Below are 123,463 nucleotides of genomic sequence, written 5' to 3'. Positions count from 1 at the left end.
AATTGCTTTTCTTTATCAATTACTCAGTTGTAGGTATTGTGTTATGAGCAACAAGAAACCCAGACTATGACAGTGTCATAGAGTCAGGTCACCCACTGAGGGTCGGAGGGCAGGGCTTCTCCCGTGTGCTCTGCCACTCCCAGCACCTTTGCCAGGATGGATTAAGCCTCTCTAGGTCCATGTTCTAAGTTCTGAACAGCTCAGTGTCTACGTCTATTGCTCACAGAGGCAAGATGATGGTCCCAGCTGCAGCCCATGGGCAAAAGACTGTGCCTTCCATGGTACCGAGAGACCCCAACCTGCCAGTTCCTTCCTGGGACATCTCGTTCCCAGGTGCTCCCTGCGCTCAGTGAAGTCTGGGCTGGGACTTCACAGCTGCTGTTGCCACCCCCATCCCACATCCACGCTGGGACAAGAGAGGCCCAGCGTCGTCGGGTGCTGGGTGTGATTCCTGAGGTCCAGAAAGGCCTTCACAGTCAAATAGCTGCGTTCCTGGGGTGAGTCCCACCAAGCTCCAGTTATGCATTTGGGCTTAGCAAGGTTGTCTTCCCACGTCCTTCTAGAAGGCAGACACTCCTGGGGGGCTCCGAGGGGACATTCCCCAGTGGCCTGGTGTGTGTGTTGGGTTGGGCTTCTTTTCCCCACCGGTGGCCGGAACCATTGTAGGGCCCTGGTGCCACGGGGTCAGCATCGCAGTCCTCACGGCCCCACGTGGCATCCGGGATCCCTGGGGAATGTTCTTGTTTGGGCTTGGGTAGCAGGGCTTGCAAGGAGACAGTGGCCCCATCCCGGTCATCAGTGCACTAGCTCTGCCCTCCTTGGAACAGTCCAGGCCTGGTCACACCAGGAGCTCCTCCTCCCTGGGTCGCATGTGTGTCCATACTCACGTCTTGCTGGGGTCATGCGTGGGGCCCCCAGCCCATTCCTGTGCAAGTGTTGCTAGCGAAGGAGAGAGAGCTGCTGCACTGCCCGGGTGCTCCCGCTCCCCTCTGACCGCCTCTGAGGCTCCCCAGGACTCAGACTCCGCCCATCGGCCTGGGAGCCTCAGCTGAGCCTGGAAGGAGCGATGGCTGCAGAGAGCAGGAGGCACAGGGCCCCTGCAGGCCTCTCCTTCCATAACCCCTTTGCCCTCCTGGCTCCACTGAGGTGGGAGGGATGTCCCCCTCCCTGTCCTGCACGAGCTGCTGTGTGTAGGGATGACAGACCTTTTGCACACACGGAGGGAAACTATAGAACTTCTGCTTCTGGGCAAGGTGGAGTAATAAGGACTCGATTAGCCTCTTAAATAAAATAGGCGAAATATATGGAAGTAAGATTTTGAAGGCATTGGACTCAGGCAACCATCAGAGGGATGTATAGAAAAAGGAAATGAAAGTGAGGGCCCTGTGCCTGCCCGGCTCACTGCCTTGAGTGACCTTCCAGGTGGAGACTCAGAGAGGGAAGCCAGGTGGAGCCTGGGGGACTGTTGTGAGAGCCCCCAGCTCACGTGGGTCCAGTCCCAGAGCAGGTGGCAACCTCCCTGTCCAGAAAAGAAAGGAACTTGGCAGGTGGGTGTTTACCTTGGGTCTTTCATGGGACAGATTTCTAGCTGCTGGACAGCCTCATGCACAGTTGTCTCGGCAGAGAGGAGAGAGTTGAAAAAAAGTGCCAGAGGACCCGGACTGAGCCTTCCCTGGGACCTCGGAGTGTCCCAGTGAGCCCTGTTGCTTCTGCCCGCAGCCAGGACTTGTAGGGGAGTGCAGGACTGCGGGAGCATTGGATTCCTCCTTCCTTCTTCCCTTTCCTCCTTCCTCCCTTGCTAGTTTCATTGAGATACACGTGGGATAAAGGACACGGCATGTATTAAAAAGTGTACAGTTTGAAACATTTTTCTTGTTGTTTTTATTATCTCGTCAAATTGCCCATTCTGCTGTCTGTGGGCATGTGGGCAGTTCCACGTTCTTGGCCACCGTGAGTGGTGTCACTGGGAAGGTGTGAGCCCACGCCTGTGGCGAGCTTGTGCGGCCTCCTGAGCAGCACGAGGAGGGACCCTGGGGTTGCATCAGGAGGAGCGACTGTAAGAGAGGAGAGGCTGCAGGGACAGTTCCATCTTAGCCTCAGCACGTGTGTCAGGACGAAGCCAGGCCCTCCTGGGCAAAGTAGGGCCTGAGGTGTGGGTTGGGACATCTGCCACAGCACCCCCAGTTCCTGCAGCCCCCCGGGGTCTGCAGAGCGTCTGATGCACTTGCTAGGAGGCACCGGCTCCCTGCCAGAGACCGTGGTGACTTGTCCAATGACGCAGCTGCCTCACCGGACACTGCTGCCCTCTGAGGATCTACTTCAGGGGTCTGCCCTCCTTTCCTCTCCTGACCCCAGACCCTCGACTGGTCACTGGTCACTGACTGGGTCAGGGCCAGCACGATTCTCCTGGGGACCAGCTGGCGACTGAGGGAAAAGCAAAGCTGATCTGTCCCGCAGGACCCCGGGTGGGTCTGGCAGGCCAGGGAGAGTTTGGCCACATTGCGGGGTCAGACGCACAGCACAGGGGCCTCCGACCACTGTGGAGCCGGGAGCCGGGGTCTAGCGCACTGCAGCAGGTTCAGAATGAAACCAGAGCCAAGATCAAGATCCTAGAGATGAGAGGTACCCTGCGCGTCTATCCCTGGTTTCTGGAAACACAGTAGAGGTGGATCCACCAAGCAATTAAATTCTCATATTGATGTTGAGTCTGAGGAAGGCCCACAATTTAGAAGGGTAGGACCAGATAAAACAAAACAACACAACAGAGACAGGGCCACACAGTGAAGAGATACATAACTCAGGGAACAGAAGAGAGCTTGAAACACATCGGCAATGGAGAACCCAAAGAGAGCTTTCGGAAATAAACGTATAATTTCTAATATTAATATTTGAAACAAGGGTTGGAAGAAAAAGTAAAAGCACAAAATGCAACAATATAAGAGCCTTCCCAAAAGTAGAACAAACCCCACATGTATGAAACATATAAAAGGAAAAGAGGAGACAAAAAGAATGTCTCAGGGAGAGAGGGGACGAGAGTGACGGGGTGGGGGGGCAGGAGAGGCTGGGAAGGCCACGTTGGAGGACAGCAGACCACCAGCGGCCAGGACCCATCGGAAGGCAGGTGGACAGATGGGGAGGAAGCAGCCAGAGCAAAATGCAGCCAAAGAGAAAAGACCACGTCCCTTCCTGCCACTCGGAGCACAGGCCTCAGCTCCAGAGTGTCTCAAGACCCCAGAGGAGGCTGGCACTTGGGAGCCCTGTGGGGGAGGCCGGGTGTGAGCTGTGGGTGCTGCCTTCCTCCCAAAGTGCAAATCAGCACGTCTCCATCTGGGGCCTCCTCGCCCCGGCCTCCCCCTTGCCAGCCTCCTCCTCTCCCGCTGGCAGCAGATCCCGCATCTCGTGCCTGGGTTGCCCCTGGCTCCCGTCCCTGACCCCTGGTCAAACCCCACCAGGCCTGGGGACTTCTCCTTTTCCAGGTGCACAAAAGTGTCAATGCAGCTGGCGTCCCAGTGTGACTCATTCTTCCAAAGAATGACACTCCTTTCCTGTTCATATGGAAAATGGGGAAATAGCTGAAGATATAAGGACATTGGAGCAGGCTTGCGGGATTCTCTTCCCAGCTTCGCTGCAAGTGTCTGAAGGGCGTTGAGCACCTGTGAGCACCCAGGCGAGGAGAGGAGCCAGGACCATGTGGCTGTGCCCTGCTCTGCTCCTTGTCATCCTGTCAGGTGAGTGCATGGGGTTGTAGACGCTGGCATGCCAGGTGCTGGGCAGGAGACAGAGAGGGTCCGGCCTGGGGGACGGAGACATTGAGAGAGAAGGCCCGGCCCGAGTCACTCACCTCTGCCCTTGTCCGTCAAACCACAGTCAGGTTTTCCTTGTCTCACAGGCTCTCTGTTAGGGTATGGAAACTTGCAAAACCAAATCAAAGTAAAAATGCTTCCTTTCTAGAAGAGTTTCTCAACTGTGGCCATTCTAAACAGGTGAATGAGCTAAGGAACGAGGTCATTCTTGATGAAATTTTAAGGAGCGCAGCTACTTAGGGAAGGAGGGTACCACGGGAAATAAAATAACCACAGTTTTTTTTTTTTTTTTTTTTTGAGACAGAGTCTCGCTTTCTTGCCTAGGGTAGAGTGAGTGCCGTGGTGTCAGCCTAGCTCACAGCAACCTCAAACTCCTGGGCTCAAGCGATCCTCCTGCCTCAGCCTCCCGAGTAGCTGGGACTGCAGGCATGCGCCACCATGCCCGGCTGATTTTTATATTATATATATTAGTTGGCCAATTAATTTCTTTCTATTTTTATGGTAGAGACGGGGTCTCGCTCAGGCTGGTTTTGAACTCCTGACCTTGAGCAATCCGCCCGCCTCGGCCTCCCAGAGTGCTAGGATTACAGGCGTGAGCCACCTCGCCCGGCCATAACCACAGTTTTTTATCCATTGACTTATCAAATATATGGGAGGAGAGACGTGGACAGGGAGATTTGCATGCAGAACATTGGCTGAGCAGACATACATGTGATTGTCGTCTAAATTTGGAAGTTAATGGAGATAGAAGGGGCACATATGTGTAAGGGTCACCTCAGGCCGCCACAACAGAGAGACAGACATGCATTTCTCACAGGTGTGGGGGCTGGGAAGTCTAAGGTCAAGGCGCCCACAGAGCAGGTGCTGGGGAGGGCTCCCTTCCCGGCTTGCGGGCGGCTGCCTCCTCCCTGTGTCCTCACTGACCTCTGTGTGTGCACCTGGGCGGGTAGAGAGAGAGCAACTCCCTGGTGTCTCTCATCAGGGCACTAACCATTGTGATGTCCCAAACTCATCACCTCCTCTACCTCTAATTACCTCCTAAAGTTCCGTCTCCAACCCACGAGAATCTGGACATGGCTGGAATCCTCAAGGAGCCAGTGGGTGTGGGGATCAGGGAGAACAAACAGGCTCTGGAGAGGAGAGGAGGATAGTCGTGGCCCAAGCCCGGGAGCCTGTCTGGGTCTTTCAGGAATCAGTGGGTCCCAGGGCAGCCCCGGGCTCGGGGTGGCAGGGATGTGCTGCAGGCTTGTGTTTGCAGCTGCTTCTCCGTCAGTGTCCACCTGCAGGGAGTGGCCAACAGGGGAGATGATGACCACGCAGTGTTGCTATGACACCAGACGGAGGACCACAGGAAGTGGTGGTGTCGAGGGGCTGTGTGGAGTCACTGTAGGGTCCCTGTCGTGACCACTGGGTCAGAGCAAGAGGGGAGAAAGGACCGTGTGTCCATCAGGGACAGTCAGAAAATCCACATGTTCACTGTGATCATGGTGGAGCTCAAGTGAGACGCCTCTGACACATTGGTGTGGGATTGAGAGACAAGGAACTGACCTGGGGCCATAGTGAAGGGACCATTGATCCAGGGGGAACCCTTCCCTCATGGGTCATGTGACCACGATGCTGAGGATGGAGGTTTCACAGTCCCCTTCCCCTTCCCCAGGCAATGAAGATGCGCCCCCACCCCCGCCTGAGATCCTGTGTGTGAGTGTTAGTGAGTGTGTGTGTGCGTGTGGAATTTAGAACCTTCACATCTGCATTAGAAGTTGTGAACAATCCTCGAGGCATTCTAGGCAGGTTACAGAGGGTGAAGCAGCATTGTCTTAATGTATAATTCTTCCTGTTCTTCCTTCTTTTCCTTACCTTTGAAAGATTCAGCATACAGGGAAATCTTTCCTTACTGAAGCAAAACTAGAAGCACGGCAAATAGTATCTGGCATGAGGCCTCGGTGTTGCAGAGACCCTGGGCAGCAGTGAGGACCTCAGCAATCTGGGAAGAGATACAGTGGAGGCTTGGCCGCCCCACTGCAGCCCAGGGTCCTCGTGCTAGAAGTGGCTCTGTCATTTCAAATATTTCAGTTTTTCCAGAGCAGCCAGAAGTCTGCATTGAGCGGAGACTCTCGAAGTTAAGACACGGTCTAAGTTGGGAACAAAAACAGCAGCAGCGACAGCCGTAGGCGTGGGGCTCATAGACCCGTCTGCGCATCAACCCGCTGTCAGGACCTAAGTCCACATCTGTGTTCCTAAGTGTGGCTCTTTCCTGTCATTGTCCCTGTGCTGTCTGTGTCAAGGTTTCTTATCAGGTTTATGTTAGTTTCACAAAAGGAAGTTGACAGATTTCCATTATTTTATGTTCTAGTATTAGAACATAAATATAGCAAAGGAATATTTGTTTCTTTAGAATCTAACACAATTACCTATATAATGCTAGCTGCCAACAGTCTTGGATAAACTATTTTATGAGTTAAAATTTCCTCCCCCCATGATTACGGGTCTAATTAAGTTTTTTCCTTGTTTTTGAGTTTAGTTATCATTCTCCCCGCCAAGTTAACGATTTTATTGAGAAGTATTAGCATAAAGTTCTGGAGTTAGAGAGTATCTTGTTATGATTTAAAAGTTTTATATTTATTTTGACATACACTTGGCCCTTCTTGTCTGTGGGTTCCACATTCCTGGACTCAACGAGGAATCTTCGCCACTGAGTTTAGAAAAATCTTACAAGGCACAAAGGGCATGGAATGGGTAACATCCTGTTTATATGCAGCCTTTTCTTGCTTTACCTTAAAGGGAAGCTCTTATTAGGAATTTTTAAACTGGTATTAACTACAATTGATGGAGACAGCGAGTTCCCAAAGCACATGGAGATCAGCGGGCATCACTGTTTCCGTGGACTTCAAGGCTTCCCTGGGGGCAGGGGGGGTACACCACGGCAGAGCCATAGAGACCACTAGAACCTCCAGGAACAGTGGAGAGTCAAGGCAGCCCTGATTCTCCTATGGAAACCGGTCTTTTGGTATCTTCCCCCATCAGATGGTCATAATACACACACAGTCTCAAAAGGACATTCCTCGAAATAGTGTATAAATATTTGTGGCCATAGGGAGATAGAGAAGGGTGAATTAGGAGAAGCTATTATTGCTCAGTGTCAATATTGTTGTCTCTTTTGGGGTCTGTGGCTGTGCTGTGCAGGGACTTTCCTGGTGGCTTTGACCCAGGGGAACACTGAAGGGCGAAAGCTCTGACATGTGGAAGGTGTATTTCCTCCTTGAGTGTTACTGAACTTAGGTGACACTGGGATTTGGGAGCTATTCCCAATGCAGGAGGCTGTGGCCCTGTCCTTGGGGTGGGAGGTGACAGGGACATGATTTGTGTTTTCCAGGCTACTCCATTGCTGATAATCCACTCACTGGTCCAGGAGCAGCAAGAGGCCGGGAGCGGGGCTCACTGACCGTGAAGTGTCGTTATGAGCCAGGCTGGGAAAACTACAGGAAGTGGTGGTGTCGAGGCGTTGAGTGGAGCAGCTGTAGGATCCTTGTCATGACCACGGGATCGGAGCAGGAGGTGAACGTGGGCCGTCTGTCCATCAAGGATAGACATGAAGACCACGTGTTCACCGTGACCATGGAGGACCTCAGGAGAGACGACGCTGACACTTACTGGTGTGGGATTGAGAGAAGTGGAACTGACATTGGGGTTCAAGTGAAGGTGACCATTGACCCAGGTGAGATGGTGTGGATGTGTGGATGTGTGGATGTGTTTCTCAGACTCTGCTCTGTCCTGATCCCTTCAGTCCTACTGGGGTGAATTGTCGGTCTGCATGACATGTGACAGATGATGGTTGTTGAGTCCTGAGGTCTTGCTATGGATTGAATATTTGTGCCCTCTAAACCTCATTTTGAAACACAATCCCTCATATGGCGTTATTGAGAGCTGGGTCCTTTTAGAGGAGATTGGGTCATGTAGGCTCTGGCCTCAGGAATGGATTAATCTATTCATGGATTAATGGATGAGTGGGTTATCCCAGGAGTGCAACTAGTGGCTTTATAAGAACAGTGAATAAGATCTGAGCTGGCAGGCTCAGCCCCTTCAGGTACAGTGGCTCCCAGGGCAGCCCACAGGGGAGATGATGACCACGCAGTGTTGCTATGACACTAGAAGGGAAGACCACAGGAAGTGGTGGTGTCGAGAGGGTGTGTGGAGCAACTGTGGGGTCCCTTTCGTGACCACTGGATCAGAACAGGAGGCGAGAAAGGACCGTGTGTCCATCAGGGACAGTCAGAAAAGCCACATGTTCACTGTGACCATGGTGGAGCCCAGGAGAGACGACGGTGACACTTTGGTGTTGGATTGAGAGGCGTGGAACTGACCTGGGGGTCAGGGTTAAAGGGACCAACGACCTGGGGACAACTCTTCCCTCATGAGTCATGTGACTTAGGATGGAGGTTTCACAGTCCCCTTCCACTTCCCCAGGCAATGAGGATGCGCCCCCACCCCTGCCTGAGAGCGTGCGTATGAGTGTCAGTGAGTGTGGGTGAGCCCGAGTGTGGAATTTAGAGCTTTCTCATCTGCATTACAGGTTGTGAACGTGTCTCGAGGCATTCCAGGCAGGTTACAGAGGGTGAAGCAGCATCGTCTTAATGTATAAGTTCTCCCTGTTCTTCCTTCCTTTTCTTACCTTTGAAAGAGTCAGCGTACAGGGAAATCTTTCCTTACTGAAGCAGAAATAACACTTGAAGCAGGACAAATGGCACCTCACATGAGGCCTCGTTGTGAGGGAGACCTGGAGCAGCAGTGAGGACCTCGGCAATAGGGAGCAAGAGATGCGGGGGACCCAGCCCACCCCAAGGCAGCCCACGGTCCTCATGCAAGAAATGGCTCTGTCATTTCAGATCTTTCCGTTTTTCCAGAGCAGCCAGAAGTCTGGATTTGAGTGGAGACTCTCCAAGTTAAGACATGGGCTTAGTTGGGAACAGAAACAGCAGCAGCGACAGCCGTGGGTGTGGGGCCCACAGACCCGTCTGCGACTGAACCTGCCTGCTCTCAGGAATCAAGTCCGCATCTGTGTTCCTAAGTGCGGCTCCTCCCTGTCATTGTCCCTGTGCTGTCTGTGTCAAGGTCTGTTACTAGAGATGTGTTAGTTTCACAACAGGAACTTGACAGATTTCCATTTTTTTATGCTTGAGAATTAGAACATAAATACAGAAAAATAATTTTTGTTTCCTTAGAATTTAACAAAATTACCTATTATGCTAGCTGCCAACAGAGCCTTTACCTGGATAAATAATTTTATACCTTAGAATTCCTCCCCAATGATTATTGCTATATTTACAATTTTTACTTTTTTTTTAGTTTAGTTATCATTCTTCGCAAAGTTAACTATTTTGTTGAGAACATATTGGCATAAAGTTCTGAGTTAGAAAGTGTCCTGTTATGATTTAAAAGTTTTATATTTCTCTTGATATACACTTGGCCTTTCCTGTCTGTGGGTTCCACATCCCTGGACTCATCAAGGAATCTTCGCCATTGAGTTTAGTGAATATCTTATAAGACATAAAGGGCATAGAAGGGGTGACACCCTGTTTATACCCAAACTTTATTGTTTTACCTTAAATGGTAGTTCTTACTAGGAATATTCATACTGGAATTTACTACAATTGATGGAGAAACAGATTCCCCAGCACACGGAGACCAGTGGGCTTCACTCTTTCTTCTTTGACCCAGTGGAACATTGCAGAGCAAAAGCTTTTTCATGTGCAAGATGTACTTCTTCCTTGAGAGTTATCGAACTGATGTGACACTGGGATTTTGGAGCTATTCCCAATGTAGGAGGCTGTGGCCCTGCCCTTGGGGTGGGAGGTGACAGGGACATGGATTTGTGTTTTCCAGGCTACTTCATTGTGAGGAGTCCAACCGCCCGTCCAGGAGCCTCGAGTCTGATCGCCTCCCCAGGAGCACTGAGCAGCGGGGAGCTGGGCTCAGTGACAATGCAGTGCCGGCAGAACCCAGTGTGGGAAACCTACAGGAAGTGGTGGTGTCCCGGGGCCGACTGGGGCAGCTGTAGGCTTCTCGTGGTGATCCCTGGGTCAGAGCAGCAGGTGAAGGAGTACAGGGTGTCCTTCACGGGGGGTCAGGAAGACCACATGTTTAACATGACCATGGTGGAGCTGCGGAGAGACCACCCTGACACCTGCTGGTGTGGGATCAAGAGAATTGGTACTGATCTTGGGGTCCAAGTGAAGGTGACCCTTGACCCAGTTGACAGTGTGTAGATGTATCCTTCAGGCCCTGCTCTGTCCTGATCGGTGGGGTCTCATTTTATTAAACTATCACTCAGCATAACCTGTTGCACATAATGATTGAGTCCTGAGTTCTTGCTATGGGTATTTCTCTCCTCTAAAACTCATTTTGAAAAATAGTCTCCCATGTGGCGGTATTGAGAGGCAGGTCCTTTAAGAGTTGATTGTGTCACGCAGGCTCTGCCCTCAGGATTGGATTAATCCATTCATGGATTAATGGAGGTGTGGGTTACCATGGGAGTGGGACTGGTGGCTGAACAGTAAGAGGAAGTGAGACCTGAGCTGTCACACTCAGCCCCTTTGTCTGTGATGCCCTGCAGAGAGTCCCCCAGCAAGAATCCTCCTACACGGTGCGGCCCCTCGACCTTGGACTTCTCAGCCTCCACAATTGTATGAAACAAATTGCTTTTCTTTATCAATTACTCAGTTGTAGGTATTGTGTTATGAGCAACAAGAAACCCAGACTACAACAGTCACAGAGTCCAGTGAACCACTGAGTGTGGTAGGACAGGGCTTCCCCTATGTGCCCTGAGGCTCCCAGCGCCTCCCCCAGGATGGATTAAGCCTTTCTAGGTCCATTTTCTCACCTAAACAGCTCAGTGTCTATGTCTATTGCTCACAGGGGCAAGATGATGGTCCCAGTTGCAGCCCATGGGCCAAAGACTGCCCTTCCATGGTACGGAGAAACTGCAACCATGCCGGTGCCTTCCTGGGACATCAGGTTCCCAGGTGCTCCCTGCTCTTAGTGGAGTCTGGGCTGGGGCTTCCCAGCCGCTGTTGCCACCCCCATCCCACATCCATGCCAGGGGAAGAGAGGGCCAACATTGTCGGGTGCTGGTTGTGATTCTTGAGGTCCAGAAAGGCCTCATAGTCAAACAGCTGCATTCCTGGGGCTGAGTCCCACCAAGCTCCAGTTATGCATTTGGGCTTAATGAGGTTGTCTTCCCACATCCTTCTGGAACTCAGACATTCTTGGGTGTCTCAGCTCCCAGGCCCCAGCGGCCTGTGTTGCACGAGTTTGTGTGTTGGGCAGGACTTCTGCTCCCCTCATGCAGCTGGCACCGGTGTAGGGCCCTGGTGGCCCCGGGGGCAGCACCGCAGTGCTCAGGGCAGCAGGCGGGACCTGGGATCCCTGGGGATTGTTTTCCTTTGGGCTTGGGTGGCAGGGCTTGGAAGGAGACAGTGTCCCCATCCTGGTCATCAGTGCACTAGCTCTGCGCTCCTTGGAACGGTCCAGGCCTGACAGTCACACTCCAGTGGAGCCTGCGGTTGAGTGTCTGGGGCAACTGAGATGCACTTTGACCCCTCAAGGGAGGAAGACTCTTGTCCCCTCACTCAGCAGATATGGAGGAGGCGCAGAGCCCCAGAGACACAGGCTCAGACTATTGAGCCTCCTGCCTACCATGAGGGTGGCTAAGAACTGCCAGGGGCTCCTCCTCCCTGGGTGGCGTGTGTGTCCATACTCACGTCTTGCTGGGGGTCATGCGTGGGGCCCCCAGCCCATTCCTGTACAAGTGTCGCTAGCGAAGGAGAGAGAGCTGCTGCACTGCCCGGGTGCTCCCGCTCCCCTCTGACCGCCTCTGAGGCTCCCCAGGACTCAGACTCCGCCCATCGGCCTGGGAGCCTCAGCTGAGCCTGGAAGGAGCGATGGCTGCAGAGAGCAGGAGGCCCACGGCCCCTGCAGGCCTCTCCTTACAGAGCCCCTTTGCCCTCCTGACTCCACTGAGGTGGGAGGGATGTCCCCCTCCCTGCACACACTGGGTCATACGTCTGTCCTGCACCTGCTGCTGTGTGTAGGGATGACAGACCTTTCGCACACACGGAGGGAAAATATAGAACTTCTGCTTCTGGGCAAGTGGAGTAATAGGAACTTGATTCACCTTCTAAGAAATAAAATAGGCGAAATACATGAAAGCAAGGTGTTCAAGGCATCGGACTCAAGCAACCAATCAGAGGGATGTATGAGAAAAAGGAAATAAAAGAGGGGAGCCCTGTGTCTGCCCCCTCAGTACCTTGAGCAAGCTTCCAAGTGGAAGCTCAGAGAGGGAAGCTGGGTGCAGACTGGGAGACTGTTGTGAGAGCCTCCAGCTCACGTGGGGTCCGGTCCCAGAGCAGGTGATAACCTCCCTGTCCAGAAAAGAGAGGAACTTGGCAGTGTGCTTACACTGGCACTTTCATGAGATACACTTTTTAGCTGGCGGACAGCCTAATGCACAGTTGTCTCAGCAGAGAGGAGAGAGTTGATAAAAGTGCCAGAGGACACGGACTGAGTCTTCCCTGGGGCCTCGGGTTGTCGCAGTGAGCCCTGGTGCTCCTGCCCGCAGCCAGAACAGGTGTACAGCACTGCAGCAAGTTTTAAAGAAACCAGAGCCAAGATCAAGATCCTGGAGATGAGAGGTGACCCCATGGTTCTTTCCCTGGTTTATGGAAATACTATAGTGGTGGATCCACCGAGCAATTAAATTCTCCTATTGACGTTGGCCAGTCAGGGCCAAGTCATCATGCTGGGGGATCACTGGGAGCCTCTGACGTTGCCCCTCTGCTGTGGCCGAGACAGCAAGTCCAAAACAATTTCATATTCATGGAAAATTTCACATTCATTCTCCCCGCCCTGCCCAGTAGAACTCAGGGGAGCCTCTGAACCCAGAGGCAGAGGCGTGATGAGGCGTGGGGGTCGCAGGTGAGGCTTGGGGCTGTGTTCGTGAGCAGTCCTCCTACCCTCACGCGCCCCCTCCCATGCGCCCCGCACGGCTGCAGGCAGGCGCTGACTCCTAGGCGAGAGAGCAGCTCGTTTTTCGGCTTAATATCACATCTGGGGAAACCTTAGCAGGTGCAGGCGATGCTGAGCCCACCTCAATCCTCCCCAGTCTGGATTGAGAAAATCCCTCCGTGTCCGCACACCTTAGGCATAGCCTACAAGTCCAGAAGGGATGAAAGGCTCATGGAGTTTGGCATGAAGACACGGAACCATCGTACACACTCCACACTCCTGCCTGCATGAAGGTCTCAGTCGGCTCCACACTGGCTGGTTCCCAACTCTGACCAGATATCTGAGAGTCATCAGGAGTCTGAGGAAGGCCTGTAATTTAGAAGAGAAGGACCAGATAAAACAAAACAACACAACAGAGACACGGCGACAGGGTGAAAAGATACATAACTCAGGGAAGAGAAGAGAGCTTGGGAAACATCAGCAATGGAGAACCGAAAGAGAGCTTTTTGAAATAAACATACAATTTCTAATATTAATATTTGAAACAAGAGTTGGAACAAAAAGTAAAAGGACAAAGTACAAGAGTACAAAAGTCTCCCCTAATGTAGAACAAGACCCAGCTGTATGAAACATGTAAAAGAAAGAAGTAGAGAGAAAAAGAATCTCTCCGGGAGAGAGGGGACGAGCATGATTGGGGGTTTCAGAAGTGCTGTCCAGGGAGGCGGGAGAGGCTGTGAAGGCCACTTGGGAGGACAGCAGAACAGTAGGGTCAAGCAGGCAGCAGGAGACAGGTGCACAGATGGGGAGGAAGCAGCCAGAGCCAAATGAAGCCAAAGAGAAAGGGCCAGGTCCCTTCCTGCCACTCCCAGCACAGGCCTCAGCTTAGAGTGTCTCAGGACCCCAGAGGAGGCCGAGGGGAGGGGGCGGGTGGGTGAGGCCCAGTATGCACAAGTAGGGGCCCAGCGTGTGAGGCCCGGGCTTGGGGGCTGCCCCTGTGAGGCCGGGTGGGAGCTGAGCCTGCTGCCCTCTTCCCAAAGTGCAAATCAGCACGTCTCCATCTGGGGCCTCTTTGCCCCAGCCTCCATCTGGCAGCAGGTCCCGTGTCCCGTGCCTCGGCTTCCCCTGGCTCCCGTCCCTGACCCCTGGTCAAACCCCACCAGGCCTGGGGACTTCTTCTTTTCCAGGTGCACAAAAGTGTCAATGCAGCTGGCGTCCCAGTGTGACTCATTCTTCCAAAGAATGACACTCCTTTCCTGTTCATATGGAAAATGGGGAAATAGCTGAAGATATAAGGACATTGGAGCAGGCTTACGGGATTCTCTTCCCAGCTTCGCTGCAGCTCTCTGAAGAGCATTGAGCACCTGTGAGCACCCAGGCGAGGAGAGGAGCCAGGACCATGTGGCTGTCCCCTGCTCTGCTCCTTGTCATCCTGTCAGGTGAGTGCATGGGGCTGTAGACGCTGGCATGCCAGGTGCTGGGCAGGAGACAGAGAGGGTCCGGCCTGGGGGACGGAGACATTGAGAGAGAAGGGCCGGCCCGAGTCACTCACCTCTGCCCCTGTCCGTCAAACCACAGTCAGGTTTTCCTTGTCTCACAGGCTCTCTGTTAGGGTATGGAAACTTGCAAAACCAAATCAAAGTAAAAATGCTTCCTTTCTAGAAGAGTTTCTCAACTCTGGCCGTTCTATATAAACAGGTGAATGAGCTAAGGAATGAGGTCATTCTTGATGAAATTTTAAGGAGCGGAGCTACTTAGGGAGGGAGGGTACCATGGGAAATAAAATGACCACAGTTTCTTAACCATTGACCTATCAAATATATGGGAGGAAAAACTCCGACAGGGAGATTTGCATGCAGAACGTTTGCTGAGCAGACACACACGTGATTATCATCAAAATTTCGAAGTTAATTCAGATAGAAGGGGCACTTATGTGTAAGGGTCACCTCAGGCCACCACAACAGAGAGACAGACGTGCATTTCTCACAGGTGTGGGGGCTGGGAAGTCTGAGGTCAAGGCGCCCACAGAGCAGGTGCTGGTGAGGGCTCCCTTCCCGGCTTGCGGGCGGCTGCCTGCTCCCTGTGTCCTCACTGACCTCTGTGTGTGCACCTGGGCGGGTAGAGAGAGAGCAGCTCCCCGGAGTCTCTCATCAGGGCACTAATCCCACTGTGAGGGCCCAAACTCATCACCTCCTCTACCTCTAATTACTTCCTAAAGTTCCGTCTCCAACCCACGTAGAATCTGGACATGGCTGGAATCCTCAAGGAGCCAGTGGGTGTGGCGATCAGGGAGAACAAGCAGGCTCTGGAGAGGAGGATACTCGTGGCCCAACCCCGGGATCCTGTGTGGGTCCTGCAGGAACCAGTGGGTCCCAGGGCAGCCCTGGGCTTGGGGTGGCGGAGATGTGCTGCAGGCTTGTGTTTGCAGCTGCTTCTCCGTCAGTGTCCACCTGCAGGGAGTGGCCAACAGGGGAGATGATGACCACGCAGTGTTGCTATGACACCAGAAGGGAGGACCATAGGAAGTGGTGGTGTCGAGGGGCTGTGTGGAGCAACTGTGGGGTCCCTGTCGTCACCACTGGGTCAGAGCAGGAGGGGAGAAAGGACCGTGTGTCCATCATGGACATTCAGAAAAGCCACATGTTCACTGTGACCACGGTGGACTCCAAGAGAGACAAAGCTGACACACTGGTGTGGGACTGAGAGACGTGGAACTGACCTCGGTGGGGGTCCAAGGTTAAGGGACCATTGACCCAGGGGAGAACTCTTCCCTCATGGGTCATGTGACCACTGTGCTGAGGATGGAGGTTTCACAGTCCCCTCCCCCTTCCCCAGGCAATGAAGATGCGCCCCCACCCCTGCCTGAGAGCATGTGTATGAGTGTCAGTGAGTGTGTGCGTGCGTGTGCGTGCGTGGAATTTAGAGCTTGCGCATCTGCAGTAGAGGTTGTGAACGTGCCTCCCACCACTCCAGGCAGGTTACGGAGGGTGAAGCAGCATCGTCTTAATGTATAATTCTTCCTGTTCCTTCTTCTTTTCCTTACCGTTGAAAGATTCAGCGTACAGGGAAATCTTTCCTTACTGAAGCAAAAGTAACACTGGAAGCACGACAAATGGCAACTCACATGAGGCCTCAGTGTCAGGGAGACCCTGGGCAGCAGTTAGGACCTCGGCAATCGCGGAAGAGATACAGCGGAGGCTTAGCACGCCCCACTGCAGCCCAGGGTCCTCGTGCTAGAAGTGGCTCTGTCATTTCAGATCTTTCAGTTTTTCCAGAGCAGCCAGAAGTCTGGATTTGAGTGGAGACTCTCAAAGTTAAGACACGGGCTTAGCTGGGGACAAAAGCAGCAGCAACGACAGCTGTGGGTGTGGGGCCCACAGACCCGTCTGCGGTTCAACCCGCTGTCTGGACTCACGTCCACATCTGTGTTCCTAAGTGCGGCTCTTCCCTGCCGTTGTCCCTGTGCTGTCTGTGTCAAGGTTTGTTACCAGAGATGTGTTAGCTTCACAAAAGGAATTTTACAGATTTCCATTAATTTATGCTGTAGTATTAGAACATAAATATAGCAAAGGAATTTTTGTTTCTTTAGAATTTAACAAAATTACCTATAATGCCAGCTGCCAGAAGACTTTACTTGGATAAACTATTTTATAACTTAAAATTCCTTCCCCCCATGATTACGGGTCTAATTAAGTTTTTTCCTTGTTTTTGAGTTTAGTTATCATTCCCCCCTCCAGGTTAACTATTTTATTGAGAAGTATTAGCATAAAGTTCTGGAGTTAGAAAGTATCCTTTGCAATTTAAAAATTTTATAGTTTTCTTGATATACACTTGGCCCTTCCTATCTGTGGGTTCCACATTCCTGGACTCAACAAGGAATCTTCGCCACTGAGTTTAGAAAAATCTTACAAGACACAAAGGGCATAGAAAGGGTGATGCCCTGTTTATACGCAGCCTTTTCTTGCTTTACCTTAAAGGGTAAAGCTCTTATTAGGAATTTTGCAAGTGCAATTTACTGCAGTTGATGGAGAAAGTGCGTTCCCACTGCACATGGAGACCAGTGGGCGTCACTGTTTCCGTGGACTTCAAGGCTTCCCCCGGGAGGTTCACCACGGCAGAGCCATGGAGACCACTAGAACCTCCAGGGACAGTGCAGAGTCAAGGCAGCCCTGATTCTCCTGTGGAAACGGGTCTTTGGGATTTTCCCCCATCAGAAGGGTATAATACAAACAGTCTCAAAAGGACGTTCCTCGACATAGTATGTAAATATTTGATGCCATAAGGAGGTAAAGCAGGGTGAATTAGGAGAAGCTATTATTGCTCAGTGTCAACACTGTTGTCTCTTTTGGGGTCTGTGGCTGTGCTGTGCAGGGACTTTCCTGGTTGCTTTGACCCAGTGGAACATTGAAGGGCAAAAGCTCTGACATGTGGAAGGTGTATTTCCTCCTTGAGTGTTACTGAACTCAGGTGACACTGGGATTTGGGAGCTATTCCCAATGCAGGAGGCTGTGGCCCTGTCCTTGGGGTGGGAGGTGACAGGGACATGATTTGTGTTTTCCAGGCTACTCCATTGCTGATAATCCACTCACTGGTCCAGGAGCAGCAAGAGGCCGGGAGCGGGGCTCACTGACCGTGAAGTGTCGTTATGAGCCAGGCTGGGAAAACTACAGGAAGTGGTGGTGTCAAGGCGTTGAGTGGAGCAGCTGCAGCATCCTTGTCATGACCACGGGATCGGAGCAGGAGGTGAACGTGGGCCGTCTGTCCATCAAGGATAGACATGAAGACCACGCGTTCACCGTGACCATGGAGGACCTCAGGAGAGACGACGCTGACACCTACTGGTGTGGGATCGAGAGAAGTGGAACTGACATTGGGGTTCAGGTGAAGGTGACCATTGACCCAGGTGAGATGGTGTGGATGTATGGATGTGTGGATGTGTTTCTCAGACTCTGCTCTGACTGCTCCCTTCAGTTTAACTGGAGTAACTGTCGGTCTGCATGACATGTGACAGATGATGGTTGTTGAGTCCTGAGGTCTTGCTATGGATTGAATATTTGTGCCCTCTAAAACTCATGTTGAAACACAATCCCTCATATGGCGTTATTGAGAGGTGGGTCCTTTTAGAGGAGATTGGGTCATGTAGGCGCTGGTTCAGGAATGGATTAATCTATTCATGGATTAATGGATGAGTGGGTTATCCCAGGAGTGCAACTAGTGGCTTTATAAGAACAGTGAATGAGGCTTGAGCTGGCAGGCTCAGCCCCTTCAGGTACAGTGGCTCCCAGGGCAGCCCCAGGCTGGGGGTGGCAGGGATGTGCTGCAGGCTTGTGTTTGCAGCTGCTTCTCCGTCAGTGTCCACCTGCAGGGAGTGGCCAACAGGGGAGATGATGACCACCCAGTGTTGCTAAGACACAAGACGGAGGACCACAGGAAGTGGTGGTATCAAGGGGCTGTGTGGTCAAGTGCACTGTCCCTTTTGTGGCCACTGAATCAGAGCAGGAAGAGAGAAAGGACCGTGTGCCCATCAGGGACAGTCAGAAAAGCCACATGTTCACTGTGACCATGGTTTAGCTCAAGAGAGAGGACGCTGACACACTGGTGTGGGATTGAGAGAAGTGGAATTGACCTTGGCATCCACGGTGAAGGGACCATTGGCCCAGGGGAGAACTCTTCCCTCATGGGTCATGTGACCACTGTGCCGAGGATGGAGGTTTCACAGTCCCCTTCCCCCTCCCCAAGCAATGAAGATGCGCCCCTACCCCCCACCTGAGAGCGCGTGTATGAGTGTTAGTGAGTGTGTGTGTGTGTGTGTGTGGAATTTAGAGCTTTCACATCTGCATTACAGGTTGTGAACACACCTCCTACCATTCCAGGCAGGTTACAGAGGGTGAAGCAGCATTGTCTTAACATATAAGTTCTCCCTGTTCTTCCTTCCTTTCCTTACCTTTGAAAGAGTCAGAGTACAGGGAAATCTTTCCTTACTGAAGCAAAAGTAACACTTGAAGCACGACAAATGGTAACTGACACGAGGCCTCGGTGTCAGGGAGACCCTGGACAGCAGTGAGGACCTCGGCAATTCGGCATGGGAGATGTGGGGTGGCCCAGCCCGCCCCACGGCAGCCCACTGTCCTCGTGCAAGTTTCACAAAAGGAATTGGACATATTTCCACTTTTTTGTGCTGTAGAATTAGAACATAAATACAGCAAAGCAGTTTTTGTTTCTTTAGAATTTAACAAAATCACCTATATTCCTAGCTGCCAACAGAGCCTTCACTTGGATGGTTATTGGTATATTTACAATTTTTGCTTTTTTTTTTTTTAGTTTAGTTATCACTCTTCGCAAAGTTAACTGCCTTATTGAGAACATATTGGCATAAATTCTGGAGTCAGAACGTATCCTGTTATGATTAAAAAGGGTTTATGTTCACTTTGATATACACTTGGCCCTTCCTGTCTGTGGGTTCCACATCCCTGGACTCATACAGGAATGTTCGCCATTGAGTTTAGTAAAAATCTTACAGGACACAAAAGGTGTCAAAGGGGTGACGCCCTGTTTATACCCAAACTTTATTATTTTACCTTAAAGGGAGGTCTTACTAGGAATATTTAAATTTGAATTTACTCAATTGATGGAGAAACTGAGACCCCGCAGCACATGGGGACCAGTGGGCATGGACTTCAAAGGCTCCCCCCGGGGGGTTCACCACGGCAGAGCCATGGAGACCACAGAAACCTCCAGGAACAGTGGAGAGTCAAGGCAGCCGTGATTCTCCTGTGGAAATAGGTCTTTTGGTATTTTCCCCCATCAGACGAGTATAATACAAACAGTCTCAAAGGAATTAGGAGAATTAGGAGAAGCTATTATTGCTCAGTGTCAATATTGTTGCTTTTGGGGTCTGTGGCTGTGCTGTGCAGTGACTTTCCTGGTAGCTTTGGACCCAGTGGAACATTGAAGGGCAAAAGCTTTGTCCTGTGGAAGTTATATTTCTTCCTTGAGTGTTACTGAACTCATGGGACACTGGGATTTGGGAGCTATTCCCAATGCAGGAGGCTGTGGCCCTGCCCTTGGGGTGGGAGGTGACAGGGACATGGATTTGTGTTTTCCAGGCTACTTCATTGTGAGGAGTCCAACCGCCCGTCCAGGAGCCTCGAATCTGATCACCTCCCCAGGAGCACTGAGCAGCGGGGAGCTGGGCTCAGTGACAATGCAGTGCCGTCAGAACCCAGAGTGGGAAACCTACAGGAAGTGGTGGTGTCCTGGGGCTGACTGGGGCAGCTGTAGGATTCTTGTGGTGATCCCTGGGTCGGAGCAGCAGGTGAAGGAGTACAGCGTGTCCTTCAGGGGGGGGCAGGAAGACCACATGTTTAACATGACCATGATGGAGCTCTGGAGAGCCCACCCTGACACCTGCTGGTGTGGGATCAAGAGAAATGGTACTGATCTTGGGGTCCAAGTGAAGGTGACCCTTGACCCAATTGACAGGGTGTAGATGTATCTCTCAGGCCCTGCTCTGTCCTGATCGGTGGGATCTCACTCGAATGACTATCGCTCAGCATAACCTGTTGCACATAATGATTGAGTCCTGAGTTCTTGCAATGGGTATCTGTCCTCTCTAAAGCTCACGTTGAAACATAATCCCTCATGTGGTGGTATTGAGACATGGGTCATTTAAGAGTTGATTGGGTCATGCAGGTTCAGGCTGCAATGGATTAATCTGTGCATGGATTAATGGAAGGGTGGGTTACCATGAGAGTGGGACTGGTGGCTGTACAGTAAGAGGAAGTGAGACCTTGGCTGTCACACTCAGCCCCTTTGCCTGTGACGCCCTGCAGAGAGTCCCCCAGCAAGAATCCTCCCACCAGATACGGCCCCTAGACCTTGGACTTCCCAGCCTCCACAATTGCATGAAATAAATTGCTTTTCTTTATCAATGACTCAGTTGTAGGTATTGTGTTATAAGCAACAAGAAAAGGAGACTACGACCGAGTCATAGAGTCAGGTCACCACTGAGGTCGGAGGGCAGGGCTTCTCCCATGTGCCCTGAGGCTCCCAGAGTCCCTCCCAGGATGGATTAAGCCTTTCTAGACCAATTTTCCAAATTCTGAACAGCTGAGTTTCTATGTCTATTGCTCACCGGGGTAAGATGATGGTCTCAGCTGCAGCCCATGGACAAAAGACTGCCCTTCCATGGTACTGAGAAACTGCAGCCTGCCAGTGCCTTCCTGGGACATCAGGTTCCCAGGTGCTCCCTGCTCTCAGTGGAGTCTGGGCTGGGGCTTCCCAGCCGCTGTTGCCACCCCCATCCCACATCCACGCTGGGGGAAGAGAGGCCCAGCGTTGTCAGGTGCTGGGTGTGATTCCTGAGGTCCAGAAAGGCCTTCACGGTCAAACAGCTGTGTTCCTGGGGCTGAGTCCCACCAGGCTCCAATTATGCATTTGGGCTTTACGAGGTTGTCTTCCCACGTCCTTCTAGAATGCAGACACTCCTGGGGGGCTCAGCTGTGCGGCCCCAGCGTCCTGGCTTGCATGAGTTTGTGTGTTGGGCGGGGCTTCTACTCCCCTCAGGTGGCCGGCACTGGTCTAGGGCCCTGGTGTCCCTGGTGGCAGCACCGCAGTGCTCGGGGCCACACACGGTACCCGGAACCTCTGGGGAATGTTCTCGTTTGGGCTTGGGCGGCAGGGCTTGGAAGGAGACAGTGTCCCCATCCTGGTCATCAGTGCACTAGCTCTGCCCTCCTTGGAACGGTCCAGATGTGAGTGTCAGGCTCCAGTGGAGCCTGCAGTTGAGTCTCTGGGGCCTCTAAGATGCACTTTGACCCCTCAAGGGAGGAAGACTCTTGTCCCCTCACTCAGCAGATATGGAGAAGGCGCAGAGCCCCAGAGACACAGGCCCAGACTATTGAGCCTCCTGCCTACCATGAGGGTGGCTAAGAACTGCCAGGGGCTCCTCCTCCCTGGGCGGCGTGTGTGTCCACACTCACGTCTTGCTGGGGGTCCGGGATGGGGCCCCCAGCCCATTCCTGTACAAGTGTCGCTAGCGAAGGAGAGAGAGCTGCTGCACTGCCCGGGTGCTCCCGCTCCCCTCTGACCGCCTCTGAGGCTCCCCAGGACTCCGACTCCGCCCATTGGCCTGGGAGCCTCAGCTGAGCCTGGAAGGAGTGATGGCTGCAGAGAGCAGGAGGTGCAGGGCCCCTGCAGGCCCCTCCTTCCAGAGCCCCTTCCCCGGAGACGGTGGTGACTTGTCAAATGATGCAGCTGCCTCACCAGACACTGCTGCCCTCTGAGGATCTACTTCAGGAGTCTGCCCTCCTTTCCTCTCCTGACCCCGGACCCATGACTGGGGTCAGTGTCAGCACGATTCTCCTGGGGACCAGCTGGCGACTGAGGGAAAAGCAAAACTGATCTGTCCTGTAGGAACCCGGGTGGGTCTGGCAGCTCAGGGAGAGTTTGCCCGTGTCTCAGGGTCAGATGCACAGCACAGGGGCCTTCCACACTTGGGGAGCCGGGAGACAGGGTCTAGTCTTGTGTTAGGGTGGCTCAGAGGAGGTTGGATGGAACAAAGCGCATGTGAAACGAAGTCAAGATGCTGCGATGGCCGTGGCAGAGTGTGGAGGAAGTGCTCTAGAGCCTCAAGAAGCTCAGGAGACGTTTAGGGCAGTGAACCTACTCCGTATGGTACCATAACGAGGGGACATGTCATTGTACATTTGTCCAAACCCAAAGAATGCACAACAGCACGAGCAAGCCCCCGTGGAAACCGTGCACTGCGGATGGCAATGACACGTCAGTGCAGGTTTGTCAATTGCAACATACACAGCTCTTGCAGGGCTGTCGGTCACGGGTAGTCTGTACACGTGGGAGGTGTATGGGATTCCTCCGTTCTTCCTGCTCCATTTTGCTGCAAACCTAAAACTGCTCACAAAAAGGAAGTCTATTAAAAAATGGTGAAAGAGGCCAGGCGCAATGGCTCCTGCCTGTAATCTTAGCACTCTGGGAGGCGGAAACAGGAGGATTGTTTGAGCTCAGTAGTTCGAGACGAGCCTGAGCAAGAATCCTGCCTCTACTAAAAAAAACAGAAATTAGCTGGTCAACTATATATATATACCACCGTCTCCGGGGAAGGGGCTCTGGAAGGAGGGGCCTGCAGGGGCCCTGCACCTCCTGCTCTCTGCAGCCATCACTCCTTCCAGACTCAGCTGAGGCTCCCAGGCCGATGGGCGGAGTCTGAGTCCTGGGGAGCCTCAGAGGCGGTCAGAGGGGAGCGGGAGCACCCGGGCAGTGCAGCAGCTCTCTCTCCTTCGCTAGCGACACTTGTACAGGAATGGGCTGGGGGTCAACTATATATATATATATATATATATATATATATATATAATTAGCCAGGCATAGTGGCGCATGTCTGTAGTCCCAGCTACTCAGGAGGCTGAGGCAGGAGGATCGCTTGAGTCCAGGAGTTTGAGGTGGCTGTCAGCGAGGCTGACGCCACGGCACTCTAGCCCGGGCAACAGAGTGAGACTCTGTTTGGAAAAAAACAAAGTAAATGAATTTAGTATGCCAAAATGGAACCATTACATTTGAACCTGAAGACCCACCAAATGAGTGTGTCCTTGTGACGTCCTGGAGGACACTCCAGTTACCCTGGGAAATAGGACACATGCTGGGGAGGGGCACCTTCACATTACTGAGAGGCTCCGCAGTGGCCCTTGTCTGCAGGCCAGGCTCACCGGGGGACAGACTGTTACATAACCCAGCTCCGCAGGGTCAGTGTGGCATGGAGGATTCCAGAAGAGTGGAGGCAAGTGGAACACCCAGCTGTTCGAGGCAGGCTGAGCATAACTACCGGACCAGGCAGCAAGTTCTGAATGAAACCAGAGCCAAGATCAAGATCCCGGAGACAAGACAGGTGACCCTGTGGTTATGTCCCCGGTTTCTGGAAACACAGTAGAGGTGGATCCACCAAGTAATTAAATTCTCGCATTGACATTGGCCCGTGAGGTCAAAGTCATCATGCTGGGGGCCACTGGGAGCCTCTGACGTTACCCGTCTGCTGTGGCCAAGGCGGCGAATCCAAAAAAGTTTCATATTCACGAGACGCGCAGAGATTAGCACCACCTTCCAAGGCTGAAAGCACACGAGGCAGCCTGTGCTTTACCAATGTCCGTGCGCTAGTGGGAACTTAAGCAAGCAGCGGCCAGACTGCAGCTTCTGTGCCAGACAGAGGTCACACTCACTGGACCTGATGACAAGGCGAGAGTAGCGACTGGGTGCACCCCAGAGACCGGGAGAGAGCCCTCCACAGGTGCCGGAGCTTTTAGGGGTTTGGTGGCCTGGGGCCTGCTGGGTGTACCCTCAGGGTACAGGGCACGTACAACATGCTGCGATTGGCAGCCCTACTTCTCCCTGCCCTGCCCAGTAGACTCAGGGGAGGCTCTGAACGCAGAGTCGGAGGCGTGAGGAGGAGTGGGGGGCCAGAAGTGAGCCTGGGGCCCGGGCAGCCAGCTGGAGCTCTGTTGGTGAGCAGCCCTCCCACAAACACGTCTCCATCCGGGGCCTGTTCGCCCCACCCTCCCCCTTGCCAGCCTTGTCCTCTCCCGCCGGCAGCAGGCCCCGTGACCCCAGGCCTGGATTCCTCAGCCATCCCGTCGCTGCTGCCCGTGCAAACCCCGCCAGGCCTGGGTCCTTTTTCTTTCCCACACGCACAAAAGTGTTGACACGCCTTGCGCCACACACTGTGACTTGAGAATGACGCCCCTTTCCTCCTAATATGGAAAATAGGGAAATGGCTGCAGATATAGGAGGAAGTGAATGAGAGATAAACTAGAAAGAAGCACATTGGAGCAGGCTTGGGGGATTCTCTTCCCAGCTTGGCTTCAGGTCCCTGAAGGGCGTTGAGCACCTGTGAGCACCCAGGCGAGGAGAGGAGCCAGGACCATGTGGCTGTGCCCTGCTCTGCTCCTGGTCATCCTGTCAGGTGAGTGCATGGGGGCTTTAGACGCTGGGATGCCAGGTGCTGGGCAGGAGACAGAGAGGCTCCAGCCTGGGAGACGGAGACATTGAGAGAGAAGGGCCGGCCCGAGTCACTCACCTCTGCCCCTGTCCCTCAAACCACAGTCAGGTTCTCCTTGTCTCACAGGCTCTCTGTTAGGTGCTGTGGAAACAGGCAAAACCAAAACAAAGAAAAATGCTTCCTTTTTAGAATAGTTTCTCACCCGGGCCGTTCTACATAAACAGGTGAACGAGCTAATGGACGAGTTCATTCTCTATGAAATTTTAAGGAGCGCAGCTACTCAGGGAAGGAGGGGACCACGGGAAATAAAATGACCACTGTTACTTATCCATTGACTTACCAAATATGTAGGAGGAAAAACTCAGACAGGGAGATTTGCATGCAGAACGTTTGCTGAGCAGACACACACATGATTATCATCAAAATTTCAAAGTTAATGCAGATAGAAGGGGCACATATGTGTAAGGGTCACCTCAGGCCGCCACAACAGAGAGATAGACATGCATTTCTCACAGGTGTGGGTGCTGGGAAGTCTGAGGTCAAGGTGCCCACAGAGCAGGTGCTGGTGAGGACTCTCTTCCCGGCTTGCGGGCGGCTGCCTGCTCCCTGTGTCCTCACTGACCTCTGTGTGTGCACCTGGGCGGGTAGAGAGAGAGCAGCTCCTCGGTGTCTCTCATCAGGGCACTAATCCCACTGTGATGGTCCCAAACTCATCACCTCCTCTACCTCTAATTACCTCCTAAAGTCCAGTCTCCAACCCAGGTAGAATCTGGACATGGCTGGAATCCTCAAGGAGCCAGCAGGTGTGGGGATCAGGGAGAACAAGCAGGCTCTGGAGAGGAGGATACCCATGGCCCAACCCCAGGAGCCTGTGTGGGTCCTTCAGGTACAGTGGGTCCCAGGGCAGCCCTGGGCTCGGGGTGGCAGGGATGTGCTGCAGGCTTGTGTTTGCAGCTACTTCTCCGTCAGTGTCCACCTGCAGGGAGTGGCCAACAGGGGAGATGATGACCACGCAGTGTTGCTATGACACAAGACGGAGGACCACAGGAAGTGGTGGTGTCAAGAGGCTGTGTGGAGCAACTGCATGTGTTGTGACCACTGGGTCAGAGCAGGAGGGGAGAAATGACCCTGTGTCCATCAGGGACAGTTGGAAAATCTACATGTTCACTGTGACCATGGAGAAGCTCAGGAGAGACAATGCTGACACATTGGTGTGGGACTGAGAGACAAGGAACTGACCTGGGGTCCAAGGTGAAGGGACCATTGAACCAGGGGAGAACTCTTCCCTCATGGGTCATGTGACCACTGTGCCGAGGATGGAGGTTTCACAGTCCCCTTCCCGTTCCCCAGGCAATGAAGATGCGCCCCCACCCCTGCCTGAGATCCTGTGTATCAGTGTTAGTGTGCGTGTGCGTGTGTGCATGTATGTGTGTGTACGGGTGTAATTTAGAGCTGTCACATCTGCAGTAGAGGTTGTGAACGTACCTCCTACCATTCCAGGCAGGTTACAGAGGGTGAAGCGGCATTGTCTTAACTTGTAAGTTCTTCCTCTTCTTTCTTCCTTTCCTCAACCTTTGAAGGATTCAGAGTACAGGGAAATCTTTCCTTACTAAAGCAAAAACGACACTTTAAACGTGACAAATAGCAACTGACAGGAGTCCGCGGTACCAGGGAGACCCTGGGCTTCCGTGAGGACCTCGGCAATCGGGAGCAAGAGATGCGGGGAGGCCCAGCCCGCCCCACCGCAGCCCACGGTCCTCGTGCAAGAAGTGGCTCTGTCATTTCTGATCTTTCAGTTTTTCCAGAGCAGCCAGAAGTCTGTGTTTGAGTGGAGACTCTCAAAGTTAAGACAAGGGCTTAGTTGGGAACAGAAACAGCAGCAGCGACAGCCGTGGGCGGGACGCCCACAGACCCGTCTGCGGCTGAACGGCTGTCAGGACCCAAGTCCACATCTGTGTTCCTAAGTGCGGCTCTTCCCTGTCATTGTCCCTGTGCTGTCTGTGTCAAGGTTTCTTATCAGGTTTATGTTAGTTTCACAAAAGGAAATTGATGATTTCCATCTTTTATGCTCTGGAATCGGAACATACATATAGCAAAGGAATTTCTGTTTCTTTCCAATTTAAAAAAAAACAAAACACTACCTATAATGCTAGCTGCCAGCAGAGCCTTTACTGGAATAAATTCTTAGAAAACTTAGATTATTTTCCCAAAATATTACTGGTCCTTTTAAGTTTTTTGCTAGTTTTGAGCCTATTTATCATCCCTCCGCCCTCAGAAATTAACTATTTTATTGAGTCCATATTAGCGTGTAGTTCTGGAGTTACAAAGCATCCTAATATAATTACCAATTTTTATATCTATTGTGATATGCAGTTGGCCCTTCCTATCTGTGGATTCCACATTGCCAGACTCATCCGAGAAATCATTGTCATGGAGTTTAGCATTAATCTCATAGGACACAAAGAGCAAAGAACAGGAGACACCCTGTTTATACTTAAACTTTCCTTGCTTTACCTTAAAGGGTAGCTCTTACTAGGAATTTTGAAACTGGAATTTACTACAATTTATGGGGAAACTGAGATCCCAAAGCACATGGAGACCAGTGGGCATCACTGTTTCTGTGGACTTCCAGGCTTCCCCCGGGGGGTTCACCACGGCAGAGCCATGGAGACCACTAGAACCTCCAGGAACAGTGCAGAGTCAAGGCATCCATGATTCTCCTGTGGAAACGGGTCTTTTGGGATTTTCCCCCATCAGACGAGTATAATACAGAGACAGTCACAAAGGGGCATTCCTTGAAATACTATATAAATATTCGTGGCCATAGGGAGGTAGAGAAGGGTGAATTAGGAGAAGCTATTATTGCTCAGTGTCACCACTGTTATTTCTTTTGGGGTCTGTGACTGTGCTGTGCAGTGACTTTCCTGGTTGGTTTGACCCAGTGGAACGCTGAAGGGCAAAAGCTTTGTCCTGTGGAAGGTGTATTTCTTCCTTGAGTGTTATTGAACTCATGTGACACTGGGATTTGGGAGCTATTCCCAATGCAGGAAGCTGTGGCCCTGCCCTTGGGGTGGGAGGTGACAGGGACATAGATTTGTGTTTTCTAGGCTACTCCACTGCTGAGAATCTACTCACTGGTCCAGGAGCAGCAAGAGGCCGGGAGCGGGGCTCACTGACTGTGCAGTGTCGTTATGAGCCACGCTGGGAAACCCACAGGAAGTGGTGGTGTCGAGGCGCAGATTTTCGCAGCTGTAGGATCCTTGTCATGACCACTGGATCAGAGCAGGAAGTGAGGAGGGACCGTGTGTCCATCAGGGACAGACACAAAAACCACACGTTCACGGTGACCATGGAGGAGCTCAGGAGAGATGACGCTGACACTTACTGGTGTGGGATCGAGAGAACCGGAATTGACCTTTCAGTCCCAGTTGAGGTGACCATTGACCCAGGTAAGAGGGTGCGAGGTCTCTCAGGGACTGCCCTGCCCTGGTCCTTGAATTCACAGTCCAGGGAGGTAACTGTCACTGAGTGTCACCTGTCACAGAGGAGGGTTCAGTCCTGAGGTCTCCTAGAGCCTGCCTGACCACTTGGTGTTGGAGGGCAGGGCTTCTCTATGTGCCCCGTGCTCCCAGGGTGGATCAAGCCTTTCCAGGCACATTTTTTCCCTCTGAACAGCTCAGTGTCCATGTCTGTTGCTCACAGGGGTCAAGATGATGGTCCCAGCTGCAGCCCATGGGCCAAAGACTCCCCCTTCCATGGCACCCAGAGACCCCAGCCTGCCAGTACTTTCCATCTGCTTCCCAGGTGCTCCTTGCTCTCAGTGGAGTCTGGGCCGGGGATTCGCAGCCGCTGTTGCCACCCCCATCCCACATCCACGCTGGGGGAAGAGAGGCACAGCGTCGTCAGAGTGCTGGGTGTGATTCCTGAGGTCCAGAAAGGCCTTCACAGTCAAACAGCTGTGTTCCTCGGGCTGAGTCCCACCAAGCTCCAGTTATGCATTTGGGCTTAACGAGGTTGTCTTCCCACGTCCTTCTAGAACACAGACACTCCTGGGAGGCTCAGCTGCAAGGCCCCAATGGCCTTGTTTGCATGAGTTTGTGTGTTGGGCTGGGCTTCTGCTCCCCTCAGGCGGCCAGCACCGGTGTAGGGCCCTGGTGGCCCGGGGCACACGCGGCACCCGGGACCTCTGAGGAATGTTCTTGTTTGGGCTTGGGTGGCAGGGCTTGGAAGGAGACAGTGTCCCCATCCTGGTCATCAGTGCACTAGCTCTGCGCTCCTTGGAAGGGTCCAGGCCTGATGGTCACACTCTAGTGTAGCCTGCGGTTGAGTCTCTGGGGCCTCTAAGATGCACTTTGACCCCTCAAGGGAGGAAGACTCTTCTCCCTTCACTCAGCAGATTTGGAGGAGGCGCAGAGCCCCAGAGACACAGGCTCAGACTATTAATCACTTTGGTACCAGAGTCGACTATAGTCGACAACCACAGATGAACGCACACAGCAACTTTAGCCGACAGCCGTGATATGACTTTTCTAATTTTTCATTTATCAAAATAAAATTGTGAACATTTAAAAATAACGTAATGAAAGCATATATGTATATGTTACCTATTGTGATTTACATTACAAGTAAAGCTGCCTGTAAAGTAAAACAAGCTTTCAGTGCTTTCAAGCTTTCCTCATCACATAAGAGCAAAACGGATACCTTGTCAGTGCACAGCACAAACTACCGTGCGGGCTGTGAGTGCTGGCTGTGGGCATGGTTTCGCAGCCAGTGAGCGCCGTACCAAAGTGGTTAAGCTTCCTGTCTACCATGAGGGTGGCTAAGAACTGCCAGGGGCTCCTCCTCCCTGGGCAGCGTATCTGTCTATACTCACATCTTGCTGGGGGTCTAGGATGGGGACCCCAGCCCATTCCTGTACAAGTGTCGCTAGTCAAGGAGAGAGAGCTGCTGCACTGCCCGGGTGCTCCCGCTCCCCTCTGACCGCCTCTGAGGCTCCCCAGGACTCAGACCCCGCCCATCGGCCTGGGAGCCTCAGCTGAGCCTGGAAGGAGCCATGGCTGCAGAGAGCAGGTGGCCCAGGGCCCCTGCAGACCCCTCCTTCCAGGGCCCCTTCGCCCTCCTGGCTCCACTGAGGTGGGAGGGATGCCCCCCTCCCTGCACACACTCGGTTATACGTCTGTCCTGCACGTGCTGCTGTGTGTAGGGATGACAGACCTTTCGCACACTTGAAGGGAAACTACAGAACTTCTGCTTATGGGGACGTGGAATAATAGGGACTCGATTCACCTCCTACCTCAAAGCACAGCAAGAAATAAAATAGGTGAAATATATGAAAGTAAGGATCGCAAGGCATTGGACTCAGACAACCAATCAGAGGGCTGTATGAGAAAAAGGAAATAAAAGAGGGGGGCCCTGTGTCTGTCCGCTCAGTACCTTGAGCGAGCTTCCAGGTGGAAGCTCAGAGAGGGAAGCCAGGTGGAGCCTGGGGGACTGTTGTGAGAGCCCCCAGCTTGCGTGGGGTGCTGTCCCAGAGCAGGCGGCAACCTGTTCTATCTGGAAATGAAGGGGACTCGTCAGGTGTGCTCACACTGGGCCTTTCATGGGGTATCTTTTTAGCTGGTGGACAGCCTAATGCACAGTTGTCTCAGCAGAAGGGAGAGAGTTGAAAAAAGTGAGACTCCTAGAGGTCCACTCACAGGCTCCCCAGAAGTATTTAACAGAGGACTGATCTGCACACGTGCGCGAGAACTTTCCGTGGCTGGCCAGAGCACCGCCCCAGGAGACTTAGAAGAAACAGTTCCCACACAGGGCTAGTAATCACTCCTGTTCCCATTAACCAGACGCGAAAACTTATAATTTATGGGGTATTGGGAAGAGTGTTCATTAAGTGCCTTGTCTTGGTAGTGGGGAAGAATTATCCCTAGACAGAATGCTGCTTTGAAATGGCCTTATACATCTTAAAAAATTAAAATCTTTTCTATGTAATTTAACTGCACCCCAGCACAAAGCTCATGAGGGTTTGTAAGGAAACAAAAGTGCCAGTACTAACTTGGGAAAGCAATGTACGGCATATGGTCAAAGATGAGGAGATTTGATAATGGTTATGCAAAGAAGCAGGGGAACACCATTCGTGACCGGGCGAACAATCAATCAACCAATGGAAACCAAGACAGAACTGACACAGATGTCAGAATCACAGAGGAGGAAATTAGAACAGTTGTGATAACTGTTTGCCCATGTTCAGTGAATTAAATGGAGACATGGAAAATATATGAAAGACCCATTCAAACATTTCAAGCTCCAGACTACAATGTCTGAGATAGAAAACACAGTAGATGAGATTAATGACATATTAAGTGTTCCAGAATAAAAGATTTGTGTTTGAAGAGACAGCAATAGAAACTGTCCAAAATGAAATTCAGAGAGAAAAAGAATCTTAAAAAGAAGCAGAACATCAGTGAGCCATGGTACAAATCAGTCAACCTAATATCAGTGAAAAGGCAGAGGGACAAGCAAATTAGGTGAAGAAATAATGTCCAATGTCAAGAAACTGATGTCTGTGGCCAAGAGCCAGAAAGAATCTGAGACCTGCCCAAACCACTCCAGGCAGGTTATAGAGGGTGAGGCAGCATTGTCTTAACATATATGTTCTTTCTTTCCTCACCTTGGAAAGATCCATATACAGGGAAATCTGTCTTTACTGAAAGAAAAATAACACTTGAAGCACAGCAAATGGCAACTGACATGAGGCCTGTGTGTCAGGGAGACCCTGGGCAGCAGTGAGGACCTCGGCAATCGGGAGCAAGAGATGCGGGGAGACCCACCCGCCCCACTGCAGCCCACGGTCCTCGTGCAAGAAGTGGCTCTGTCATTTCAGATCTTTCAGTTTTTCCAGAGCAGCCAGAAGTTAGATTTGAGTGGAGACTCTCAAAGTTAAGACAAAGGGCTTAGCTGGGGACAAAAACAGCAGCAGCGACAGCCGTGGGTGTGGGGCCCACAGACCCGTCTGCGGTTCAACCCGCTGTCAGGACCCAAGTCCACATCTGTGTTCCTGAGTGTGGCTCTTCCCTGCCGTTGTCCCTGTGCTGTCTGTGTCAAGGTTTCTTATCAGGTTTATGTTAGTTTCACAAAAGGAATTTGTCGATTTCTATCTTTTATGCTCTGGAATCGGAACATACATATAGCAAAGGACTTGTTGTTTCTTTCCAATTTAAAAGAAACTACCTATAATGCTAGCTGCCAGCAGAGCCTTTACTAGAATAAATTCTTGGATATCTTAGATTATTTTCCCAAAAACTTATTGGTCCTTTTAAGTTTCTTGCTGGTTTTGAGTCTATTTATCATCCCTCCGCCCCCAGAAATTACTATTTTATTGAGTCCATATTAATATGTAGTTCTGGAGTTACAAAGCATCCTAATATAATTACCAATTTTTATATCTATTGTGATATGCAGTTGGCTTTCCTACCTGTGGATTCCACATCGCTGGACTCATCCAAGAAATTATTGTCATTAGTTTAGTAAGAATCTTACAAGACACAAAGGGCATAGAATGGGTGACACCCTATTTATACTTAAACTTTACTTGCTTTACCTTAAAGGGTAGCTCTTGCTAATGATTTTGAAACTGGAATTTACTACAATTTATGGGGAAACTGAGACCCCAAAGCACATGGAGACCAGTGGGCATCACTGTTTCCGTGGACTTCAAGGCTTCCCCCGGGGGGTTCACCATGGCAGAGCCATGGAGACAACTAGAACCTCCAGGGACAGTGGAGAGTCAAGGCAGCCATGATTCTTCTCTGGAAGTGGGTCTTTTGGTATTTTCCCCATCAGATGAGTATGATACAAACACAGTGGCCAAAGGACATTCTTCGAAATAGTATATAAATATTTGTGTCCATAGGGAGGTAGAGAAGGGTGAATTACAAGAAGCTATTATTGCTCACTGTTAATATTGTTGTTTCTTTTGTGGTCTATGGCTGTGCTGTGCAGGGACTTTCCTGGTAGCTTTGGACCCAGTGGAACATTGAAGGGCAAAAGCTTTGTCCTGTGGAAGGTGTATTTCTTCCTTGAGTGTTACTGAACTCAGGCAACACTGGGATTTGGGAGCTATTCCCAATGTAGGAGGCTGTGGCCCTGCCCTTGGGGTGGGAGGTGACAGGGACATGATTTGTGTTTTCCAGGCTACTCCACTTCCAGTAATCCACTCACTGGTCCAGGAGCAGCAAGAGGCCGGGAGCGGGGCTCACTGACCGTGCAGTGTCGTTATGAGCCAGGCTTGGAAAGGCACAGGAAGTGGTGGTGTCGAGGCGCTCATTGGCGCAGCTGCAGGATCCTTGTCATGACCACTGGATCAGAGCAGGAGGTGAAGAAGGACCGTGTGTCCATCAGGGACAGTCACAAAAACCACACGTTCACGGTGACCATGGAGGAGCTCAGGAGAGACGACGCTGACACTTACTGGTGTGGGATGGAGAGAACCGGAATTGACCCTGGGGTCCGAGTTGAGGTGACCATTGCCCCAGGTAAGAGGGTGGGAGGTCTCTCAGGACCTGCTCTGTCCTGGCCCTTGAATTCACATTCCAGGGAGGTAACTGTCACTGAGTGTCACCTGTCGCAGAGGAGGGTTTAGTCCTGAGGTCTCCTAGAGCCTGACTGACCACTTGGTGTCAGAGGGCAGGGCTTCTCTGTGCCCCGTGCTCCCAGGGCGTCCCCAGGGTGGATCAAGGCCTTCCAGGCACACTTATTTTTTTCTCTGCACAGCTCAGTGTCTGCGTCTATTGCTTATAGGGGAGAAGGTCATGGGCCCCCTTTCACCTATGGGCCAAAGACTCCCCTTCCATGGTACCCAGAGACCCCAGCCTGCCAGTGCCTTCCTAGGACATCAGGTTCCCAGGTGCTCCCTGCTCTCAGTGGAGTCTGGGCTGGGGCTTCACAGCTGCTGTTGCCACCCCATCCCACATCCACTCTGGGGGAAGAGAGGCCCGGCGTCGTCGGGTGCTGGGTGTGATTCCTGAGGTCCAGAAAGGCCTTCACAGTCAAACAGCTGTGTTCCTCGGGCTGAGTCCCACCAAGCTCCAGTTACGCATTTGGGCTTAACGAGGTTGTCTTCCCAAGTCCTTCTAGAACGTGGACACTCCTGGGGGGGTTTCAGTTTCAAGGCCCCAGTGGCCTGGTTTGCATGAGTTTGTGTGTTGGGCAGGGCTTCTGCTCCCCTCAGGAGGCTGGCACCAGTGTAGGGCCCTGGTGGCACAGGGGCAGACCGCCGTCCTCGGGGCTCCACGTGGCACCCGGGACCTCTGGGGAATGTTCTCATTTGGACTTGGGCAGCAGGGCTTGGAAGGAGACAGTGTCCCCATCCTAGTCATCAGTGCACTAGCTCTGCCCTCCTTGGAACGGTCCAGGCCTGATGGTCACACTCCAGTGGAGCCTGCAGTTGAGTCTCCGGGGCAACTAAGATGCACTTTGACCCCTCAAGGGAGGAAGACTCTTGGCCCCTCACTCAGCAGATGTGGAGGAGGCGCAGAGCCCCAGAGACACAGGCCCAGACTATTGAGCCTCCTGCCTACCATGAGGGTGGCTAAGAACTGCCAGGGGCTCCTCCTCCCTGGGCGGCATGTGTGTCCATACTCATGTCTTGTTGGGGGTCAGGGGTGGGGACCCCAGCCCATTCCTGTACAAGTGTCGCTAGCGAAGGAGAGAGAGCTGCTGCACTGCCCGGGTGCTCCCGCTCCCCTCTGACCGCCTCTGAGGCTCCCCAGGACTCAGACTCCGCCCATCGGCCTGGGAGCCTCAGCTGAGGCTGGAAGGAGCGATGGCTACAGAGAGCAGGTAGCCCACGGCCCCTGCAGGCCTCTCCTTCCAGAGCCCCTTCGCCCTCCTGGCTCCACTGAGGTGGGAGGGATGCCCCCCTCCCTGCACACACTCGGTTGTACGTCTGTCCTGCACCTGCTGCTGTGTGTAGGGATGACAGACCTTTCGCACACACGGAGGAAAAATATAGAACTTCTGCTTCTGAGCAAGCAGAGTAATAGGACTCGATTCGCCTCCTAAGAAATAAAATAGGTGAAATATATGAACGTTAGGTGTTCAAGTCATTGGACTCAAGCAAGCAATCAGAGGGATGTATGAGTAAAAGGAAATACAAGAGGGGGCCCTGTGCCTGCCCGGCTCACTGCCTTGAGCGAGCTTCCAGGTGGAGACTCAGAGAGGGAAGCCAAGTGGAGCCTGGGGGACTGTTGTGAGAGCCCCCAGCTCGTGTGGGGTGCAGTCCCAGAGCAGGTGACAACCTCCCTGTCCAGAAGGGAAGGGGACTTGGCAGGTGTGTTCACACTGAGCCTTTCATGAGATACGTCTTTAGGTGGGGGACAGCCTAACGCACAGTTGTCTGACCAGAGAGGAGAGAGTTGAAAAACGTGAGAATCGTAGAGTTCTGTCCCCGGGCTCCCCAGAAGTATTTAACAGAGGACTGATCTGCACACGTATGTGGTTGGCCGGAGCACCACCCCAGAAGACTTAGAAGAATCAGTTCTGACTCAGGACCAGTAATCCCTCCTGTTCCCATTAACCAGACTGGAAAACTTTCCATCTATGGTGTTGAGAAGAGTGTTCATTAAGTGTCTTGTCTTGGTAGTGGGGAAGAATTATCCCTAGACAGAATGCTGCTTTGAAATGGCCTTACGCATCTGAAAAGATTAAAATCTTTTCCATGTAATTTAGCCGCACCTCAGCACAAAGCTCATGAGGGTTTGTAAGAAAACAAAAGTGCCAGCACTAACAAGGGAAAGCAATATCCGGCATACAGTCAAAGATTAGGAGATTTGATAATGGTCATGCAAAGAAGCAGGGAAACACCACTCAATCATTCAATGAAGGGAAACCAGCCAGAACTGACACAGATGTTAGAATCAGTAGAGGAGAAAATTAAAACAGTTGTGGTAACTGTTTTCCACACGTTCAATAAATTAAATGGAGACACAGAAAATATGTAAAAGACCCATTTGAAACCTTTAATGCTGAAAACTACAATGTCTGAGATAGAAAACACACTAGATGAGATTAGTGACATATCAAGTGTTACAGACTAAAAGATTAGTATTTTTTAAAGAGACAGCAATGGAAACTGTCCAAAATGAAATTCAGAGACAAAAAGAATTTTTAAAGGATCAGGACATCAGTCAGCAATGGTACAATGCCAGTCAACCTAGTATCTGTGAAATTGGAGTCACTGAAAAGGCAGAGGGACAAGCAAATTATGTGAAGAAATGATGTCCAGTGTCAAGAAACTGATGTCTCTGTCCAAGAGCCAAAGAAAACCTGAGACCTACTGAAATCGCACGAGTGAGCGTAGAGCCAGATCCTCACCCCTGAGATAGCTGAAGCCCCACCTGCCCGACCCCATGGCTACATCCTGAGAGACACCCTGAGGCTAAGGCACGTCCGGATCTTGACCCAAAGAAACAGCGAGATGTGAATGTTTGCTGTTTTAGGCCACTGAGTTTCTTGGTAACTTACTAGCCATCAGTGGACAGCTAATGCAATCCAATAAAGAATTTGTATCCAGAATTTGTAAAGACCTCTCAAAATTAAATAATAAGGAAACAAACAACCCGATTAAAATGGGCAAAACATTTGAACAGACACTTCTCCAAAGAATACATATGGATGGCACATAAGCACATTCAAAGATGCTCAACATCATTAGTCATTATGGAAATGTGAATAAAACATCAAAATGAGATTCCACTATATACCTTTATCAAAGGCCAAAATTAAAACCACTGACCCTGACACCAAGTCTTGGAGAGGACCCGGAGCAAGTGGAACCCTCATGCACTGCTGATGGGAACGGAAATGGTACAGTCATTTTGGAAAGGAGTTGGCAGTTTCTTCCAAGATAAACATATGCCTACCATATGGTCCAGCCATTCGACTCCTCCGTTTTTTACTGAAAATAACAGAAGAGATGATGTCCACACACAGGCTTGTAAAGGAAAGTTCATAGTAGCTTTATTTGTAATAGCCCCAAATGGGAAACAATTCAAATGCCCATCAATAGGTGAATGGATTTAGAGAATCCAAAACATCTGTACAATGAAATATACTTGCAATTTGAAAGAATGTTCTCCTGGTACACAAACAATAAAATAGTTATGCTGAGTGAAAGACGCCAGTCCACAAACAAGTGTACACTGTAGTTGATATTCCCAGAAAACATGTCAGAGTCTGTTATGTCACTTTGTTAGAGCTGTCAAAATAAAATGCCACAGACTGGGTGGCATAAACAACAGAACTTTATTGCTCACAGGTCTGGAGGCTGCAAGTCCAAGACTGTGGGTCAGCAGGTTGGGTTTTGCCTGAGGCCTCCCTCCCTGGCTTGCAGACGGCCACCTTCTTGCTGCCTCTTCACGTGCTCACTCCGTGTCTGGACACCCTTGGGGTTTCTCCATGTGTCCTAGTCTCCTCTTCATACAAGGACACCAGTCCGACTGGAAGAGGGACCTTCCTAACAGATTCATTTTAACTTAATTGCCCGTTTAAAGGTCCTGTGTCCAAATATAGTCACCTTCTCAGGTACTGGGCTTCGGGCTTCAACATATGAATTTTGGGGTCACAATTCAGTGCTTAACACCTGCAGACAGGTGGGGAGGAGGGAGTTTTCTCATATGCATGAGAAAACTTTTGGGGATTGCCCATACCTTCACTACTGTGAATGTGGGGTGGTGTTACCAGGGATACACATATTTTGGAGATTTTTAAATTATTCACTTTAAGTATTTACAGTTTATTACGTGTCAATGACACCTCGATTTAAGAATGGAAACATAATATCACCCCAAAAAAGACAAATATAATATCGTGATCCGTTATGTTTAAGTTGTTCCAGAAGCTAACTGAACAGCAAAACTCAGGCGGGGTGAGCAGAGTGTGGCGCAGCAGGCATTGGCAGCACAGGGGAGGCTGGGACCCGTTCGCCACATCGCGACTTCCCTGGGGTCGGAGCGTTCAAACCATGGAGCGGATGGAAGGCAGGAAAGGGCCAGCGAGGGAGGAGCAGAGGCGCAGGGTGCTCAGCCGCTGCACAGAGTCAGGAATCCTGGGCTTCCCAGAGCAGGCTCGGGGCGGGGCGGCTCTGTGGGTCCCATCATCAGGACAGGTGTCAGGGAGCCAGGCTGGCCCAGAGCGAGTGACATGCCATCAAGTGTGCTAAGCTTTGCCACTAGGACTGAACTGATGGGTGTATTCTGCCTCCTTAGTTTGCTCCTCAGAGCATGGTCATGACTTTGTCTTTAGGAAAGAACTCATGTCACGTTAGGGATGCTCACCAGAGAGTCGTGGGGGCCAGAGGAGAAGCCCTCAATTCCTAGGTGGAGAAGCCTTTGGGCCACACCCGGAGCTGGCCTGTCCATGGAAGGGGTGATCTGTGTTCTGCTTTGTATGTTATCAGCCCCAGGAAGGACAACCATGGCGGCAAGTGTGGCTTTCACACCTTCAACCAGTATGAAGACCACCAGCTCTGTCACCAGGTATGTGGACTGGGTTCTGCCGGCTTTCCCATGGGCCTGGCCCCACAGCCTCTCCTTTAAGAGGGTTGCCAGATACAGCACAGGGCACCCAGTTCAATTGGAATTTCAGACAAACAACAACAACAACAAAAAGGAAAAGCAAAACAATTTTTAGCATAAGTATATCCCTAATTTTTTCATGGGATATACTTATGCTTAAAACTATATGTTGTTTACATTAAATGCAAATTTAATGGATTTTTATTTGCTGTATTTTTATTTGCTGTAATCTGATAACCCTATGTTCTGGGGGTTCTCAGGCTGGGGTGCCCATATGGCTCCTCTGGTATATCCAGCTATCAGTAAACTCATTGCAAAGTCTGAGGTAGGCTTCCCCAACCTCAGTTTACCTTTGAGTAAAATAAGATTTTCCATGTGAACTATGGCTGCCTGAAAGCAGAATGTTCATCCAGGTGGCAGGAGTGGAGACTTGACACGGAGGCCTTTGGCCTCCCTCCTCCATGGCCTCCCACCTCCCGGGGCCTCCAGTGGGTGGGGGAGACCCTCTCTTATCTGCTGCTGCTTCCTGACCAAGAACAAACATTGTTCCAGCCACCTCTGTGCAGATACCAGAGTGTAGGGTGGAAAGTGCTGAGAGGGAGGGTGGGAAGCTGGAAGTCCGGCTTTCTCACCCCCCAACTTGGCGGAGGGGTGTGGAGCACCACCGTGACACTCCCCACCTTGGGGTGTCCAGAGGAACCCCCAGGGGCTGGGCCCTGCTGGGTGGCCTGGCTTCATTCCACACGGCCTGGTGAGGTCAAGGCCCCAGGACAAGGCAGAGCTCCCTCCCAGCTCTTCCCGCTGTTATTCTCAGGCTGCTCCAGTTCCCTCTCTGGTCCGACTCTGTCCCTGCCACATACTTGGTGTGTAGCCATGCAAGTGTGTCTGAGGCGCTGTGCCCCAGGACTGGCTTTAGGATTCCTGGCTTTGATTGTATCTCAGTGCTTTTGTGCAGATGGATGGGATTTGAGCTGGGGGTAAGGGGGCAGGAAACTCCAGAGATGTAGCAGCAGAGACCCAGAGCATGTGGAGCCTGGGAAAGGACTTTGAGGGCTTTTTGACCCATGGCCTGCGTGTAGCCTCGTGTCCAGCCCCCAGCAGCACTGTCAGCCTAGCCTGATGGTAGGACACAGCCAGCGCTCTGCAGGTGGACACACCTGGATTTTGCAAATTTTTTCACAAGCTAAGAGTCGCTGCAAGATGGGCTGATTGAAATAAGGATGGCCCAAGTTGGGAGGTGGCGACCCTGAGAAGGGGGTGGACGGTGGTGAGGGGGTGGGAGGTCACACATCATAGGTTCGGGGCCTTATAGACCCATGGGGAGTCACAAGGGAACATTAGGGACTGCAGGGCAGGTGCTGATCCATCCAGAGGGTCAGAGCAGAAGGAAACCACCTGGTGTGGTTTCTGGAAGCCTCCAGAGATCAGACCCCTGGAGACGAGTAGGGCTCACACAGGCAGCCACGTGAGTGGGCAGGGCCTTCTGGGTGAAAAACACAGCAGAAACCAAGGCAAAGAGACAAGGATCGCCAAGCCCTCAGCCTGGCCGCAACACGGGCTAGGTGACGGGCAGTCATGGGAGACCAGCCAACAAGGCGGGGCGCTCGTGAACAGAGAGGGCTCGAATGTCAGGCCCAGCTTCCTGGGGCCAGGGGCACATGAGGCCTCACCCGTGAGCAGCAAGACTGTGCCCTCCAAGGAGCTGTCCGGGCTGGGGTCAGGCTCACCGTCACACAGTTATCAGAAGCCAGGATCCGAGCCCAGGGAGAGCTGGGGAAACCTGACACCCCTTCCCAGGAGGTAGCTCATTTTCTGTCCCCATGTCCCCACAGGTCCCTGCTCGGCAGCACCTACTTCCTGCTGCTGGTGCTCCTGGAGCTGCCCCTGATCCTGAGCATGCTGGGCGTCGTCCTCTGGGTGAACAGGCCCTGGAGAGGCTCTGCAGGGAGGCCGGGTCGGCGCGATGATGAGAACCGGTAGCCCGATGTCCACGGCTGCCTGTGCAGAGACAGCCTCCGACAGAAGAACAGCGTTTCTAACAGGAGGTGACTGTGGCTCTAGAGGCAGTGCCAGACTAGCTTTAGGGAACAGCCCCCATGACCCCTGGCCTGCAGATGAGATTCCCTGGCCATGAGGTCGCACATCACATCCTTTCTATTGTCACCATAACCCTCCTGTTAATGTGGCAGCCCCCGCATCCCCCAGCCGTGCCTCCTGGGGCTCGGGGACTCTCCCTGGCCCCTGCTTCTCTGCATAGCCGCTGGAGCCGGACAGAGCCTTCCTTTCTCCAGCGCAGTGGAAAATGCATTTCCTCCTGGGCACCCCGGCCATGGCAGACACATGTAGTCTCGAGTCTGAGGCCCCTTCGATGTTAGTGGACTTTCTTTTGCCTTCCATGAGGTTTGGGGCTCCAGGCAAGAATGGGTCTCAGAATTCTAAATCCCATGAAAATAGAGAGACTGAACCAAACTCTGGTCGTGGACCGACGATGCGTGAAGACTTGAATGCACAGCGAGCAGGGGCTCTCGCTGCCCGGCCGGCGGCACTTTCGCCACTTGTGGGGGAGGGAAGTCTGGAGCCAGCCCCATCCCTCACCTCCTGGACATGCACAAGTGGACATGAGACCGGACATCACATCCTCTCTATTGTCACCATAACCCTCCCGTTGATGCGGCAAAATTGTCTTACCTCTCTTGGGAGCACTGCAGTCGGGCTGCTCCTCTTGCTCTGGGGTGCAGGGGAGAGAACCATGCGTTTTGGGGACCGTGGAGCAATCTACAGATGAGACACTGGAGCAGGAACAGAGCTGGCCACTGTGAGCCGGGGGGCCGGAGGGAGGGGCGAGGCTAGGAGTGGTCTCCCGGTCCTCGTATTGGACCCTAGACTGAAAATCCTCCAGGATGGATGGAAGCTTTTCCCAATGCTTAATTCTATAAGGACACCGGCGAGTCACTTTATAAAGAAGAAAAGACAGCTGTTTTCTTCCTCTCAAGGTCCTCCCCATGGACTTTTCCTTCCAGGCAGCTCCAGGGCCAAAAGAGGCCACTAACCTGAAGGTGGGCTAGGGAACCGGCAGGCCCTGCCCGACGAGGAGTCAAAGACCCCAACCAAGGTCTCTGATCAAACAGGAGCTGGTGGAGAAACCGGCCAAAACCAGTTAGAGCCAAGATGGCGATGGAAACTGGCCTCAGGCTACCCTCGCTGCTCGCACTGCATTCGTGTACTCAGTTAAGCCCCCACCAGCGCTGTGGCAGTTTACAAATGTCATTGCATGTCCTGGAAGTTACCCTATATGGTTTAAAGGGTAACCATATGGTTACCTTGTATGGTTTAAAAGTTCCTGTTTGAAACAGGAACTCCTCGCCTGTTTCCCAGAAATCTCATGAATAATCCTCCCTCCGCTGAATGTAAAATTAAATAGAAGATATAAAATAGGACCCGGGAAACTGACGCAGGGCTGCTCCCTGTTGCTCGCAGAGATGCCTGCTGCTCTGTCCGTGGGACAGCCACCCGGTTTTTCTTTTCATTCAGCAATAAACTTGCTTTTGTCTTGCTCTTTCTGCTCACAATTGAATTCTTTCCTACATGAAGCCAAGAACCCACTTGGGCTCCAGGCCCGACCCCAGTTTTGCCGTTCACTTTCTCGTGTCAAAGGGGCAGCCGGTCAGGGGCAGGAGAGGGAGCCTTAGCTCCGGCCAGGAAGGACAGTGTAGTGTGCAGTCCTCAGCAGGGGCTTGGAACACTGGAACTTTCCCCGAGGCTCTATGCAGCAGCCAGGGTTCTCCAGAGAAACAGACTTACAGGAGGAATGTATATGGAGCGAGAGGGAGACAGAGAAAGAGAGAGATTGATTTTAACCCTTTGCACTCGCTTGCTTTTTTCTCATCATCCACTTGACATTATCCACACTCGACATCCAAGTGCAAAGGGTTAAGGAACTGGCTCACTCAGCATGGACGCTGTCAGTCTTGCAGGGTGGCCTGACAATCTTGGGACCGAGGGGAGAGCTGGTGTTGCATTTCTGCTACAAAGACAGTCAGTCAGGAGACAGTGGTCTGTTTTCTCTTAAGTCCTTCAACTGATGGGACCAGGCCCACCCACAATATGGAGGGTCATCTACTCTACTCGAAGTCTACTGATTTGAATGTTGATCTTGTCTAGAACACACCCTCACAGAACACCAGACTGGCGTCTGACCAAGGATCTGGGTACGGTGGGCTATCCAGGGGACACATTAAATTCACCATCACACGGGATGTCGGTAGCGGTGGCTGAAATGGACAGCAGTGTTGATACTTCTCCTTCATGGGATGTCCTTCTCCGAATTCTCTCCCCTGCTCTCTCTCCTCTTGTCCCTTCCAGGCTTGTTTCCTTACCTTCGGCTTCCCACTTCCTGCCACGCCCAGGCTTGGGGTGATGCATGGGGTTTTGTCCCCACATCCCAGTGACCGGGGCCACTCCCAGCATGGCTAGAGCAGGGCTGGGTCCTCACTGCCGCCTGCCTTTGTCCCCAGGGCAGCACTTGGCTTCGGCCTGTGATGACTGAGTCGCCTGCCCAGGGGGACCATCTGGTGTTCCTTCTGGGAACATGAGCCCGGGTCACCCGCTGTCCCCTCTCAGGGCCAGTGTCTGCACCCAGGGGAGGCCCTCATTCATTCAAAACCAGTCGTTAAGTGTCTACTAAGTACCAGGCATTGAAATAAGCAAGAAAGCCCTGAGTAAGTGCAGGTTACCACGCAGGTTCGAAAAGAAGGGGCCACTCAGCTAGAAAACGGCAAAACTATGGCTATTATCCCAACCCCAGACTCACCCTTCTGGGACTCTGTGGCCCCCCATGGGGAAGACCCCCACCTGGTTCGGACACCGTCCCCACGTTGCTTGGGCTCCGAGCCCCCGCATCAGACTCTTATTTTCAACAGCATGTTTAATCCCCCTGTCGATTCTGCCATGAATGATGAAGACTTTTATATTTTACCCTCTCTCACCTCTTCTTCCCAGTACTGATTTCGTTCGTGTAGTATTTTTTCAATTTATAATATTTGTACTCTCTTCTGCGAACACTGCTCACAGTACTTTACTCTTTCTTTTTATTTTTAAATGAAGCCATGGCTCACCAGAGCTGCTCTTTTTCCCTTGCTCGCCTTCCCACTGTGTTGGGAAAATTTCATCGTGACGTAGGTTTTCTATTTTTAAAGGGCTCGTGGGTGCTGTGTTGCGTAAGTTCTTGCATTCTGGAGATCGGGTGTTGCTGGAATACTGAGCAACAAGTACCCTGGGTGTAAAACGGACAGAATACCCCGTCCTGTGCTCAGAACATGCAGATTTTGCCCCCCTGTCTTCTGGCAGTGGGGGTGGGGGGTGTTGGGTAGTTGGGGGGCTAGATGGGGTTGGGGGGGTGGGAGGATGCTGAGCACAAGTCCGAGGCCTGCCTCTCTCCTTCCTGTGCACAATGGCCTCTTTCCGATGGCAGCTTGCACGATTCCCCCTTTATCCTGAAGTTCTGGAGCCTCAGAATATTCCAGGTGTGGATCGTTAGTGTTTTCTTCCCTGGGATTCTGTGTGGCCTTTCAACTGCAGCTGGAAGGTTCTCTTTATTTCAGGGCAGTTTTGAAATTATTTTGACTTTTGGCTTTTTTTTTTGGCTCCTCTTCTAAGCATGTTAATACTTTTTTAATTTAAATTTCACTTTATGTCATTTCCTCCGGTCACCATGTTTCTGAATATTCTGTCATGTTTATGGTGGGGCTTTGTGGCTTTTCCCCTTGTCTCTTTTCCCCAGCAAGGCCATCTCCTTCTCTTCTACTCCTTCCTGCGTTTCCTGGGAGCTGCCTGTTGTTGCCTTTTCATCTCCACGTGCTGTGTCCTGCTCTCTTTAGTTACTTACCGAGTTCAGATCGGTCCCGTGTTCTGTTACCTCGCTGAGACTATGGTTCATCCTGACCCCAAGGAAGGACGTAGCTGCAGAGGGGAAGGGTTTCTGGAAACTCATCCTAACAAGGCCATGTGGTTCTGGGGAGATCCCATGAGACAGGGTGAAGAGCAGTGTGGGTAGTCGTGGCCGGGGGGGCGGATATACATTCTCAAGAAACAATATGGAGCCTTCCAACAGAACAGCCACTCACAGAACCAGAGCGGATTCCAGGCGGGCAGTCCCACAGTGCTTTGCGCTCCCAGCTTCCTCAATTTCCCGATCTGCTCTAGGGGCAGAACCAAGAAGGGCTGAAAGGGGAAGCAACACACACGTACACACACACTATTTAAAGAATAAGGTATAAATAGATTCTCTTGTATTTATGTCTCAGTAGATTTTGTAAGATTTCTTTTAACATAGTTCCCACATATTTATTGTTAGTTGTATTTGTAAGGTCTTTTTTTTTTTTTTTCCTTTTTTGATATCTTGGTTTACAGACGGGGTTGTATCCATTATGAATCGGATTTTTTCTTCCCCTGGAGTATTTCTGAACTGCCTGCTATTTGGTGTATAAGAAAGCGACTGATGTTTATATTTTGTTTTTGTGATCTGTCAGCCCACTGTTTGGAACATTTAGTTGACTCTCTTGGGTCCTCTAGGTATAAAATTATGTTATCTGCAAACATTGGTATCTTTGCCCCCTTTTCCTATGTTTGTGCCTCTTATACGTTTCTCTTGCTGATGGCTTTGTCCCTGATGCATCAGTTCATGCTGCCGGATGATGCCAAGAGTCTGAAGTGTTAGTGAGAACGTCTGGCTTGTCTCTGAACCTTTGGTGGTGCCTGTTCTGGATGGAGACAGTGAGAAACCAGAGAGAGAGAGAGAGAGAGCAAGAGAAATCAAGGAGGAACAACGTATTTCTACTTTATTAAAGCTACTTCAACATCAGGAGTGGATTTCAGATATTGCCTTTTCTTTGTCTTTCTTCCTTTTATCTTTCTTTCTTTCTTTTTTTTTTTGAGACAGTTTCTCACTCTGTCACTGGGGCTAGAGTGCAGTAGCATCATTATAGTTCACCGCAGACTTCCACCCCTGGGCTTAAGCGATCCTCCTACTCTAGCCTCCAGTGTAGCTGGGACTACAGGCTGCTAATTTAAATTTTTTAAATTTTTTTCTTTTGTAGAGATGGGGTCTCGCTATGTTGCTCAAGCTGGTCTTGAACTCCTGGCCTCAAATGATCCTCCTGCCTTGGCTTCCCAGATTACTGGGATTACAGGCATGAGCAACCCTACTTGGCAGCCTGTTATTTTTCTATGGAGAAAATTATACTTTTCTCCTCTGAACTATTGAAATGATTAATAATAACTAAGATAGTTCCCATATGAATCACTCTGACATTCCTAGAATGAATTCTACTTGGTTGTATTATGTTATTCTTTTAATGTACTTCCCCTCAAAATGTATCTTCTAATATTTTATTTAAGAGTTTTGCCTTGGCATTTATAGGCAATATTGGAATATATTTTCTTTTCCAATGCATGTTATGTTGGTCAGGTTATGATATCAGTATTATGGTGACCTCACCAAAAATTGCTGAAGAGTTCCTCTTTCTATATGCCCTGGAAAGGTTTGCCTAGTCCTGGAAGCACCTATTCCTAGCAGGTTTGGTAGAGTTCACCTGTGAAATCACCTGGGTTTGCCCATCATTTGGGACCTGGAGTGGAGACTCAAGGGCATAGTTCCTTGGTAACACTGGCAGATTTTTCCATAGTCGTTTTTCAAGATTCCCATTTCTTCTGCAGTAAGCTTAGGTAATTTCTATTTTCCTCGAAAGTCACTGGTGTTGCCTAAGTCACAAAAATATCTATAGAGACATTTGTGTGATGCTCTTTTAATTTTCTCTTCATCTGGGGCTACTCTCCTTCTTAATGTCCCTATTATATTGTTCTGTTCCACAAAAAGCCAGTCTTTGGATTTATTTACAAGTTTCACTGCTTTTCTGTTTTCAAATTCACTGGATTTTGCTTTTATCTTTATTATCTTATTCTTTCTTTAGAGCGTGTGTATATTTGTGTTTTTCTCTGACTTCTTGATTTGCACACGCACTAGATCCTGCAACACAGTGGGGCGGGACTTGGTCATTCTCTAGGGAAAGGAGGGGACCATGGTGACCCTGCAGCAGAGGGCCCTGTGCCGTGGTGAGACATTGGCCCAAGTCTGGACTCCAGTCCTGACTGTTTGTTTGTTTGGGGGGCAGGTGGGGAAGGGGCAAGGCAGGGTGGGAACCACAAATCTAGAACTGAGAGCAGGCCTTGATGCCTTCTGTGCCCTGCCGTGTCCCCATGGCACTTGCTGTCCTCTCACAAGCAGCTGTGACCGCCTGAGGGCTTTGCAGGCACTGAGAACCTCCAGTTTCTGCCTGCGGTGGCCAAGAAGTGCCGGGAGTTCATGGTCAGGAGCAGCCGGCCTCCGATGACAGGTCAGAGTTGTGGCTGATCCTCTCCCCGCCTCTCCCCCACCCCGGGCTCTGGGGCCCCCCGGAGTCCCGGTCTCTAGGAGAGGGAACTCTGGCCTGGTGAGTCCATAAGAATCTGAAACCTTGGGGAAAATATTGCATCAAATCTCCCAAAAGATGCTACTTCTAAGTGCGACCGGGTTGTTCCTGCTCGGAGACAATAAGGGTCTCAAAAAACTTGACGTCTTATGTTGGGTCCCCCAGAGGCCCCTGAGATGAGAATTTGAGTGTCAACTATCTGTCTGGGGAGTGGTCCCAGCACGCACTGGCAGGGCGGTGCAGTGAGGTCAGCAGGAAAGGCGGCTCCTTCCCCGGAGGCTTCAGAGCGCGTGGCGCTGCCAACGCCTTGATTTTGGACTTGTGGCCTCCAGGATGTGCAACGATAAATTTCTGTTGTCTTGCGCGACCCAATATATGGTATTTTGCTGTGGCAGTCCCAGCAAACTGTAATAATACAGTCTCTCTGCGGTTCCCGGGTCTCCCTGTGCCTCCTCCCAGCCCACGGTGGAGGCGTCAGACCTTCGTCTTTGGCTTTGCACCTGACGCAGTGAGGGGACGCCGGGCCAAGCCCCGTGTCCCGGCTGGGCAGGAGATGAAGGACGGGGATGAAGGTGTGCACTGCCGACCTCTCGTGCCTCCCGCTGTCAAATTCTCCCCTCTTCCTTTTCTTAGAGCATTTACTTTAGAAAGCTCGAGACGATGAAGTCTTTCTTTGTGTCTCTGAAATGCGTGTAAATCCCTTGGAAGACTAGCCAGGCTCTGAGCTGGCTTTATGTCAGCTTTACCACCCAGAAATGTCTTCCTCAAGAGCCTGGGGGCCCTGGCTCCGAAATGCAAATATTAAGGGCTATAGGATTTCTCCCTCTCAGTTTCTGTGGGGAGGTGGAGGCCTAACTTCACTGGGCGACTTGCTCTACGCTGCGAAACTACCTCCCGTCATAGAAACCTAAGTTTGCTTTCGCTCCAGGTAAAGCCAGTCAGATAGACGCGGAGCATCGCCACAGCCACCAGGTAGAGCTGGATGAATGATGTGCAACGAATGGTGCCAGAGAGTTCTCGTAGCTGAAGGGTGGTCATTGTTTATCCTGCAAGCATGTGTGTAGTGGGTGGCGTCTGCTTGGCCACGTAGAGGGCTGCGATTTCTTTCCGTCTTTGCAATCTCGTAGTGAATTCCTTGTGACGCATACCGCATTCTGCTTTAAGGCTTATTCAATAACAAATGTATTTTCTTTCTCTATCCACCTTTGTGGAGGAGATTTCGGGGTCGGGAGAAGATTGGGTTTTCATTTCAATTCCCTAACACCTGCTAGCACCTGTGCGTTTCATGTGCTCTTTTTTTAGTGGGGAGCTACTCACCGTGGGCGTCAGGTGGTAACCCCCACCGTTCATGGGAGGGGAGGGATCATACACCTGATGCTAGAGCTAGGACTTTTCTAGCAACTGTGAGCAGGAAATGGGGCAGTACCACGCAAGGCTCAGGGCAAACCCCACAACAGTGTGGGCTGCAGAACTAGCTTTCCTGGAGAGACTTGCAAGGTGACGGCAGCAAAGACGAGAATGTTCAGTCTCCCGCCCTTCCATCTCTCGGAGAACCCGATGAGACTGACACCCAGTGGGTCTGCACGCCAGTGGGCAGAGCTTGCCCTCTGGTACTTTTCATTCTTACAGGGCGAGTTTGAGGGGGTCCTTGTCAACAGCGGGTGTATTAGTGCGGATTCTCCAGAGGAACAGAATGAAAAAGACATGCACCTGTGTGTATTCGTATATGCAGGCCCTTCTCGACTCACAATGGGGTGACACCTCAATAAACCCATCGTAAACTGAAAATACAGATTTGACGTATGATTGTGACAGGTTTAGCTAGGTGTCACCCCATTGTAAGTTGACGAGAGTACCGAACACGTATCGCTTTTACACCATTGTAAAGTTGGGAAATTGTAAGTAGAACCATTGTATGTCTGTATATATTTAAAAATATATATATATATATTTATGTGCATATTAAGAATACATTTATGTCTATAGTAAAAATATTTTTCATATGAGTATTTCTAGAGATTTATTACAAGGTGTTGGCTCACATGATCATGGGGGACGAGAAGTCCCACGGTCTGCCGTCCGCAAGCTGAAGACCCAGGAAAGCCAGTGGCGTGGTTCACGCGTGAGAGGCAGAGTGCCGCTGGTGTGGATTCCAGTCTGGATTTGCAGGTCTAAGATCCAAGAGCGCCAAGGCAGAGGCTCAATGGTCAGCTCGGGGAGCCAGGCAGAGAGTGCTCGACCTTCCTCCTTTTGCTCTATCTGGGCCCTCAGCCGATTGGATGCGATGCCCACCCAGGCTTCACTCAGTCCCCCAGTTGCAATGCTAATCTCTCTTAGAAACGCCCTCCCAGACACACCCAGAAATAATGTTTAACCAACTACCTGGGCATCACTTGGCCCCATCACGTTGGCACATAAAATTAACCGTCACAGGACAATGACTGGCTCCTCGAGCACCAGAGAACCTGGGTGGAGGTGCCAGCTATTGCTGTTTACCCAGCGTTCTGAGACCAGGGGTCTTGTGAGATGTTTTAGGTCCTCCTGCTGCAACTTAGAAACCACAAGTCCCATGGAAGCTCCCTCTCCATTCTGGAGTTTAGACACAAGGACTGACCAGCATTAATGTTCAAACGGATCACAAGACTGACAAATCAGACTCTTTGTGGCAATAAGATACCAAATTATAAACAGGACCTAAGGCCATGCAAGGCAAAGGTTAAGTCACACGTACAGGCCATCGATTTGTTCAACAGATCACTTTGAGTCCATATATTGTGGCTTGTGTATGAGTAACAGACTTCCTTATCTTAAAACATTCCTTTTTACTGATTGCAACATTTGAGATAAAGCTTTAATCCCTTAAAAGAATCCCTGAATCCACTTATAACCTGTAAGCCCCTGCTTTAAGATGTCCTGACTTTTTGAGCCAAACCAACATATGTCTTCCAAGTATTGATTTATGATTTTACCTGCAAGTCTTGTCTTCCTAAGATGTATAAAACCAAACTGTAACCTGACCGCCTTGGGTCTGCTTTCTGAGGAGCCCCTGCGATTATGTCTCCCGGGGCCACGGTCACTCATATTGGCTCAGAATAAATCTCTTTAAATTCTTTTACGGAGTTTGGTTTTCCCATTCACCCTCCCATCTCCTGGGAAAGCAAATCCTCCGTGCTGTTCCCGGAGAGGCCCCTGACTCTGGCAGAAGATCTGGAAGAGGCGGCGGGAGGGCACCATTGGTCAGGTGCTGCCCTAAGACACCTGCCATCATGTGTGCCTGTGCTGTGGGCTGAGGCGGGAGCCACGTATGCTCTCCCCGCGCCGGTGCCCGAAAGTCACGGCGTTCCTTCCCCCTCTCAGTTCTGTTTCTCACTTTGCGCTGCAGGGTAGAGTTTGGCACGAGGTAAGAGAAGCCACAATACCTTTGCCTTCTCTGTACCCCGCCTTACCCCTTCTGGGGTCCCCTCCCCGAAATGCTGGGTACGTCGGGGCCCCACTCTCAGATGCAGCCCCCGAGCCTCATGCTGGCGGCATGGAAGCCTGGAGTGTTCCCTGCCTTGGAGCCAGTGGGTTGGCAAGTCATTCTGTTTCTGCCTGATTCCTCCCTCGCTCCCCTTGGGCAGAACAGAGACTTGCCTCGGCTCCCCGATACTTTGTGGACCAAGGACAAAGGCACCGGGAACCCCCAGCCTGCAGGAAGGGGGAGACATCCTTTGTCACCCCCAGCCCCTGCCTCCCATCCCCCACACACCACACACATCATACTACAACATACATGGCACATACTACACCATGTACCACACATATGTACCACACCACACATGCTACACATACCATATCACACCAATACCACATCACATAACACATATACTGTACCACACCACACACACCACATCACACTGTACACACCAATACTACATCACACACCACACATACTGTACCACACCACACACACCACGCCACATACACACCACATCACACTGTACACACCAGTACTACATCATACACCACACATACTGTACCACACCACACACACCACGCCACACACACACCACATCACACTTTACACACCAATACTACATCACACACCACACATACTATACCACACCACACACACCACGCCACACACACACCACATCACACTATACACACCAATACTACATCATACACCACACATACTGTACCACACCACACACACCACACACACCACATCACACTGTACACACCAGTACTACAACATATACCACACATACTGTACCACACCACACACACCACACACACCACATCACATCACACTGTACACACCAATACTACATCATATACCACACATACTGTACCACACCACACACACCACATCACACTGTACACACCAGTACTACATCATATACCACACATACTGTACCACACCACGCACACCACACACACCACATCACACTGTACACACCAGTACTACATCATATACCACACATACTATACCACACCACGCACACCACACACACCACATCACACTGTACACACCAGTACTACATCATATACCACACATACTGTACTGTACCACACCACACACTCCAATACTACATCACACACCACACATACTATACCACACCACACACACACCACATCACACTGTACACACCAATACTACACCACACACCACACATACTGTACCACACCACACACACCACACCACACTATACACACCAGTACTACATCATATACCACACATACTGTACCACACCACAAACACCACACCACACTATACACACCAGTACTACATCATATACCACACATACTGTACCACACCACAAACACCACACCACACATAAACATACCACACACATCACACACCACATACTACACAACATACCACACATACTGTACCACACCACACACACCACACCACACATACACACACACCACATACATCACATACCACATACTACATAATATACCACACATACTGTACAACACACACGCCACACACAACACCCCACACCCACACATACCACATCACACCACATACACCAATACTACATCACATGCCACACATACTGTACCACACCACATATGCCACACCACACCACACATACACACACAGCACACATACCACATACCATACGTACCACATACTATACCATTCCACACATACCACATACCACACCACATACCACACTTACTGTACCACACCACACACACCACACACACACACATGCACACAGCACACACACATCACACACTGCACCACACACCACATATACCATACCACACCACACACACCACACCGCACATACATGCACACAGCACACACAAATATGAGGACTCCAAATGCAGCAAAAAATGAACAAGCAAGAAATACATTTACTGAAACATCAAAGAGAATATGTTTGCTAACAGAATCCCAGAATTTTAGAGTTTTCTCATCACAAAGATCTAAGGTCTTGGATAAGGCATTTCAAATTTGCGTCTGAATTTATAAACCCTCCATGGCTGTTTTGTGTCTGTTGAGCATATTTCTGGCCGGGTATACCTGAGTTACCTTTCGATATATTGAAACCTTTACAGTATCCTCATGATCATGGGGAAAGAGGGAGCCACACAGCTTAAAGGGGAGGCTTAAGGACGGCGGGCGAGCCATGCTCCGTGTGGTGCAGGTCTGCGGGCGCTGGTCGGGAGTGTGACCAGGACAGGGACTTTTGGGGTCTGGTGAGGTTGGGGCAAGAGCAGAGGCTCAGAGATCAGAGGCCCCTCGGGTGCACCAGCCTCACCGTCTGAACCACCAGGCTGTGAGGGTCAGGGGTCTGTCCCCACTCCCTGCCCCCTGCCGTCACAAGGCGCCCCACACTTAGAAGGGCCGTATGTTTCATGCTCTGCGGTTGCCATCTCGAAATGCTTAATAATTTTGGAACAACTGTCATGAGTTTTCATTTTGCACAGGGCCCTTCAAACACTGGTCTTGTCCAGAGACGGCCACTCCACGCCTGCGCCACACAGGGCCGGACACGCCGGCCACAGAAAATCAGCCGTTCCCAAAGGGGAGGACTTGCCCAGAAAACCTAGCTGCAGCCAGCCCCACCTCGCTGCCGCCCTGGGCTGCGCTGAGGCTTGGAGAAGGGCGGCCTGTCGGCGGTGGGTCCTGGGAGGGACGTTATTGCCACAGGGAAGGGACACGGGAACTGCAAATAGGTCTGCTAGGACAAACTTCAGCAGGTTCCCAACACTGGTTTTCAACCGGTCACATGGTGCCCTGTGCCCCCATCTTTCCCCATGCTCTGACCAGCTCTGAAAAACAGAACTCAGAGGAGGCCGGAGAAGGAAACGACAGGCGCCCAGAAAGGCAGAAGAGGGCACGGGTGTGCCGCTCGCTGGGAACAGGCTCCAGCCTCAGTCGCAGCTGCAGTCCCCAGCTGCCTCAAGGGCCTCGAGCTGGAGAGATGCCCCAGGGGCCGGGGCCTCAGGGCTGCCTTCAGCTCTGCCCCTTGTCTGCGTCCCAGGTGAGCGAGGTGGACCCTGGCTGCAGGAGGGTCTGCTCTGGCCGGTCAGAGTGAGGGAGGTGCGAGGAAGGGGTGGTGAGGGCTGGGGGAAGAAACGACACAGGAAAGAGGGAGCGAGGTGTGTGTAGACGCTCATCATGAGGTTTGAGCAATAGGCGGCTTCCCACGCCGCAGCCCCGAGCGAACCTGGCAGCTCTAGCCATCGCTACTGTCATTACTAAGACCAGGAGTGCCGTCTGGATACATCAGAGAGGGGAAGAGGAAGGGGAGCAGAAAGCTAATATTTATGGGGGTAATCACAGGATTACATGTCTTTTCTCCCCATTGGCTAATTTAATTCTTGTGGCAATCCTTATTAAAGCAAGAGACTGAGATTTACTCAGAGAGGCGCGAGTAATTTAGATCAAACAATTCATAAAACGCACTGCTGAGTCAAACCTAAATACTTTTATTTCCAAGATCATTGCTCCTTTTTTTTCTTTCATTATTTATTTATTTTAGAACTAGGGTCTCACTCTGTCACCCAGGCTGGAGTGCAGTGGTGTCATCACAGCTCACTGCAGCCTTGAACTCCTGGCTCCGGCCATCCTCCTGCCTCAGCCTCCCAAGTAGCTGGGACTACAAGTGCGTGCCACCACCCCCAGATAATTTTTTAAAAATTTTTTGTAGAGAAGGGGGTCTCACTATGTTTTCCAAGCTGGTCTTGAACTCCTGGCCTCAAGTGATCCTCCCACCTTGGCCTCCTAGAGTACTAGGATTACAGGTGTGAGCCACCGCGCCTGGCTGGATCATTACTCCTTTTAGAATATAATGTCAATTTCCGCCAAGTTGTCTTGTAAAGGTCCATTTACATATCCAGGGGCACAGATGCGTCTTGCTATGGGGACCATGGGTGTTCCAGCAGGTCTGGGCTGGCCCCAGGGGCTCATACAATGGGCCCCCAGAAGCAGCAACTGCTGGGAGCTTGTGGCCAGTCCTGGTCTGAGAGTCCTGGACACGGAGGCCACAAATGATGGTGGAAGAAAAAAGGCAACATTTCTTTATGAGGCCCTGGCAGGCAGGGAGCTTGCTGAGGGGTGGCGTGGTAGGGGTGGCAGGGGTTGCCCTTGTTGGCCTAGGATCTGGGTCTGACTTTCTATCAGAAGGGAGGGAGGCTTGGTGGTGGGACTCAGTGGGTCCCCCAGGATGTTTTCCTGCCCAGACCCGAGGAAGGAGCCCCAGATCATCAAGAGAGGGGCTTGAGGACCTGAAGGAGCAGGCAAAGTTAGAGTCCTGCCTGAGGCCCCGGCAGAACAGAGGGAACAGTGCCCCAGAGCCTGAGCCCAGAGCAGCAGCAAGTGCAAGAGAGGGCTCAGCCCTGCTACCCCCTCCCCGCCCCAGGCCTGTGCCTAGGGGTCCTGGGGATGGGGGGAAGCAGTTAGCTCCCAAGAGCAGAGCTCCTGGGCGCTGCTGACATTCAGGCTGCATTGTTCTGTGTTGGGGGGGGCTGTCCTGTGCATTGTGGGACGAGCAGCATCCCCGGCCTCTAATGCCAGCAGCACCCCCACTCCCTGTTGTGACATCCAAAAGTGTCTTCAGGTGTTGCCAAATGTCCTCTGGGGAGCAAAACCACCCCCGGTCGAGAATCACTGCTCAGAGGGAGTTGGCGAGAGAGGAGGACAGCATTCTGACATGGAATAGGTCGTGGGCCACACGAGCTTGCTTTCCGGGAAATAAAGTGAGAAAATGTGAGATGGTGAAATGAAGAAGCAAAAGATAAGGTTTTTCTTTTAATTTAGAACACAAAGATAGCAAAAGTCTCACCATCAGTGGATGACAATGTATTTATTGCCTGGGTGGCTGGCTGGCTGGCTGGCTGGATAGATGATATGCAGGTAGATTATATCCACGAATCCTTTTCAGGAGCTTGGTATTTTGCCAAGACTATTTCTCAGCAGTCCTTCTGTCCTGGGTCAAGCCCGTCCCTGTTGAGAGCAGGTCAGACAGCGGCTGTTTGGGGCCAGCGCGGCTCTCCTGGAAGGAAGCAGAGAGTTCATGGGGCTGGGTCCTAATAATTTGGAGCTGCAGCCGCCAGAGTGGATGGAGAGAGGAGAGAGGGCACTGGAGGAGGAGCGATGTCAAGATCTTGGTGGGGCAGAGGCCCTGGACGTGCCAAGGACGGCGCAGGAGGGAAGGAAGCCCTGCTGGGCCGTCTGCGTGGAGCGGAGCGCGGCAGGTGTTAGGTACCGGCGTGTGTTGCTGCAGAATTCTGTCCCAGGAGCAAAATCCAGGCGTGAATGCCCTTGAATCACCACCAAGAAAAGCCCATTTCTAAATGGCCTTTTTGTATCCCCATGGGCAACCCTCCTTCCTCTGTGACCCAGACCCACCAGCAGGGAGCTTGGTCTACTCTGGCAGGGACTGTGAGCGCGAGGCCCACACAGGGCCACTGGGGGGGGGGGCAGGGCCAGCAGCCTGAGGCCTCCCCCTGGCTCTCAAGGCTGAGCTTCATCTGGCTTTCCCGCTCCGGCTCCTGCTTCCCGTGTCCCGCACCACCGTCCAGCCGCCTGTCTCTCCATCCACCCGTTGATTCACAGTGTTCCTATCGAAGGGTGTCTTCATTCAGTTCCTGGTGACTGATGGGGACAGGTGTCTCTTCTCAAGACTGACACCCCTGGGGACCCAGGACCTGTCAGAGGCCACCAAAGTCATCCTCCCCCGCTAATCCTCTAAGACACTTGGACACACACCAGTTGGCGTGGTCTCTCTAGTCTCAGGTCCCACCGCTCCTGGGGCCTGGCTCCTCCCTGCCCAGCCTCGGGCCGGCTACCGGGCTTTCCGAGGACCTGACACTCGAGGTCCCTCTGGCAGGTTCTTCAGGGCAGAGACAGGGGACACTGACTGTTTTCCAGGCTGTGTGGCTCTGAGCTGCTCCAGCACCGTGGCGGGCGCCGAGGGCGGGTCCCTGAGCGTGCAGTGTCAGTATGCCGAGAAATACAGGACGTTTAGCGAGTACTGGTGCAGACAGCCAGCCGTGCCCGCCGCTTTGGCAGGAGATCGTGGAGAACGGAGGGTCGGAGGGAGAGGCGAGGAGTGGCCGAGTGGCCATCACAGACCGTGCTGGGGACCTCACCTCCACTGTGACTCTGGAGAACCTCACGGCAGACGACCAGGGAAAGTACCGGAGCGGGATCGCCACGATCCTGCGGGAAGAGGGATGGACTCCATGGCCTCCCGCCCGAGCCCTTCTTGCAGGTTCAGGTGCTCGCCTCCTCAGGTGAGCGCCGCTCTTCCCCGGCGCCGGGGTGCGGGAGTCTGAGCTCCTCCCTGCAGAGCGGCCGGGAAATGGCGGCTCAGGAGAGAACGGGGCCTGGCGTGTGCGCGTCGGGGGTTCGGGGCCGCGTGTGTCGGGTGATGTGCGTGTGAGTGTGCGAGTGTGCGAGTGGGTGTGCGAGAGCGAGTGCGTTGTGAAGGTGTGTGTGAGGCTGTGAGAGTGTGGTGAGCGTACGTTGAGTTGTAAGAGCGTGTGTGTGGTGTGCCCGGTGAGCATACGTGTGAGGGCGTGTGTGTGTGTGCGTGTGTGTGTGTGTATGTGCGCAGGTGTGTGAGGGCCCGTGTGGGAGTGTGTGCAGTGAGAGTGTGCGTGTGCCGGGGGTGGTGGCAGTGTGTGGATGGACTGGCGGGTGCAGGGGTGGGGACCCGAGGTCTAACTCTCGTACTGACGTCCTGCTTTCAGCCAGATGGGGACACTGCAATGCTTAATGGCAGCAGGTGGTGATCTCCGGCCTCAGTTTCTCAGCTGTCCACCCGGCCGCAGGGCAGAGCACCGTGGGCTGGGGTGGGTGGGACACTCTATCGCTCCGTTCAGGCCCGGGTCTGACTATGGGGGGTGATGGTCCCAGAACATGGGTCCAGCGGCCTCCCTGAGCGGCCTCTGCTACATGAAGTCAGAGCCGCGCAGGTGCCAGGTACCCAGCGGGGGAGAGTCAGGTACGGGGCCCTGGGCCTCTGTCGCTCACCCTCAACCTCCGCCACAGCCTCCAGGACCGAGAACTCCACAGGGACCCCCGGATCTTCCAGGAGCACCAGGCCCAGCCAACGACAGGGGTAGGGCACATGTCCCAGGGGCTTCTGCCGCCTCCTGCACGGCTCCTGTCCCAGGGAGGGGCTTCCCGGGCACAGCTTTCCCCAGTTACTCGCTCACTGCACAAGCATGCGTTTGTTACGGGCCAGACACGGATCCAGATTGAAGGGAGGCAACAGTGGGCAAACGGGTCATGCTCTCAGGGACATCGCGGATAGGTCGATTTAGACGACGGCCAGGTGGATAGGTGGACGGACAGAGAGGACAGATGGTAGGGATAGGCAGAGACACGTAACAAAGACCAACAGAGAGAGGAGACACGTCGCCCCTTGATGATTGGGTGGAGGAAAGCAGCGGTCGGGGAGCAGGGTGGAGGGGTGCGGGCGAGGATGGTGGGGCGTGATGAATACCGTCAGGAAACACAAGACGCTCACTGGAAACAAAGAACGAAGGGACTGCCTTAGTTTGGCTTTCCCCCAAATCGGGTCCTGCGACAAGGACAGAGGAGCAATTAGTTTACCGAGAGGCGATCCCAGGGAGTACGGTGAGGGAGCTGAGTGTGAGATAGGGACAGGGAGAGACAGCGAAATGTGCACAGTGAAGGCGTCGTTGCTATGGCGACCGGAGCCCAAACCCGCCATGCGCCCTACGGGACACGGTGGAGAACACGCCTCAGAATTGGAGAGAGAGTCTTCCAGACAGAAGGCACTCTGGGGGCATGAATTCTGTGGCCCCTCCGGCCAGCTCTGCACGGGAAGCCACGCACGCTGCCCTACACAGCCCTCGGGCAAAGAGACGGGCAGCCCAGGTGGGCGGAGGAGCAGGGCACCCACCGGGTGTGCTGCAGGGGCCAGTCTTGCAGGGGACCAGGACAGGTGTCAGCCAAGCCTGTGGGAGGAGGCTGGGGAGGAGGAGAGGTTGCACGAAGGCCCATCTGCGGAGGGGACAGAGCCCTGGAGGAGCTGGGACCGCGGCAGTGCACTGGGACCCGCAGGGCGAGGGATTGCCCGTGAGCTGAGCCCGGAGAGGTCACTCCTTGGGTTTGAGGTTCTTGAACAGTTTAAGCAACAGAGCTGCTCTCAGGATCATATTTAAGGACCAGTCGAGACTTGCTTGAGTGAGGACTGGTTGTAAGGAATCCCTCATCCTCAAAGTTGTCCCCAGCGAGAGCTGAGTTCCCCTTGAGTGTGGATGGCGGAGGCCCGGTGCAGAACTCGTTGTGTGGGAGCCAGTCCCGCCTGGGATGCTACCGTCCCTCCTCCTTCCTCACCCTCCTGTGTCTGCTGGGTCCCCACGCTCCAGGAGTTTGCCACCCTCTGCATGCCCAACCCTGGTGCCAGCCAGGTTTGACAGAGCCCAGCTGGGTTTTGAGGGCGCAGGGCTAGAGCTCAAGGGAAGGTGGGGGACAGGCGGGGGGGGGGCCCTGAGGAGGTGGCTCAGTACGGGTCACTCTGTCCCTCTCACAGGTCCTGGCTTGGCAGCATCCACTTCCTGCCCCTGGTCTTCCTGAAGGCGCCCCTGCTCCTGAGCATGCTGGCTGCTGTCCTTTGGGTGCACAGGCCCCAGAGGGCTCCGTGGACAGAGTCGGCCTGACCAAGACAACCCGTGCCCCCCACGCGCGTTGGGGCCCTGGCCAGAGGCACAGACCCTCGGACTGCACAGGGAGGAAATTCTGACCCTGCACCTCATTTCCCTTTTCATCGTATTGACAGATGCTTTAGAAAAGAACTTGAAAATTAAAAGAAAATGCAATCATATACACAAAGTATGCATAGAATGTATATACACAGTTTAAGGACGAAAAATAAACAAGTGTACCCACCATTCAGCCTAGGAAATCAAATATTATTAAGACTTTTGTTGTTGTTGTTGTTGTTGTTGTTGTTGTTGTTGTTTTTTGAGGCAGAGTCTCACTTTGTTGCCCAGGCTAGAGTGAGTACCGTGGCGTCAGCCTGGCTCACAGCAACCTCAATCTCCTGGGCTCAGCGATCCTACTGCCTCAGCCTCCCGAGTAGCTGGGACTACAGGCATGCGCCACTATGCCCGGCTAATTTTTTGTATATATATATTTTTAGTTGGTCAATTAATTTCTTTCTATTTTTGGTAGAGACGGGGTCTCGCTCAGGCTGGTTTCGAACTCCTGACCTTGAGCAATCCGCCCGCCTCGGCCTCCCAAAGTGCTAGGATTACAGGCGTGAGCCACCGCGCCCGGCCTATTAAGACTTTTAATAAGGCCCCTGTATGCCTCTCCTTGACCCCCTGTGAGTCCTTCTCAGTTTCTAGGTTTGGGTTACCAAGGACACCTCTTGGTGACAAACCCCTCTTGCTCTGTTTCCTGGATCCGAGGGCTGGGCTCTCCCACCACCCCTCTCTCCCCTTCCGTGTCAAAACTCCCTTAAGCATCAGCCTCAGGGAAGTCCAGACACCATCACTTAAAATACGTGCTTTTGGTCCGCTTGTTTACCCTCCCTGAGCTGTTGGCAAGGTGGTTGGGAGGAGAAGACATTAATATATGCAAACTCGTCCCTACCTGAAAAAAGATCAATAGACAATAGCCAAACAAAGTCAAGCAAACTTTCAGAGGTATAATTTCATGTTTTGGTTTTTAAATTCTTTTATTGAAGTACCGCATATTAATATAAACAGAAAATTATACAAATCATAAATACACGGCTTGGTGAAATTGGAGGAAGTGAGTATCAGTGTGTAGCCACCACCCAGGTCAGATGTCCGAGTCCTCGTTGGGGTCCCCTTTTACATGGTGTCAGGGTGGGTCTCCGTGATCCATGGATACGGCAGGTGCAATGTTATGTGACGTTCAAGGAGAGGTCATAAAAGATACTGTGCCTTGCTCTCTCTCGGATCACCCTGGGAAAAGCTGGTTGCCGTGTTATGAAGACACTCAACAGGTCTTTTGTGCCAGAAGCTGAGGCCGCCAGCCAACAGCCTTGTGCATGTGCCACCTTGGAGGCAGAGCCTGCCCCAGTCCAGCCTTCAGATGACTTGCAGCCCTAGTCAACGTCCTGACTGCAATCTCAGGAGAGACCCTACACCAAAACCAAAACCACGCAGCTGAGCCACTCCCAGATTCATGACTCTCAAACACTGTGCGATAACAAACGTTCGTTGTTTTCAGCTGCTGAGTCTGGGGGGAATCTGTTATGCGGCCATAGATGTCCACTGTCGTAGGACACGCTGGCCCAGGGCTGGCCTCTGCTGCCACATTCAGTCCTTATTTATTCTCTCATTCACTGGTTCAGCGAGTATTTATTTCATGCCGACCATTTGTCACCGCACACGGTAGCTGGACACTGGGACATTCATGGTGAGCAAAGCAGACCCCCATGTTGACGCGGTGCTAGCTACATCCTGGTGGGGGAGATGGGCAGAAACCAGCAACGTAACGGCAGCACTTGGTGAGATGTGCAGAGATGAGCACGGAGATCGTGATCGGGACAGCAGGGGTGATCCCTGGGAGGCCTTTCAGAGGAGGTGACAGCTGAGTTGAAACTAACGGCAAATAAGGAGCCAGAGGAGAGCAGATTTGAGGGGAGGGATTCGGGGAGAGGCAGCAGCAGGTGCTGGGCCCCGTGGCTAGAATATAGGGACCTCGTGGGGCCACGTGGGGCAACCAGATGAAAGTGAAGAATCGGCCAGTGGCCGGGTCCACTCGGACCAAGTAGGACACGGGGCGAGAGGTGACATTGACTATCACAGACGTACGTCAAAGTGCTGGCTGCTGCGCTGTGCAGAGAAGAAAGAACGTCAAGCGGGATTGGGAAGGAGGAGGGAAGTCACTCGGTGTGGATGGCAGAGAGGACGGCGTGTGTCGGGGGAAGCGGGGAACGAGCAGGTGGGAGAGATGCAAGACAGGTCTACCTGGCGGAGGAAGGAGGGCCGGTGATGACAGGATCGGGGCTGCAGCGGCTCGGGGGGATGTTATTGGCTTTGGGGACGAAAAGACATCTGCGGGGAGAGGGTGGGGTGGGGAGTAGATAGAGCAGGTTTGTGCGTGGCAATGATGAGAAAGGGTGGCAGACCCCAGGGAGACAGCAGGTGGGCCCTCTTGCCCCCTCCAGGGCAAACTGACCCTCGACCCAGCACATCAGGAGAACAAGCCACTCTGAGTGTGAGCAGCCCCCTGTGCCCGCCCCCAAGAAGTTCTGTCCTGCGTCTGTCTTCCCCGGAGAGGCCCTGGTTTTAGGAGAGAGCCCAGCAGCCGGGGCAGGTGTGCCGACCACCCTCTTAGGTACAAAACTGTCCTCTCCATGTGCCTTTGGGTGCAGGGAAAGGCACCGTCTGAGCCTCACATGGTCCCCAAATTCCCTCTTCAGCATCTTCACGCCCCTGAACTCTCTTCTCGGCACTGGATGGGGACTAGGTGCAGCACCACAGTGGGACATGTCGAAGGTGTCTGGGGTCCTAGTGCCAACTTGTGAGGCCAGAAGAAGAGCTGGGGGCCTCAGGGGACAGAGCTGTCTGTGGGCACCTGAGCTGAAGGCTAGGGGGACACAGGTCCTCTGTGGTCACCACCAAGGCTAAGGAAGATGGGCGCGTCTGGCCTCCCTGCCCAGAACTCTGTTAATCCTGACCAGGAAGGGACATCGTCACGTATGGGGTGGCCACACAGAGGAGGGATTCGTCAGCTGGGCTCTGCTGTGCCAGACAGTGAGACCAGCTGCTGCGGGCAGTGGGGAGGGGCTGTGTTCCCAGCCAAGGGACCTTGGACGTGACCAGTTGCTGGGATTGAGGGGAGCTGGTGGCGCTGAGTCCCAGGGCTGTCTGCACCAGCCCAGGTGGCTTCTCCCCCGAGCTGCCTGCACGCCAACCAGCTGGAGCCTCAGACCCTAGAGGGCTGGACAAGGAAGCAGAGAAGGGGGAAGCAGAAGTGGGGACTGAGAGACAGACCTCCTGGGAGCAGGCTGCATTCTGGCTGCTCCTGGCATCAGGTGCAGCTGCAGGTGACCTCTGTGTTGCACGAATGACCGCGAGGGACTGGGCCACGTGGCTGCCCCCAGCCCTGCTCCTCCTGCACGTCCCAGGTGAGTGGCAGCCCTGGACACTGAAGCTCTGTCCTGAGGAGGAAGGACATGGCAGGGGAGGGTGGGAGTGGCCGACAGGGGACCGTGGAGCCGTGGAGAGGGGGTGCGAGGGCAGAGGAGCACCCAGGCAGGAGTGGTCACACCTGCCTTGCCAGGTGACCGCCAGGGTTCAGTGTACCACACAGAGAAGTCCTGTCCCATGGTGCTCACGACAGAGCAAGCCCTGGGGGGAGGGTGTCTATGGTTGCCGCTGCCACAGTTATGTAATCCACACGCACAATCCCACACACACGTGTGTGCACACACAGCGTTTTCCCAGCCTGGGTCCCGGAGCCCTGCTCAGTGCGGAGGCTGGGTTGACAAGGCCTGTGTACCGGCCGTGGCAACCCCTGGACCCCCAGGGTCCTCGAGGACCTGACCCAGGACCCCCCGAGCCAGGCGCACCTGGGCTTGTGTTTTCCAGGCGGTTTCTCTCTGAGCTGCCCCTACAGCGTGACGGGCACCGTGGGGGGGTCCCTGAGCGTGCAGTGTCAGTATGAGAAGGAGTTCAGGACTGGAAACAAAATCTGGAGCACCTACAGGGACGACATTGTGGCGACTGGATGGTCAGAGAGAGAAGTGAGGAATGGCCGGGTGTCCATCAAGGACTACCCTGAAAGCCTGACCTTCAGAGTGACCTTGGACAACCTCACGATGGAGGACAGTGGCAATTACTGGTGTGGGATCCAAAGTCGTCCCATCGACGGAAGTCACCAGGCTTGCCAGGTCAAGGTGTCGGTGTTCTCAGGTGAGGCCTTCCCTCATGCAGCACCGGGGCCGAGCGAGTCTGGGTGTGGCCCCCTGTCCCTCAGGAAAGACTTGGGACACAGGGGGGTCTGAGGGTGGAGGCACAGTGTGTGTCTGTGTGTGCACACACGTTGTGCCCCAGTCTGCTCTGCAGGCCCTGTGGGGGTGCCACGCCCTGACACCACTGTCCTGGTGCTTCCTGCGAGGGGACCGTGGGACCCCCTTTGCTGCCTTCTTGTCCTGACAAGGGCTGTGTCTGCTCCGAGGGGACCCCTGCCTCGTCTGGACCTGCCTCCAGCCTCCCTGTGGTGGGGGGACCTCGAGGGCTGCCTAGGACCCTGGGCCCTGAGTGGCGTCACCTTGTCGGGAATGGCCCCAGACTCAGCACCCTGGCCCCGGCCCTGGGGGGCCCGGACTCCCGTGTGGGGGCTGACCTCGCCCTGCCCCAGGCTGCCTGTCTGTTCCCCTCATTCTCTGGCATCTTTCACCCCAGAAGGGAACCCAGAGAACCCCATGAAGTGGCGGGGAGAAACGGGCCTCCGCTGCCGTGGACCCCACACTCTTCCCTGTTCTGCAGACGATTCTTCCTTAAAGAGCCCTGCCCTTGCTTCATGGGAGCCAAACCAAGGGGACCCAAGTAGACGAATCTTCCCAGTGTTTTCTTCTGCCTTTCTCCTGAGTCCCAGTGAGTTTCGAGTTTCGTCTTCTCGGTTTTCATTTCCCTGCCATGCCCCGTGTGGGTGCTCGTCTCTGAGGGAGGAAGTGAACCCCGGCAAGCCTCTCTGCCCAGCTGGCCTCACCACGGCCCCTCTCCCAGGGCCCACCAGGCACGGCTATCCAGATCTTTCTTCCCGGTCACACCCCCCAGAGCACAGTCCAGTGGTCTGCTTGGAGCCATGGCCCGGCTGACATTTGGGGACTAAGCGGGCTGAGTGCACACGGGTCCCGTCTTCACAGAAGACACCAGTGACCGTCCTTGTTCCCACGCGCAGCCTTATTCCAACCCCTGCCGTGCCAAGGGCCTGGGACCCTAGTCACTCTGGGTCAACCCTACAGAGCAAGGGACACCCTGTCCCTGCCTGGGTGGGGTGGGGACGGGAGCCCCGCACCCTTTCCTCTGACTCTCACATCCCCAGTGGGCAGGGTGACTCTCATGTCTAAAAGTGCCACCTGGCTACTGAGTACCTGGGGATGGGGCCAGGGAGGGGCCCAGGGCCCTGGTCAGGTCCCGAAATGGCCATGGGGCATGTGGCACCCAGGACATCTGTCCAGCACGCCCCGAGTGCCCCTGTCTGTGGGAGGCAGAGCCAGCCAGGTGCCGGCGAGTGAGAGACCCCGGCGAGGTCACCGTGCCTGACTATGCTCCTCCACAGCTTCAACCGCAGCCCCCAGCCCCGACAGCGTCACCGGCACCGAGGGTCCTCCCACGTTCCTGCCAGCAGGCACCCGGCCCAGCTCCTCCGGGCAGGACAGCCCCGATCCCAGCCCACACCCTCGGTAAGGGGCTTGCGTCCAGGGCTGCGCCCCCCGCGTGGCCTCTCCTCTGGTTGGGGCGAGGTGGGGTGGTCGTGTCTCCTTGCTTCCGGTCCCTTCTTTGGTCACCCCTCCCACCCCTAATGTGAAGGTCCCACTGAGTGCCAGACACTTTTCTCGGGATTGTGTCACAGCAGCAAAACGCACACAGGCACCGTCTGGCTCTGACGGAATTGGGTTCTACTGGGTGGATTCACACAGTGAACAAGTCAGCACGAGAGTCCAGACATAAGGACAGCACATTGTGATAAAACCTAGGAAGGAGTATTTGTCACTCAGGTTTGGGGACAGTGTGCATGGCAGGGCTTTGGGGTTGCTGTTTATCTCCGATGATCAGGGGAGGCCTCACGAGTTGGAGGACAGGCGAGTGCAGACCTGCAGGGTGGGGGCTGGGCACTGGGGTGGGGAGAAGGAGGGGTCCAGGCGGAAGGAAGAGTGAGTGCAGACGCTCTGGGGATCCGGGGGCCCAGCCCTCTCCCCTGCCTCCCTCCCCAGCCCTGGTCAGAAGTGTCACCCTGTGTTGATGAACCCAGTCCTCTGAGGAGTGAGAGCCAAGTTGAGTCATTCATTCCTTCAACGGCCGTGGCTTTTGTGGGCTGATGCTGATGCTGTGCAGGTGCAGGAAGGTGCTAGTTACTCTGTGAACAAGACAACATGGGGCCCTGTCCTCACGGGGAAGACTGTCTATGGAGGAGCAGGCGTTAGCCAAATATCCACCTTGTTGATTCTTGTACCTCGGAAGGAGGTGCCCCTAAATGTAGAGGGCTTTGATAGAAATTCTTCTGGATTCAGGTTCCACCTGGCCCCCAGGTGGAACACATCACCCGCACGCTCCCCCCACCCCCCATGTCTCAGGGCTATCCTCAGTATGACCACCAGGGGGCAGTGTTCTTCTCTGCGGGGCAGCTTGGTCTTTATGCGGCTTGTCGTGGCCACAGGACTGGAGCACAAGGGACAGGGGAAAGTGGAGGGCACCAGGGCCTCCCCCTGGGGAGGTGAGTCACTGTCTGTCACTGTGTCCCCACAGGTGCCTGCTGGACAGATCCTACTTCCTGCTCCTGGTGCTCCTGAAGCTGCCCCTGCTCGTGGGTGCGCTGGGTGCAGTGCTGTGGGTGGGCGGGCCCTGGGGAAGCCTCAGGGCCAGGCAGTGCCGGCCCAGTGATGAGGCCCAGTAGCCCCGATGCCCGTCGATGCCCTGCCAAGCCACACAGCCCCTCTTGTTTATGGGAACGACCTTCTGACCAATAAATCCATGCTTTTATCAGAACACTCTGTAAACATTTTGGAGACTTTTTTCTGGTGATGTAGCAATACACACAAAAGAACACATGCACTTTATTTATTTTTAATTAAAAAAATTTTTTTAAGACAGAGTCTCGCTCTGTCACCTAGGCTAGAGTGCAGTGGCGTGATCATAGCTGCAGCCTCAAACTCCTGAGCTTGGACGATCTTCTTAAGTAGCTGGGACTGCAGGTGTAAGCGACTGAGCCCGGCTAATTTTTAACATTTTTTTTTTGTAGCAATGGTCGGCGAGGGGTGGGTCTTGCTATGTTGCCCAGGCTGGTCTCAAACTCCTGGCCTCAAGCGATCCTCTCGCTTCAGCCTCCCAAAGCGCTGGGATCACAGGCATGAACCACCGTTCCTGGCCAACATATGCTTTAAAGCAAGAACACCCTTCAACACTTGGGTGCCCACTGTCCAGCTTAAGTGATAGAACATCATGAGTAGTTAGGATCCCCACACCCCTTCCTGTTCTATGTGCCTTTTCTCTAGCCTCCTCTGTGGGGGGCCACACCTGCAATTTCATGTTCACCATCTCCTGGCTTTAAGGGATTTCCAAAGGGTATGTTGTTTAGCTTTGCTTATTTTTCAACTTTCTAAAAAACGATATTATACGTTTTTTATTTCTAAGTAATGTGGTTTTATCATGCAACATTTTATTTCTGAGATTCGTGCAAAACCAGCTAGGCAGTTCCAAATTGTGTTCCAATTTCCACTCCCACCACTGTGTTCCAATTTCCACTCCCACTCCCCGAAGTTGGAGAACTCTGCTATTCAGATTGGACAGAGTGAACAAGGCCTGGGTTACTGCTGCCGTGGGTGATTTGATGATGAAGAGGAGGAAGCCCAGTGATGACGCTGTAGACCACCTGTGACAGCAGCAGCCCCACGAATTAAGCAGGGCTCCACGTGGCCCAGATTCCACAGGGGACTGCTGCGAATCTCATCAGACTTTCTAAACTTCTCCAAGTGAATGAGTAGGAAATGGGATCTCGTCGTTTTCATTTCTCTGATTACTAACGATATTAAACCCCTTTTCATGTGTTTGTTGGTCATTTGGATTTCCTCTTTTGTAAAATATCTGTTCTACTATGTTGTCTACTTTCTGATGTTTGTGTATGTTTTTCTGATTGATTTGTAGAAATTCTTTGCAAGTCCTTTGTTAGTGTCCTGAGCCACCCTGACCACAGGACTTCCAGGGGGAGCTCCTCCTCTCCACAGCCTGGAGATTTGGAAAGAAATACCCTCACCCGCTTTCCAAAATCGTTTTCCAAGAGTTTTAGCTATTGGGATATAAATAAGGAAGCTAATTAAATTATGTCAGGTGGAGGTTAGAATTTGTCTTATTACTAGTAAGGAAGCCCAGGCCCCCCAGCCTCCTCTCAGCCCCTGTCCTGGGCTTATTTTATCTCTTCATCGAGCGGCTTAAGTTTTTCAGGGAGTACTGTTAATAACACAGGTACTTACTTTATCCTAGGACCCTGCTCTCAGAACTTCACACATGTTGTCTCATTTAATTCTCACAGTAATCATTATTAGGCCAATTGATAGATGCAAAAACTGAGGCTCAGAGAGCCTAAGAGGCTCAAAGAGGTTAAGTGAGTTGGCCATAGTCACACAGCTTGTACATGGTGCTTGTGGGTTACAGCCCAGGTCTGTCCTACCCCACAGTCTGCACTTCTACGCACTTGGGTCTAACACCCGAACAAATGCACCTCCAGGTCTGCCGAGCGTGGCCCATTTGACATCTGAGTTGGGGCTTCCCTGAGGCTGGGACCCATCACCGTGGCGAAGAACAATTCTGGAGTTGGCACCCACAGTGTGGTACCCTGGGACCAAAGGCCTGATAGGTCAGATGACCCCCACCCAGCCCTCCTGCAGACAGGTGTCCCCTGCTCCTCTTGATCCTGCAGTCCCCTTACCTCCTTCTCCCTACCTCTTGAGGACGGGCGAGTCCTGTGACTCAGCCCTGCCAAAAAATGCCACCTCTTTTGCTGAATAATTAAAAGCAGGAAATAGCCACTCTATAAAAGGAAGTGAGTGAGTAAGAATTTCAAAGGCAGCCTGGGCTCAGGCAGAACTTCGAGAGTCCAGCTGGAATCCGATTTGGTCACCGGCTGCAGGGCAGGGGGAGAGGGGCTGGCAGTGGGGGCAGCAGGGCCATGTGGCTGCCCCCGGCTCTGCTCCTTCTCGGCCTCTCAGGTGAGTGGGGCTTGGTACTGCAGGGGCGGGGCAGGAGGCAGAGGGCATCTGTCCCAGGTCCCAGGGGAGCTGCCACGTCCAGGGCAATGAGAGACAGCTTTGTTTAGTCCCTCGGCAAAAGTGCACTGGGGACACGCGTCGTGCCAGGCGTGCATCAGACCCTGAGGACACATAGGGAAAAGAGAAGTAGAGCTCGCCAGGGAAGATCACCCCGCACGGCTTGGTGGGTGAAACATACATGCAAACGACAGCCAGTGGCGGGACGCAGTGAGGCCCTGGCGGAGGGTGCGCAGAGGCCGGCTGGGCAGTGGCTGGGGGAGCTAGAGAAAGCGTCCAGTCTGCAGGAGGGCTCAGTCCCCGAAGTGAGCAGAGAGAAGAGCACTGCAGGGAGACGGATGTGCAGAGGGGCGGAGGCGTGGGGAGGATGGTGTATTCGTGCAGGGGATGCTCTCTGTGTGCAGGACGCCTCGGGGCGACGGGTTGGACATGCAAAAGACAGGATTACGAAGGGCCTTGGATACCATGCCTGGGAGCTGAGACTTTCGAAGGGAAAACTGCTCAAGAGCCCAGGTGGGAGATGAGAAGGGCTAGAGTATCTTCTCCTCCGTGGCAAACTTCAGAGGACATTATGGGACAGCCCGGAATTTCACGCAGTGTGTGCAGTATGTGTGGGTTACACAGTCCTCTTGGAGCCTGGGGACTGACCATCTGGCGCAGACAGACCAGTCCGCAGAGGGACGGCAGGAAAGAGCATGGCCAGTTCTGAGACCCGAGCTCCAGGCGGGGGGCGGGAGGGTGTGGTTCAGGTGAGCCCTTGATTGTCCTAAAATCTGGATCTCTGGTATGAGTGGGAAGTCCCAGGGGTCCTTTTTAGCCCCGAAGTTGGAGAACTCTGCTACTCAGATTGGACAGAGTGAATAAGGCCTGGGTTACTGCTGCCGTGGGTGATTTGACGATGAGGAGGAGGAGGAAGCCCAGTGATGACGCTGGTAGACCACCTGTGACAGCAGCAGCCCCACGAATTAAGCAGGGCTCCACGTGGCCCAGAATCCACAGGGGACAGCGATTGGGAGCATCTGCCTCCTCCGGGCTCCGAGTTTGCATTTGAGATGAGAGACCCCAAGCTGCTCCCTCTCTTAGCCCCTACTTGCAGCCCACCTGGAGGCCGAGGAGAAGGGGGCGGGCAAACTAGGCCTGGGCTCACACGTTGTCACACGCACACACAACACACACAGAGGAGTCAAAGTGCAGCCACACCCGCACACACCTCTCTGTTGTCTCACACTCACACTCATACACATTCACTCTCCTGCTCAGGGTCCCAGAGTCACACTCAGGCTTACGTACACACTCATGCACTCACACATGGTGACATAAAGTGACACACACTTATCAGCACTTGCGCATAGCCACACAAACACTCCCCTCCCCCAGGTGAGACGCACCGTGGCTGCGCTGTGGCTAGCTGGGGGTGGGGAGGAGGGTCCTGCAGAGACAGGGCAGAAAGGCCTCCTTGTCCCACTGAGTTTTGTACGAGGGAAGCAGGCGAGTGAGTCAGGCATGAAAGCAAAGCCACCCTGCCACATTCCCGCCGACAGATCGCCGTTCGCCACTCTGAGGTTATTTCTGTGAAATGAGAGCAGAGAAACTGGATGGGGTAAGGTCAGAATGATCCAATTTCCGGGAGGATCTTCTCTTATCTGATGGGTTACGTGACCCCCCGATGCCCCAAGATGAAGGCAGGGCCCAGCACCCCGGGCGGGGGCTGGCACAGAGCGGGCGCTCTGTGAGTGTTTGCAAGTCAGAGAACAAACCCTGGTTGTCTCAACCAGGAACGTGATGCAAGGACGGCCAGAAGCGCAGATCTGTATCTGGGAAGTTACTCCGCGGAGGCTGGGCTGGCATTGCTATTACTATTGCTATTCCCACCCCCACCCAAGGTCTGCAGGGACGCCCACCCCGCAGCTGCAAGATGAGATGGGCTCCAATCCCACCCCACAGCCAGCGGGAATCCCAGGGCCTCTCTCTGCGTTTCTGCACCACCGTGAGGGTTGGCACCCCCGGGCTTCTCTGCTCTGGGCGCTGTCCTTCGCCGCACTTTCTGCCGGCCCAGACGGGGGCCCCCGGCCACTCTCTGCATTTTGAGACAAGATATTCACACAAGGATTTTGTTCACGCAAGGACAGGGGGCAAACTGGGTCCTGGAGGATTGACACAGAAGAGAAAGTTTCCATCTGGGGTTCACAAAATCAAAACACTGACATGTACACAGCCTGACGCTTTTAAAACCCGTCAGCCCCCTTCCCCAGGGTTCTGCTCTGAGCTGATGGCTGTCCGGTCATCCATCGCCCTCAAACCAACCCTTGCAAACACACACAGGCCTAGTTAATAGTCCCGTCCATCATAATCTGTGTTTATAACCCTCCCATACACACATATCTTTTAAATGTGCCCGATCCCATTCGGAGTCAGGTCAAGTTGCTGCCGCTGGGGCTGAGGCAGCTGCAGAAGCGTCACTTTTCTGCCGTTCGAGATTGCTGAAAAGTGCACTGTGCATTGACCCCCTGCTTTCTACTGCAGTTGCATTGCTCTTCTTTTACGAAAGAAAATCGCCCTCTCCTGTGACTTCTGCATTTGATTTTAATGTCCAGTTGTCGCTGTCTTTTGGTGATCCTTCTCCTAATTGATCCTTTTCTCAATTCTTAAAATTTTTCCTTGTTGTTTTATCAGTTAATGACATTGGGAGCATTTTAACACAACGGAAGCATATGATTTAGAAAGAGAAATTGCCCCCACCCCAAACACCCAGTGTCGGTGCTAGCCACTGGTAAGAGTTTAGAAGACACAATTTCAGATTGTTTCCTACACACATGCTATAGGAAAACCACAGAGATGGAATCATACACTCTCGTAGGCAACTTTTTTCAAGCCTAGTAATAACATACCTTGAACATCTTTCCCTATCATTGTCTGGTTATTTGTCTTTTGCTTTTCAACCATATTATGGGCCAGGCACAGCGGCTCACACCTGTAAATCCCAACACTTTGGAAAGCTGAGTCAGGAGGATCACTTGAGGTCAGGATTTCCGGACCAGCCTGGGAAACACAGCAAGATCCCATCTCTAAAAAGAAAAATTTTTTAAAAAAATTAGCTCGGTTGGCCGGGCGCGGTGGCTCACGCCTGTAATCCTAGCTCTCTGGGAGGCCGAGGCGGGTGGATTGCTCGAGGTCGGGAGTTCGAAACCAGCCTGAGCAAGAGCGAGACCCTGTCTCTATTATAAATAGAAAGAAATTGATTGGCCAACTAAGATATATAGAAAAAATTAGCCGGGCATGGTGGCGCATGCCTGTAGTCCCAGCTACTTGGGAGGCTGAGGCAGAAAGATTGCTTGAGCCCAGGAGTTTGAGGTTGCTGTGAGCTAGGCTGATGCCATGGCACTCACTCTAGCCTAGGCAACAAAGTGAGACTCTGTCTCAAAAAAAAAAAAAAAAAAAAAAAAATTAGCTCGGTGTTGGTGGTGCGCACCTGTAGTCCCAGCTACTCAGGAGGCTGAGGAAGGAGGATCGCTTGAGCCCAGGAGTTCCAGGTTACAGTGAGCTATGATCACTCCACTGGGCTCCAGCCTGGGTGACAGAGCAAGACCCTGTCTCAAAAAAAAAAAGAAAAGATAATGTTGTGGATGGGCCATAATTTATTAGCCCAACCCCTCAATGATGACATTTGATTTGTTTCCAATGTTTATTATTACATTAGTGCTGCCATTAACATGCTTATACTTTGTTGTCCATTGGTGTGGAAATTATAGCTAGTCCTAGAGTTGAATGGTTATGTTCAAGATCATGATGACCAGCTTCTTTTCAAAAACAGCCACTAAATTTATTTGCACCTACCATGAGCCGGACACTGAGCAAGACACTGGGGCTGGGAATGGGGAAGAGAGAGAGGAAAAAAATATGAACGCAAAATCTCTGCCCTTCCGGAGTGAGCGCCCCAGCAAGGGAGGAAGAAGAGAGACAGGAATAAAACACCAGTGTGGCGGGAGGGAGCTGTTCAGGCGGGGACGGGAATATGACTTTGCAAAGAGGCCCGAGCCTTGCAGGAGGTGTGGAGGTGACAGGGCAGGCATTGGAGACAGCAGCACACCAGCCTGGGAGGGCACGCCAGGGTGGGGGGAAGAACAAGGTGGGGGCGGGTTGTAATCTGGAGGGAGAGGCAGCGACCAGCGCTGGACAGGGACATTGGATCCCGATCGTAAAGAGGCTTGAATGCCAAACGAAAGCATTTCACATCGTTCTAAAGCAGGCGACCTCAAACTGCGGCCCACCAAGGACATTTATCCGGCCCACTGGGTGTTTTTGCCGCCGCTGCCTGTCCTGCTTAGCAGCCGGCTCGTCCCGGGCCCACAGTGCGCATGTGTGGAATGTGCACCGCACTCTCCAACGGTCTGAGGGACAGTGAACTGGCGCCCTGTTTAAAAAGTTTGAGGACCCCTGTTCTAAAGGCAGTGGGGCGGGGCTGCAGGGGAGGTCCTGGGAGATTTTGAGGAGCTCGCAGTACCTGCAGCTGAGGCAGTGGCATGGTGAGGACAGCTGGTAGGACGCTGCCAGGCAGGAGAAACCTCCCTGGAGGCCACTGCCATCATCCAGGCACCAGACAGGGTCCCAGCCTGTTGACAGGCTGTCACCGACGGAGCGACCCCCAAACGTCAGGTGTTGGACTCGCATCCAAGTCGTATTGCCATCTGCAAGTAGAGAGTCTCATGTGGCTGTTTTGCAAATAAGGAAGCAAGACTCCGAGAGGTTAAGCAACTCATGCAGGGTTTCCCAACGAGTCCGGGGTAGATAGATGTTTCCAAAGGTCATGCTCTCTCCGCTGTCATGCTGTCCTCACGGCCTGCGACTGCAGAGAGTAGAAGAAGAGAGTAATTCCGAGGAGCATTGCCGAGGCAGAGCTGACGCAGTTGGCTGTTGATCAGCCGTTGGGGGTGAGGGCAGGGACAGGCTCGGGCAAGACCCCAGGCTCTCCAGCGAGGCTCCACAGTGCTTCTGTTTGAAGAGCATAGAGTTGGTTCTGATGATCCAGCATGAATTTCCCACTGCTGCTGGAACAAATCGCCACCAACTCTGTGGCTTAGAACAACACAAGGTCATCATCCTACTGTCTGAAGATCTGAAGTGGGACATGGTCTCACTGGCTAAAATCCAGGTGCCGGCAGGGCTGCGTCCCTTCTAGAGGCTCCCCGGGGAGAAGCTGCCTCCTTGCCCTTTCCAGGTTCTAGACGCCACCTGCTCTCCTCGGTTCGTGGCCCCGTCCTCCCTCCGCACAGCCAGCAGCGGAGCATCTTCCGCTCTAGCCCTCCTTCCACCTCTCTCGCTCATCAGACCCATGGGGACGGGATGGTCCCGGATAGTCTCCGTGTCTCAGGACCCTTAACTTAATCACATTTTCAAATTCCCTTCTGCCATGTAAGGGGACATATTCTTACATTCTCCAACATCTATGGGGATGGATTCATCTGCCACTCACGAATGCAAACCTTAAATAAACTAAAATAACTCCAGGGAGCAGGTCTAAGGGGTGAGGAGGTGGCACCTGCCGAGTGTGTATGCCCTGCAGAGACCCCCGGCCTGGGCCTGAGTCTCTGGGACCAAGAGTCGGTCAAGAGAGGCTTCCACATGATCAAGGAACAAGGGGTCATTGCCGGGGAAAGAGTGTATCTCGACATAGTCAGCCCCGCTGGAGTCACCAACAGGACCACAGGACACCCGTGGTACCTGTGCTCACCTCTAACCCGTTCCGCTTTGATCCGGCCCCTGTCAGTCTGTCCACGTGGAGGCCCCGCTAGAGAGAAGGTCCTGAAGCTGAGCAGGTCCAGGGTGGGGGAGGCAGTGTATCCAGCTCCATTCGGACTGAATTTGGGGGAGAGATAGCCGGCGCGTCTCTGTAAATGGTGGGCTAGCTCAGGGCAGAATCTGAGCTACAAACGTGGGTTTGGGAATCGCCAGGACACAGGCCGTCGTGGAGAACATCCTTTCCTGGAGGCTGGAGGGAGAACTCCAGCTTACCCCCGAGCTGTGCTGCAGCCGGCTCCTACCGGCTCACAGAGCTGGTGTGGGACATCTCTTCCCAGCCCTGTGTCCCTCGACATCACATGGGTAGCCTGACATCAGCCGTGCTGGGAGTACTTACACTACAGGAATGAGCAGATGTTGCAAACCAGAGATTCCCTCCCCCCACGGGAGCTGGTTGTAAATGTCTACCAGCACAGGACTGGGTACATCAAGAGTTAAAGAGAAAGGAAGAGGCAGAGTAGTCAGAGAAGCAGGAGGTCAGAGGAGAACAGCGTTGGAAGGACAAGGAAAGAGGGTGACAGAAGCCAGGGTGTCGTGTGTTATGAGCAGGCCGGGGCAGAAGAGGACCAAAGAGGCCCCGACATCATCACCACTGAGGACACTGATGTGGGGCCCGGCTGAGGGGGAGGCGGACGGAGGGGTCAGGTGTGTCAGGGCTGGCTGGGGAGGTCCTGGACCCTGGTGCAGGGTGGCAGGAGCTCTATCTTGGGGTTCTGTTTTCCAGGCTGTCTCTCCATCCAAGGCCCAGAGTTCGTGAGGGGCCCAGAGCAGGGCTTGGTGACTGTGCAGTGTCGCTATAACCAAGGATGGGAGACCTACAGCAAGTGGTGGTGTCGAGGGGCAAAGTGGAATTTGTGCAAGGTCCTCGTTCAAACCCGAGGGTCACAGCAAGAGGAGAAGAGTGGCCGAGTGTCCATCAGGGACAGTTGGAGAGATCTCTCGTTCACTGTGACCATGGAGGGGCTCAGGCCAGACGACACAGACACTTACTGGTGTGGGATCCGGAAAGTCGGAACCGACCTTGGGACCCAAGTTAAAGTGATCGTCGAGTCAGGTAAGAACTTCCTCATCTACACCAGGAGGCCCTGGAGCTCAGGACTGAACAAGCCAGTGCTCTAACCTTCTCCTCCCCAAGGGCCGAAGAGAAGTGACTGAGAGCTTAAAAGACAGATGGACAGGGAGGGAGCTTGAGCTGGGGTGGGGCTGTGTGACTTGGCCTGGGTGGCCCATCGCCCAGCCGTGCTCTCTGGAGGCTGGACAGCCTCGTGGTCTCTCATCAGAGCCCAGGGTGAGCCTTAGACCCCTGCAGGGTGTCACTCCAGGAAGTGGTTGGTCTTCTGGTCCTGTCATTAGGTGGGACTGGGAGGACCTGGGGTAGCCTGGAGGGTTCCAGTGTTGAGTCCCAGGAACTTGGCCAACCCAGAGTGGCTCTGGGCATTTTACAGAGCCTCTCCTCTCTGGGTCCCCAGCCACCCCTCCTCTACCTTCTCTGGCTGCCCAAAAGTGAGCAAGGGAGGAGAAAGAGCCAGGGAGGTGCACAGTTGACAGTGGACTCTTCATAAAGAAAGGAAGGCTTCAGCCACTAGGTCAACTTCGGGGACCTCTCTGGATGCTCTGACATCTCCTCTGTGCCTTGGACCCCACCGAGGGTCGCCGGGGTCTTCCTGCTGCTGTTGTGGGGCCCCTCTCCGCTTCCACCCACACACGCGTGCCCAGTCCCGCCCCTGCCCTGCATCCGTGCAGGCATGTCGGGAAGTGATGTGCCAGCTTTAGCACAAGTATCCTCGGGTGGGACCAAAGAGGGACATAGGAGCTGCCACTGAGCCGAGTGGAGCCCAGAAAGTGTCTTCCAAGCAAGGGTTCCCCAAGACTGCTATGTCAGAGAAGCCCAGGTCTGTGGGGACAGGGAAGGGATTAGAGCTCACAGGCAAGGGAGAGAGAGGCTGAAACCGTGGCCAGTGTGGGGCTTTAGGGACAAAGACATTTAGGGGTCTTGGTGGGGGCACCAGGCTGTCTAGTGTGACCCAAGCCTGGGACCTGAGAAAAGAGTCTGCCAAGCTGAGGACTGACATGAAAGTTCGCCGGCAGGTCACAGATCCCGTGCCGGGCTGGTCTCAGGAACCCGTGACCAGACTGCCCACAACAGATCGCCTACAGAGTTCCTCAGAAGGACATTTGGTCCCTCACTGTCATTGTTCACTGTTTAACCAGAATGTGCCCTCTTAGTCACCAGCCTTCTGGAGTCTCCTCCTCCCTTACCTCCCCAGTAACTAGACGCCCCATTTCTGGAAACTTCTGTCCTTGAGCCATGCTCAGCCACTACTCAAGTGGAAAGGAACAGAGATTTTTTTTCCCCCAACTACTTACAAAGGTAAGTGGAAAGAGAATATGAAAAGATTTCTCTCTCACCCCCAGAATAACTAAAGTGCTTGCTCCTACTTAATTTTTATGTCTTCTTGCCACCCCCTCAAAATGATGGAATAAAGACTGTGTGTTGTGACTCAGAGGACCCAATGGAAGCCCGAGGAAAGCTTCCTGCTCCAGGGGAATAAAGGTCTCCTGGTGAGGACTGGCAGGGTGGGGGTGACTTGTAAGTCATGCACCAACCCCCAGCAGTGCTAATAACCTGCAACCAACTTTGCTTGTGTCTAGTGGGAACTGCTTCCTCCTCAGCAAGCTCATCTTCCAAACCATTTGCCAGGCCACCTGCCAACAGCAATATGGGGGAGTCCTCCGACTCCTCCAAGAGGTGAGTGATGTGGTCCTTTTTCCTGCCCCTAGCTGGGCCCCCTCCTATAGGGAAGCAAAACCTGGGAGTTCCTTCTGTCTGTGTCTGTCACTGTATGATAGTGCCTTTTATAGCCAGAATTAAGGCCCCAAGCTCACCCTCTGTCTCACTTCTGCACCCATTACTCTACACCCACCATCTTCCCTTTCTAGCGCTCACCAGAAAACCGCTCTGCAGAGCTCTTCTCTATGAGCACCACCTACCCGTCTAACTGGTCAACAAAAAAGCACTGGTGGCCTTATGGCTGCCAAGGGGAAATAAAATTCCAATCTCCACATCACAATTTCTTGATGTGCGAGACATCAAGGGACACAACACAGGGAGAGTGATTTACCAACCTGGAGCTGGCACTAGCAGGAACAGAGGCAGAAAAACACAGCCTGTATTTGGTGACCTCCAGGGACTTCTATGGGCTGAGATGTTCTTTGGGCCAAGTGGAGTCCCAGAACGTGAAATTAGAAGAGACGACAGGCCAGTGTGAACAGCTGAGGTCGCTGTAGGAGGGGCCCTCGTACCGTGTTTCTCCGAAAATAAGACAGGGTCTTATATTTATTTTTCCTCAAGAAGACACCCTAGGGCTTATTTTCAGGGCATGTGTTATTTTTTTTAAGTATGGTACAACAATCTACATTTATTCAAATGTAGTTAAGTCATCTTCTTCTGGAACATCATCATAACTCTCCAAACCCCAAATTCCATCCTGAATTTCTTGCGGCTCTATTTCCTTTAGAACCATTGGCCCCAATCTCTCATGTAGAGCCATAGAGCTCTTTCATGGGGCAGATGAGAAGGGCTGCTCATCTTCTTTACCACTCCGAGGACGAAATTTATGGGTTGTGCAGATATGCTGCATAGCCATGCCCATCACTAGGTCTTATTTTGGGGGTAGGGCTTCTATTGTGCAAATGCTTAGAAATCCTGCTAGGGCTTACTTTATGGGTAGGTCTTATTTTCGTGGAAACACAGTAGTAGTCAAACAACGGCAGGGCTCATGGGGGTCTCCAGAGTGGGGCTGCCGGGCCTAGGGTCACAGGCTTTGCTGAGCTGGCTGGTGGCCCCAGTGTCAGGGGATGGAGATTGGGACCGGGGCTCTGACTGCAGTGTTATCTGTCACAGGACCCACTACGTGCTCCTGGCCTTTGTGAAGGTGCCCATCTTGCTCATCCTGGTTGGTGCTATCCTCTGGCTGAAAGGGTCTCAGAGGGTCCCTGAGGAGCCACAGGAAACTGATCTACACCAACTTGTCCTCTGAACTTCCGGCCAAAGACACGGCTCCTTAGATGGAAGGATCAGCAGAGCCTTCCCACCCTGGACCCCATTTCCAGAGGAGGCCTGGGCTGTGGAAGAAACATCTCCGAGTCCTCAGGGTGCGGTGACTGAGGCCGGGCCCTGGAGCCCTACCCTGGCCCTGGGGGCTGGGGCACCTCCCTGCTTTGCCCGGCTCAGGGACACAGCTCGGGCCCCTCTGAGCCGTCATCGCTTCCTGGGGGTGCCATCACCTTGTTCCCTGGGTCAGGAGCTGTTGGGGTGGAGTCCAAACCGTGGTGTCCCCCCTGCTGGCATAACTTGGGCACAGAGCCTGGGACCGAAGCACAGAGACAGACAGAGAGGGATACCCGCCCAGCCCTTGGTTTCCGTCGTTTCTGAGACCAGCTCAGCACCGTCCTTGCCTGAGCGCCGGATATGTGTGTTTTTTAGAAATCTTTTTTATTAAGCTAGTCAAGTTGGGTTTTGGTGACTTGTGTTCACGCGAGTCCTGACTGATGGCCCCCCAACTCCAGGAGGGCGATTCTGTGGTGCATTCCTGGTTCGGGGGCATGAGAGGCAGGACGTCCCCTCTGCCCAGGGGGACACGGCTCTGAGTCTGCAGGGATGAGGAGGGACCGGAGCCTCCCTGCCCCACAACAGGGGCTGGGGCGTCCTGGGGCCACGGCTCGGGAGCGTCCTCAGCACAGCTGCTCAGGGCTCCCCCCCAAGACCTCCCTGCGCCTCAAGAGCTACCTCAAGATGGGGGAGGGCGGGCATGAAAACTGTCTCAGGGAAATGATGTTATTTAAATAACGTTAATAATGAAAACTGTTCGAGGGAAATACTGTCGTCTCTCTCAAACGCCTCACTCACGGCAACGACGCCCTTGAATAAATAAGGTCACTTCATGCCATGTGGGTCAGGGGTGCTCACACTAAAAGGGTCGGCACTTCTTGTGGGGAGAAACAGCCCCGTGTGAGATGCTCTCCCACCCCGCCCCCACCCGCACACGCACACGCACGTCTGGGGTGTTGCCCTTTGAATGCCCGTGAGGATGTGTCCACTGCCCTTTGCCCTGTGGAGGGCCCTGATTCTCAGCAGGGGTACAGGAGGGACCCCTGGTCCCTCGCACGGTCTCCTCCCCTCCCCACGGGGACTCTGCAGTCCCCTCTTGTTGCCCTGCAGCCAAAGAGAAGCTTTCTCAGACTGTGAACTTAGTTACTCGTTCTGGCCAGGGGTGGCCCTGAAAATTCCATAGTGCCCAGAGAGGACAGAGTGTAAGCCAGGCTGAGACCCTTTGAGTCATCCATCATGTTGAGGGACAAGGCCCACAGGCCACCAGCTGCAGGGGCCCTGCCTCCTCGAATGCTTCCCTGGATCCAGCCTCCCGGAGGGCCGGCCAGACTCCGGATGACACCCCGGCTCCGCAGGAGGGAGGGCAGGAGCCTAGCGGCTTTGCCAGCTTGGCTCAAAAGGGCTGAGGGGCCGCTGGCGACTGTCAACATGTTGTCAGTGCTTTTCCTGCTGTTCCTCACTGTTAATATTCAATGAATTCCCTGTTCTCCTTGGAAATAGTGTGGTTGGGTTGTTACAGCTCCATTCAAGAGAATCCACTGCAGCAGCGTAGGCCTGTCTGTCCGTATGTCCTGAACGCCACCCCCACCACACACGTCCTCGCACCCCCCAGACATGTTTCTGGACGGAAACCGATCAAAGAGCCACCGGAGCTGGGACTGCACTTCCCAGCAGATGTGTTTCAACTGGGTGCCGGAGCAGAAGGCCTGTGCCCTTACCTAGCTGGGACAGCGCAGAGCCATTTCACACTCCCGCCAACAGTGCCCACGGGTTGCAATTTCTCCACATGCTCACCAGCATTTGTTGTTTTCGGTCGTTGTTGTTTTTGACACCAGCTGTCCTAACAAGCGGGACGCGATTGCCCATTGTGGCTTTAATTCGTGTTTCCCTAGTAAGCAGTGATGCTGAGCATCTTTTATATATTTATTGGCCATTTGGACATTTTCTTCGAAGAACTGTCCAGTAAAGTCCTTTGACCGTTTTTTAATCAGGCTGTTTGGAATTTTTCTTGTTGAAGTGTAGAAGTTTTCTACATTTTCTGGAAATAATTCCTTATCAGCTATATGATTTGCAAATTCTGTGATTTGCCTGTGTATTGTGCCAATACTGTCTCTTGGTGTACAAATTTTTTTCAAATTTTCATGAAGTCCCATTTGTCTATTTTGTTGCTGTTAACTGTGTCTTTGGTGTCATATCCAAGAAATCATTGCCAAGTCCAGCGTTGTGAAACTTTTGCCTTCTGTTTTCTTCTAAGGTTTTGTAGCTTTATAGTCTCACATTTAGATCTTTGATCCATTTGAATTAATTTGTATATGGCGTTAGGTAAGAGTGCAGCTCCGTTCTTTTGCATGTGGGTATCTAGTTTTTAATCATTATTTTTTTAAAAAGCACTTGCCTTTGCTCACAAGTAGGCAGTTTCTAGTCCATCATTTTACTGAGGAGGTAGAGCCTTTAAGAATAAGAATACTTATTCTGGCCTGAAGGGGTGTGTCTGATCCTGCTCCCCGCTTTGAATGGCCTAAGGCTGTTGATCCCCCAAGTTCATCCCCAAACACCAGCCTCTCTGGAAGGGTGTTTGACCCCAAGTTCATCCCCAAACACCAGCCTCTCTGGAAGGGTATTTGACCCCAGGGTGGCCACAGCTTCCTCCCCCGTTTCGCTGCTAACTACTCGTTTGGGGCTTTTAGTTGGTTTGTTTGGTCTTCGGGGGTGTCCTGGGGGTTGGCTGAGGCAAGTTCCTTCCTGCTGTCTGCGTCACTGTCTCAATACTTTCTTCCATCTATGGCTGGTTCGCCTCCTGGTTCCTGGTGAGTAGGTGGCAGACGCTGATCACACCCAGACATGAAGGCTTCTGAGGTTCCCCGGAAGGTTCCAGAGCCCCTCCCCGCACATCTCTGTTTGGCTGCTTCAGACGCAGGTGACCACCCTGCAGTCAGTCACAGACAAGGCGACTGGGACCACCTTGCAGCTGGGACCACCCTCCCCTGGCTCACGTGGGGAAGGGTGGACACCAGGCCTGATGGTGGCTCCGTTTTGGAGTGGAAGCCGGGGAGGGGGCGACCAAAACGCCCACTGCAGAAGCCTTGCGCGAGCCCCTCTGTTCTCTCTCTCTCTCCCCGTGTCTTCCCGGGTCCCTGTGCCTCTGTCCACGTGACCACAACAAGCTCTTGCTCTCGCACCCTTTCCTGAGGCCGGGGGTCCTCTGCAGGCTGCAGCTGTGGGACGGCCCCCTCCTCCCTCCTCGGCTGCTCAGCTCGGGTGACGGCAACCTCCTTTCTGCAAACAGAAGGCACGTGCTCCCTACCGCTGAAGTCCCGCATAAGCCATCACCCTTTCTAGGGTCTCAGGACAAACCCAGGCAAAAAGCATTAAGACTTTACTTAACTGCCAACTGCCCTCCTAAATCTGTATTGATCAAGGAACCACTGGCCTTCGCCGATAACGGGCTTTGTCTCTGCTCCCCCCTGTCCCCAGCAAGGCTGTGTCCTAACCCCGGGGCATCCTCGGGTGGCCTCGCCCAGAGACGGGGCGCTGCCGGCCCAGGGCTGGGCGCAGGAGCAGCAGAAGTCTCCCAGGCACAGTGCAGGCCTGGTCAGGAGGTCCCCGTGTGTGGGTGTGGGATCTAGGCCCTTCTACAGAGACGCTCGGTTGAGCCTGTCTCGGTGACATCACCCTTCACCCGGCGTGAGCAGCTGCTTGTCGGGAGCCACCAGAGGCGGCACAGGATGTTACCGCCCACATCTGGCTCTCCAGTTTATGCAGGGAGAGGGGGACGTTTTGCCGCCTTCTGGCGTCTCCTTGGTGACGTGTCCCCGTTGTGTCCTGGTGTACTACCCTGTGCCTTTATGTCAACGGGCACTGGAAAGCCCGGGTAGACTGTGTTAGCCGCGAGGCAGAGAGCCGGCGGCGTCTCTCCGATCTGGTACACAGACGCCCCCAGCATCACTGTGTCCCGTCACACGACATCAGTGTCCCAAACATAAGCTGGACAGCAATTAAATTGATCCTGCAGAGCCGGTGTGGGAAGGGGAAGTCCAACTCTAATCATACCCTGCTCACCAACAGGGAAGGGGGGCGGAACCTCCACTTTAAAGACTTATTTTAGGACATCGTCCTGACCACAAAGAGGAAAAACAAGGGCCCTGGGCAGGAAGGCGGCCGGTGAGAGGCAGGAGGGAGGCAGGAGTGACAGCATGAGCCGGGAGCACTGCCGTGACCGGGGGCTCACACGTGGGAAGCGCCCGCATTCTGTGATCACAGAAGGAGCTCACGGCCACGCGGCCATTGCTCTTTCAGCCCGGCTCTGGGCGTGTTCTGTCGCCACTGCCTCTGCTGATACTCGAAATGGAGACCTGGCCGGAGGGGTGGGAGGAGAAGGACGACAGAGACCACAGCGGAGACCTGGGGTAGCCACAGAAGGAATTGGGAACAGGCATATCCAGCCCAACGTGGCGGCCACAAGCCACGTGTGGCTCCTGAGCACCGGAAAACGTGGCCAGTCTGTGTCGTGATGTGCTCTAAGTGCCGATGCACACTAGGGTTTGAAGACTTATTATTAAAAAAAATTGTAATAGCTCCATTATTATTGAAATGATATTATTTTGAGTGTGTTGGGTTAACTCAAATATACAACGAAAATTAACTTTACCTTTTTATTTATTTTTATATTTTTTATGTGAATTTTTTTTTTTTTTGAGACAGAATCTCTCTTTGTTGCCCAGGCTAGAGTGAGTGCCGTGGCATCAGCCTAGCTCACAGCAACCTCAAACTCTTGGGCTCAAGTGATCCTCCTGCCTCAGCCTCCTGAGTGGCTGGGACTACAGGCATGCGCCACCATGCCCGGCTAGTTTTTTCTATGTATATTAGTTGGCCAATTAATTTCTTTCTATTTATAGTAGAGACGGGGTCTCGCTCTTGCTCAGGCTGGTTTTGAACTCCTGACCTTGAGCAATCCGCCCGCTTCCGCCTCCCAGAGTGCTAGGATTACAGGCGTGAGCCACCATGCCTGGCCGATTTTACCTTTTTAGAGGCTTTTTAAATGTGGCTACTAGAAAACCTAGCATCACACACGGCTTCCGTTATATTCCCATGGGACGGCGCTGGGCTGCTGCCCACGCGGGGTCAGGATTTGCTGCCTTTTGTACATCAGATGTGGCAGGAGCAGGGGGAATCCCAAGGCTGCCCCAGCCCTGCGCCCTCTCAGCCTCCTGGCACTGGGGGGATTGGGTGGAAGGGCCTGTCCTGTTCCCTGTGACACGGTGACTCATCACTGAGCCAGGTGGACCGAGCGTCTACTGTGCACCAGGCACTGGGCTGGGCTCTGGGACAAAGCATCATTCCTGCACTGGAAGAGCTCGCACCCACAAGCCATCCCCATCCCAGGGACAAGTGCCACAGGTGTGTAATGCACAAGAAGGTGGCTGTTGAGAGGCAGCAGCCACCTGATTCCAGGGCGACCAGTGGAGACTTTAGAGGGTGGAGCATTTCAGCTGGGCACGAAGCATGAGTGGGAGTCTCCCAGGTGCAGGAGGAGGGGGGCGCCTGCCAGACAGAGGGGGACGTGTGCACCACGCAAAGGCAAGGAGGAGCCCGGCGGGATGCAGGAGGCTCCTCAGGATGGCAGGAGGAGGGGACATAAGGCCCAGGTTGGGTTCATCGTGACAGCCATCAAATGCCACACCAAGGAAAAGACCAAGAGTTTCCAAGAATAAAACCAGGAGGGGTGCTACCGCATTTTCTAGTCTTTCCTCTCCTGGGCAACTCTTCTGAGTCTTTCAGGGCTCCACAATAAAAATTTTTTTAACTAAAAATGTGAAAGATGATCTGGGGTTTGCACAGGATCCTTTCAGGACAGACACGCCCAGCCCGGAAGCAAAGCGGCATCTGGCGGGCCCAGGGCATCTGGACTCCGGCCTGGTTCTGCTGTGACCCCCTCTCTGGTCCTTTTCCCAGTCTCTCTGCTCCTGTCCTCCTGACGTCCGCGAGTACACAAGCGCGGTAGACTCGATGGCTCCTAACTGATTCTTCATTGTAAATTCCTAGAACACACAGCCCTCTGCGTGGAGGCACCAACCACTGTTAGTTGGTGGCGACAAGCAGGAGGGGAGGAGGACAGCTTATCTTGTTTACTTCCCCTCCCCAGGGTGAGGACAGCACCTGGCGCCCAAGAGACAGTTAGTAAAGGCAGGCTAAATAGGGGAAGGAGGAAATGACAGAAAACGGGGGGGTGGCTGTGAGCACGAGAGTGGGGGCCCGGTCTGAGAGAAGGACAGTCCATTTAAATTAAAATTCAGCACGTGGGGACTTGTAGGGAGAAAGTTTAGAAAGACACATGGAGTGTACTTGGCTTTGCTCTAATGAGCCAACTCGCCCCTTGAAACAGGTGGTTCTCAACCGGGGCCAATTTTGCCCCACACTGGCAATATCTGGAGATGATTTGGGTTGTCCCTGTTGGTATGTGTGTGAGGGCTGCCCCTGGCATCTGCTCGGTAGAGGCATTGCAACGCTCAGAATGACAAGGAATGATTCCATGCAGAATGTCAGTGAAGTGAATACTGAGTTACCACCTGAGCCAGCAATTCCACTCCAAGAAAACTGAGAAAAACTTGTCCACGAGAAAACTCGCGCGTAAATGTTCATGTCAGCACTATTCACAATGGCGAAAAGGCAGAAACAACCCAAATGCCCGCCAACTGATGGATGGACAAACAAAATGTGGTCTGTCTGTACCATGGAACATTGTTCAGCCGTAGAAAGGAATGAAGTACACAAGCTACAACCTGGGTGGGAGCACCTGGAGAGAAAGAAGGCAGACACAACAGACCGCAGAGTTCATGATTCTATTCACACAAAGAGTCTGAAATAGGCAAACCCACAGAGACAGAAAGTGCAGCGGTGGTTTCTCAGGGCTGGGGGGGGGGCGGCATGGGGACATGGGGAGTAGCTGCTAGTAGGTGTGGGGTTTCTTTTTAGGATGATAGAAATGTTCTGAAATAAGGTAGTGGTGAGGGTCACACACCTTTGTGAATCCCCTAAAAACCACTGAATTTAAAAATTCAAATTTATAGTATATGAATTATATCTTTTTAAAAAATCACTCCCCTCCCTCAAAAAAAAAAAAAATTAAACACAGTGGTAGTGCCAAAGTGGAGAAGCAAATGACATGACACCAGCAGCAGAACGTTTGGCAAGGGGACACAAAGAAAGACAGGGGCCAGGCGGGTCCTGGCCGCAGGAGGAGGTGCCCGTGTTCACAGGCACCGGCCCAAGTTCACGTTCGGGAGCTGCTTCCGGCCTCCTCAGGCAGCCTCCAGGTACCTGAAACCAGAAAACAGGATGAGGGCCGCAGCACTCAGTTTCCCGGAAAGGAGAGCCCCTGAAACAAAGCACGTGAGAGTTACAGTGGGGTCTGAGCCTCGCTGCTCATCTGGGTGGAGGCCAGGCTGTAGGGTAGCAGGAACGAGGACCAGACCCGGGGGGATTTGCCAGAGTGATGTTCCACGAGGGCCTCGGTGATTGCCTTTGCAGCGTTTCTTGACTCCAACCACTTCAACAGCACTGGGGGGATTCGTCCAAACAGAGGAAACCAGGTCCCCACGGCCCATTTTAGGAGGCAGAATAACCCCCAAGGGCACGGGTACATCCGCCCATCCGCCGGGCCTCAAACTCTCATACTGCCAACCAGAGGTGGTCAGAAAGTGCTCTGAACTTTTTCTGACCTCCTCTCACGGATATATTTGAAGCTCAGTGTAGGCAGACGGTCAGGGGAGACAAGAGGAACTTACACGCTCGGTTGACAGCATTGCGTAACTTGTGCACTCGCCACATTTTTGTTTGTTTGGTTTTTTGAGACAATCTCCACTCCTGTTGCCCTGGCCGGACTGCAGTGGCAGCATCCTAGCTCACTGTAGCCTCTGACTCCCGGGCTCAAGCAATCCCCATGCCTCAGCCTCCCCAGTAGCTGAGACCACAGACGTGCACTACCGAGGCTGGCTAATTTTTCTATTTTTTGTAGAAAAGGGGTCTTGCTATATTGCCCAGGCTGGTCTCAACGCCCTGGCCTCAATTGATCCTCTCACTTCGGCCTCCCAAAGTGCTAGGAATACAGGCGTGAGTAACCACACCCAGCCTTGCCTCGTTTTAAAAACTGACAGCACCCTATTTTCACAACGTCCATCCCGTCTGTCCTTCCTGACAGCCCCAGGCCGTGGGCCAGGCTACTCTCGGGCCCATGTCACAGGTGGAGGAACTCAGCTCAAAGAAGGGGACTCAGGTCTATGTAGAGTCAGGTCCAGAGTCTAGCTTCTGTACAAACGGCCTGGTCTTGGGCCCATTCCCTCAGCAGCCTGGGTTTTCGTATCTTCGGAACGGTTGACTCATGACATGTTGCGTGCCCACGGCCCCAGCTTCCGTGCTGCCTGGCTGGCTGCTGCTGATCGCGTAAGACCCCATCCATCCTCCAAGAGCCATTTTTAGAGAGCTACGCAGATGCCTTCTCTGTCACAGTAGGCTACGTGCCTGTCCCCTCTGCTCCCCAAAACTCAGTGTGTATCTTTATCATTGTGACTTACGACTTTTTGCAGTAGCATTTTGACATTTACATACCAGTCTCCCCAGCTGGTCTCTGAGCTCCTAGACCGAGTCCCCACATAGTAAAAGCTTCACACGTGTTTGTTACCGGATGCACGAATGGACAGATGGATGGAAGGGCAAAAAAGGGAAGGAACTGGCAACAGAGAACTTGCGGACAGTGAGGATCCAGCCTGGTGCCTCGAGAGTCCCAGAGGCCACAAAACAGCGTGGAGGGCGGGATGAGACAGTGGCAGCAGCCTTTTATAAACAGCTTGCTTTAGCCGGGCACAGCGGCTCACGCCTGTAGTCCCAGCTACTCAGGAGGCTGAGGCAGGAGGATCGCTTCAGCACAGGAGTTTGAGTCTAGCCTGGGCAACATAGCAAGATCCCGTCTCTAACAATAAACAATAAAGGGCGAGTTGAGAGCCTGGTGAGGAAGAATGCATTAGGCGGGGAGAAGGGACATGGTTGGTTACAAATGAGGAAACTGAGATTCACGTGCCCTTGAATGGCAGCCCCAGACCACATGGGTGGCAAGGGCAGAGGTAAGATTTAAGGCCTGCTCTGTCTGACCTCAAACCCACCCAACCACAGGCAGGGGGGCTGCTCCTCCCTTTGACACACTGCGGTCAGGGTGGGAAAAATCCAAGAATTGGGAAGAGGCAATTGGGCATGAAGTTAGGAAACTCAAGGTTGGGGAGGGATGGAGTTTTCTTTTGGCACGATGACATCCGAGGTGTGCATGGTAGCAGGGTTGGAAAGCCGAATGAGAGTTTTCCGTCCTTATCCCTGTTTTGAGCCTTTCCCCTTCTCAGTTGGCATTGACCCAGAAAATACAGAATTCCCTCTGCGTTGACTGACCGACTGGAGCGCACGGGACAGTCCTGGGATCCAGGGACCTGAGATTCCAGACGCGGCCACAGGGTGGAGACACGTGCTTCGCTCTGTGCTTTGGTCCGAGGAGGAACCAGGTCTGCAAACCGCTGCTGGTGTTTGCCCACACAGTGAACTTTCTGGAGTGTAGGTTTTAAAACAAACAAACAAAAACACATGGTCTCGAGGTCACTTTCTAAGCGTTGGGTAAGTCAGCCCTGAAGGACTGGGGTTAACTAAAGAGTGTCTTCCACCTCCTTGGCCTCGTTATGCATGCATTAATGATTAACCTAATATTATTTAATCCTGCAAATATTTATCACGTTGGCGCTGTGTGCCGAGCAAGGTGCTGTATTCTGAAGGGGAACCGGGACTGTAAGGCGGAGACAAGCCACAGCTTGGGGGGCCTTCACCAGGTACCGCAGGAAAACACACCAGGAGGGCACCTGGGTGCACCTGGCTCATGCAAATAAAGCCAATGCCAGCAGTCTGCATGCGGAAGGTTCCGGGAAAAAAATGTGTAGAAAAAAACCAGAATTACAAAAATGTGGGATTATGTTTTTTAAAATAGATAAGTCTGGATGGAGGGTATATGAGAGCTCTTTGTACTGTTGCCACAATTCTTCCTTAAGTTTGAAATTGTTTCAAAGTGAAAGTTTTGTTTTTTTTTAAGTGCCAAGATCCAGGAGTCCTGGATTCAAGATTCAGATTTTCCATTACCCAACTGAGTGGCATGTGTTATTTCAGGGAGCCTCTCTGGCCTGGGGCTCTTCTTCTGCAAAATAAAGAAGGCAACCTGTTTTCACTGCTGTAAAGCATTTCATGGTATGAATAAACCTCTCAGCTCATTCCTTCCCCTTAAGAAAAAAAAAAAAAAAAGAATCAAGTGACATTGATTTTAGTAATATATTTTATTTACACCAATATATCCAAAATATTATCAATTCAACAGGTACAATTGTGCTAAATTATCAATGAGATATTTTACATTCTTTCATGTGCACAAAACTGTAGACTCACAGCCCATCTCAGTTTGGACGGGCCCACGTCGAGGGCTGGCTGCCGGCAGGTGGCGAGTGGCTGCCGCCCTGGGCAGGTCCCTGTTGGGGTTCCCTTGGCAACCCCACCAGCTCTGTCTCCTTCCCCTCTCCTGTTGGGCCGCCCTTTTCTGGGCTGAGGCTGGAACGCTTTCTCTCGCTCCTCTCCTCGCTATTTCCTCAAATCTATGGTCTGTGCTCATTTGCACATTCCTTCCTCTTGAAGGTTTTGAAACTCCAAGATCCACATTTATCTGTGTTCTCTGCTTTCTGCTGCCTCGTGCCTTCCCTGGTTCAACGGCAGCAGGCCCCGTGGGCGGCAGAGATGAGAAGGAACCACCAGAAACCACCAGAGCTGCAGAAATGCACCGCTTGGCATCTCAAAACTATTTTCCCGCTGCAAAGGGTTTTTTTTCTTTAACTTTACTTCGAGCGTGTGTGTGTGTGTGTGTGTGTGTGTGTGTGTGTGTGACAAAGAGAGAGAGAGAAAGAGACAGAGAGTTGGGGTTGGGGCAGGGCCGTGACCAGCCTCCTCATAGAGGAAGGATTTGTCCCCAAGCCCCATGTCCCAGCAGCGGTGACGGTGACGGCTCAGGGCTAACAGGTTCTGATGACGTGGCATCGTCAGCGTCAATGGCTTCAGCATAAGAACGACCATCAGAGGCCGCTCTGGGGGCGATGGTCTGTTTGGAGCACCGGGGAGCGGAGGGTGACAGGGAGGCAGCTGTGATCCCTCTGGGGGCAGTGGTCGTATTTTATGACTACATGTATTCTTGTGTCACTTTGTTGCAGCATTTTGCTATCATTTCATGCTCACCACAAACTATAAAGACTTACAGGGTTATTCCCTCATTTTATAGATAAGATTGTTAGGGACAGAAAAACAAGGAGGAGGAAACAGTTAAAGAAAAACAGTAAGAAGGAAATAGTTACAGAAAAATACCCAGGGAAGCGGTTATTTCAGCCTTAAAGAATGGGGTAATTAAGACCAGGGAACTGTGACCACCAATCAGAAAACAGGGAAACACCATCAACGGTGACTTTCCCCGTCACACGTACAGGAGAAAGGACCGTCTGGAACCTAACCTCTAAGCTACGTCCAGACCTGGAAAAGTCCAGACCCCAAAACCCGTGGCGCACAGTCCTAAGTAGTTACCACTGACCCTCACATCGGCATATACTACTAGCTTATTTAAGAGGAAAAACACAGAAGAAGACATGTCTTCTCCACTCACCGAGACAGCCCCATTTCCCTTAGGAAATGTACTTTCCCTCTTTGCACCCTTAGACTTTCCTTACAATAAATTCTTCGCGCATCCTTGCTGAGTGCCTGTCATCTTCCTCCATCGTGTGGGCCAGGGCTGGCGATTCCTCCAAGGCAGGAGCCCAAGAACTGGGGAAACACTTCCAAGTCCAGCCAGGGACAGGATCGTGACAAGGTCACTGAGGTTCAGGCAACCTGTGACTTGCCCAGTTTCGTTTTGTTCATAAGAGGCAGGAGGGAGCTCAGACTCCAAGGCACCCCTGCAAGAAACCAGAGAAATGGCTCCCCCCCCATCTTGCCAAGAAACAAGGGGTGCAGATGGGGTTGGGCCTGTCCATCCTGGAACTCCCAGCCTTACCTACCACTGTGCCTGGCTCAGGGCCTTCTGCGTTTGAGAATTGAAAGAAAGTAAGAAAATGATTGGGAGACACTGTTTACGTGTTCTCACGACCTTTTTCCATCTTTGCGTGTGATTAGGTGTGTATGCAGACATCCAGGTTGTTTTTTTATCAATGTAGGGAGCTGGTTTCCCACCCACTAAGCAATCTGTGCTCTCTCTGGTGGCCTGTGGGGTCACCTTCATCATCATCCTTTAAGTTCCCGTATGTGAACTAACTGAAACACGGTTCACATATGGTCTGAAATACATGGGTCAGCCACACAGGGGCCGAACTAAATGACAGGCAGTGGTCTGTCCTTGCTCTTGTTTTTCCGTTGGCCTCTCTGTCCGATCCTGTGCCGACAATACCACATCATTTTTATTACTAGGACTTTCTGATACGTCGACATCTAGTGGGACAATTCCCTTTTTTAAAACTCCTTTTGAAAGGTTGAATTAGCCATCCATAGACCTTCATTTTACTGTACAAATTTTAAAAATAAGTTTATTGAGTTCCTCAAAAAATATCCAGAGATGTTAGGTTTATTTGTCTCGTGCAAGGTGAACTTGGAGTAGGTGGTCCCGGGCTGGCTCAGGGTTCAGCAGGGCCCTCAGGAACTTTCTATCTTCCCACTCTACCCGCCTTGCCATGTTGGCCTTTCACTTCAAGCTCAGGGCACAGAAGAAACAGGACCTTTGCCTTGTCATTTTAATTGACCCCTGATGGCCCCTGTCTAGCTTAAGCTTGGAATGTTTTCTTTACCTGGGCTCCGATGGAATTCTAGCCAGGCACCTTCCGTGAGTGGAGGACAAGCAGCCCCTAGAGGCAGCAGGTCCGAGTCTACCCCCCTACAAGCCTGACAGTCCGGGGGTGGGGTGGGGCGTGGAGGGGGACTGTGTCACATGCCTCCCTGTGCTCCGGGGCCCAGCCTGCTGCCTGGCACAAAGCTGGTCCTCCGTGAATGCTGTGGAATGAATGAATGAATGAATGAATGATGCCCAGGGTACCAGGCTTCAGCCTTGAGAGAGGAGCCAGCCCAGGCCAGGAGGTGGCTCTTCCTCCTCCCCTCCCTAGCCCTCTGTTACAGCCCGGGCCACAGCGGAATGGGCGCCTGCACTGCTTAGGGGCCCAACTCTCTGCTAGTCTTGGGCACAGCTTGCGCGCTCGCTCCCGACGAGAACGGAGTGGCATCTATCTGCCTGTGGAGCGTTTAGGTGAACAGAGAGGGCGGCGCCCACGGCTCCTGCAGGAGGAAGGACCTGTACGTAGGTCCCGCCGGCCCGCTCCGGCCGAGGCCTGATGCAGAGCTGAAGGCCGCCCGGAGCGGGGTGAGCTGCCCCCGCAGCCCCTCCTGCCCCCGCCACGCACAGTGGGGCCGCGCCGTGGACATGTGCATGCGCGTGCACGTGTGTATTTCCTCTTATGCACCTCAGAACATTAGTAACGAAAGGGAAAACGTATCCGGAATGACTCCCGTGCACACACAGATAACTAGAAATCTAAAGACGACACAACAGGAGCAGTGTCTCTCCATCCTTTGGCGGCCACTGACCCTTTGAAGAATCTTCTGGAAGTGCTGGGCCCACATCCTGGAGGAAACTGCCCGCAAAGGCGCAGTTTGCTTATGACTGCAGCGGTCTAAAGCCCTTAAGTGAAAAGCATCCCTTGCTTTCAACTGATATTTACAAAAACCCAGCAAGTCACAAACCATAAGCGTTTAAAAGACAATGACTGAGACCTCAGACGCTCGAGAGGTGACAAGTGTGGTTTTAAAGCCATCGGCCGCGGTTGCAGGCTCAAAGCAGCCTGGGTAACTGTTTGCGCCAAATTTAAAATCTCCCAGCAAGAAAACTCTCCGTGGTGGAGAGAAGTGTCTGTGCCCAGCCCTCTCCCCCTCAGTGAGGACACCTCGCAACGTGTCCCCAACATGCTGCACCCTCAAAGCGCTCTGTGCTCATCTGGGGTCACAGCCGGGAGCTTTCCTTAGTGTAAGATCGTGGACACAGAGCAGGCACTGTTTAAACAGCTTTGTTCTTCTCCCTCAATGGGATCTTTGAAACTGTATTGATACCTCTTATATTGAAAAACAACCCTAGCGAATGGTCCAAGGGAGCTTGCCACCAGTTCCAGAGCCACACACAGTCCCTCATCTCTCCAGGCCTCAGTTTCCCTGTCTGTGAAATGGGGAGGGATTTGATCTTTGGCGCTCCCGTGCTCGCCGCTCGTGGACGCATACCTTTGCATTCTGTTCTGCCCGCGCCCAGGCAGTCCCGGCCATGCCATGGGGCTGTGATGGACAAAGCTACTCGCAGGTGCCGTCCTATCTGAGCCAGGTCTTTCCCTGGAGCCACACGGGGCAGGACGGAGGAGCTGCTTCCTCCGCACACAGAGCCAGGACGAAACAAGGACAAAGAGGAGAGATGAGATGGTCCCCAGAAGCCTCGTCCCTGCCTGTCCTCAGTGAAGCTGGCTGGGTTGATGGTGCAAGAGGGACAGCCGTGGGGACCCCAGCTGCCTGCTGTCATCACCATCGAGGACAGCAGGCTGAGGGGGACGTGGGTGAGGACTACAGGGGCCATCCCTGGGCTTCCTGGGGGCCAAGGAGAGCTCCAGATGTCCAGGCCGGACCAAGGTCTACTTCTTCCTTATCACGCTGTACTCGTGCTCCTGCTCCCCGGGCCTCTGGGCAGGAATCCCGTGGCCGTTAGAGTCCCGGCTCTGGCGGTCAAACGCCACCGAGGTGTAGTGAAGTTCTTCCCTGGGGGCAACCTGCAGGGAAGGAGACCCGAGGCTCAGGGAGAGGTGGGGGAAGGATGGACCCCAGCTCATGGTGGAGGAGGGAGTACACCTGGGGAGGCCACGGCCCCGCCCCCTGTCCTGGCCTCTTTCTCCCCCAAGGACTGACTGGGCTCCACGATCCTGCCCACCCACCTGCTCCACCCACCCCTGCAGCCACGCCACGGCACCGAGTCCCCGGGCAGCAGAGGCAGCCCTGGTATTCTCAGGGCTGCTCCAGCCCGGTCCATTCTCCAAGGGAGAGAATGAGTCCCCAAGAGGTGTCATGTTGGCTGGCCTCCGCAAGATGCCTCTGTGCTCCTCTCACTGAAATGTCCTGCAATGATGCAGCCGTGGGTCCCTTTCTGAGAACTCAATGCATCTGCAGAGGAGCCCTGGGACACTGGATTGGCCCTATAGCTCTGATTAACTCGCCGTGCTGTGGGCACGAGTCCTGACTTATACCAAGGGGGCTGGCAGAGGAGTAAGACTGTGCCCCCAACCCACTGTGGGACCAGGAGTCACCAAGTTAGAAACACAAGGCTACTGCTGTCCCAGGCCCACGTGGCTGTGTGGACATAAGCCACGTGAGGAAGGAGGCAGGTTAGACGATCACAAGGACCTTCAGACCCTTGACCACGAGCCACCAGGGTGCAACCAGACTGTGCCTGCTGCTCAGAGGCCCTGGCTGGGGGTGAAACCAGGACCCCGGGCCCTCAGACCACCTCACTCTCATGCAGACAGCTGGCGGGAGGTCGAGGAGGGGATGTGGCTATCAGGGGATCTGGGAGTGACAGGGCTGGATCCCCTAGTGTGGGATCAGAAGCCCAGGGGGTGGTGCCAGGCTGGAAATACCCCGGAGAACTGGGCCACGTCTCCTGGGCAGACCAGCCACTGTGTCACCTGCCACCCTGATGCCGGCCCTCCGTGGCATCACATAGCATGTCTGAGAAAGGTCCAGTTGGCTCACAGGCCTGGGGGGGCCTTGGTGGCCTCCCCAGCCAGGTCCCTGCCTGATGCTCCAATCTCTCTCACTCCTCTCCACGCGTGGGCCCCCGCCTTGGCCTGCACCACTGACGGGCGGGTCACCACCCGGGGAGGCAGCCGGTTCCATCACTCCACTTTAAGGAGGCTGTGCCTAAGGGCTGACCCACGGCAGGTCATGGACAAAAACTTGGAAAGCAGAGTTGATACTGAAGAGCTGCTGAGACCCAAACAGTGAGAAATCACAGGCTTTAACCCTGAGCATATGATATGCAGTAGGTGCTTAATAAATGCTCTACTTCATGGACTATCGGGGCCATATTCACTGACCACCCCATGGCCCTTCCCCACCCCAGCCCCCAGCCACAGTGACACTTGCCCATCTAAGGACCTCTGCTCTGACAAAATCTACACTTGCTCATCTTCCAGGTGGCCTGTCCTGGAGAGGCACAAGGTCACCAAGCGGGCCCCTCCCTTCCCTCTCTGCGCCCCCATCCCCAGGGTGCCCTGGTATAGCCCAGGGGCCACATGCCTGGAAGCCAGGCTCTGGCACTTACCAAGGTGCTGTATTCCACCTCCACCTGCCGCGGGGGCACTGGCTCCTCCCGCAGGGGCCTCGTCAGCAGCTCCAGGTTCACATAGTGCTGCTCGCCTTGCTCGGCAGCCTGCGGTGGGCGGGAGGTGCCGGGCGGGTGTCCACGGAGCCCCACAGCCTCTGAGCCTGCCTGTCTGCGTGCCGCTACCCTCCCTCTGTGCTCTGGGTGCTCAGCCCCGACCTCCCTGCCCTGCCTCCACGCCACCCACCCCGTCTGCTCTGGGCAGCTTTTGAATGCTCCCCAGGTCTGTCTAGCTGGAAGGACCCTTCTTCATTCCACCATTCCACTCTCCCTGGGTGGAGGGGACAGGCTGGCCAGAGCTTGGGACGAGACCTGGTGACCAGATCTCCCAGGCATCGTTCCTACTGCTCTGAGCGAGCATCCTAGTCTATCCATCCACCATCCACCCAGCACCTCCACTGGCCAGTGGGACTGTCCAAGCCCCCAACACCCTCTGTCCCCCCACCCTCCTCCAGCCACCTAACACACTCCTGCTGTAGTTCCCTTACCTGCCTGGGGCCCTGGGACAGCTGCAGAGGCTCACCTGCTAGAGACAGGAGGAGAGCAAGGAGGTTAAAAATCCCAGACCCAGGGCAGGGACAGGGAGCCTACGACCCATCTGGAAATAGGTCTTTCCCAAGGGATCCCAGCCCTGGGGACCTATTACTTCCTGGCTGAAGCACGGTGGCAGCTTAACGGTTGTTGAGCCAGTGAATTAGTGAATGAATAAATGGATGAACGAGTGCATGAATGAACGAGTGAATAAACAGCCAAATGGAAAGGTCCCAGCTGGAAGCGAGGAGCCAAACAAAGCTAGTTCTCAAAAGAGTCACTCGAGAAAATGTTCCCAGCTGGGAGAAGACCAGGGAGGAAGGCTGCCACAAAAGGGACATGTGCGCACCGGGCCCCAGGGCTGCATCAGACCGTAGGAAGTCGCTGGGGAGCTCGGCTCTGCCCCCTGCGCCTAAGGTCTGCCCTCCCAGACAGCCCACCCGCCCACTGCCCCAGACACCGTGGGGAAGGAAGCCTGCCAGCCCCTCGAGATCGGAGCTCAGGCTCGAGCAGCGTCTGCTCGGCAAGTGTCCTGCTCTGAGCACAGCCCTGTGTGCCCCGACCCTCCCAGCCCGCGAGCCAGGGCCGGGTGGGCAGTGGGTAAGGCACACACAGCCAGATGTCCTTGGCCTAGGGCTAGGCCCGCAGCCAGGCAACCCCAGAGCCCACTGCCCCTGAGACACTGCCCGCCCCTTAGGGAACCCCCAGAGTCAAAGGGGAGCAGCCCACAACTGGGAGACAGACACCAGACCACGTGTCTTGCTGAGCCGTCAGCTGACTTGGAACATGCAGCCTGGTGCCCTGGGCTGTGAACCACCTGCTTCCGCACGCTGTGTGCAGGGCCTACGTCACCCTCTCTCCCCTCACCTTGGACAGGTGTCCCCATGGCAAGGTGGAACAGGGCTGGAGGGGAACGGACAGGAGTCCAGTGCCGGGAAAGGGAGGTGGCGCTGAGGTTTGGGGACAGCCAGGTGCGTGGGAAGCTCCCAGAAGGCAGGACCCAGTCTGCCCTGGTCATATCGGCGTCCCCAGGGCCAGCACAGGCCTGGCACACTGTAGGCACTCAGGATAGCTTTGTGTGTGAAGGAATGAATGACAAGAGTGGCCCCAGGGAGTGGGCGTGATGAAGCAGGTGGCAGGCCTGAGGGGCAGCCCCACCTGCCTTTGCGCGTGTGGTGGGGAGGGGCAGGGTCACGGTGCTTGCACGGAAAGCTTCCTCCTGTCACCGAGGACGTTCAAAGCACAATCCGCCCGCATACCGATAAACTCCGCAGTCTGGGCCTCGTGGACCGTTTAATAGCAGGGAAAACGTGCACTACGTTAAGTGCAAAAATATAGGTGTAGAAGAGAATTCATGGCGAGATGCAAATTTGTTAAGAGCTCATGAGTGCACAGAGAGGCTTAGGAAAAAGGCCGGCAGGACACACAGCTCACGGTCAGTGGCCAGTTTCTCTGGATGGTGGGGTTTTAGCACTGTCAGTAACGGGGAATTTATTTCCTTCTTTGTGCTTTTACTCATTTTTCAAATTTTCTACGGCAGGTATAACTCCCTTTTTTAAAAGGGGAAGAAGCTCTTGAGCAGTGGGAGCCTTTCGGGGTGAAAGCTGTCCCGGCTGGGGAACCCCATGGGGCCAGGGGTGTCCCTGGGGGCCTGAAGTTGGGAGCACATGGGAAGGGGGACGCGGTCCTTTCCACCCACCCTGCACAGATGTGCTGGGGCTGGGGCTGCGGCCCCGGGCAGGGGCTGGGGGGGAGCGTGGGGAAGTGCCCCCCAGCACACACCAGCTTGTCCTGAGCCGTGGGGCAGAGCCGCCCCATCTCTCCCTGCCCCAATCTCATCTCAGCCTTGAGAGGCTTCGGTGACTGGGGACCCGGGTTCCCCTGAATCCTCCGCCCCGTGGAACCGAGCTCTTGGAACGGGGAGGAAACTTAGGGCTCACACTTCATCTCGGGCAGAAATCTGCTTTCCTGGAGGGGACCGGGGCCCTCCAGCCAGTGACAAGAAGGCCACCCCCCCCATGCGTTGTTCTGTCCTTTTACTTATTCAGTCTGCTCATCAGGGATCTACGTCCTGAGTGCCAAGAGGACGAGTCCTCTCTTTTCATCCCAGCCCAGAGGAGGGCGGCCGGCCCAGACGGTGCCTGGAGCTCCCTGGGGTGCCCATTGGGCTGAGACATTAAAAAACACACTGATTCGAAAAATGTCAATGGTGTGCCTTCTCGAGCCCCAGTCTCTGACCTGAAGGAGCACATGGGCCGGTGGGAAGGAAGGCAAGGAACAAGGAGGTGGCGATCTAGTTCCAAAAGGGCTATAACAGCAGAGGTACAGGGTACACGCAGGAGGGGCCCTGAGCCATTTTCCGAGGACAAGGAAAAGGTCCCAGAGGAAAGGAAGGACATCCAAGGACAGCCTTTGGGGTCTGGCAGGAACAAGCCAGGGAGTGAGGGCAGGGGGACACTCTAGGCACCCAGAGCAAACCTAGGAGAGACTGAGGTTGTGGCTCTTGCCAAGGGACAAGACGCTGCAAGAAGCTGCCTTCTGGGGTGCAAGGACAGGGCGAGAGAGGTGGGCAGGGACAGTCGTGGGGGCTTTGACTGTCCCATAGGGGCCTGGAGTTCGGAGGGTGAGGGAGGCCGTGCATGGGTTTTAGACAGAACAGAACCGCTGCTTCACGGGGCAGCCGTGCCCGGGCGCCTGCAGCAGGAGAGCCTCCCTCTGGGGAGCCACCTGCCACGGCCTGTAACTGCCACTCCCAGGGACACCTCTTCCGGCATATGTGCTCTGAGGGTGTGCACACAGCGTCCATTCTGGGGAACGAGGAGGGAGCCTTGCAGAGGAGAGGGGTCGGGCCTGCCCACCCAGGGTGGGGCAGAGGGGTTCGGGGAGCTCGCTCACCTCTGACCTGCTTCTGAAACATCCCCCAGGCCAGCAGCGAGGTCCCCACCAGCAGCAGCAGCAGAAATGCCAACAAGGAGAGCAGCAGCGGGAGCCTGGGGGAGGAGAAGGTGCGGGATGGGGAGAGGGGCGCGGGCGGCCTCGCCTTCCCTATATTTTTAAATAGATCTGGTCAAATTTTAAAAAATAGACAGTATAAAGCCTCTTTTCAACACCCCCCCCCATCTATGCATTCTCTGGCTTCCCCTACAAACATGCATGCGGGTACTGAAGAATCTTCCAGAAGTTCTTCATGTGCATACAAACAAAAGTGCACATTATTCCCCTTCCGTTTCTGCACAAAGGAGACATAGAGCAAACACTGTCCTGCTTTTACTTAACGATACGGCTTGGAGGTCTTTCCACGTCGGTAGGTAAAGACGCCCCCGCTCTTCTCCGCAGCTGCGCGGTACGCCCCTGCACGGATGGCCGATGGTTACCCGCTCTGAGCGGGCGTCTCCCCCGGTCGTTTGCAATGACGAACCCTGCTGCAATGAATCGCCTCGCAGCTCGGCAGTTTCCCCGCTCGGACAAGCAGCAGCGGATCAACTGTGACGCTGACACTACCGCCGGCTTCAGGCCGCTCGTGGAAGAAGGGACCTTCTTTCACGCCCAAGCTTGCATTTGTAATGTTCTCATGCTTTTCTTAGACACCCCCCCCAAATGACACAAGCTTCGGGCCCCACAGAACCCATATCTGCCACCCGTGTGTATCTATCTATAGGGTCAACTTCTGGATTAGGCATGTTTGGGGTCTGAATTTTGCCATGTGTGATATTAAGAGTGTGGCCCTAGGTTGGCAGAAGCCTCTAGAAGGGCCTTGGGGGTGTCGTATTTAAAGAATATGGGCCGGGCGCGGTGGCTCACGCCTGTAATCCTAGCACTCTGGGAGGCCGAGGCGGGCAGATTGCATGAGGTCAGGAGTTCAAAACCAACCTGAGCAAGAGTGAGACCCCATCTCTACTATAAATAGAAAGAAATTAATTGGCCATATATATATATATATATATATATATATATATAGTTATATATATATATAGTTAGCCGGGCATGGTGGTCCATGCCTGTAGTCCCAGCTACTCGGGAGGCTGAGGCAGGAGGATCGCTTGAGCCCAGGAGTTTGGGGTTGCTGTGAGCTAGGCTGATGCCACGGCACTCACTCTAGCCTGGGCAACAAAGTGAGACTCTGTCTCAGAAAAATAAATAAATACATAAAAAATAAAGAATATGGTCAGCCTCCGTCCCTGGTTCCTGGGAGGGAGGCTCCACGTCCTTGGAGTTTCCCACATAATGAGAGTGTCTTTGTTATTCATGGGCGACACCTGAATTTCGCTGAGAGGTGACATAGAGTGTGGGCCTGGTCACCGGAAGAACCAGCCATGTCCGTAGAGATTCGGGGCTCTGAGCCAGCCCAACCTCCAGGAGAGGGGGAGGGGAGGGAGACTGAGTTCAACCGCGTGGCCAAGATGTGTCGATCATGCCTACACAAAGAAACCCCAGTAGGCACTGTAGCTTGGAGGAGCTTCCCGGTTGATAAACACACCCATGTCCTGGGGGTGATGCTCCGGGATTCCACCCGGAGAGGGCCCGGAAGCTGTCTGGGACCCTCTCGGAACTCCCTCTATGTGCCTCTCCATCTGTGTCCTAATCTCTGTCCTGTACGATAAGACCGTAATCGTAGGTATAGTCCTTGCCAGAGTCCTGAGTCTAGCAAATGATTGGACCCAAGAGTGTCCTGGGAACCCCCAAATCTGTAGCCAGTTGGTCAGGAGTGTGGTGGCCTGGGGGTCCCCAAAGCTTGGCTGGTGTCTGAATGAGGATAGTGTCGCGGAGGTTGGAGCCCTTAACCTGTGGTGTCCGTGCTAACCCCAGGTGGCAGGCACCAGAATTAATTGCAGTGCCCCAGCAGGCGCTAGAATAGGAGTCTGTGAATCCCAGAAATGGCTTGTAACCGCATGCGTTTTTCTAGAGAGAGAGTCTATAGATGTTGCCAGATTCTCTGTGGGGTTGGTGACCCCCCAAAAAGGTTAAGAACCACTTTTCAGAGGAGAGAACACAAGCCTTTGAATTGAAGCCTAGCCCTGCCTCTGGCAGCCCCCTGACCCGGCAAGTGGCTTGACCTCTCTGAGCCTCAGTTTACTCATCTGTAAAGTGGGGGTGAAAACAGTACAGGACTACAGTGGGGAGCAAACGAGGACGTCCGTGTGGAGCGTCTGGCACGTGCCTGGTAGGATGCCATCAGCTCTCATAAACCACCGCTCTCCACCCAGCCCCCCAACTTCTCCCCGAGCTGAGCCTTCGCTCAAAGCCACGGGCAGGTCCAGCGCGGCCTCAGCAATCCACGCCGGGACTGTGGCTTCCAACCCCGGCCTGGGCAAAGGGAGCCTGGGGCCCCAGCCGGCAGGGGTGCGGCTCGCACCTCCGACGGTACCACATGGCCAGGTACCTGCCCCGGTTTCCCCCTGAGGACTAGACCCCTCTCATGTCACAAGGACCTTACCGTGGGCTCGAGCTCTTCTGGGGTTCGTCCTGGATGCTGGCACCGCCGGTGGCACTCACTGCAGACAGGGCCGTGGACGGCACCGCTGGGACTTCGGTCGTGACCGTGGAGGTCCTGGCTGTGGTGATAGTCATAGGCACCACCGGCGTGGATGCTGGGGGCAAAACCACAGATCAGACCCAGGGATCTCGCCTCGGACTCCCCCACCAACCGCCAATGCCTTTTGGGTTTGATTTCACCCAGAATGCTCACTCAGGAAGGAGGGCCCCGAGCCAGTGTCTCTAGGACTCTCTCGGGCCAAGTGAGCATTTCCCAACGGGACACAGGTCCTGCCCTCAACGTCCTGATTGCATCCTGTGGGTGAGGGTCAGGGCTCTCCCGGAGCCCCTAAGTCCCCTCCGCAAGCCCAGTCTTGTCCCCCTCTGGCACAGGTGGTCTCCTCTCCCTCTTGGGCTCTCTCGGCCTCCCTGTCTCACCTACAAGCACCTTCCATCCGTCAAGACTGGGCAGAGATGCCAGCTGCTTCAGGGTGCCTCCCTGGCTGTCTCCCTGTCCCTCCCCCCCATCTCTCACTTGCACATGCACACACACGTGTGCATACACACGTGTCCCCGTCTCTGACCTGACTCCTGCCCCAGCTGTTCCAACCCGAGCCTGTCTGGGCAGCCCTGGTGCTGACCGAAGGCGGGGCTCACCTGGGGACACGGACACCTCAAACTCGGAGGTGAGATCAAACAGCTGCTTGTTGACCCCACACCAGTATGTGCCTGTGTCCTCCACCCTGAGGCTCCTCATGGTCACCGTGAAGGTCAGGTTTGCAGGGTGGTCTGTGATGGACACTCGGCTTGTCCTTGCTTCTCTCTCTGAGTCTTTTGTCTCCACGATCTTGTCACATAGTACAACAAAGCGTCTTTTGCACCAGTATTTCTTTGCAGTGCTGTACTCCTTCTCATACCGACACTGCACGCTCAGCGATCCCCCCACGGAGCCCGTCACGGTCGTGGAGCCACCCAGAGAGAAACAGCCTGGAAAACACAAGGGGGGCCTGGCACTTCAGGGTGGCCCCCTGGGAGAGCCACCTCCTCCAGGGGTTCCCCACTCCGCATCAGCACCCCCAGGCCTGAGCCCCCCACTCCTTCCCTTCTCATCGACCCCCAGCCAGGTCACAGCTTGGGATCGCCCTCTCTGCTCTGCCACCCCCAAGGTTTTGATCACAGCAGCCCCTCCCTTCAAACCCCAACTCCCCCTGCCACCAACGGGGGCCCACACCTGCCAGGACCGTAAGAACTCACCCCTAAGCACCTGCTGTCCCAGGAGGGCCACCGGGCCCTGCGCATCTCAGGACGTGGAGGAGCAGCCCACGTACCGACCCGGGCAGCTCTAGGGCTGCCAAACCGTTTTGACAAGAATTCTGGACACACCTGATAAAGTGTGTGGGTCAAAACAGAGTCACAAACGCAGAAGTTTCTCTGATGACAACGTTCATTTCATGCTGTGTCACACCTCAGTTTGCCCAGCTCTTGTAGATTTAATTTTCAAGGAAGCTTTATTTATTTATTTATTTTGGAGAGGCAGGGTCATGCTGTGTTGCCCAGGCTGGTCTTCTTGAACTCCTGGCCTCAAACGATCCTCCTGCCTCAGCCCCCCCCCGGAGTGTGGGATTACTGGCGTGAGCCACTGTGCCCAGCCAGGAAGCTCATTCTTTGTTTCCAAGATTTATGTCTGCCATTTCCCAAATAATTCTCAGACGCAACGATGGGAGAATAAGGTGATGGCGCGAAGCTAATGTTGGCCACCAAGCAGAGGACACCCGGCCCTGTCCCGGGCGGACAGGTGCACGCCCGCTGGGCAGTAGTGGGGGAGCTCCTCACCACCCGTGTGTGATTCTGTGATCCGGCCGCATTGGCGGGGAGGGCGGGGCAGGGTGGGCAAGGCTTGCTCTCTTTTCCTAGCGTTAGAGCTCTTCAATTTTACTTACATTTTCAAATTCTTAAATCCCCTTTGGGGACCACTTTGGGACTTTGGGACCACTCAAATGCAAGCCCTAGGCAGGTAGGGGTCTCCTTCTTGTACCTTCAATGTCTCCAGGTGCTGGAGACTAATACTTTAGTGGCAGCCCCTCCCCAAGCCCATCGGCTCTGCACTGTCAGCCCACAGCTGCCCAGAGATGACCACAAGCTCCTCAGTGCCTCTCAGAACCGCCTCTCCTGGCCTGGATGTACAGGTCCCGTGCAGAGAAGGCCTTTCTAAGCTCAGCACAGGTGTGACGTTTACTGAGAGGCCCAGGAGCGATTGCCAAGGCAAAGCAGAAAGGGCCTCAGAAGAATCTGCATTTAAGTCTTGGCTCTATTACTCATTGGCTGTGTGTTCTGGGGTAAGTTGCTCCACCTCTCTGAGCTTCAGATGCCTCATCTGTAAAGTGGGGATAATTCTTCCTACCTCACAAGGCATTTGAGAACATTAAATGAGATCATACGTGGAAAATGCTGGGCAAATAATATTAGGTCGAATCACATGAAATTGCTGATATTCAACTTTTTGACCAAGACATCAGTATTTCAAATGACTCGAGCCAATAAAAATACTTACATAACCCTCTATCTAACCCAGGTAAGAAATGGTAAGAGAAAATAAGCACAGATACAGATAGAATGAAAAGCTTCAAGATGGCACTTTGCAGAAACTCCCTACTAATAAATGCGTAAATTTGGATTTTCTAGAAAAATGCAAATTACTAAAATTGATGCATACTAAGTGCTTAATAAATAAATGTCAGTTCCCAGACCTCCTTTACCCAAGTCGCTGCTCCTCGTCCCCATCCCGACTCTATTCCCAGCCTCTCTCTCCTTGGCTGTGAGGTGTCCTCTTTCTTGTCTGGGTCTAGCCTCCCTTCCTGATCTGGGTGACCCCAGCACCCCTGCCCACAGCACCCAACCTGGCCTTTCGTCTGTCTCCAGCGTCCGGCTTCCCTTTGGACTTGGTGTCTGTCTGTCTCTCTCTCTCTCCTGATTCACTTGTCTCCTCTGCAATTTTGGGGTGAAAAATTGTCACCCAGTCCCCAAGAGCTCTGCCCCACCTGTGACGGTGTCATTATAATTTAGAGACTGAACAGCATCATTTCCCCACTTCTCTGGGACGGTCACACTTACTTACAATGCGCCTGGTCCCGCTTTTCTTGCACCCCCAACCCTGTGGGCAGAGACACAGCAGAGTGGAGACCGCCGTGGGGCCGGGGACCTCCCTGTGTCCAGAACTGCTCTTCCAGGTTGTGCCTCTGTCATCTCAATGTTTTCCTTAACCCGGAGTCTCGTCCCGCTAAATCCCAGATAAGTGAGTGAAGCATCCAACTCACGAAGCCAGGAGAGGAGCACAGGCCCACGCACCCAACACAGAGAGAACACAGTAAGCTTTTGGAAAAATTAAACAGAAATCGGTGAGTTAGGAAACAGAAAAGCAGTGGAATTAGTGTACACATTGAAAACCTGATTTTTCTTTTGGGAAGGGTGAACAATAGCACAGACTAGGGAGCCACCAAATCAAGAAAAAAGAAGATACAGTTGCAATTTAAAAGAAAAATAGCCAGGTTAATCTGCAGGTCTCTACAGATAAGTCTGCAAACCTGGATGAAACTGACGATGTCCTGGGAAGATACAAATGACTGATACAGACTAAGAATAGCTTCTTTACAAAACAGACCGATGATGATGAGCGGTATAAAGGACTTCTTTCCCTTCCAAAACCCGGTTTCACAAGTTAGTTCTCTCAATTCAAACATTCGCAAAGAGCATAGAAACAGGGGAATCGCCCTAATCCTTTTCACGACGCCAGCATAATACATCAATATCAAAATCTGGCCAAATCTCTTAATATAATTCACCTTCTTAAGAGCTGAAAGGCGAAAAAAAATACTCATCTTGACAGACAATGAAAAAGCGTCTGACACCTGTTGCCATTGTTTTTAAACTTTTGCTTCTGGTCATTGCTTGCTTGCTACGGAAGCTGTATGGGGAATTATGGGATGAGGTCATTGAAGCATGGGTGACTGGCCCATCAGGCAATAGAAGTCAACCAACCCGCCAATTATTTCAAAAGGCAATAGTGGGCAACCAATCATTTTAAAGGTCAACGCATGATCCACGCGTGATCAGCTTGTGCACAGCTTGTGCACCACAGGGATAAAAGGCATGCCGTTGTTCCGGTCGGGGTCCTTGCCTGGGAGAGTGGCCACTGCGTTGGTGCTCTGGGGCTTGGACCCTGGCTAGCCAGAAAATAAACCTCCTCTTGTGTGATTGCAAAAAAAAAAAAAAAAAAATGCTTGATAAACAGCCATTGGTGGACGCCTTCTTCACACTGCATGGGACAGACTGGCCGCCTTCCCCGGAATCAGGGACCAGGCAGGGACGATCACTACCTCCTTGGCCACTGGACGTCAGTCTGGCCGTACCAGCCAGCGAGTCGAGGAGGGAAAGAGAAACCTACCAGAAGGGCACCGAGAGCTCTCAGCGCACCCCGATCCCGTGAAAACAGGAGAACACCCTAGAACCCATGGGAACACTGGCGGTGGGGGTGGTCCAGTTCCAAATTCATACACAACAGGTAAGAGCTTCCCAGAGACAATTAGCAAATAGAGTTGAAGAAAACCTCCCACCATAAGAAAAGCAACCAAAAAGGTTTAAAATCTCCCAGGACAAAGGCTGGGCAGACTGCAGGGGACCTGTCTGAGGACAGCTGCAAACGCTCTTGGGGGCGCAAAAGCCAAGTGGGCGGGAGGAAGCCTTGCCCTGCGGGAGGAAGACTCAGCCGGCGGCTCCCCCTGGAGAACGTCTCCCTCGTCTCTGCCCAGTTTCTCTTCCCTCCCCGCCCTCCCTGCTGCCTTCCCTCCCTCTCTGTCCCATCTCCCCTCCTTGGAGACAACTGGCCCCTGGTCCCCAGGCCCCGCCAGCCACGCACCTGCCTCCACACTCCTCCCTGTCCAGGTCCCAGCCCCGAGCTGCCCTGGCCGATCTGTGTCCGAGACCGACTGCCTACTCTTCCTTCGTCCTCACCCCGCCCCACACCCTGCACCCGGTGGCCGGCAGGACACCTCCTCCCCAACACCCCTGGCAGCTCAGTGGCGCTCACTGTCTACCCACTCTAAGATCTGCTGCCTCTCGCCCTCCGTCCTGTAAAAATTCACCCGAAAACCTCCCACAAAGCCCTTCCTCCGTGCCCACCCTGTGCCCCACATCTCCTGTGGCTGGTCCAAGGTTCCATGGGTAGAGGGGGCAGAGACCCTCATCCCTTCCCCTCCCAGGGGGCCCGTTCTCTGTCTGTCCATCTTACATGGTGGACAGAGTGCACCCCATTCTGCATCCTACATAGAGCCCAGGCTTGGGTGCCTCACGTGACCCGTCACACCCCCTCCTCCTGTGGACCCTCCCTGGGCAGAGAGCCCCTCACCTGGGACCCAGAGAAGCAGCAGAGCTGAGGGCAGCCACATGGTCCCGTGTCCAGCACAAACACCACCTGCAGCACCACTGGGCCCCCGCTGGACCCGAGACCTCAACCCCCGAAATCTCCCAGGGGAGGATCAGATTCCCAAGGCTGACACTTCTGCTTTTTTTTTGTTGCCGTGTAGCTTCCTTATTCAGCTTCTTTTGGTTCTATTCCTGGAGCTGGTCAGAAAATGGAGGCGGCTTGGGGACGCCTGGCTGAGATGCCCCTGGAAACTCGGTACCACCTTGCTAAGCCGGGTTGAGCCTGCAGGTTCCGTGGCCATTTTCAGCAATGAGACCTGTCCCCCTGTGGCCCCAGCAGCTCACAGGCCTCTGTCCACCCCTCTTCCCTAGTGTGCAGGACTGCAGGGCCAGGGCCCCTTCTAGACGGAGGCTCCATGACCCTCCCCCACTTCCTTGTGCTCAGGATGGGTGGCGCTGCGGGGAGGGGCAAGCTCAGCCTGCTTCTCACGCCCTGGGCGGTGCCCACAATGCGGCCATCCCAGGAAGTCCCCTCCCATGAGGCCTCAGCTCTAGGCCTGGACCCCCAAGTTGGCACAATGGTCCCAGAGTCCCTGAATGGTTCCTGGCCTTGGAAATGTGTCTTCAACTTGACCCAGAGGTCCTCAGGTTGTGAACTTCCTTCCTGTGTGGCCCCCATTGGACCCAGTTCAGGCTAAGCCCAGAGCAGGACCACAGGGAGACTGCAGGGCCCCTTTCTTCCCTGGTCCACATGGAGGTGAGAAGATAAACATAAACTCACAAATGCATGCCTTGGGAAAAGGGCCCCCAGCTTGCACAGAATGGCCATGTGAGCACAGGACACTCTGACCCTCGTGTGCAATGTGCCACTTGGGAGCTTGCAGTCATTAAACCCAGAGCGTCCACCGCAGGGAGCCCCGCACTAGCCGTGGGGTCCCAGGAATGCCCTTCCTGGCTGCTGCTTTCGGGATTTTCATTTGCCTCCTTCTTTCTGGCCACAGGAGCACCTTGCTCAGGAGAGTCTAGGAAGCCAAGGGGACTCGCTGGTTCTACTGCTGGAAGATTCAAGGACAGAGCCTGGCAGACACTGGAGGAATTTCTATGATGATGCAGTCATAGATTATCTAAAGCTCATTAAGATCCAAGACACTTTGGATCTTTTTTTTTTTTTTTTTTTTTTTGAGACAGAGTCTGGCTCTGTTGCCTGGGCTAGAGTGCCATAGCGTCAGCCTAGCTCACAGCAACCTCAAACTCCTGGGCTCAAGCGATCCTCCTGCCTCAGCCTCCCGAGTAGCTAGGACTACAGGCATGTGCCACCATGCCCGGCTAATTTTTTCTATATATTTTTAGTTGCCCATATAATTTCTTTCTATTTTCAGTAGAGACAGGGTCTCACTCTTGCTCAGGCTGGTCTTGAACTCCTGACCTCAAGCAATCCTCCTGCCTTGGCCTCCCAGAGTGCTAGGATTACAGGCGTGAGCCACTGTGCCTGGCCTGGATCTTAACACTATTGAGCTGAACATGAAAATGTAGGAGGGGTGTCACATTAGGTGGTTTGTGTGCCTTGATCATGGCAAAGCTTCCCAGAAATTATTTTTCAATTCAACCGTGATCTGAAAGGCCTTGCTGCAGTCTTAGAAGTCCGGGCCAGGTAGGGAAGCAGAAGGTTAGGGCACTGCTGTGCTCGTCCACTTAGCACCAAGTGACCTTGAGCAAAGCCTGTGGCTTTTGTCAAATGTCAATAATAATGGCTCATCTGTGGGAATAAATCATATAATGATTATACAAATACTCAAATGCAAGATACTTCTTGGTGTCTTCAGGCCAGCCCTCTTGCATGGGGACACATCTCTACTTTTAATGAAAGGCATTAGGAAAACTGGATTCAATAGGAAGACATGTGCATTGCAAATACTTTGTTCCTTAGGAACAAAGAGAAACACCCAACCTGTCGCAAAGGGGAAGGGGTCAGGGGGCCTGGTCCCCACCACACCCATCCTACTCACCCCACCCTGGCCACAAACTGGAAAGAAAAGACAAAATGATGCAAAATGACCACATGACATCAGAGAATTAAGGAAGTGGCATGTTCTGCTGCTTCCCGACAGCCATCCCTGGACGTGATGGGGGGTTAAGTGAGTTGAGGGCCCCAGGGCTTAGCCCCTTCCCTGGGGGGTCCTGCAGTAGCCACGAAACCCGTGATCCAGTGTGGGGCCTCACTCCAGTGCAGACGCACGTGCTCAGAGCCCAGTGAAGGGCGTTGCTGGTGGCGTGGGGGTGGCGGCTTCAGCAGCATCGAGTCCTGCCAACTGCAGGGTCCCCAGAAAAGACTTGAGGAGCGGATGAGCTGTGAGGCCTCCCAGCAGCACAGTCTCAGAGCCACCCTCCCACTGGGGCAGTCAGCGGCTCCCCATCCACTCTGCCTCTTCCTCCCCTGAGCTCGAAGCTGGCCCAGGGAGGGCCTTGACCCACGGGTGCCACTCCAGTGTGGTCCAGAGGCTGGGCCCCCCCAGCCGAGCAGCAGGAGGCCGGGCTGTGCAACCCCAGTGGGAACAAGACCGATCTGCCGTGTGCTTCTGCTGTGGTTGGGTGCACACACCCGAGACTGCCCACGCCCTACCCTCCCGCTCCCATCTCTGGGGAAGCTCCTCCAGCCAGGGGCTGAGGCAGGCTGAGCCACCCGTGCTCCAGCGGGTCCCACGGCCCCAGGACCACAGAGGCCCCGGCTGGTCATGCTGGCTCGTAACCTGCTTGGCCCCAGGTGTGCCGTGGCCCAGATGGAGAGGAAGAGGAAGCTGCAGGCAGATGTGTGGAGGTCGCAGCCAGAGGCCTGGGAGCCCTCAGCGTCCTGCGATGCTTGCTGCCCACAAAGCCCCTGCTCCACGCAGGCCCTGTCCACAGTCACAGGCACCTGGGCCTGGAGGTAATTTCTCCACCTCGGGGAGGGGAGCCTGGACTGGGGCCTGGTCCCACACGCTGGGGCACCCTGAGCACTGAAGGTCTGTGTACTTCACTTAAGTTCAGCTAAAGCTCAACTCAAACTAGGTTCAAGCAGAAGCCAGTGGTCTGCACCCCTGGGATCAGCGCAGCGTGACTCCACGCCCATCCCCGGGGGACACAGAGATGGTGGTGGCGATGGGGCCGCCTCGGCCCGCATGTCCCCCCCCCCCCCCCCCCCCCCGTCTCTGCTGCGTCCCATGTAGTTACCAGGGATCCCTCCGCAGAGCAGGGCTGGGGCAGGAGGCAGGCGAGGGCGCTTGGCTCCTGGAAGCCCCTTGACTATGACAATGGGAAGCCCGGGGGGAAGGTCAGAGCCCTGGGCTGCATGGGGGTCCCGCTCAGTGAAACAGGAACACGGCACCAGGGCCTGCCCCGCTGCACCACTGGGAGGCCTAAAATGAGCTCAGAGATGCAAATGCGCTTGCACAACCCCCAGAGATGTTTTAAGATGCTTGTTAGGCTGGGCGAGGTGGCTCTCGCCTGTAACCCTAGCACTCTGGGAGGCTGAGTATGAGGATTGCTTGAGGCCAGGAGTTCCAGACCAGCCCGAGCAAGAGCGAGACCCCGTCTCTACCAAAAAATAAAATTAGCCAGGTGTGATGGCTCCCACCTATAGTCCCAACTACTTGGGAGGCTGAGGCAGGAGGATCGCTAGAGCCCAAGAGTGTGAGGCTGCAGTGAGCTGTGATGACACCATTGTACCTTAGCCCGGGTGACAGAGTGAGACCCTGTCTCAAAAAGAAAAAGAAGGCCGGGCGCGGTGGCTCACGCCTGTAATCCTAGCTCTCTGGGAGGCCGAGGCGGGCGGATTGCTCGAGGTCGGGAGTTCGAAACCAGCCTGAGCAAGAGCGAGACCCCGTCTCTACTATAAATAGAAAGAAACTAATTGGCCAACTAATATATATAGAAAAAATTAGCCGGGCATGGTGGCTCATGCCTGTAGTCCCAGCTACTCGGGAGGCTGAGGCAGAAGGATTGCTTGAGCCCAGGAGTTTGAGGTTGCTGTGAGCTAGGCTGACACCACGGCACTCACTCTAGCCTGGGCAACAAAGCGAGACTCTGTCTCAAAAAAAAAAAAAAAAAAGAAAAAGAAAAGAAAAAAGATGCTTTTTGAACTCTCACCACGTACACGTGTGAATATCTACTCCTCGAAACTCAGAGAGACCAGATTCCTTACCTATGAGAGCCATGTCTATCCGTGCTAAACCCTGTTAGACCCCAGACTCCTGTCCACCGTGCTGTGACTCCCTGGGGTGACTGCAGCTCTCCTTGCTCCTTGTTTTTTCCTATCCCCTCGGCTGTGCAGCCCCCTTAGGCCCCTCCCGGCTCTGACAGGTGTTAGTCCTCCCTACTTCCTGTAAGTGGGAGGGAACGGGCACCAAAGTAGTTAGACACTTCCAGTGGAGGGAATGGGGGTGTCCACCTCTCCAGGGAGCGCAGTGCCCTGTGTAGGTGCCGCTTGTCAACACAGTCCTGGCCTGGCTCCAGTGTGCCCGATGCTTCCTTGCCTGGCTCCACTGCGCCCGAGTCCCAGCACCTTCTGTGCTCCAGCTCCTGACCCCACCGGGCGGCTCCATCCTGGCCCAGCCCTGCCTGTCTGTCCCATGTATGGTTGGCCCCAAGGGGACACGTCATGGCCCTAAAGACTCAGGGTGGCAGGAAGGGGAGTAAACAGGGACTGGTTGGGGTGGAGCTGGGTGGTCAAACGTAGCCCTGGAGCAGGTAGGGGGTGGCGCAGTGCTCGAGGGACCCCACAGTCCTGGGACCTAACTCCCAAGGTGGCGGGAACCAGAGGGTACAAATCAGGCAGCCCAGGAGTGCAGGCTGTGGACGATAGAGGACCCAGGTCAATCACAGTTTCTGTGGCTGGGTCAAAAGAGAGAGAGAGAAAACCCAGGTCAAGTCTGGACTGGCCAGCCACAAGCAGCCTGTCACCATCTATTGGTGGCTGCCAGAACTGCTGGCTGTCTTGCACAGGTAACTTTGTTCCTTTCTCTGCAAGCGGGCACGTGGAGAGGCTTCTGTACACTAAATCCGGTGTGTGATCCTTCCAGAACTCCTAGCCGGTGGACCGGGACAGGAGGAAGCCTCCAGCCCCTTGGGAAGAGGAGCTGGGGGCTTTAGGGAGACAGGCTGCCCCTGAGGGGGCGGGAGGAGGCGAAAGAGGCAGGCGGAAGTCACAGAGGAGGAGACAGGACAGTGCCCTGCCCTCAGACCAGGAGAGACGGGGGCATCACACCTCGGCCTCTGGGGTCTCTCGCCCCCAATTGGCAGCTGATGAGACCCTGGGGGACTCCCAGTGCCCTGAGGCTGATGTCAGGGTGAGTGGGCCATCGCTCCCCTTCCTGCCTCTACCTGTTCCAGAGAAGGGGAGCTGGGCTGCAGGTGGGGGGTTGGGGAACACCTGCCTTGCCTGGGACTGAGAAGGCAAAGACAGGGACACGGGGACGCACGCCTCCCTGCCCTCTCCTCCCAGCAAGGTTAGGTTCTTCACATAGGCGCTGGGGTCAAGGCACAGCACCCCAAGGCTCCCAGTGGACAGCAACCCCTTTCCGAACATGGGTTTTGGGGAAAGGACTCAAGATCATGACCTTGAATACTGCTGAGGTCTCCAGCACCTAGAGAATTGGAGGGTCAGCTTTTACTGTGGGTGGTTTGGGGGTGAGAATGTATATGGGGGTTCAGAGTGTAGTAGAAATAGCAGGGTGCTGGGGGGGTCTGGGGCGGAGCAGAAAGACACGTAATCTAGACACAGCTTCCCACTGACCACGTTGGATTACGGGACGCTGGCAGGGGTCTCGAACCTGAGCCACCTCCCCAGCCTTCTTCCCCCTTTTCCCCACCCAACTGCACCCCGAGATTCTTACTCAATTGCAGGGAACCCTGGCAGGCTACCCAAGGCCTAAGGAAGAGGGAGGAGAAGGGGGTGCTGCAGGGGGAGGAAGGAGGTTTCAGACCCTGGATAGCACTTGGGAGGGGCCGGAGGGAGCCAGCTGGCCATTCTAATTCAAGGAGATACTCTCCGAACCCAGGTGGCCAAAACTCTCCGCGGAGGAGGAAGGGGTCCCTTCGGGGAGGACTTGCCCTGACCAGTCCCAGCCTCCTCCTGGATCAGGCCCAGAGCATAGGCTCTGAAAATGAATGAATGAATGAAGGGAGGAAGGAAGGAACAAATGCTAAGAGTGATTAAGAGCATGAGACTCTGGGTCTCACCGCCCAGCTTTGAATCCCAGCCCTGACTCTGATAAGCTGTGTGACCTTGGCTGAGTTACTAACCTCTCTGAGCCTCAGCTTCTCCACCTGGAAAATGGGAATAACGTCGGCACCACTCCCTGTGCCCACACTCCTCAAAGGTTTGGGGCTGTTATCTCTGTTGTTATTACGTCACCACCGCGGCCTTGCTCACAGCGAGGACATGGTGGGGCACAGGTCCGGCCTCGTCTCACCTATCCGAAGAGCAGAAGAGCCTCGTCCTGGCTCCTCTGTGACCACAGCCTCCTCCCTCCCGGCTTCCCCTCTCTTCCTTCTGCACGCCTGCTGTCCCCGGCTCCCTTTCCCACCAATGAGAGCCACATCTTTCAAAGCCCTGCCCCCTACCCCCGATTCCCCCACCCCCCACATCCCCACCAGACCTTGTCCAGGGACCCCTTCCCCACCCCTGCACGACCTCGCACATTGGCCCAGTAGTGCCCCTCCAGGTCCCGCCAAGGCCCACGACCCTGCCATACTCCGTGGCCCCACCAGGGGGCGCTCGGTGCACAGGTGGCGCCGTCCGCACGACAAGTATTCAAAGGCTGCTTCTGTTGCGCCAGGCGCTGGGCCCAGAGATGGGGACATGAAGATAAAAATACCACGATATCTCCTTTCCAGGAGTTCGTGGTGTAGTGGGAAACATGTAAACAAAGACGGGAAAACAAAGCATTGCCTTAAAAGGTGAGGATTGCTACTGACATCGGGGCAAAGGCCACAGTGGCCTGGAAAGGAGGGGACCCTTCCACCGGACACAGGGAAACAGGTGATCCGGGGGTCCTGGGCCCCAGCCCGGCGCCCTCCTTCTCAGCCCACTTGATCTCTGTCCTTCTTGAGGGATTCTGGGAGGAGGGTGGGCGGAGCCCTTGGAAAATACAGGAGAACGTCTGGCCTGTCCCCAAGTGGACCCGCAGTCACGGGGACATTGGGGGACCTCAGCCTTGGGTTGTCCACCTGTTCCCTCTTTTACACCCCTCACCTCCCACCACCGTCCTCCCCACCCCTGCCACCAAGAAAGCGAGGAAAGGATCGCCGAGAAGCCGCCCCAGTGGCTCGGTCACTCAGCTCCTTCTCCTGACCCCCAGGCAGCCCTCACAGGACGGCCAGGTCAGGGGTGAGGACGGTTTTAACCTGTCTCTTTCCCCTACGGCAGAGGGCCCGGAGCTCTGCTGGCAGCGACAGACACCAGGGGTCCTGGGTAAGAAGACAGATTCTGGCGCCGGGCCCAGACCGGCTGAATCAGCATTCTCTCGGGCTGGGGCCTGGGAATGGGTCGTTCTAACAAACCCCTCCAGATGATTCCCGAGATCGTGCCAGAGTAGGAAACCCTACCGCACGGGAGTTATGGGGAGACCGGGCACTCTACTGGTGCTCGGTAGTGGCGGGTGGGGCGGGACAGAGCCGTGCATGGCACAGGGTAGGCAAATCATAGATCAGTGTTGGATGAAATGACTCAGTTGGAGTGAGTTTAAAGAGCCCGCTGGTGCCAGCATGGGGGGGTATGAAGATTGCAGCTCCCCAGCTTCCCCTAAATAATCTCTGGATCCCTCTCGGGTTCCAGGAGGTCTGGGCCATTAAAGTGAGCACCCCATCTAGAAGGAGGGCCCTGGAGTCCAAGCGGAGAATTCAATGTGGCACTCACTGTGCCTTTGCAACGTCGAGGATCAGAAACGTTAGTTAAAGCATCGCCTGAGCAACAGAAAGATATCTAAGTGCTGGTGATCTGGATTCTTCCAAAGCTGCATTAGGAATGACTGACAGGGGCGGGGTAAGGGAGGAAGCCAGGAGGCTGCTGCAATCGTTCGGCAAGAGGCGGTGGTAGCCTGGACCTCCTGTTTGTCACTGGTGAGGCTGTGGCCGCCGCACCCGTTTACACAATGCCCTCTGGGTGCTGGAAGATGGGGGTCCCAGTGTGAGGAGTAAATCCAGAGAAGGTGGGAGGGTGGAGGTGAAGTGGCTATGACCAGAGGAAAGGATTTCAGGGTTTGCAATGTAGAAGAAGAAGGAGCCCAGAAGGGAACTTACAACCTTAAGAAAATAAAACCCAGAACTTCCCAGGCTGGCATGAAACTAACACGAGATTCCTCCAGACCCGAGGGGCAGTCGCTCCGAATCCTCCAAGTCCTGTCTCTGTCCCCTGACTCTCCTTTCCCTGCTGGCCCCCGGGAGCCCTGCTTGTCCAGAAAGCCTGCCCCGTCCACCGTTGGGTTGGCCCTTTTATTATAAAATCATTGTCCCAAGTGTTTTGCAACCTGAGGCTGTTGGGATAGCTCTCTTTCCCCGGGGCAGGGTTGAACTTCCTTTATGATCCCAGCATCTGGAAAGGGTCACAGGGGCTCAGGCACCCTCATGCCTCGGGTCGGAACAGGGGACTACACGCAGGTGTTACCTGCAGGCTCGTGCCCGAAGATTCACATGTTGAAGTTCTCACCCCCACAGCCTCAGAATGCGACCTTATTTGGGGATAGGACTGTTACAGAGGTAAAATTCGGTCATTATGTTGGGCCCTAATCCAATACGATGGCATCCTTAGAAAAAAGACATTTGGACAAAAAGATGTGAACAGGGAAGACAATGTGAAGATATAGGGAGAAGACGCCACCCACAAGCCAAGGACAGAGGCCTGGAGCAGGTCCTTGCCTCACAGCGCTTGGCAGGAACCAACCTGCTGACAACTTGATTTTGGACTTCCAACCTCCAGAACTCTGGCATGATAATTTTCTGTTATTTAAATCACCCAGTGCATGGTACTTTGTCTTCCAAACAGGGTCTTGCTCTGTCACCCACTCTGGAATGAAGTGGCATGGCCATAGCTCACTGCAGCCTCCAACTCCTGGGCTGAAGCTGTCCTCCTGCCTCAGCCTCCTGAGTAGCTGGGACTGCAGGTGCCACCACACTGACTAGCTAATTTTTTTTTTTTTTTTTTTTTTTTTAGTAGAGACAAGTTTTCTGCTATATTGCCCAAACTGGTCTCGAATGCTGGGGCTCAAGTGATCCTCCTGCCTCAGCCTCCCAAAGTGCTGGGATTGCAGGCGTGAGCCACTTTGCCCATCCCAGTCTGTGGTACTTTCTTAGGCAGCCTTAGCAAACGAATATACCAGGCTCTGTACCCACTGGTGCCCACAGGGAAAGTGCCTTCTAATGACTCAGAAACTCCCCTCTTGACTGTCTCAATCATGCCCAAGTAGAAAGTCCCCCATCCCAGCCCAAGCTGTCCCCTGGGCTCCACTTTCCAACTGGGACACAGCCTTTCCCAGGTGACCGACAGAGTCCCCATGAAGCGAGCCTCATGCCCACACAGGTGCATTGAGCCATACACGTCAGGGGGCTGACTTTGTCCCTGCAGACCCGAGAGCATAACCAGCATCTACTGGTGTGACAAAGTAGCTGTAGAATTCGCACCTGCGGCTCCTCGCAGACACCTGGCTGCGGTGACCTGGGACGATGGGATTCTCAGATCCGAGCAGGTAAAATCGTGTGCCGGACAGACATGGGTGCTAGGGGAGCGATCAGTGTGGGAACTGGCGGCAATTAGAAGAACGGCAGGGAACAGCCTTTGATAAATATTGATGAAGAACTGCTGAATGAGTGAATTAATGACCAAATGCTATTCCCGCGGCTGTGATCGTCTGTCCCGCGGGACACGGCATGTTTTATAACGACGAACGACACACAGATAGCAAATGGTGACGGCATACCGATCTGTCCCCTCGATGTAAATCTAATTCAGTCCTCTCAGGATTATTTAGCAAGGGTGGGGCGGAGGGTGGGAGCCCCATGCCACAAACATGATACAATCACACACCCCACCCCTCAGGCCCTCCACCCGCAGAAACCCTCCCAAGGGGAGAGGGGACTGGAAACGTAGGTGAAAGCTGCGTGATGGTCCCTGGAGGCAGAGGTGAGGCAGGAGGGAGTCCAAGTTGCTCGGCCTGGCTTCTGTGAGGGCGGGGCAGGGACACGCAGGACGCTGCAGGCTGCTGGGGGAACCGCCGCTACACTCCAGGCCCCCTTTCCTTTTTTCACATGAATTTTTAAAAAATATGCAATTTACTTTTTTTTTTTGAGACAGAGTCTCATTCTATTGCCCCAGGTAGAGTGCAGTGGTGCCCTCATAGCTCACAGCAACCGCAAACTCCTGGGCTCAAGCGATCCTCCTGCCTCAGTCCCGAGTACCTGGGACTACAGGTGTGCGCCACCACGCCCGGCCCATTGTTTGTTTCTACTTTTAGTTGCCTGCCTGATTTTTTCTAATTTTAGTAGAGATGAGGTCTCGCTCTTGTTTTTTTTTTTTTTTTTTTTTTTGGAGACAGAGTCTCGCTTTGTTGCCCAGGCTAGAGTGAGTGCCGTGGCGTCAGCCTAGCTCACAGCAACCTCAAACTCCGGGGCTCAGCGATCCTACTGCCTCAGCCTCCCGAGTAGCTGGGACTACAGGCATGCGCCACCATGCCCGGCTAATTTTTTCTATATATATTAGCTGGCCAATTAGTTTCTTTCTATTTATAGTAGAGACGGGGTCTCACTCTTGCTCAGGCTGGTTTCGAACTCCTGACCTCGAGCAATCCGCCCGCCTCGGCCTCCCAGAGTGCTAGGACTACAGGCGTGAGCCACCGCGCCCGGCCAAGAGGTCTCGCTCTTGAAAAGTGGGGTCCACTTTACAGATGAGGAAACTGAGGGAGGAGCAAGGGAGCTGCCCCAGCCCACAGAGCCAGTCGGAGCCTGGCCGTGGCCGGAGCATGCCGTGCCGGACAGGAGCTGGTGGCGGAAAGGAAGCTCGTGAAAGGCAGCTGCCTGCCCAATGCCAACACGCACCGGCTGAACCCACCACGAGCACTCCCACCTCGGCCCCCGGCCTCACCTGGCAAAAGCAGGGGCCAGGTCCTCCCCATCTGCAGCCCCAGAGCAGGTGCCCAGGAGGCCTTTGCCGACAGTCTGAAATTCGCAGCTCGGTTCTCAGCCCCCAGCTCTTCAGCCAGGCTTCTCAGACTCCCAGCATGCCCTGCAGACCCACCTGCGCCCTGTTAGCCCTTCTGCCCTGCCAGCTGGGGCGCTGCTGCAGGGCTGTTTCCCTCCCTAGCAGCCCACTCCAAACCCGGCAACCCACCACGTCACCCATTCTGGGGACCGGTGCCCAAGGCACAACCCAGGACCAGGAGGGTGGGCAGTGAACAGTGCAATGTGGCCGGGGGACCAGCTGGGCTGGGCAGGGAGCACGGGACAGCTGGTGCCTGGATGCTCCGCCTTGGCCGTGACTCTCATCGGGGTGACCTGGAGGGGCCAGAATGCCAAACATGAGGCCAGTGTATCGGTAGCCCCATTTTTCAGACGAGGAGACTGAGGGAAGGTCAGGGGTGCTGCCCAAGGTACTAGAGCTGTAATGGCTGGGATCTGAACCGTGGTCCTGATTTCTGAGTCTCGCTCTCTCTGCTCTGCAGAGCTGCCTCCTGCTGAGATCTGTTGGGCCTCTGGTCCCCACCTCCTCCCCTGAGGGCACTGGTGTCCCTCTCAGTCTCCGGTACCCCAGAGTGACCCGCCACCCAGCCTCTGCAGATCAGCAACCTTCCCTCAAGGAGGATGAGGTCAGAGCGCTGCGCGCTGGTGCAGATGCTAAATAATTCATGTGGCTGCTGAGATCAGGGGCTGCAGCTTCCTGGAGAGCCCGGAGTGGAGACAGCAGACAGGAAACAGTCTGGCCACCGGCACCTGTGCCTGACCTTGGCACGTCCTCCGGGGCTGGGGAAAGGTTAGCCTTGGTGAGAATGGGCTGGGGCTGACAGACCCTTCCAAGCTACACCGCCTCGGGCAAGCCACTCAAGCTCTGCCCTGTTTTGCTGTGGCAGTGAGCAGAGGGCCAGGAGAGCATTCTGGGCGTGGCACCTGGCAGGTCTTCCTTGTTGGGCATCCACCATCGGGAGCCCCACCACGCCTTTCTGCGTGCTGAGTATGTCACCCAGTGGGCTGTCCCAGCTGCCTCCACCAGCCACACCAGGGCTGCTACAGGGTTGCCCCCCTCCCTGCCCCACCCCTGCACACGTCTTGTGTCGGGGGTCACCGGTCTCTGGCCTCAGCTGGTTGAGAGCTCAGTGGTTTTTAAAAGCCTGGTTTTCCCCTTTAAAAGAAATCCCCAACCAAGAAAAAGGTTAATTGGGGTCAAACAGCCTTTGTCAGCATAGAAGGCAAGGGGTCTGGGCACGGGTGATGGGGGAGATATAGATTAATAAATCCCAGAAAAACTTCACGAACACACAGGAATTCAGTGGCAGTGATCCCTCGCAAACGGAGGGTAAGGTCATTTAATTTGGAGCGGTTGTGAAGTCCAAACTGTGCTTCGAGCTCCGTGGTTTGACAGTGGTGGGCGGTGTTGGCCGGATGATGATGAAGATCCTCCAACAGGTCCCTGCTCCTTCTAGTTCTCCTGCATGCAAGGCTGCAGTGCAGCTCCACCATGGCAGAGAAAGCGCCTCCCTCACTCCTAAAACCACAGCTATCTCCTGCGCTCGGCCGCGGCCAGAGTGAGCAGGGAACACCACCTGGTAGTCCTGAATCCAGGCAGACCTGCATCTTCTGGAAGCCCATCCCTCCTGAGCCTCCCTGCAGACCCCAGGAGGACTTGGGTTCAAACCCACGTTCGCTGCACCCTCTGGCTGCCTGGGCTGCCAGGGACTCTGTGAAACTATCACCCAGAGAAGCGGGATGGTGACCTACTCACCGTAAGGGACTTGGGCCGGTGAGTAGAGGAGAGCAGTGAGATGCGCAGAGCTCCCCTTCCCTTCCACGATAGGGAAACAATTCATGGAATTGAGCAACCGGCGCAACAGAGGGTGGGGGGCGTGACACTTGGGAGCACAGTCCTACTCTGCGGGGACTGCTCACCTAACTTAGCTTTGGAAAAACACTCCTGTGACAAAGGCAGGCTGTGGGGGCCACGAGGGTGGCACTGCAGAGCTGCTTGTCCTCAGCCTCCACCTTGGAACCCAGAGGTGATGCCGGGCTGAGGACTGAGCTCTAGGGGCACACAGGGGGCCCCCTTGGGCAAGTCACTCTGTCTGCTACCCAAGGGCGGGGCCCACCCAGCCAAGAGGATGCTGCAGAGATCACCTTCCCGCAAGCCCGGAGCTGTGCCCATCTGTCCCTGGTGCCAGCACCATGCAGGTCCCAAGAAGCCCCCAACCTCCCTTCCCTGGGTGACCATCAGGACCCTCTGGAGCAGGTCCTAAGGCCGAGGACACAAGAGGCTCCTCCAGTGGTGAAAGCAGCAGCAGCACGTCCAGGCGTCCCAAAAATACCTGCTGCTCATGGTGAGGTAGGAACGTGCACGTCTGCCCATCGGGACACAGCACAATCTTTAGTCCTGGGTCCCCCTGCCTGAGGGGCCTCCCACAGCCCCCGAGTCTCAGTCATGGGAGAGGCCTAGACCCCAGTCCGTCCGCTGCAGGAAGCCCGGCTGGTGCCGAACATGCAGCCTAGACCCCATCCATGTCTCCCAAGGGACCCCCCCAGACCCTGGCCAGAGACATCTGGTGGCCACGGCCAGCCCCTGCTGCTCGCCCAGAGCCTGTGCGATCCAGGAACTTCAGCGCTGACACCTGCCCCGGCCCCAGGAGCCACCTTCTGCACCGGCTGGGAAACCAGAAGCAGACAAGGCAGAAGGGCCAGGGAGGACGTCTGCGGGCACTTAAACGGTGCAGAGCCACCGTGCCCGTCACCGACCCCAGCGCCTTCGTGGTTGTCCGTGAGGTAGTGCTGGAGGAAGACTGCTTCCCCGGCTGGGAACAGCGCGGGCGTCCTGGTCCCAGACGGCGAGGGCGGCTGGGAGCAGAGATCAGGCAGGGCCGGAAACCCCAGTGGTCAGCGGATGGCTGGTGGGCAGGCAGGAAGGCCTCGGGGTGATGGTGGAAGGGCCTCACCAGCAAAGCACCCCGGGGGCTCAGATCCAGGACCCAGAGGCCGCAAAGAGAAGCAGTGTGTGTCCAGGCCTCAGGCGGGGCCCTGCCGCTGTCTCAACGGCCTTCCAAAGCCCGGGTGGTGCTGGCAAGAGGCCTTGAAGAGAAGGGCAAGGGCCAATTTCTGCCATGACTTGGCTCCCAAGACTCACGGGGGAGGAGATCCACCTGGGTGTAGGGTGGCACAAGCTGATGCCAGACACCAAAAATGGCCAGGCCAGGAAGGTCCACAGCATCAAGATGGGGCATCTGGGGCCTGTCATTCAGAGGAGAAATGATGGCCACCTGGAAGAGCTGGGCATGGGGACACAGGGGCTGTGATCTGGTGGCAGGGGGATTCTGGGGGGGATGGAGGGAGGCTAGGGTCTGCAGACCACTCTTTGCAGCCAGAGCCACTTGGGGACCAGGAGGTTGGGCTGGGCAGGAAGGGGGTGGCCCTAAGGCCCCAGCCATACACTCAGGGCTTCACAGGGCCCCCACTCAGTCCACTGCTTCGGCCGGTGGCCTCCGGTCCCTCCCAGCTCCAGTGACAAGAACGGGAGAGGTGCTGGGCCCTGCCCAGCCTGGGTACAGAGTACTGAGGACATCAGGGCGACGTGCAGTCCAGGGAAGAGGGCTTCTACCATCTCGTTTTACTTTGCGGGGACTGAGCCTAAAGTAACCAGAAAGAACAAGAGTCAAAGGGGACCGCCCGGGGCCCAAGTGCTGGCTTTTACTAAAAAAGAAAGGGTTTCGGTCCCCAGGAGGCTGGTGCAATCTGAACACAGAAGGAGAAGCCTGGGAGAAGTTTTATTTTTGTCCAGCAACCTTTCTTCTCTCCCTCTCCACAAAAACATTTTTTTCCCACTACAACCGGTGTCAGAAAATAGCTTCTGACTAGCTGGGGAGAAACGTTCCCAAGCCTGGAAGGAACAGGCTCCCTGGGGCAGGCTTGGCAACCCCCCTGCAAAGACCTGAGCCAGCGTCCAAGGGTCGGGACACTGCTGTCTCATCCGCACGGGCCCTGGCACTGGCCATCCCAGGGTGGACCAAGGGGAAAGGCTGCGGATGTCAAAGCCTCGGGACAGCCTGGCCAGTCTTAGCCTGGCCCCCTAGAACTCTCTGGGCCAGCCTGCTTACCTGGAAACGGTGGGGGGAGATAGTGACCCCTAAGGCCCTGGCTAACCCTAACATGGCCTGGTTCCGGGATTCTGAGTCTGGAAGGGAATACCACTCCCGCCCTCCTCCGGCTTAACATGAGCCCACAAGGAAAGGCTTTCGTTTGCCATAAGGTAAGAGCCAATGGGCACTTCACCACCCAGGAACGAACCAACCAGGACGTGGCTGACCCTTTCCACCTTTGTCAACCCACTCTGTCAACAACTCCAGGCCCTTCCCTTCCCCTCGCTACACACAGCGTGATCTGTAGCCTGGAGCAGAATGGCTCTCACCTCATCCCCCCGGGGACCTTAACTATCGGTCCCCCCAAGGAGCTGAAATTAGTTCACCTTCCCGTACACACGGAATGGTCTGCTTGTGGGCCCGCCTTCCCTGTTCTGTCCCCACAGCCACTGGGGGCCTGGGGCAGAGGAAGGTGCCTAGTTTCAGACAAGCCCGGATACGGGCTGCACGGCAGGCACCGCCGAGCCCAGGTGTTCGTTCTGCCCGCACACAGCACAGACACCCTTTGCCGGGGAGGGGCAGTGGCTGCTTGGAGGCGCGGAAGGAAAATCCCACAGCAGCCTTAAATGAGAGCTGGATTTGGAGGGAGGAGGCGGCGGCATCGGCTATGGGCCATGGCGGAGGAGAGGCTCATCGGAAACCACGATCCCAGAGCAAGAGTTAATAAAGCAGAAACACGTTTATTAGGCACCCTTGATCCTCACAGAGGAGCAAGGCCCAAAGCGCCCGAGGTTGCAGGAATCTCCAGCATATGCAGGTGCGGACCGGCCACCACCCCAAGAACAACACTGTCTGGCCGGAGCTCGACCGCCGCGGTGACCCTGGCATGAAGCCGGAGACTCCACAAACACTGAGTAGCAGGTGGGGGCACCCAGGACATTGGCAGGGGGAGGGCCTCCCGGCTCGGAGGACGAGCTGCCCCGGGCCAGCAAGGGGGAGGGGAGCCCGGGAGTCCCTTGCCCAGGCCAGGTCCCGAGGGCCCTCCCCAGATCCGCCCGTCCCTCCTGGCTGCCACTGACTCAGTCCCACACGTAGGGGTTTCTAAAGACCTGAGAGTTCTTGCTGTCTTTCGACGGTGTGGCCGCCTGGTGGCTCTGGGCCGAGTACATGTCTTCAGCCCGCAGCGTCGAGTTGGCACTGCCCATCACCTGGCTGTTGGCTGTGGCCCGTGGGAGGATGATGTCGTAAGCTCCTTCGGACTGGAAGGAAGGACAGGCGGTCTCACAGTCAGGGGCTTCGGGAGCCAGGTTCCGCCAGGGCGGATGCACAAACACTCTGCTTCCTGCAGGACGGTGCCTGCCAGCTCCCTCTCCTCGGCCCCGCTGCCCCTCTGGCCGGGACCCAGCGGCGGCCCGGGATGGCCGACTCCACTTCTGGAAACGGGGGTGACCTCAAGCCCTTATCTTACCCTGCCTTTGGGCATGGGGACAGAGCCCCTGGACACCTTAGGTGGTCCTGGCGCTTCATAGAGAGGGTCCTCTTCTCACGCCCCCTCCTGCTGGGAAACCTTGGGGCCAGTAGAAGCCAAACCTTAAGCCACACTCAGCTGGTCCTGCCTGTCTGCTAAAGCTCCCAGCTCCTTCCTCCTGGAATCTTTCCCCAGGTAAACCAAAGGTCACTACAACACCCAACAGCATCTAGATGCTGGTTTTCCGGCCAACGACACCCTGCTGTGAGGCCCTGGGCAGGCCCACATATCTCTGGCTAAGAGTCCAGGCTGGCCAGCTTGATTTGGAGTCTTAAAATCCGAATTCTCTGCCTGGAACCTGGTCTTGCTGCTATGTGGGTGAGACACCGGCTGTGGGTGGAGAGGGTCCTGAGGCACCTGTCCCAGCTCCTACCTGGAAGGGAGGTGAATTCCTAGCCCCACCTGCTTCATCCCTATGGGAGAGAGCTGCCACCAAACCTCTGTAACTCCAGGGTCCCAAACCAGCCCTCGATCCAATCAGATCCAGGTGGTCCTCCTGCCTGTTGCGACCTCCTACTCCC

General features: G+C 54.0%; 8 protein-coding genes across 17 annotated transcripts in view; 6 read left to right on the top strand and 2 right to left on the bottom strand.

Annotated features, from left to right (window-relative positions):
• The first annotated feature begins 3,575 nt into the window (after positions 1-3,575).
• LOC142861971 (CMRF35-like molecule 5) lies at positions 3,576-10,150 on the top strand. Its single transcript, XM_075994722.1, has 3 exons — positions 3,576-3,728; positions 7,177-7,518; positions 9,684-10,150. The coding sequence occupies exons 1-3, from the start codon at positions 3,689-3,691 to the stop codon at positions 10,064-10,066; spliced, it is 765 nt and encodes a 254-aa protein (XP_075850837.1). The 5' UTR covers positions 3,576-3,688; the 3' UTR covers positions 10,067-10,150.
• Positions 10,151-14,106: 3,956 nt separating this feature from the next.
• On the top strand, positions 14,107-20,734 carry LOC105878906 (CMRF35-like molecule 5). The gene is made up of 3 exons (XM_012778735.3): positions 14,107-14,239; positions 17,362-17,703; positions 19,907-20,734. Exons 1-3 carry the CDS (start codon positions 14,200-14,202, stop codon positions 20,287-20,289), a joined length of 765 nt encoding a protein of 254 aa, XP_012634189.3. The 5' UTR covers positions 14,107-14,199; the 3' UTR covers positions 20,290-20,734.
• A 3,865-nt stretch (positions 20,735-24,599) lies between these two features.
• Positions 24,600-41,930, top strand: CD300LD (CD300 molecule like family member d). 2 transcript variants are annotated; one of them, XM_075994721.1, is made up of 5 exons: positions 24,600-24,771; positions 27,915-28,256; positions 32,994-33,335; positions 38,258-38,336; positions 40,208-41,930. In XM_075994721.1, exons 1-5 carry the CDS (start codon positions 24,732-24,734, stop codon positions 40,353-40,355), a joined length of 951 nt encoding a protein of 316 aa, XP_075850836.1. In that variant the 5' UTR covers positions 24,600-24,731; the 3' UTR covers positions 40,356-41,930. The 2 variants fall into 2 exon arrangements, with proteins under 2 accessions (XP_075850836.1, XP_075850835.1); XM_075994720.1 differs by having other exon boundaries at positions 27,900-28,256.
• Positions 41,931-46,450: 4,520 nt separating this feature from the next.
• CD300H (CD300H molecule) lies at positions 46,451-58,984 on the top strand. Its single transcript, XM_075993923.1, is given in 8 exon segments — positions 46,451-46,484; positions 46,682-46,765; positions 53,128-53,328; positions 56,220-56,335; positions 56,337-56,522; positions 56,524-56,584; positions 57,345-57,414; positions 58,858-58,984. Coding segments are annotated over 8 exon segments (879 nt in total).
• A 3,294-nt stretch (positions 58,985-62,278) lies between these two features.
• Positions 62,279-66,019, top strand: CD300C (CD300c molecule). Of its 2 annotated transcripts, none has more exons than XM_075994719.1 (5): positions 62,279-62,433; positions 62,897-63,220; positions 63,797-63,904; positions 64,593-64,661; positions 65,897-66,019. In XM_075994719.1, exons 1-5 carry the CDS (start codon positions 62,373-62,375, stop codon positions 65,998-66,000), a joined length of 666 nt encoding a protein of 221 aa, XP_075850834.1. In that variant the 5' UTR covers positions 62,279-62,372; the 3' UTR covers positions 66,001-66,019. The 2 variants fall into 2 exon arrangements, with proteins under 2 accessions (XP_075850834.1, XP_075850833.1); XM_075994718.1 differs by having other exon boundaries at positions 64,593-64,716; positions 65,780-66,019.
• A 2,058-nt stretch (positions 66,020-68,077) lies between these two features.
• CD300LB (CD300 molecule like family member b) lies at positions 68,078-78,957 on the top strand. The gene is made up of 4 exons (XM_012778693.2): positions 68,078-68,235; positions 74,813-75,142; positions 76,741-76,837; positions 77,993-78,957. The coding sequence occupies exons 1-4, from the start codon at positions 68,196-68,198 to the stop codon at positions 78,126-78,128; spliced, it is 603 nt and encodes a 200-aa protein (XP_012634147.2). The 5' UTR covers positions 68,078-68,195; the 3' UTR covers positions 78,129-78,957.
• Positions 78,958-91,658: 12,701 nt separating this feature from the next.
• Positions 91,659-106,552, bottom strand: CD300A (CD300a molecule). Of its 3 annotated transcripts, none has more exons than XM_012778729.3 (7): positions 106,105-106,552; positions 101,361-101,690; positions 100,666-100,819; positions 98,127-98,221; positions 95,189-95,226; positions 94,641-94,748; positions 91,662-93,093 (listed from the first exon to the last, which is right to left on the bottom strand). In XM_012778729.3, the coding sequence occupies exons 1-7, from the start codon at positions 106,142-106,144 to the stop codon at positions 92,959-92,961; spliced, it is 900 nt and encodes a 299-aa protein (XP_012634183.2). In that variant the 5' UTR covers positions 106,145-106,552; the 3' UTR covers positions 91,662-92,958. The 3 variants fall into 3 exon arrangements, with proteins under 3 accessions (XP_075850831.1, XP_012634183.2, XP_012634184.2); XM_012778730.3 differs by having other exon boundaries at positions 95,189-95,223; XM_075994716.1 differs by lacking the exon at positions 95,189-95,226 and having other exon boundaries at positions 91,659-93,093.
• Positions 106,553-118,622: 12,070 nt separating this feature from the next.
• GPRC5C (G protein-coupled receptor class C group 5 member C) overlaps positions 118,623-123,463 on the bottom strand; it is a 19,841-nt gene continuing 15,000 nt past the window's right edge. For all 6 annotated transcript variants that reach the window (XM_012778721.3, XM_012778723.3, XM_012778727.3 and 3 more), the window contains exons 4-5: positions 122,524-122,673; positions 118,623-120,965 (exon numbers count right to left, since the gene is read on the bottom strand). In XM_012778721.3, coding sequence (XP_012634175.1) covers positions 120,933-120,965; positions 122,524-122,673 — 183 coding nt within the window. In that variant the 3' untranslated portion in view covers positions 118,623-120,932. The remainder of the gene's footprint in view (positions 120,966-122,523; positions 122,674-123,463) is intronic.

The sequence above is a fragment of the Microcebus murinus genome, chromosome 18, assembly GCF_040939455.1.
Source record: "Microcebus murinus isolate Inina chromosome 18, M.murinus_Inina_mat1.0, whole genome shotgun sequence".
NCBI lineage: Eukaryota > Metazoa > Chordata > Mammalia > Primates > Cheirogaleidae > Microcebus > Microcebus murinus.
Note: the sequence above shows the minus strand (reverse complement) of the source record. Positions and strands in the feature narration are given on the sequence as shown.

What these genes read in the sequence shown, in the direction of transcription:
- CD300LB (XM_012778693.2), top strand. Translation starts at nt 68,196, where the DNA reads ATGTGGCTGCCCCCGGCTCTGCTCCTTCTCGGCCTCTCAG. An exon ending in GCTCCTTCTCGGCCTCTCAG is followed by an intron (nt 68,236 to 74,812) that starts GTGAGTGGGGCT and finishes TCTGTTTTCCAG; the next exon opens with GCTGTCTCTCCATCCAAGGC. An exon ending in TCCTCCGACTCCTCCAAGAG is followed by an intron (nt 76,838 to 77,992) that starts GTGAGTGATGTG and finishes TATCTGTCACAG; the next exon opens with GACCCACTACGTGCTCCTGG.
- CD300LD (XM_075994720.1), top strand. Translation starts at nt 24,732, where the DNA reads ATGTGGCTGTGCCCTGCTCTGCTCCTGGTCATCCTGTCAG. An exon ending in TGAGGTGACCATTGACCCAG is followed by an intron (nt 28,257 to 32,993) that starts GTAAGAGGGTGC and finishes TGTGTTTTCCAG; the next exon opens with GCTACTCCACTTCCAGTAAT. An exon ending in ACCACCAGCTCTGTCACCAG is followed by an intron (nt 38,337 to 40,207) that starts GTATGTGGACTG and finishes ATGTCCCCACAG; the next exon opens with GTCCCTGCTCGGCAGCACCT.
- LOC105878906 (XM_012778735.3), top strand. Translation starts at nt 14,200, where the DNA reads ATGTGGCTGTCCCCTGCTCTGCTCCTTGTCATCCTGTCAG. An exon ending in GCTCCTTGTCATCCTGTCAG is followed by an intron (nt 14,240 to 17,361) that starts GTGAGTGCATGG and finishes TGTGTTTTCCAG; the next exon opens with GCTACTCCATTGCTGATAAT. An exon ending in GAAGGTGACCATTGACCCAG is followed by an intron (nt 17,704 to 19,906) that starts GTGAGATGGTGT and finishes TGTGTTTTCCAG; the next exon opens with GCTACTTCATTGTGAGGAGT.
- LOC142861971 (XM_075994722.1), top strand. Translation starts at nt 3,689, where the DNA reads ATGTGGCTGTGCCCTGCTCTGCTCCTTGTCATCCTGTCAG. An exon ending in GCTCCTTGTCATCCTGTCAG is followed by an intron (nt 3,729 to 7,176) that starts GTGAGTGCATGG and finishes TGTGTTTTCCAG; the next exon opens with GCTACTCCATTGCTGATAAT. An exon ending in GAAGGTGACCATTGACCCAG is followed by an intron (nt 7,519 to 9,683) that starts GTGAGATGGTGT and finishes TGTGTTTTCCAG; the next exon opens with GCTACTTCATTGTGAGGAGT.
- CD300A (XM_012778729.3), bottom strand. Translation starts at nt 106,144, where the DNA reads ATGTGGCTGCCCTCAGCTCTGCTGCTTCTCTGGGTCCCAG. An exon ending in GTTTCAGAAGCAGGTCAGAG is followed by an intron (nt 95,227 to 98,126) that starts GTGAGCGAGCTC and finishes TCCTGTCTCTAG; the next exon opens with CAGGTGAGCCTCTGCAGCTG. An exon ending in AGGTGGAATACAGCACCTTG is followed by an intron (nt 93,094 to 94,640) that starts GTAAGTGCCAGA and finishes CCTTCCCTGCAG; the next exon opens with GTTGCCCCCAGGGAAGAACT.
- CD300C (XM_075994718.1), top strand. Translation starts at nt 62,373, where the DNA reads ATGACCGCGAGGGACTGGGCCACGTGGCTGCCCCCAGCCCTGCTCCTC. An exon ending in GCTCCTCCTGCACGTCCCAG is followed by an intron (nt 62,434 to 62,896) that starts GTGAGTGGCAGC and finishes TGTGTTTTCCAG; the next exon opens with GCGGTTTCTCTCTGAGCTGC. An exon ending in CAAGGTGTCGGTGTTCTCAG is followed by an intron (nt 63,221 to 63,796) that starts GTGAGGCCTTCC and finishes CCTGTTCTGCAG; the next exon opens with ACGATTCTTCCTTAAAGAGC.